This window comes from Amblyraja radiata, chromosome 12 (genome assembly GCF_010909765.2).
Source record: "Amblyraja radiata isolate CabotCenter1 chromosome 12, sAmbRad1.1.pri, whole genome shotgun sequence".
In the NCBI taxonomy this organism is placed as follows: domain Eukaryota; kingdom Metazoa; phylum Chordata; class Chondrichthyes; order Rajiformes; family Rajidae; genus Amblyraja; species Amblyraja radiata.
Genome location: NC_045967.1, coordinates 35,617,123 through 35,760,523, shown reverse-complemented (window position 1 = coordinate 35,760,523; position 143,401 = coordinate 35,617,123). Strand labels below are relative to the sequence as shown.

Sequence of the window (143,401 nt, the reverse complement as noted above, 5' to 3'; positions counted from 1 at the left end):
GCGACCAGCTGCAGGCGGCGGCGCTGAACTTTACACCGGGAGCCTGGGATCTCTAGATGAGATCGCCAGTTGTGGAGCTCCAACCGGCGCGGCCTTGTTGGCTTCGGAAGCCGCGGCCTCCAGTACGGAAGCGGCTGTTCCAGGGTTCCCAAGCCGCTGAGAGGACTCTCCGGACGCCGGAGCAACATCACCCGGCGAGAACAGCCTGGAACATCGGGCCTCCATAGAGACAACTGTGGAGGCCTCAATAGGCCCGACTATGGGTGAACTGGGGTTGGGGACTGGATTTTGTGCCTTCCCTCATAATGGGAACCATTGTGGGGGGATGTTCTTTATGTTTAAAACTCTTATTAATGTTATGTCTGTATTCCTTCTTTATGTGCTGCAAAATGGCAAGAAGCATTTCACTTCACTACACCTAGGTGTATGTGAATGTGACCAATAAAATACCTTTGACCTTTGACAGTTGATGGTTTGGGGCTGGATGCTTCCTGGCTCATTGAGTTCCTCCAACCTGTTTGTCTTTGATCCAGATCTCAGCATCTGCAATGCCTTGTGTCTACGTGGAATTACTTGAATCTCCACAAGGATGGAAGGCTGTTCAATAAGTTCCCAACCTTGCCACATGAACTGCAGTGTGTTAGCTGATCTCACTTATTTGTTTACTGCAACTGGCATCAATAAAAACGAGTGAAATACTTCAAGCGATGTCTCTCCTGATCTCAATCTTTAAACTCTTGTACGGTAGTACAGGTGCTAGATATTGAATGAAGGCAGCATCAGGCATAGCAGTGAAGTTGACCACGGCATTCATGCTTGAAACTCTTATGAAAATACTTGGTGGAGTCAGTGGATGATGGCCAATAGCTATTAAAAAAACATGCACAACATGAGTCAGGACCATCAGGGGGGAAAACTGAGATAAAAGTACATATTTGAAAAGCTGAGCACAATTTTTGTTTACTTACATTCAGGAATGGAGTCTGCATGATTCCTGGAGGTCTGTTAAAGAACCACCATTAATCTGTTAAACTTTCCTGAATATTTTCTCACCTCCGCAGGGTGTAACTCAGCCAAGAAAGCAGCGAAGTCCAGACTGTGGCTTTCCTGAGGGCAGAGAATGCTAACATTATTTCACTTTGGAGTGAAACCAGGATTGCAACATTACTGGAGCCCCACTAGCACCGTGATTCCCACTGAACTCTGCATTGGTACCAAGATGATTTTTAGCTGGATTATCTGAAATTCCTTTGTAATTCAAACATATCATAGTTTCCATGTGGTGATTGGCAACTTAACAAAGAACTTCCCCCGGTAACAGTCATCAATCAAGGATACTTTGGTTCAAAAAGCTTTGGGCGGCACAGTGACGCAGCGGTAGAGTAGCTGCCTTACGGCACCAGAGATCTGGGTTCGATCTTGACTAGGATGCTGTCTGTATGGAGTTTGTACGTTCTCCCTGTGATCTGCGTGGGTTTTCTCTGGGATCTCCAGTTTCCTCCCACACTCCAAAGATGTACAAGTTTGTAGGTTAATTGGCTTTGATGAAATTGTAAATTGTCCCTAGTGTGTGTAGGATAGTGTTAGTGTGCGGGGATCGTGGTTGGCGCAGACTCGGTGGGCTGAAGGGCCTGTTTCCATGCTTGTATCTCTAAATTAAATTAAATTAAATTACATGTGCATAATAATTATGATTAATGATGTTATGTTATTATGTCTTACATGTTATTCATTCCATTCTCCTGAATTTCTCAACAGTGTTTGAGCAAATGATCCTCGTCCATCACCTTCATTGTTACTCAGATCAGTTCTGACCAGATTGGTTTAGCATCCTACACACCAGTGTGCAATAAAATTCCCTGCTCACATGAAGCGCACAGTGTAAACAATATTTGGTAATGATGGATATAACAATAAATGCATCAAGGAATGCAGAACAGCAGAAAGGTGCAAAGATTGTAGTGCAATCTGAAGTAGTGCAAAATAAAACAAAGTGCAATAATGGATAATGTGATTGAGGCAATGCAGCGTAGGTTCACGAGATTGATCCCTGGGATGGCGGGACTGTCATATGATGAAAGATTGAAAAGACTAGGCTTGTATTCACTGGAATTTAGAAGGTTAAGGGGGAATCTTATAGAAACATATAAAATTATAAAAGGACTGGACAAGCTAGATGCAGGAAAATGGGGGGCAAGTCCAGAACCAGGGGCCCCAGTCTTAGAATAAAGGGGAGGTCATTTAAGACTGAGGTGAGAAAAAACTTTTCACCCAGAGAGTTGTGGAATTCCCTGCCACAGAGGGCAGTGGAGGCCAAATCACTGGATGGATTTAAGAGAGGGTTAGATAGAGCTCTAGGGGCTAGTGGAATCAAGGGATATGGGGAGAAGGCAGGCACGGGTTATTGATAGGGGACAATCAGCCATGTAATGATCACAATGAATGGTGGTGCTGGCTCGAAGGGCCGAATGGCCTCCTCCTGCACCTATTTTCTATGTTTCTATGATAAATAGAATGAGGTAGGGTTAATGTGGCAATACCTCCGAGAATGGGGTGTGAAAGAGGTGATTGGCTCAGGAGTCTGGTTGCCTTGGGATAGAAGCTGTCAGTCTGGACATAAGGATTTTCAAGCTCCTGTATTTTCTCTTGGAAGATAGAAAGAGAAAAGGCTGACATCATTGATGATACTTCCAGCATTCCTAATGCAACACACCATGACGATGGACTGGATGGAAGGAAGTGACAAGCTTATGATGGACTGGGCTGCATCCACCACTCTCTGCAGGTTTATGCGGTCAAGATCAGAGCAGTTGCCATACCAGGCTGAGATGCATCCCGTTAAAACGCATTAAATAGCACATCTGTGAAGTTCAAGGGAATATTCATGGACAAGGTCATACGGTGGGGCTCATGTTGTCGACCTCCCCGTGGTGAGCCCTGTCAACTGACCTCAGGCAGGCGAATGACAACAAACAGTGACAGCAGGAGCGCCGCAGCTTGGCGCCAACCCGGAGCATGCGCCGTTTTTAGGGCATGCACCTACGGATGTCGAACCTGATGGTATCACCCTGCTGCAGACTTCTGCTGTCTCAAACAAAAGAAGAAGAAGAAGTGGTCATACGGTCATGTGTTCTGAGCAAAATCAGGCCATTTGACCCATCGAGTTTACTCCGCCATTCAATTATGGCTGATCTATCTCTCCTGAACCCATTCTCCTGCCTTCTCCCCATAACCCCTGACCCCTGACATGCAGAATCTTCTAAGAAATTAAATATACTGATATCTATCTTGAGCACCACATCAGTGTGAAGGGACCTGGTTAAATTGCTGGTGATGTGGGTGCCAAGGAACTGGAAGCTCGTGACCATTTCTACAGTAGCATCTTTGACCTCCTTGCTTTCTTAGATCATTAAGCCAACTCTTTCATCTTGCTGACATTAAGGGTTAGGCTAATGTTCCAACACCATGACACAAGGTTCTCGATCTTTTTCCTGTAGCTCATTTCATTGTTGTTGATAATCCGACTATTAAGATAAGACATTTTTTTATTTGTTGTGCACTTGTTAAGTCATGATCAAAGGTCCTCATTAAAAGCTTCCCTCTCATTGTTGCATCTTTACATATGGAATTTATCAAGGATCTACCTGTGGCATCCTTCTCTGGAGCTACTGATATCTGTTATCTGTAGCTGTTATCTGGCAACTGAACCATCCTACCAACAACTAGAGAGCAGTCTGAGCTACTCTCAACCTCATTGGAAACCCTCGGATTATCTTGAATTGGATTTTACTGGACTCTATCTTGCATTAAACATTATTTATGTTATTCCCTTCATCATATTATCTGTACAGTGTAAATGGCTCAATTGTAATCATGTATTGTCTTACCACTGACTGGTTATCACGTAACATAAACTTTTCACTGTACTTTGGTACTCGTGGCAATAAACTAAACTTTTCCTCATCTATACACAGTCCCATGTCAGGACAATTGCAGGTATGGGATCTGATTGTAATCCATGCTGACAATATAATACAATAGCCTCAATATACAATATACCTTTCTCAACTCCTCCATCGCCTTTATCATCAGGTGATGCATCTGATGTTTAGTTTTGGAAGGACTAAATACTTAAGACAACCAAAACTTACCTACATTAGCACAAACAACATACCATTTGCATTTACCTATGTTTAATTATCTTCAATGTGACCTCTATGGACTTTCCGAAATGTCCATAATTTATTTTGTTTTTTTCTAAATCTACCGCAACCCTGTTCTGACACGTCGCAGTATAGCACGAGCTGCTCAGTGGTGCAGCTGTAGAGCTAGTGCCTCACAGCGCCACTGTGTTGAGTTTGCCTGTATTCAGTTTGCAGGTTCTCCTTGTGACCACGTGGGTTCCCTCCAGGTGCACTAGTATCCTCCCACATCCCAATTGCAGGCTAATTGGCCTCTGTAAAATTGTTCCTAATGTGTAGGGAGTAGATGAGAAAGTGGGATAACATAAAAACTAGTGTGAACGGGTGATTGGTGGTCAGCGTGGACTGAGTGGGCCAAAGGGCTTGTTTCCACAATGGATCTCTAATTCAGTGAGCCTCTTGAGGATTTATTTCACTATGAAAGCCATATTTCAACTTTTTTATCTCTTTTTCCTTCTTCGGGACTCTTGCTTAAACATACCTGTTTCACCAAGTTTTTTGGACATTGTTCATCATTGCATACAAAGGGTACTTGGGGCTTTATCTGCAGCTATCTGCAGGACGGTAGGGGGCGCTGCACTGGCAGCGCCTGTCGGCAGCGTGTCCGTCTTTTTTCAACTTTTTTTATTTATTTAGTATGTTTAAAAGTGTGTTTATAATGCTTCTTTGTGTGTTATGTGTGGGGGGTGGTGTGGGGGGGTAAGGGGGAAACCGTTTCGGCCGCCTCTTCCATGGAGAGGCGACTTTTTCAGGCCGCCTCCCCCGTGGCCTAACAGCAAGGATCGGCGCCGACTTTCCCGGAGACGCGCCCGGAGCTTCAGCGGCGGGTGCAGCGTGGACTCTCGGCGCGGAGCGGGTGAGACCTCGCTGGAGGGGAGCGCTCCGTTACGCTGGCCCGCAGCAGCCGGCAGCCTGAAGCAGCGGTCTGCAGAACTCCAGCTGGTGCGGCGTCTACAGCCCGGGATCTCACGTTGGGGACCCGGGTGGAAGAAGAAGCTTCCACCGCCGGCCCGCGGCCATCTTCTAACGCGGGCGTGGTATGGACTTAACATCACCCCAGGAGGGGAGCTTCGACCGCCGGCCCTGCAGACTGTGGTGCTTCCGGCTGCGGCACGGCAGGTACTTTAAAACTTTGACCGCCGGCCTGCGGCCTACACCAGCCTGAAGCCGCGGTCTCTGGTTGGGAAGAGCCGATCCTGGACTCACCTTGACTTTGACTTTGTCCCTTACCATCTGGACGCCCGCAGCAACGGCTGTGGAGGGTGGAGGTCCCGACCACGGGGGGAAATGGAAGAGGACTGGCCAAGCTCTGTGCCTTCCACCACAGTGATGAATGCTGTGGTGGATATTTGTGTAAAATTTTAATGTGGTTGTGTTCTTTATTATTGTACCGCTGCTGGCAACCCAAATACCACCGACCTTGGTTGTGTGGCAATAAAATTATTTCTATTCTATTCTATTCTAAAGGTACACCACTAACAACATGTGTAGGAAGGAACTGCAGATGCCAGTTTTCACCGAAAATAGACATAAAATGCTGGAGTAATTTAGCGGGACAGGCAGCATCTTCAGATAGAAAGAATGGGTGATGTTTCGGGGCAGGACCCTTCTTCAGACTCTGACCCGACCCGAACCGTCATCCATTTCATCCATCCAGAGATGCTCCAGCATTTCTGTCTATCCACTAACAACATGTATTGATCCTCTTCACCAAAGACGATAAAGCGCCGTAGGAACTTTATCATCTTTGCTCTTCACTGAGGTCCTTGCACAGACTCTTCGGGCAGATGATGCTGCCATCCAGTGGTAGGACAATAAAATGCAGCCAATTATCTCCTGCAGCTTGAATTAAACTAGATCTTAGCTTCTTTACAATAAATAAATAGGAATTCTGGTTGGGGTCAAAATTCATGATGCATTCATGAACATTTTCTGATCATATATTCCTCAGTAATTTCCATTGAGAACCAGTAGGCACTGGGTAAGCATGCTGCATTTTTATTAAAGAGCATCTCTGGAAATTCACAACTTGTCCCAGAATTTCCATGTTGCCCAAGGGATGCAGTACGGGTGTCAGGGGTTATGGGGAGAAGGAAGGAGAATGGGGTTAGGAGGGAGAGATAGATCAGCCATTATTGAATGGTGGAGTAGACTTGATGGGCCGAATGGCCTAATTCTGTTCCTATCACTTATGACCTAACGACAGCCATGATTAATTAGGAGAATTAACAAACACTCGATGTTTCTACAGAGTATGTACATTCTCCCCGTGACCGCAAAATGGGTGCTCCGGTTTCCTCCCACACTCCAAAGACATACAGGTTTGTAGATTAATTGGCGTTGGTTAAAAAACTGCTGGAGTTAATGAGGGGGTAACCACATTGAAACTTACCGAATAGTGAAAGGCCTGGATAGAGTGGATGTGGAGAGGATGATTCCACAAGTGGGAGAGTCTAGGATCAGAGATCATAGCCTCAGAATAAAAGAATGTTCCTTCAGGAAGCAGATGGAAGGAATTTCTTTAGTCAGAGGATAATTCATTGGCACAGAATGCAGTGGAGGGTGTCAATGGATATTTTTAAGGCAGGAGTAGGTACATTGTTGATTAGTACAGGTGTCAGGGGTTATGGCGTGAAGGTAGGAGAAAGTAGAAGATAGATCAACCATAATTAAATGGCGGAGTAGACTTGATGGGCCGAATGGTCTTATTCTGCTCATATCACTTATGAACTTATGAACACGAGTTCATTGCTGACTCTTTTCCAGCTCTATTGGGAAAGGCAAGTTGGGAGGCACAGCTTAGTTTTCTTTGTGTGATTACTGAACATTTTCAGCATTACAGCCATATTCTTGACGGTCAATTTTTTGGATCCCATCTACTCCTCTATTTCTACCCATCTTTGTCAGGCAACATCCCCTAAAAAACGATTACCTGTTGGGTCGAAGGCCATTCTTCCAACAAAGTATTCTACAAACATCTCAGCCAAGTAAAGGCAGACAAACTGAGGAGCCCTTTCCATCTTCTGTTGGATTTGTGATTTTCCAAAATCAACGACATATTTAATTTCCATCAGTAATGTATGTAATTCATTTAACAAGGTAAAATGTTGTGAATCACTTAACTTGAAAACGGGTCTCGACCCGAAACGTCACGGATCCATGTTCTCCAGAGATGCTGCTTGACCTGCTGAGTTACTCCAGCACTTTACGTACTATTATGAGATCAGCTGTCTAGTGGCGGCGCTGCCCTGGCAGCAGCGGCTCACCTGCAGTCCGTTTGTTTTTGCTTTTTTTGTGTTGTTTATTTTGTTTTGGCTAGTCCAGTTTTTGTTTTTTTAGTTTGTGTTTTGGGGGGGGGGGGGGGTTGAAACGGGGCTTGCTGTCTCTCCCTGCGGGGGAATGCGACTTTTTTGTCGTATTCCCCTTCTCTGCCTCCGTCTGCGCTGAGGCCTAATTGCGGAGCTGGCGACCTCGAGGCTCAGGAGGCAGAGCCCGCCAGGAATCACCCTGGGCTCGTCGTGAGGAAGGCCCGGCTCGGGGCTGGAACAGGGCTTCCGTGAGGGGCTGTGACGCTCCCGGGGGGCGGCCTGGTCCGAGGAAGGAACGGTGCTCCCGTCGGAGTGGCCGAGCTTGGGGAGGTGCGGCGCTCCCAGCCCGAGGGAGGAGCGGCGCCCATGTTTGGATGGCCCAGCCCAAGGGAGGAGCGGCGCCCATGTCGGGGCTGCCCGGCCCGAGGGTGGAGCGGCGCCCATGTCGGGGCTGCCTGGCGCGAGGCTGAGACAGTAACGGCACTCACGTGAGGGTGATCCGGCTCGGGGCTGGAACGGTGCTCCGGTGGCTGGGATGGCGTTCTGGCGGCGGTGACCTGAGTCCGGGGTTCGGCCGCGGGCCAGCGGCTGTGTCAGCAGGACTGGTGGACGGCAGCTTCGACCACCCCGGGGCCGCGGTGTTTGAGCCGCGGGACTGTTTGCTACATCGCCCGGTGGGGTATCGCCTCAGCGCAGAGAGAGAAGAGGAGGGGAGAGACTGCAGCCCTAAGACTTTTGCCTCCATCACAGTGAGAAGGTGCTATGTGGACTCACTGTGGTGGATGTTAATATGTGTTTATTGTTGTTTTTTTATTGTATTGTATGTATGTATGACTGCAGGCACGAAATTTCGTTCAGACTTCGGTCTGAATGACAATAAAGGAAACCCTGTAAACCCTGTAGGTTTGTAACATTAGTGCATTTTGGGGTTGAAAACTGATTCTGGAACAGAATAGGAATGGACAGGCTCTAAGATTTACTCGTAGATGACCTAGAAGTCAAAGGTCAATGCTTCAACTCCATAAGGTACTAAAATTACTGGAAAATACATGGCCCTGAATTTAAGAATATGATTTATTGGTTGGATAGTTCTACCCAACAGACAGAATGGATAAAAATGGAGAAGGAGGATTGCCATCCTTGTAATATAGGAACGATCCTCTTCTCCCCAAAAAAACTGAATAACACAATATATAAGAAGAACCCAATTATATATGGTACAATAAGAATTTGGAAACAAATAAAATTATCTTTAAAATTAAGAAATCTATCACTGTTAATGCCAATAGCGAATAACCCTTTATTTAAACCATCTCTTATTGATAAGACATATAACCAATGGGAAAGTCTCGGAATTAGAAGGATCGGGGATATGTACGAAATGGGAAACCTACTATCATTCCAACAACTACAATTAAAATTTAAATTGAAAAACAACCAATATTTTAAATATCTTCAGATTTGCGATTTCGTGAAAAAAATATATACAAGGATATCAAAAAGTAACTCCTGATTTATTGGAAGAAGCAATGAATATTGAAGCTGACTCACAAAAATTAATATCATATTTATATAATAGTATTCTAAATATAGACCTACCATCGACAGAGGTACTTAGAGAAGAGTGGGAACGGGAACTAATGATAAAAATTATGAAGGTTAAATGGGAAAAATACCTGATATATATTCACAAATGTTCAATTAATGTAAGACATAATCTAATTCAATTTAAAATTGTACATAGATTATATTATTCAAAAACAAGATTGAACAAATTTTATCCAAATATATCCGCCACTTGTGATAAATGTCTAGCCCAAAAGGCAACTATAACACACTCCTTAGTTTCCTGCATAAAACTTTATAGATTTTGGAATGATATTTTTGAAATATTTACAAAATTATTCAAGACAAGAATGGAACCTAATACTGAAATGATTATATTTGGCGTAATGGAAAATGGGAATAAATTGAACACATCTCAAAAATTATTCCTTAACTATGGTTTAATAATAGCAAAAAAATTAATTCTTAAATTTTGGAAGGGTACATCAATACCAACGCTTAAAATGTGGATTGCAAGTATGTTGGACACCGCTCATCTTGAGGAAATGCGATTCCTCCTAATGGATAAATCAGACCAATTCATAACGAGTTGGTCTCCATTCGTCGTTTTTTTGGAATCATATGGTGCAACACAATTGTAAAAAATAACTGTTTCAGGACTGGACGAGGGTTGGTCAAGATTATAAATAATGATCTCCTTTTCTTTTTTATTTTATTTTCTTTTCTCTATTCTCTCTCTCAACTTTCTTCATTTACTCGTTTTCTTTTTTCACACACTATATATTTCACATCTTTCTATCCTTTACTATCTAACTTCTTTTTCTTATTCTAATCTTTTTTCAGTGTAACAAAAAAAAAAAAGAAGTTGTACATAAAATGTATTATGAAAATATATATTAGGCACTTTGGTGCCATATGACTGTACTTACTTCTAATAAAATAAAATATTAAAAAAAAAAAAAAAAAAGATTTACTCGTAGATGACCTAGAAGTCAAAGGTCAATGCTTCAACTCCATAAGGTACTAAAATTACAGGAAAATACATGGCCCTGAATTTTCTGTCTTGATATTTCAAGAGAAGTATTTATGGCAAGTAAAAGCTGAACTTTGGGTAAACCCTGTTATTCATGGTGTCTGGTATTTTCTGCCTGGTGATGTTTCTGCTGAAAATGCAGTACAGGCATCAGAGAATTAAACAGGAGTGGTGGAGGGAAACACAGAGCCCGATTCTCATGTGCCACTTCCCTTGCCTCAGATGCTATACTGTATAATGCAGGGAATATCATTTTGTGTCTTTCTTAAAAGTAATCTGATCATGTCATTCTCTGCTCACTCAGATGATATCACTTCTTTTTCCAGCTCTACCAGTGTTTACCCAATTGCCTTTTTGTGTTACACATATATAAAGCAGGTGGAATTGCTTGTCAAAGTTATATTGTATCTTTGTACTAAATGTTGTACCCTTTATCCTTTATCTGTGCACTGTCGATGGCTTGATTGTATTCATGTATAGTATTTTATTTGATTGGATAGCACGCAGACAAAAGCTTTTCACTGTACCTTGGTAACCATCACAATAATAAACTAAAATGAAGTAAGTTTGACTTTGCTGAAAGTAGGACCTTTAAAAAGGACCAATTTTACGAAGACAGATTTGGACCTTCCTGGTGATTTGGAAACTATTTTAGTTGTGAACTTACAAAATTACAGAAATCCAATGAAACCATATGCTTCATATTCTAAACAAGTGGGCAAACACAGATTAATTATTGAAAAGGACCTGTAATGTTACAGCTCTCTTCCAGCGTTGACATTCTGTACTTGAGCTTCAAAACAGAGTGCAAGAGGGCTCCAGATCCTCAAATTTATTGCACCATAGATAAAAGGCAGGAGAATGGGGTGTAGAGGGAAAGATAGATCAGCCATGATTGAATGACCGAGTAGACTTGATGGGCCGAACGGCCTAATTCTGCTCCTAGAACTTATGAACGTATGAACTTATGATAAGATTGGTCGGCAGGTTGCTGGAAGCCATGGGGTAGTGTGTGCTGGCCCTTTCAGTCATGTTGAATCAAGAATGGAGCAGCCCAGTCGTGCCCTCATAATTCCTCTGCCTTTTGACAAAATGTAACTAGCTTTTCAATGGTGTAAATGACAGAATTGAATTCAAATCTATCACCTTAGATTTTATTAGGTATTCAATCACCCACCCAACAACGTTCATGTGAAAAACTGACCAAACATTTTATCATGCCGCAAAACATTCAGATCATTGTTATGTTTGACTAGTTATCGAGATCAGTACAAGCAATTATATCTCTTCAATGGTTTAATGGTGCAATGGTGCTTTATTAGCAGATGAACGTAGATAAGATTATTTGAAATGGCTAAATGCACAATTATTTTCTGAATGACATTTTCTGCTAATCTGATTTAAATTGGTTGTCAGGAAGCATATTTGCACAAGATCAAACACACAATGAGTTTCTATTGGTTTTCAGAAATGATAATTTCAATCAGGACAGGCTTGGAATTCATCTCCTAACCAATGCTTTGCCCCAAATTCAGAAATAGATCTTCTTTGTCCGCCATGAGGCAAGATTGCATTCATCTAGACTTGATAATTGGGCTTCTTTGCACACTCCTACCATATAACCATGCAAATAACATAAATAGAGGCCATTTGACCCATTGTCTATGTTGACTTTGTGATAGAACAAATCAAATGACCTTATTGCATTCATCTAGACTTGATAATTGGGCTTCTTTGCACACTCCTACCATATAACCATGCAAATAACATAAATAGAGGCCATTTGACCCATTGTCTATGTTGACTTTGTGATAGAACAAATCAAATGACCTTATTCCCCTGCTCTTTCTCATAGCCTTTAAATTTATATCCTTCAAGTATTTATCCAAATCCCTTTTGGACATTGCTATCATTATCAAATTGCATTAATTTACTTATAGCCAGATCTCTATTTCTCACAGAGGAAAACAATAGCTTGATGTAACCATTGATTTATTTATCAACACCCTAAGTCCTTGTTTTCTGGTCCTTCTCTCACTGGAACAGTTTCCTCTCATTCTCTCCATCAATAACATAAATTATGTTTGAGTACATCAAATCACCTCTTAAATTTCCCTTTGGAAGAATAACTTTAAATTCTCCAGTCTATTCACACATGAGATTTCCCATTACTGCTCCCATTCTAATAGATTATTTTTGCAATCTGTCCAAGGTCTTTACATCTAAAATGATTCCCAGAACTGAATATGTTATTGAGCTGAGGCATCATCCAGTGATTTACAAGGGTGTTGAACAACTTACTTGCTTTTGTCAGAACAAGGGTCCCAATCCGAAACATCCTTGGTCCATTTCCTCCAGATGCTGCCTGACCCACTGAATTCTTCCAGCAGTTTGTGTTTTGCTCAAATTCCAACATCTGCAGTTTCTTGTGCCTCCATTGTGATTGCTTTTGTACTCATCTCTCACAAGAGCCAAGGAACACATATGCCTTTCAGAATCTGAGCACGTGTTCTTCAAATTGCTCTGTTTTTATCCAAGTTACAATTGTACCAGTTGGTTAATATTGCCTTTGTTATTTCTACTAAAGTATGTCAACTGGCAGTTATGCCTCTTAAATTTTGATGTTGCATTTTTGCCCATTTTATCACTTTGCTTCGGGCCTCCTCTGATACTATCCCCATCACTGTTCACGGCAATTGTCAATTTTGCATGTATATTAATTTTGAAATTATGCAAAAAATAAATTGCTGGAAGAACTCTATTGGTCAGGTTGCATCTGAGAGTGAATGAGATGACTATTCAGGAGGGACTCTTCTTCAGATGGACCTTCCTTCAGAGTCTGAAGAAGGATCCCAACCCAAAACATTGTCCGTCAATTTCCCCCCACGGACATTGCTTGTCCCATTAAATTCCTCCAGCAGTTTGTTTCTTGTTCAAGATTCCACCATCTGCAGTCTCTTGTGTCGTGTCTCTTTTTGAAATATTGCCCTGTGTAACCAAACGCAGATCATTAATATACATTGAAAAGAACAGTGGTCCTAAAAGTGATCCTAGGGAAATGCTATTCTCTACCTCCCTCTCTCGTGAAACACATTCGATCACAATTATTCTTTGCTTTCTGTTCTTTAACCAATTTTATATGCACCCTGCTAGCAACTGTTGTCTACCACAAGCTTTAATTTTGCTATGTGCTACTGTAACTCACACTTAAATGGTAGGCATCTCATTTATGACCAGAGATCATATAATTTGTGTTACTATCTAGGACAACTGTAAGTCTTAACATTGTTACCCGTTTTGTCACCTGTCATGTAGGGGGCAAAACAATCATACCAGAATTTGACACTATTGTCTTTCAATCCACCACATGTTATTTGTTGTAATCACCAGACAACATATGCAACAGTTTAGAATGAAGAAATAGCTTTGGGAGAGATATCTCTCCGTGTGAGGCCAAAGTAGCAGTGATAATTTCTTGGCAACCACAGGTAATTAGTGACGGAGGCAATTTTTGGACCCACAAGGATCTCTATCACTAGTAAATGTGTCTTAAAAATAACAGCAGCCTAAACACAGTTAAGTAACAAAGATATTAGCCGTTAATTTTTAAGGACCCTTATATCTGAAATAAAAATGTCACAAATATTAAGATAATATTGTTGAAAAAGCTCAAACATGTTGGTGTTCTCTGGTATAAAGCCAACACATGATTATGGAATGCAAAATGGATCCACTATTACTATTCTATTACTAATCCATTACTCTAATGTCTTTTCAAATGCATTTTAATGAACGGATTTGTAAATGTAGTTTTAGGAAATCTGTTTCAGAATACCAAGGAAGAATTAGAAAAGTCAGCTTTCTAAAATGTTGCAGTCATTTGGTTCATTAAACAGAAAACCTGAAATATTCAGCAGATCTGGCAACATATGTGTAGAGACAGGTAATCAACCTGAAATATTAACTCTGGTTCTCTCTCCACAGCTTTTGCCTGAGCAGCTGAGCATTTCCAGCATTTTCTAATTGTATTTCAAATTTTTAGCATCTGCATTTTTTTTTGTGTTTTCCCAGTACCTGCAGATCAATGTCAGTGGAGAAAGGTTCTTCTGATTTTAAGGTCTCAGCCCTATTTATACACAATCTGCTGAGTGATCCTGTGCCATTGTATCCACAGTAATTGCTTTCAATCACCAAGCTATTGTGTCTTTACAACAGCATTTAAATCTGAATGGAGTAGACAATTTTAAGGTCCTTGGTGGAGTTAAGGTTTAAGGTCCTTGGTGGAGTTAAGGTTAAATCTGAATGATGGGTTCTCTTCTAGTGCTAAAGAGTTCAATTTCACAAATAAATACATTGACAAAAATAGAAACATAGAAACATAGAAAATAGGTGCAGGACTAGGCCATTCGGCCCTTTGAGCCTGCACCGTCATTCAATATGATCATGGCTGATCATCCAACTCAGTATCCTGTACCTGCCTTCTCTCCATACCCCCTTATCCCTTTAGCCACAAGGGCCACATCTAACTCCCTCTTAAATATAGCCAATGAACTGGCCTCAACTACCTTCTGAGGCAGAGAATTCCAGAGATTCACCACTCTCTGAGTGAAAAATGTTTTCCTCATCTCGGTCCTAAAAGATTTCCCCCTTATCCTTAAACTGTGACCCCTTGTTCTGGACTTCCCCAACATCAGGAACAATCTTCCTGCATCTAGCCTGTCCAACCCCTTAAGAATTTTGTAAGTTTCTATAAGATCCCCCCTCAATCTTCTAAATTCTAGCGAGTACAAGCCGAGTCTATCCAGTCTTTCTTCATATGAAAGTCCTGACATCCCAGGAATCAGTTAGATCTTAGAAGAGTTACTAAAAATGCTTGTACCATTTTTGTTCACTTTTAACATCTGCACTAGAGACTTCTAAAGAAGATGAGGGCCACGGTATTGAAGGGCAGATACTAGCATGGATCGCAGGTTGGCTGGATGATAGAAGGCAGAGTGGCAAAAAAGGAGGCTTTTTCTGGTTGGCTGACAGTGACTAGCGGAGGTCCGCAGGGGTCGATGCTGGGGCCGCTACACTTCATGTTGTATATTAATGATTTGGATGAGGGGATTGAAGGCTTTGTGGCCAAGTTTGCAGATGATACAAAGATAGGTGGAGGAGCAGGTAGTGTTAAGAAAGCAGGGACTCTGCAGAGGGACTTGGACAGGTTTGGAGAGTGGCCAGTGAAGTGGCAAATGGAATAGTATGGTGTATTGCAATTTGGTAGTAGGAATAAAGACGTAGACTATTTTCTTTTTTTTTTTTTTTTTTAATAATAGTTTTATTAGAAGTAGACATATTATAAAGTATAGTTACATATTATAGTAAAAAAAACTTTTCATATACATCAGTCATACATTATTAACATTTTCAATTGTCGATTAATTCTGCTTCTAGTGGTTTTTTTTATATAGATAGAAAAAGAGAGAAAGAGAGAAAAAAGAGTTACAAATATCAAAAAAACAGAAAAGGTGGAATGGATTACTTATAATACGTCATTGGAGATAGGTTCGTAGATTATAAAGTATAACTTTTCATCTACTCCTGAGTTCAAGTTTCAGTTGGGTTATTGTGCTGGGCCAGTCTATCCCTTAGGGGGAGAGATGGGGATTCTAAATGGGGAGAGAATCCAGAAATTGGAAGTGCAAAGGGACTTGGGATGCTGGTGCAGGATTCCCAAAAAAAGTTAATTTGCAAGTCGAATTAAGGTGGTAAGGAAGGCAAACACATTTATTTCAAGAGGACTTGAACACAAAAACAGGGATGTAATGTTGTGGCTCTATATGGTACTGAGCAAGCTGCACTTGGAGTATTGTGAGCAATTTTGGGCACCATATCTGAGGAAGGATGTGCTGGCTCTGTTCAGGGTCCAGAGGAGGTTTACGAGAATGAGTGGGTTATCAAATGATGAGCGTTTGACGGCACTGGGCCTGTACTCAGAGTTTAGGATCAGGAGGGACCACATTGAAACTTATTGAATAGTGAAAGGCCTGGATAGAGTGGATGTGTAGAGGATGTTTCCACTAGTGGGAGAGTCTAGGACTCGAGGTCATAGCCTCAGAATTAAATGACATTCCTTTTGGAAGGAGATGAGGAGGAATTTCTTTAGTCAGAATGTGGCGAATCTGTGCAATTCATTGCCACAGAAGGCTGTGGAGGCCGTCAATGGATTTTTTAAAGGCAGAGATATATAGATTCTTGATTAGTACGGCTGTCAGGGGTTATGGGGAGGAGGCAGGATAATGGGGTTAGAAGGGAGAGATAAATCAGCCATGATTGAATGGAGGAGAAGACTTGATGGACCGAATGGCCTAATTCTGCTCCTATAACTTATGAACTCATGAAAACATACAAACTCCATACAGACAGCACCCTCTGACAGGATTGAACCCGGGTCTCTGGCACTGTGAGGCAGCAACTCTACCGCTGTGCCACACCTTTTTTAAATTAACCTATGTCATCAGTGAATTTGTTCCTGGAGTTGAACTTGAATCTTCTGATTCTTAGCCTTGTCTTCTTATGGTTCTGATTGTGTGCAAGCATTGCTTGATTCATGATTAAAGGGCCAGTTTCCGTGCTGTATGACTCTTTCGATGGGCAGAGGGATTATTTTTTTTGGTCATCACTGCTCTATTAAGGTCACACAATAAACTCCAGAGAACCACACTGCCCGATCTGTCTCAGTTTCCACCAAAATGGTGTATTGCCCCATAATTCTGTGACATTTTCATTGATACTCCATGGAGTTCCTATTTGTTCACCAATTCTACATCAATTGGCATTAACAATGGATTAGATTGACATTTGGTTTGATACGTATATGTTTAGTATGAATCTCAGTCCACATATTAATGTTATTCCAGAAAATCCTTTAAACAAGATCCTTTAACTTAACTTTAAATACATTTTCTCAATTCATTTTCAACAATTTCATCCCATTTCTGCAGAGCTGAATTTGTTTGCTCTTTGCCTTTTGCCCATTATAGAGTAGTACCCATTTCATTTGAACTAATATTGCTTAGTCTTGCCAGAATGTGTTCTCAATTTTAATAAAAAGAAAATGCTTGGAATACCTTGTCAGGAAAAAAATGGATGCTGAGCCTTAGACATAAAAAGCTGGAGCAGAGTCTGAAGAAGGGTCTCGACCCGAAACGTCACCCTTCTCTGCAGAGATTCTGCCTGGCCCACTGAGTTACTCCAGCTTTGTGTGTCTAAAAAAGCAAAAGCTGCAGGTACAGTAAAGGGGTTGTCCCACTTGGGTGTCATTTGCGCGACATCCCAAAAATTGTTTGGCGAGTCGTGACGCACGCGTGGTGGCGTATGCAGTGACGCGCGGTGCTTCCCTATCTCCCCAGGATTTTGGAATGTTCAAAATCCTCGCGCGCCACCTGCATGAGGTATCCCTTGCGCACGCTGACGTACTGATAGTGTGTGTGTGGCGCGTGGTGATGCATGGTTATGCACGGTGATGCACAAACATTGCCTATGCTAATTTATTATGCGTCATCGTGTATCAACGTCCGTAACCATGCGTCGCCGCGCGCCGCCCGTATGCCGTCGGCGCACCATTTGCGCGTCATTTCAGTGCCGCACCACGTGATCACCCGGGTATAAAGCGCGCCGAATTTTGAAAATTTTTCACTGGGAAAATCTTTGCCACAGAGTCTGGCGCTACTTGGCGCGCGATTGTCGTACTGCTAAATGATTTTTGCGCGACAGTCACTGCCAACCTATCGCGTAATTGACGCGCAAATGACGCCCAAGTGGGACAAGCCCTTAAAGGTGAGATCTCTCACCTCCCCAAATGACAGAAAGTGCCCTTTCTAAATTGTTATAAACAGTGGCGCAGTGGTAGAGTTGCTGCTTTACAGCACTTGAAGTGCCGGAGACCCGGGTTCGATCCCGACTACGGGCGCTCTCTGTACAAAGTTTGTATGTTCTCCCCATGACCTGCGTGGGTTTTCTCAGAGATCTTCGGTTTCCACCCACACTCCAAAGACATACAGGTTTGTAGGTTAATTGGCTTGGTATAAATGTAAAATTGTTCCTAGTGTGTGTCGGAACTCAACTGCATTTCTAACACTAAATGGCAAAGATTAAAGCTGCAAGTGAGAATAGCAGTGGAACTTTAACTCAAGTCAGGGGGGAAATAAAATCATGATCCACAGAATTGTGGTCTTTAAACAGCCCACATCTATTGTTGGTTTTCCCCTATGCAGTGAATATTCATTTCCAAGGAAAAGTAAGAGAAAGATCTTGGGTTCACTTATGGAAAAATGTTTGGCTACTGAGTAAAAGCATGGGAGGAAACAGGCACAGGTGGAAATGAGGTATTCTGCCCTGAATAATTAACATACTTTTCCAGAGATGCTCTCTGACCTGTTGAGTTACTCCAGCTTTTTGTGTCTATCTTCTGCCTTTTAAAAGTATCTGCTGTTTTGCACACTATATATTTACGGATACAAAGTACAATAACAGAGTAGAGGTAAGAGCTGGTGGAAGCAGCACCAGGAAGGGGATGTGAAAGAGGTGATTGGTTCAGGAAGACAAGACACTAAATGCTAGATAAACTCAGTGGGACAGACAGCATCTCTGGAGAGAAGGAATGGGTGACACTTCAGGTCAAGACGCTTCTTCCGACTGAGAGTCGGGGAGAGGGAAACTAAAGAAATGGAAGGGATGGTGATCAAGGAAATGTAGAATGGTTCATTGTTGGCTGAGGGGAAGGTATCAACGAAGCATGCAAGCAGTAAAATTCATCAGGACAATGCTGGGATTGAACCCTGAACACTGACGGATAGGCCTGAAACATAGAAAATAGGTGCAGGAGTAGGCCATTCGGCCCTTCGAGCCTGCACCGCCATTCAATATGATCATGGCTGATCATCCAACTCAGTATCCCATCCCTGCCTTCTCTCCATACCCCCTGATCCCTTTAGCCACAAGGGCCACATCTATTTCGCTCTTAAATATAGCCAATGAACTGGCCTCAACTACCTTCTGTGGCAGAGAGTTCCACAGATTCACCACTCTCTGTGTAAAAAATGATTTTCTCATCTCGGTCCTAAAAGACTTCCCTCTTATCCCTAAACTGTGACCCCTAGTTCTGGACTTCCCCAACATCGGGAATAATCTTCCTGCATCTAGCCTGTCCAACCCCTTAAGAATTTTGTAAGTTTCTATAAGATCCCCCCTCAATCTTCTAAATTCTAGCGAGTACAAGCCGAGTCTATCCAGTCTTTCTTCATATGAAAGTCCTGCCATCCCAAGAATCAGTCTGGTGAACCTTCTCTGCACTCCCTCTATGGCAAGAATGTCTTTCCTCAGATTAGGAGACCAAAACTGTACGCAATACTCCAGGTGTGGTCTCACCAAGACCCTGTACAACTGCAGTAGAACCTCCCTGCTCTTATACTCAAATCCTTTTGCTATGAAGGAGGACATGCAAACTCCACACGCGCAGATCAAAACAGCTGATGATCAACGAAATGTAGAATCATTCATTGTTCGCTATGGGGAGGTGACAACCAGGCATACAATCAGTAAAGACGTTTAAGGTCCAGATCTTGACCCGAAACGTCACCCATTCCTTCTCTCCAGAGATGCTCCCTGTCCCGCTCAGTTACTCCAGCTTTTTGTGTTTATCTTCGGTTTAAACCAACATCTCACTGTTGTTCCTTCCGAAACAATCAGTAAAATTAACCATGTTAGTTAGCAGTTAAACTAGTTAGGTAATTAGGATGGGGGAGGGACAGAATGGGAAAGCCAGGGTTACTGGGGATCGGCCTGAAGGACACATACAGCGCCCTGTACTGGGATTGAACCCGGGACCTGGCGGAACGGCCCGGAGCCGCGGGAGGAAGGTTAGCGCAGACGGGTCCCGGTGCGGCCTTGGGGCGGGGGGCGGAGATCCGCGCTCACCGGGCCTACCTTGGGGGGGTGGGGCCTAACGTCGCCGTCACCGCCACCGCATCCCGTCCACCGCCCTCCCGCGCCTGCGTCCTCGCCCGTCCCTGGCATGCTGGGAGTTGGAGTCCATTCCACTGCGCCTGCGCGTTCACCCTTCAGTGAAACAATGCGTTTCGACGTGTACATTGTCTGCACTTTGTATCTTTTGTTTTTAATCGCAAACCAGCATCTGCAGTTCCTATTGTGTAGGAAGGAACTGCAGATGCTGGTTTAAACCGAAGATATACACACAAAAAGCTAAAGTAACTCGTGAATGGGTCTCGTTTCGGATCAACATCCTTCTCCAGACTCCAAAAAGACCAAAGACTCTGAGTCTAAAGAAGGGTCTCGACCCGAAACATCACCCATTCCTTCTCTCCAGAGATTCTGCCTGGCCAGCTTTTTGTGTCTACCATTTGCAGTTCCTATTGATGTTTCTTCATCGTTTTGTTCATGTTTTGAGCAAAGATGCTGGAACTGCACAAAATGCTGGAGCAACTCAACGGGACAGGCAACATCTCTGGAGAGAAGGAATGGGTGACGTTTTCTGTCTATCTTCGGTGTAAACCAGCATCTACAGTTCCTATTGATGTTTCTTCGTCATTTCGTTCATGTTTTGACCAAATGCTGGATTACTTAATCATGCAGTGGTTAACTTGTTTAAAATAGAGCAGTTGCAATATCTGAAGCAGAAGGGTGAACATGCACAAAACACTATTCAGAAGCCCTTATGAGAAATACAAATCGGCTTTTCTTACTATTTTTGCCCTTGAGGGTATTTAAAAAATCAAGACTTACAAATAAGATTTTCATCATATGTACCTCTCCGTATTTGTACAGATGGCAATAGGCTTGATTTGTATAATTTGCCTAATATTGGTTCGTTCGATGATAAAACAAAGCTTGGTAATAAGAATAGGAGGTCAGGCAAAAAGGATATCTGCGAGTGAAATAATTAGAGGATATTTCAAAGACTGCAGATGCTGGAAACGGGAGCAATCAGCAAAGCAAAAGTTGTTCCGGGAATTCAGCGGGCAGCATCTGTGGAGGCAAATAGGTAGTCAATGTTTTGGGCTAAGATTCTGCATCAGGAGATCGTTCAGTTATTTGGCTCATAGAATCCATTACAATGTTGGCTTCTGTCAGCTGAACTAGCACAAATCAACTTTGCACAAAGTGCTGGAGGAACAATGCATCAGCAGCATTTGTGGAGGGAATGGACAGGCGACATTTTGAGTTAGGGCCCTTCGCACCCTGAGTGTTGTGTGTTTTGTCCAGTCTGTCCAAGACATATGTACTGCAGGAACATGCTCCTAAACATCGGGGCAAACCACGGTAGTAGTAAGGGCGCGTTTTGGTGCGATTTAGACCAAATACGCCGCTACGGACTGCTACTACCGGCTGCGAAGCCAAACATATCGGCCGCAGATATGAATATGACCGGAGAGAGGAGGCGAGAGAGGAGAGAGAGGAGGAGGAGGAGACGCAAGCGGTGTGAGAGGAGGTAGAAACGGGGTAAAAGAGCAGGCTCTTACACGAGGCGGAGACGGGGGAAAAGAGCAGGCATTCACGCTAGGCTAACAGCTAACCCCACCCGACCTGCAGTGCCCTCGCTTCTCCTCTCTAATGTCCGCTCCCTGGACAACAAACTTGACGAACTGCGTCTTCTCAAGACAACATACAGGGATATAAGAGACTGCTGTGTGTTTGTTTTCACGGAATCATGGCTCCACGGCAATATCCCGGACACGGCAATACAGCTGGAGGGAATGACATCGTTCCGTGCGGACAGAGAGGCAGCTAGCTCTGGTAAGAGCCGAGGTGGAGGCCTGTGCTTGTACATAAACAAGGTCTGGTGTGTGAACGCTACGATAGCCGGGAAACACTGCTCTCCGCTGATAGAATTCCTCATCGTGAAATGTCGGCCTTTCTATCTGCCGAGGGAATTCACCGTTGTTTTTGTTGTGGCTGTATATGTTGCTCCAAGTGCAAATGTAAATGCTAAGGCCAACAAAGCACTGGGAGCTCTGCAGGACGCCATCAGTGAGTTCCAGACCAAATATCCTGATAGCTTCATTGTGGTGGCCGGAGATTTTAATCACACCAGCCGTAAGACTGTGCTCCCAAAATTCAAGCAATATGTGGATTTTTAGACCAGGGGAGAGAACATCTTGGACTTGGTTTACACCAACACCCCAGAGGCTTACAAGGCAGCCCCACGCCCTCACCTGGGCTACTCGGACCACATTTCAGTGTTTTTACACCAGCCTACAGACCTCTGCAAAAACAAGTCAGAGCGGAGAGAAAACACACCAGGGTCTGGCCAGAGGGAGCAGCCTCAGCACTGCAGGATTGCTTCCTGCACACTGACTGGGATGTGTTCAGGACAGCAGCATCCTATGATGACCTCATCAACATCGAGGAGTACGCAGAGACTGTAACCAGCTACATTGCCAAGTGCACCGAGGATGTCACTATCATGAAAACCTTCACTGCACGTGGAAACGAAAAGCCATGGATGACAGCAGAGGTGCGCTCGCTGCTGAGGGCTCGTGATGCAGCCTACAGAGCCGGTAACACAGCCGCTCTTCGATCTACCAGGACTGCACTGGAAAAAGGAATCAGGGCAGCGAAACGTGCCTACGCGGGGAAAATCCAGGGACACCTCTGTGACACAGGAGACACCAGGAGGATGTGGAAGGGAATCCAAACACTGACGGGGTACAAGGCAAGGCAGCAGGTAACTGACACGGACACTTCTCTCCCAGATGAACTGAACAACTTCTTTGCACGTTTTGATGCAGCAAACACCACACCCAAGGGGAGAGCCAGCCCCTGCTTACGAACCGACCAGCCAGTCCTGACCATAGACTCAATGGACACACGGAGAATCCTGTCTAAGGTCAACCCGTGGAAAGCAGTCGGACCCGACAACATCCCAGGACGTGTGCTCAAGGAATGTGCTGAGGAGTTAGCAGATGTGCTAACAGACATCTTTAACATCTCCCTTAGTCAAGCCATTGTCCCCACATGCCTCAAAACTTCCACGATAATCCCCATAGCGAAGAAACCAGTGGTTGCCTGCCTAAATGACTACCGCCCTGTCGCCCTGACCCCAATAGTAATGAAGTGTTTTGAACGCCTGGTGAAACCCCACATTACTGCCAGCCTCCCCTCATCGTTAGACCCCCTCCAGTTTGCCTATCGCCCCAACCGTTCTACAGAGGATGCCATCTCTACCACGCTGCACACAGTACTCACGCATCTGGAAAACAAAAACACATACGCCAGAATCCTGTACATTGACTTCAGCTCAGCGTTTAACACCATCATCCCACAGAGACTTGTGGAGAAACTAACCCTGCTGGGCCTCAACACCACCCTGTGTCACTGGATCTTGGACTTTCTGACAGAGAGACCGCAGTCAGTCCATGTTGGCAAGAACACTTCAGGCTCGATCACGCTGAGCACCGGCTCCCCTCAAGGCTGTGTGCTCAGCCCGCTGTTGTTCACATTGCTCACACATGACTGTGCTGCCAAATTCAGGGACAATAAGATCATAAAATTCACGGATGACACAACAGTGGTGGGACTCATCAGCGGAGATGACGAATCAATGTACAGGGAGGAAGTAAAACAACTAGTGGACTGGTGCGGCAAATATAATCTAGAATTAAATGTCGACAAAACGAAGGAGATGGTTGTCGACTTCAGGAGGGTGCAGCCAAAGCATACACCTCTCAACATCAGTGGCACTACAGTGGAGAGAGTGGAGAGCATAAAGTTCCTCGGTGTGCAAATTTCAGACAGCCTCACCTGGTCCAGGAACACCACTGGGACCGTCAAACGGGCCCATCAGCGACTGCACTTCCTGAGGAAACTAAAACAGGCCTCACTCCCCACCAACATCCTCAGGACTTTCTACAGGGGTACGGTGGAGTCTGTACTCACGTACTGCATAAATACGTGGTACTCCACCTGCAACTGCTCCGACAGGAAGGCTCTGCAGAGGGTAGTGAGGGGAGCAGAGAGGATCATTGGCGTCTCCCTACCCTCGGTACAAGAACTGTTCCAGAGCCGCTGTCTGAAAATAGCTCAGAGAATTGCTAAGGACAAACTGCACCCCCTCCACATACACCTGGATCTCCTGCCATCAGGCAAGAGATATCGAAGCATCAAAGCCCGGACTACAAGACTGCTAAACAGCTTCCTACCACTGGCTGTGAGGCTGCTAAACAGTCACTCTGTACTCACAGTCACTTGATTCTGCGGCTGGCACGGACACTTTAATAACTGGCACTGGCCACTTTAATAACTGGCACTGGCCACTCAAATCAGCTGCCCCGGACATTTTATGATTGGTTTATTGTATTTTAACGTTGTGTTTTACCTGCTTTTAACTATTTATACTGTTCCATCAGGGACTGGATTGTTTTTAGTATTATGTGTGAAATGTTTTAAATTTCATGTGCGATGCTCCGCTATTCCCTGGGAAACGTCTTTTCATTTTACACTGTACAACTGTTGCTTGCAAGATGACAATAAAGGTTGATTGATTGATTGATCACTCAGTCTGATATATTTTCGAACATATAATTATGGCGACCCAATTGTAACATCGATAACGTGAAGTTATAATGTTATGTCTTGCTTACCTTTCAATGTGTAGGTGAGTGGAAACAATGTTCTATAGTAGCAATACTCCACTAATGTTTCATCTTTAAGTATCAATAGAGTATTTCTCATATGTGTAGGAAAGAACTGCAGATGCTGGTTTAAAACAAAATGCTGGAGTAACTCAGCGTGACAGGCAGCATCTCTGGAGAGAAGGAATGTGTGCGCTTTCGGGTCGAGACCCTCTTCAGAGTCATACTGACCCGAAATGTCACCCATTCCTACTCTCCAGAGATGCTGCCTGTCCCGCTGAGTTACTCCAGCATTTCGAGTCTAACTCCGAGTATTTTCCATAGGCTGTTACAAAGTAGCCTGTGGCAGAACGATTCTGCGTTGCAGTCCTTTCCCTCAGAGTGCGGTGCCGTGACAACAACAACCCAACCCCTCGCTCTGGACCTTCTTGGTAAACAGTCACAGTCAGACATCGATAGGAAAGTCTTTTTAGCCCAATTCGACCTTGACGACCAAGATGCCTTTTCTCAGTAAGTCTCATTTGGCACAGACCTTTCAAAGCTTTTCTATCTATTCGCCTGTCCGAATGTCTTTTAAATTTTGTGATTAAATAAGGGAAGATAACTGACTTATCCGCACCTCAGCCAACTCAAGTGCATGCTGCGATTGGCGAGAGGCAGAAGCTGTGCATTAAAGGTAATGACCTGATCGGGCGGGCTTTTTTCCAAGGGCAATGAAGTTTAAAAGTTGAAAGGCTGGGGAACCATTTTTTTCCACATTTCCTAGTTTTCTTTAACTCGAGGTGTGTCTTTTAGTCGAGGCGGGTCATTTACTTTTTTTTTACTCGAGGTATATTTTGTAACTTGTTGAGTTTTTTAATTCGAGGTGTATTTTTACTTGAGGGTATATGGAATGAATTGCTAGAGGTAGAGGTGGGTACAATTACAACTTTCAAGAGGCTTTTGGGTGTGTCCTTAGATTGGAAAGGGTTAGAAAGATGTGGGCCAAATACAAGTCACACAAGAGACTAGGTTAGATCGGTATCTTGGTCAGCAAGCGTGAATTAGGCTGGGGGAGGGCGTCTGTGGGCATTTTACTCGTGGTTTCCTTTTGTTCGCGGTATTTTAACTCGGTGTGTTTTTAACGTGTTTTTTTTTACTCCAGATTGGGGGGGGCTATAGTTAAGGCGGACTAACGTGGTTTCTTTTAACTCGAGAAAGGGGTTTAACCCGAGCTGTGCTTTTTGCTCGTTTTTTTCACTCAAGGTGATTTTGTAACTGGGCGGTGGTTGTTTAGTCGGGGGCAGATGTTTAGGCGGGCTGGATGTTTACTGGAGTAGGTTGTTTACATAAGGGGTTGTCCACTCCAGCTGTACTTGCGACGCACACTTTCTCCGCCTCGGTTTCCCGCTCAATAAACCGTTCGTGCTAATTGGACGAAGCCCGGGGTCGATCAGCGTTGGGGGCAGGTGCTGCGAGAGTTTAAAAGGCGGACGGGTGCTGCTCCAGCTCTGGCCTCCCGCCTCCAGCGAAGAAGCATCGTGGTCGCCAGCTCGTTTTAACTCGATGTGCTTTTTATTCGAGGTATGTTTTGTTTTAACACGATGGGAATTTTAGTCGCGCTTTTTAAAAGTGTTTTTTCTTCCCCTTGAGATATGTTTTTTTTACTTTAGGCTGGCTTTTTACTCGGTGTATGTTTTATTTTAACACGGTGGGAATTTTACTCGAGGCGTGATTTTTAGTCGAGGCGGCTATTTTTTCCCTCAAGGTGTGTTTTTGTCGAAGTCAGCTTTTTACTGGAGATGGGCGTTTGCTCAGTCGTGACTTGTTTATCAGTAAGGTGGGAATTTTACTCGTTCTTTGTGACTCGGCGTGTGTTTTTTAACTCGATATGTTTTTTTAATTCGAGGTGTTTTTTATGTCTGTTTATTTTATCTCCTAGTTTATTTTACTCGGTGCGTTGTTTATCTCAAGGTGGGTTTTTTAGTCGTGATGGGTTTTTTTACTCGAGCCGAGCTTTTTACTCCTGATTTCTATTTACTCGACATGCGTTTTTAACTCGTGTGTTTTTACTTGACCTATGCTTTCTGGTCGAGTTGGTGGTTTTATTCGAGGAGTTTTTGTAACTGTTTAGTCGGGGTGGTTGTTGAGAGGTTGATGTTGAGTCGGGTGGGTGTTTAGGCGGGTGGTTGTTTATTGGGGCAGGTTGTTTACATGAGGGGTTGTCCACTAGTGCTGTGCTTGTGGCGGGCGCGGGTTTCGCCGACATCGAAAACTTTCTCCGCTTCGGTTTCCCGCTCAAAAATCCCCTCATGACGAAGCCCGAGGACCGATCCGCGTTGGTTACTCTTGTTTTTACTCGAGGTATTTTTATTATAACTATGTTCTTTTTACTCGAGTTCAGTTTTTTTTTTAACTTTAGGCGGGCTTTTTACTCGTTTAAAAAAAAATCTAAACTCGGGGTGTGTTTTGTAACTCGATGTGCTTTTTACTCGAGGTTTGTTTTTTATTCAAGGAGGAATTTTACTCGTTCTTTGTGTCTCGAGGCTTGTGTTTTAACTCCAGGTGTTTTTTAGTCTTTTTTAACGGTGTTCATTTACTCGAGGCGGGCTTTGTATTGGGGTTTTTACTCGGGGTGATTCTTTAACTCGAGGTGGGTGGGGGTTTGAGTCGAGGTGAGCTTTTTACTCGTGGTTTCTATTTACTCGACATGCGTTTTTAACTCGAGATTTGTTTTTCTTCGAGCTGAGTCCTTGCTCGTTTTATTACGCGTTGGATGTTTTACTCGAGGTGTTTGTTTCTTTGGTCGGGGTGGTTGTTAAATTTAATCGGGTGGGTGTTTAGTCGGGGTGGTTGTTAAATTTAATCGGGTGGGTGTTTAGTCGGGGTGGTTGTTAAATTTAATCGGGTGGGTGTTTAGTCGGGGTGGTTTACTGGAGCAGCTTGTTTACATGACGGGGGCATTTTATGTGTGATTTTTAGTCGAAGCCAACTTTTTATTGGAGATGGGTATTTATTTAGTCGAGGCGGCCTTTTATTCGTTTTGTTTTTAGCTCGAGTTGGTGGGTTTTAGTCGAGGTGTTTTTGTAACTTGTTTAGTTGGGGGGGGGGGGGGGTTCTTACATGAGGGGTGGTCCACTCGAGCTGTACATGTAGCGCAGCGGAAACTTTCTCCACATCGGTTTTCCGTTCAAAAATCCGTTCCTGATGATTGAACGAAGCCGGAGGAGATCAGAGTTGGGGGGCGGATGTGGCAACAAGGACGGTCCCGGCTCCTGCCGCCAGTTACGGAGCCACTTTGGTGAAGGAACGTCGTGGTCACCATCTCATCGTGAGCCCATGGTACACATTGGATACTGTTGTTTTTAATCGCAGTTCGTTCTTTTTACCTCGATGTGCTTTTTACTCCAGTTACTTTTTAAAAAACTTTTTAACTCGGGCTTTTTACTTGTTTTGTTTACTTCAGGTATGTGGGGGGTTTTTTAAAAATCTCGGTGGGATTTTTATTTGAGGTGTGAAGTAGTTTTACCATTTTTTTCCCCTCAAGGTGTGTCTTTTTAAGTCAGGACGGGCTTTTTCCCCCAGCGTTTTATTGGATGTGTGCTTAGTTGAGGCAGGCTTTTTACTCGTGCTCTAGTGTTTTTTAATTCGGTGCTTTTTTTCCCTCAAGGTGTTTTTTAGTTGAGGTGGACTTTTTTACTGATGAGGGCATGCCGTGAGCCACCGTTTTACCCAAAGACATTGGAGCGTCTATATACTTAACCCGCCTGGTCCAACCATAGGTCTTGAAAGAGCCAGCGAAGGTAAGGTGCAGGAATAAGCCTTTGAGCCTGCTGGCAGGAGATAGTCCTCACCTGAGGCTGACAAACAGGGTGAGTATGATATCACATACAGAATCATGTTTGTGTTGATGGGTGTGTTACAAGGTAACAGGTTCAAGGATCTGACTAGTAGATCAGAAAAAGACTCACTCATCTGATAGATACAAATCAGATTTATTGGCAAGAGAGAGAGAGAACAAAAACGATAATTGTCTTGGTATGCATGGGGTCTGTTTTACAGCAGCACACGTTTCTCTGCCTCCGTCCGCTGCACAGATTACGACTCAGCCCATCGGGGAACCCCTCTCGTACATGAACTAACTTATGGTTCCCTGGCACCTGCCTTTATACAGGTAAGAAATCAGGTGCTGAAATAACTGCCGGTAAGGCCTGGCCAATAGCACTGCTCCCAAATTCAAACTACAACAAATGTCAGGGGACTGCATTCCAGCAAACCCTGCCCCCCTTTGGGAACACATCGTTATCAGCTACAGACTGGCACGCAAAGCAATGCACACAGCGCTAATGGCTTGGCGTACAAATCAATACACACGGTGCCACAGACTTGGTGTGCAAATCAATATACCCAGCGCTAAAGACGGCGCTACAGAGTTGGCGCGTAAAAGTAATACACGGCATTGCCCGTTTGGTGCGCAAAGGTTTAAACAGTGCTGTCGGCTTAACATGCTGCAATTTATACAAAGTACTGTCAGCTGCATCGCTATGGGTTCTAAATATAGTGTTACTGACCACAACACATTGGGCTTTAAACACAGCGCAAAGTGTCACTGTCTGTTCAAGCAAAATCCTTGTATAACGGTGTATTTATGATAAATTCCTGTGCTAATAGGAGATGGATCAAATGTCTCTTCAGCAGCTAAAAGCTGCTTTGCAATGGCTGATGGTATTTTTTTTTTTACTTGACTGAATTTTAGTTGAAGCCAGCTTTTTATTGGATATTGTTGTTTGCTTAGTCGAGGCGGGCTTTTTATTTGTGCTTTTTTTTTTTTTAACATGTACAGAATCATGTTTGTGTTGATGGGTGTGTTACAAGGGAACAAGTTCAAGGATCTCACTAGTAGACCAGAAAAAGACTCACTCATCTGATAGTTACAAAACAGATTTATTGGTTGAGAGAACAAAAACAATCATTGTTTTGGTATACATGGGGTCTGTTTTACAGCAGCACACATTTCTCTGCCTCCGTCCGCGGCACAGATTACGACTCAGCCCATCGGTGAACCCCTCTCGTACATGAACTGACTTGTGCTCCCTGGCACCTGCCTTTATACAGGTAAGAAATCAGGTGTTAAAATAACTGCTGGTAAGACCTGGCCAATAGCACTGCTCCCAAATTCAAACTGCAACCAATGTCAGGGGACTGCATTCCAGCAAACCCTGCCCCCCTTTGGGAACAAAGCGTTATCAGCTGCAGACAGGCACGCAAAGCAATGCACACTGCGCTAACGGCTTGGCGTACAAATCAATACCCACAGCGGCACAGACTTGGTGTGCAAATCAATATACACGGCGCTACAGAGTTGGCGCGTAAAGGTAATACAGGGCACTGCCGATTTGGTGCGCAAAGGTTTAAACCGTGCTGTCTGCTTAACGCGCTAAAATTTAAACAAAGTGCTATCAGCTGCATCGTTATGGGTTGCAAATATAGTGTTACTGGCCACAACGCATTGGGCTTTAAACACAGCGCAAAGTGTCACTGTCTGTTCAGGCAAAATTCTTGTATAATGGTGTTATGATGAATTCCTGTGCTAATAGGAGATGGATCAAATGTCCCTTCAGAAGCCAAAAGCTGCTGCTTTGCAATGGCTGATGGTAATTTTTTTACTCGAATGAATTTTAGTTGAAGCCAGCTTTTTATTGGAGATTATTGTTTGCTTAGTCGAGGCAGGCTTTTTATTCGTGCTTTTTAAAAAAAAAATAAAAAATTCTCGAGTTGTGCTTTTTAGTCGAAGCGGACTTTTTACTGGTGAGGACAAAAATCTGTGCACCGTTCAATCTGCGAGTCACCGTCATACCCAATGAGATTGGCGCATCTACAAGCTTATCCTGCCTGGTCCAACTGTAGGTCTTGAAAGAGCCACCAAAGGTAAGGTGCAGGAATCAGCCTTTGAGCCCATTGGCAGGAGATAGTGATCACCTGAGGCCGACTACCAGGGTGAGTATGATAACACTTAAAGAATCGTGTTTGTATTGATGAGTGTAATGATGAATTCCTGTGCTAATAGGCGATGGATAAAATGTCTGTTCAGTTGCTAAAACTGCTTCTTTGCAATGGCTCTGATGATAATTTTGACAGGAGGATGAGCATCATATAAAACTAGCGAATATCTGATAATCTAGTCTCTCCTTGCCAGGGATGGGAACCCCCACCAGCGACTCAATACTGCCTAAAAGAAAGTGAAAGATGCCAAATGGAAAGAAAAGATCCATCCAGGAAAAACCAAGAGCAGCAAAACTGATACAGATTTTCTCCGGGAAAAGCCAAGACAATCACGGACCAGAAGTAGCTGGAGATGGAGACAACATCAATTGGAAATCTGGTTGGCCCCTCTTGTAATTCTTTTGTTTACTTGTTTCTACTCTTAGGTTACTTTTATTTTTACTTGAGGTGTTTTTTTAACTTGTAGGTTTTCTATGTGGGATGTTTAAAAAAAAAAAATAGAAGCGAGCTTTTTACTAATGGTTTGTTTTACTCTGTTTTTGTAACTGTTTAGTCGGGGGGGGGGTTGTTTACTGGAGCAGGGTGTTTGCATGAGGTGTTGTCCACTGTTGCTGCACTTGCTGCGGGCACTTGCTTCGCCGATAGCGGAAACCTTCTCAGATTCGGTTTCAGGCTCAAAAATCTTCATGCTGATTGGTCGAAGAAGCCCGAGGTCTGATTGGGGCGGGTACTGTGAGCGTTTAAATGGCGGACGGGCCCAGCTCCCGCCTCCAGTCATGGAGCCGCATGTCCCGCAGTTCCAAGATCGCTCTGACAGGAGCACAGCGCCAGGTCTCATTGCTCCCCACCTCGTGCCGTGACATCCAGTGCTTCCAGCAATCCAACAAATTGCTCCTTCCACTCCCCCAAATGGGTGATCACTCTGGACAGAAAGATGGACCAGAGCTCGGTTGTTCCAGCACTTCCTGTTGGTCAATTCAATGGTGGGATGGGCAGTATTTGTGATGGATCGGTCAGTGCATTAATGAAGGCAACAATTAACTCCTTTGTCTTACAAAGGCAGAGTGTGAGATAATTGTTCTGACATCACTCAATTGTATTGTAGGTCATACCGTGGATCTGAATGGAAAACCCGCACTGTCTGGAATCCCACGAGGTGCTCCTTAGGGAGGTCATCCGAGATCTATCTGAAGGATGAGATTAGTGCTACCAGAGCTCAGCTGTCATAGACTCACTGAAGGCCAGTGAGCTTAACTTGGCCAGTTTGTGGACGTGATCCTGCACGCGATCGTCCATGGAGAGAATTGTCCTCTGTCTGAGAAGATGAAGTACTTCCAATACAACTAAAGGTCTGGGAAGAACTGCTGAATATTTTACTCCCTAAGTCTGCTGTTTGCATTTATTATGTCTGGATGTCCTATTTCTCTATTTGTAATGCTTAATTGAGAAACATGCAAGTACAGTTCCGATGAAGAATTTATGTTTAGACTTGGTAGCATGTGTCATAATTTATTAGTAATGGCATTGTAACAACGTAAAGTGCAGGAACAGGAATATTCAAGTTGATCTTCTACTGAACACTACATCCCTCCTCTAACTTATGGATCCGGGTGTGATTAGCATGTTTATTTTTTTATTATCTCAACAAAACATTTGTTGCTGTAATGAAGGCTACAGGTGATTGTAAAATGACTTAAAGATTTCTGTAATTTTTTTTATTAGAAGCATGTACCTATCATAATCAAAACACATTTTGTATATCAATTACATATTGTTAATAGATGGGATTCCAACTATCAAAGTAGTAGGGGTCCTCATTTATCAATTGTATATTAACTCTGCTTCTATTTGTTTATTTTTTTATTATAGATAGGGAGAGAGAAGGGAAAAAAACCACGATAAAAAAGAATAGAATAATCTACCAATAATACAACTTTGGAGATAGGTACGTAGATTATAAAACATCTATTCATCTAATCCTGGGTTCAAGCTTCAGTCAGACGTCCGTGCCGGACCAATTTACCCTTTCAAAAAGTCAATAAATGGAGACCATTTTCTAGCAAATAATTCTTGTTTGTCCATTAAGACAAGTCTAGTTCTTTCCAAATGTAAGGTCTCCGACATCTCCATAATCCACATTTTAATTGTGGGGGTTGTTGGACTTTTCCAAAATTTTAATATAAATGTTTTCCCAGTTATTATACTATATTCAAGGAAGTTTCATTGGCTTGTTGTAAGTTTTAGGCTTTGTTCTGATATTCCTAATATTATTAGTTTTGAGTCGGGTGTTAACAACTTCAGAAATTATTCTAAAAATATCCGTCCAGAAATCTTTGATTTTTATACAATTTACAAGTAGCCTCTGAGTATTGACATTTATCACAGATAGGAGAGATTTGTGTGAAAATTCTATTTAATTTTGTTTTAGAGTAATGCAGTCTATGTAATACTTTAAATTGTATTAAAGAATGTCTGGCATTTAATGAGCATTGATGTATATGTTGTAGACTTTCGTCCCAAATATCTTTCATTATAGGTTGGTCTAATTCATTTTCCCATGTTTGTCTATATAATTCTGTCGACGGGACCTCGCTATCTAAAAGGGTATTATAAATGAGATATTTATTTATCTGCATTTGGATGTTTATTCAAACATTCATCAAGAGTTTCTGGCTCTCTAGTCTATAATCTTGTGTATGTGATTTAACATAATCTCTAAATTGTAGATATCTGAAAAAATTATATGAGTGTAGTCCATAATTCTGTTGTAACTCCTGAAATGAAAGAAAAATGCCTTTCCTATAAAGATGGCAGACCAATTGAATAACTACTTTGGTTCTGTCTTCGCTAAGGAAGACATAAATAATCTGCCGGAAATAGCAGGGGACCGGGGGTCAAATGAGATGGAGGAACTGAGTGAAATCCAGGTTAGCCGGGAAGTGGTGTTAGGTAAATTGAATGGATTAAAGGCCGATAAATCCCCAGGGCCAGATTGGCTGCATCCCAGAGTACTTGAGGAAGTAGCCGCAGAAATAGTGGATGCATTAGTGATAATTTTTCAAAACTCTTTAGATTCTGGCGTAGTTCCTGAGGATTGGAGGGTAGCTAATGTAACCCCATTTTTTAAAAAGGGAGGGAGAGAGAAAACGGAATTACAGACCAGTTAGTCTTAACATCGGTAGTGGGGAAACTGCTAGAGTCAGTTATTAAAGATGGGATAGCAGCACATTTGGAAAGTGGTGAAATCATAGAGCAAAGCCAGCATGGATTTATGAAAGGTAAATCATGTCTGACGAATCTTATAGAATTTTTCGAGGATGTAACTAGTAGAGTGGATAAGGGAGAACCAGTGGATGTGTTATATCTGGACTTTCAGAAGGCTTTCGACAAGGTACCACATAAGAGATTAATATACAAACTTAATGCACACGGTATTGGGGGTTCAGTATTGATGTGGATGGAGAACTGGCTGGCAGACAGGAATCAAAGAGTAGGAGTAAACGGGTCCTTTTCACAATGGCAGGCAATGACTAGTCGGGTACCGCAAGGCTCAGTGCTGGGACCCCAGCTATTTACAATATATATATATATTAATGATTTGGATGAGGGAATTGAATGCAACATCTCCAAGTTTGTGGATGACACGAGGCTGGGGGGGGCAGCGTTAGCTGTGAGGAGGATGCTAGGAGGCTGCAAGGTGACTTGGATAGGCTGGGTGAGTGGGCAAATGCATGGCAGATGCAGTATAATGTGGGTAAATGTGAGGTTATCCACTTTGGTGGCAAAAACAGGAAAGTAGACTATTATCTGTATGGTGGCCGATTAGGAAAAGGGGAGATGCAACGAGACCTGGGTGTCATGGTACACCAGTCATTGAAAGTAGGCATGCAGGTGCAGCAGGCAGTGAAGAAAACGAATGGTATGTTAGCATTCATAGCAAAAGGATTTGAGTATAGGAGCAGGGAGGTCTACTGCAGTTGTACAGGGTCTTGGTGAGACCACACCTGGAGTATTGCGTACAGTTTTGGTCTCCTAATCTGAGAAAATACATTCTTGCCATAGAGGGAGTGTAGAGAAGGTTCGCCAGACTGATTCCTGGGATGTTAGGACGACTTTCATATGAAGAAAGACTGGATAGACTCGGCTTGTACTCGCTAGAATTTAGAAGATTGAGGGGGGATCTTATAGAAACTTACAAATTTCTTAAGGGGTTGGACAGGATAGATGCAGGAGGATTGTTCCCGATGTTGGGGAAGTCCAGAACAAGGGGTCACAGTTTAAGGATAAGGGGAAAATCTTTTAGGACCGAGATGAGAAAAACATTTTTCACAGAGAGTGGTAAATCTCTGGAATTCTCTGCCACAGAAGGTAGTTGAGGCCAGTTCATTGGCTATATTTAAGAGGGAGTTAGATGTGGCCCTTGTGGCTAAAGGGATCAGGGGGTATGAAGAGAAGGCAGGTACAGGATACTGAGTTGGATGATCATGGCGGTGCAGGCTCGAAGGGCCGAATGGCCTACTCCTGCACCTAATTTCTATGTTTCTATGTCCCACCTTTTTAATTCCATAATTTTTCCATTGTGTAAAACCTTTATCTAACACGGAGGGTTTAAATGAAGAATTGTTTACAATGGGAAGAAAGAGTGATAAATTATCCAATTTTAAAGTCTTTTAATTGTTTCCAAATTCGTATACCACTATATATTATAGGGTTTTCACTGTAGGTTTTTTTGTTCAATTTTGTGGGAGCTAACATAATCGAGCCAATTTCAAAAGGCAAGCAGCCTTCCTTTCCATCTTTAGCCAGTCTGGTTGCTGATCCATTTCTTCCAACCAGAAGTTCATATTTTTAATATTAACTGCCCAGAAGTGAAACACAAAATTTGGTAAAGCTAATCCTCCATTTGTCTTGGATTTACATAAATGTTTTTTACTTATTCTATGGTTCTTATAATCCCAAATAAAACTTGTGACAATGGAATCAACTTTAAAAAAAAAATAAAAAAATTTGGGGAGATGTATCGGGATTAATTGAAAGAGGTACAATAATTGCTGGAGAAAAATCATTTTTATAGCATTAATTCTTCCAAACAATGAGATAGGAGTGTTTTCCAATACTGAATATTCTTATGTAGTTTATTCAGTAAAAGTGGGAAATTTAATTTAAATAAAGAAGTATATTTCTTAGTCACATAAATTCCTAGATATTTAAATTTTTCGTTGACTATTTTAAAGAGGGATTGTTGCAATGTATGTAAGTTGAGTTCCATTATTGGCATAATTTCACTTTTGTTCCAATTAATTCTGTATCTCGAAAATGAACCAAATTGAGTTATAAGATTTGACAGGTTTGGGATGCTAGTTTCTGGGTTTGTGATGTATATTAATACATCATCTGCATATATAAAAATTTTATTAACAGTTTGTGGACGTGATCCTGCATGGAGAGAATTGTCCCCTGTCCGAGAAGATGAAGTACATCTACAACCTTTCTTCGTCTAGTACAACTAAAGGTCTGGTAAAAGCTACTAAATATTTTACTCCCCAAGTCTGCTGTTTGCATTTATTATGTCTGGATGTCCTCTTTCTCTATTTGTAATGCTTAATTAAGAAACATGCAAGTACAGTTGATGTTCAGACTTTGTAGCATGTGTCGTAATTTATTAGTAATGGCATTGTGACAACGTAAAGTGCAGGATCAGAAATATTAAAGTTTATCTTCTACTAAACACTACATTCCTCCTCCAATTTATGGATCCGGATGTGATTAGCATGTTTAATTTTTTATTATCTCAACAAAATATTTGATGCTGTAATGAAGGCTACTGGAGATTGTAAAATGACTTAAAGATTTCTGGAAATCTTTTAACATTAAAGACTTCATAATGCTTGCTCGCGATGCATGGGACACGGTTGGTGTGTGAAAGGTGTTTGATTAAAAAATATGCCTGCATCTAGTGCCTGACCTGAGACCTGACCTTTAGGGTTGGTAATGGTCTATGTAAAACCTGAGGAAAGGGTTGAATTTGGCTTAGAAACTAGGTTGTGAAGAAGTGAGTTGGAAGACATGCAGGTTTTTAGACTCATTAAAGGTAACTCATCCCAAGATTCGCTTGACCTTAAAAGCGCAGGAACATGAAGCAGAGAAGATAGAGGAGGTTGAGGTTCTTTGAAATCTAACAGCCAAGTGGTTGACAGATGCATTCTGTTTAATTGAGAGGGTTTTGGCTATTTTGATGAAGACGATCCAAATAATGAAAATGCAAAAGTGAGTAGATAGAATTTATTTATTTAGATAGAATTTATTTGCCACACAACCAGGGTCGGTGGTATTTGGGTTGTCGGCAGCGGTACAATAATAAAGAACACACAACCACAATAAAAATGTAACACAAACATCCACCACAGCATTCATCACTGTGGTGGAAGGCACAGAACTTGGCCAGTCCTCTTCCATTTCCCCCCGTAGTCAGGACCTCCACCCTCCGCAGCCGTTGCTGCGGGCGTCCAGATGGTAAGGGACAAAGTCAAGGTAAGTCCAGGATGGGCTCTTCCCCACCGGAGACCGCGGCTTCAGATTGGTGTAGGCCGCAGGCCGGCGGTCGAAGATTTAAGGTTCCCGCCGCGCCGCAGCCAGAAGCACCGCAGACCGCAGGGCCGATGGTCGAAGCTCCCCTCCAGGGGTGATGGTAAGTCCATGCCGAACCCGCGGTAGAGTTGGCCGCGGGCTGGCCGTGATGGCTTCTTCCCCCGGGTCCCCCACGAGGGATCCCGGGCTGCGGACGCCGCGCCATCTGGAACTCTGCAGACCGCGGCTTCAGGCTGCTGGTTGCCGCGGGTCAGCGAAAGGGAGCGCTCCCCTCCAGCGAGGGCTCGCCCGCTCCTCGCCGAGAGTCCACGCTGCGCCCGCCGCTGAAGCCCCGGGTGCGTCTCCGGAAAAGGCCGCGCCGATCCTCGTTGTTAGGCCACGGGGGAGGCGACCTGGAAAAAAAGTGCGAGGTGGGCCGTCGGGTGAGAAAGGCCGACATTGTCGTCCAATAGAGAACTTGGCGGCTGTGGACGGGCCCACGGTGGGTGTCGGAGAGAAGATAAAGAAGAGGAGCATGTGGCAATGGTAGGTACAACAAATGCTGAAAGTGACACCTGAAAGCCAAGGGATCTCTGGTAATGAAGCCGATCCGTATCAGAGGACAAACACCACATCCAAGTCACACTAGACAAAAGGAGGAGGAAATGACCGAGCAGAAAACATACATTGAGGAACAGCAGCACCAGAAGCCTACCACGGATTGTCTCTTGGAAAATCAATACTTCACAACTGGCAAGAAGTAGCTGGAGCTAACAAAGATGGGGACTAAGCTGGTCTCTTCTTTGCAGTGTCATTGGATTCACCATCGGGGCAAAGCCAGAAGAAAGATGTCAAATAGCCTAACTGGCTCTGAAAGGGCCCTGCAAGCAAGGCAGATTATCCAGGAATGATGCATCTATTTGCTTGAAGATGGAGCCATCACCAATTCAACACTGAACAAAAGAAACCACCAGTGATGATGAGGAAAAGACCCAGCCAGGACCAAACAGGAGATCATGAGCATCACAACTGACACTGTTTGTTGGTGGAGAAACACAACCCACACCCAAATCAACGCTCAACAAAAGAAAGAAAGAACATGCATTGAGGAACAGGACCATCAGCACCCGACCACGGATTGTCTCTTGGAAAACCAAGGCATCACAACTGACCATTAGTAGCTGGAGCTAACGATGATTGAGAACCAAGCTGGTCTCCTCTTTGCAGTGTCATTGGATTCACCATCAGGGCAAAGCCGGAAGAAAGATGTCAAATAGCCTGACCAACTCTGGAAGAACTCCAGGAATCTCCAGGATGTTTGATGGAGCTGCGGTGGCTGCCGGAGAGAAGATGAGGAAAAGGAGCAAAGAGCAAAGATAGTTACGACAAATGACCCACTTTCGTCACCCAAGCGAGACCATCAGGAAAGATGTCAAATAGCCTGACCAGCTCTGGAAGGACTGCTAGCAGGGCAGAATCTCCAGGAATGATGCATCTTATTGACTGAATATGGAACCATCACCAATTCAACACTGAATAAAAGAAAGCACCAGTGATGACGATGAGGAAAAGACCCAGCCAGGATTAACATAAAAGCATAAGCATCATAACTGACACTGCTTGTTGGTGGGAAACACAAGCGAGGATGTTAAAGAGAGCAAGGTGTGCCGTCCAAGAGAGGACTCAGCAGCTGAAGACGGGCCCGCGGTGGGTTCCGGAGGTTGGACGAAGACGCGCCCTCGGTGGGTGCTGGAGGACGAAGAGGAGCATCTGCCAATGGTAGTTACAACAAATGCAGAATGGGACACCTGAAAGCCACGGGATCTCTGGTAATGAAGCCTATCCTTGTCACAGGACAGAACCCACACCCAAGTCAACACTGGACAAAATGTGGAATGGAACAGGAGCATCATAACCCTACCATGGATTGTCACAGGGAGAACCAAGTGTCAAATAGCCTGACCAGCTCTGGGAGGACTCTACTAGCAAGGCAGAATCTCCAGAAATGATGCATCTTTGACTGAAGATGGAGGCATCACCATTTCAACACTTAATAAAAGAAAGCACCAGTGATGACGAGGAGGAAAAGGCCCAAGCAGGAGAGCATGAGCATCATAATTGACGCTGCTTGTTGGTGGGAAACACAAGCGAAGATGTTAAAGAGATCAAGGTGTGCCGTCCAAGAGAGGATTTGGCAGCTGAAGATGGGCCCGCAGTCGGTGCCGGAGGTTGGACTTGCACTGTGGTGGGTACCGAAAAGAAGATGAAGAAGAGGAGCAAGAGGCAAAGATAGTTATGACAAATGATCCAATTACGTCACCCAAATGAGATGGATAAAGAGAGCGAGCTGAGCCCTCAGGGAGCGAGGAAGACGGGAGAGCCATCCCAGAGAGGACTCGACTGCTGAAGACGGGCCCATGGTGGGTTCCGGAGGTCAAAGAGGAGCAAGTGCCATTGGTAGTTATGACAAATGCAGAAAGCAACACTTGAAATCTAAGGGATTGCTGGTAATGAAGTCTATCTTTGTCACAGGACAGAACCCACACCCAAGTCAACATTGAACAAAATGAGGAACATGCATGGGAGGAACAGGAGCATCAGAACCCAACTACAGATTGTCTCTGAGAAAACCAAGGCATCGCAATTCCCCAGGAGTAGCTGGAGCTAAAGACGATTGAGAACCAAGCTGATCTCCTTTTTGCAGTGTCATTGGATTCACCATAAGGGCAAAGCCAGAAGAAAGATGTCAAATAGCCTGACCAGCTCTGGGAGGACTCTGCTAGCAAGGCAGAATCTCAATGAATGATGCATCTTTGACTGAAGATGGAGCCATCACCAATTTAACAATGAACAAAAGAAAATACCAGTGATGACGAGGAGGAAAAGACCCATCCAGGACCAAACAGGTGATCATGAGCTTCATAACTGACGCTGCTTGTTGATGGGAAACAAAGGCAAGGACGTTGAGAGCAAGTTGTGTCATCCAAGAGAGGATTCGGCAGCTGAAGACGGGCCCGTGGTGGGTGCTGGAGGTTGGACCTTACCGCAGTGGGTGCCTGACAGAAGATCAAGAAGAGCAAAAAGCAAAGATAGTTACGACAAATGGCCCACTTTCGTCACCCAAGCAAAGCGGTTAAAGAGAGTGAGCTGGGCCCTCAGGGAGTGAGGAAGAAGGATGGAGCCGCCCAAGAGAGGACTCGGCATCTGAAGACGGGCCCTCGGTGGGTGCCGGAGGTCAGAAAGAAGACGAATAGGAGCAAGTGCCAATAGGAGTCACGACAAATTCAGAACGTGATATCTGAAAGCCAAGGGATCTCTGGTAATGAAGCCTGTCTTTATCACAGAACGGAACCCACACCCAAGTCAACACTGGACAAAATGAGGAATGAACATACAGGGAAGGAACAGGAGCATCAGAACAATACCATGGATTGTCACTGGGAAAACCAAGGCATCACAACTGACCAGAAGTAGCTGGAGCTAACGTCGATGGGGAACCAAGATGGTCTCCTCTTTGCAGTGTCATTGGATTCACCATCAGGGCAAAGCCAGAAGAAAAATGGCAAATAGCCTGACCAGCTCTGGGAGGACTCTGCTAGCAGGGCAGAATCTCCAGGAATGATGCATCTATTTGACTAAAGATGGAGCCATCACCAATTCAACACAAAACTAAAGAAAGCACCAGTGATGATGAGGAGGAAAAGACCCATCCAGGACCAAACAGGAGTTCATGAGCATCACAACTGACTCTGCTTGATGGTGGGAAACAAGCGAGGATGTTGAAGACAGCAAGGTGTGCTGTCCAAGAGAAGATTCGGCAGCTGAAGACAGGACCACGGTGGGTACCGGAGAGAAGATGAAGAGGAGCAGGAGGCAAAGAGTTATGACAAATGAGACCCACATTCACCACCCAAGCTAGATGGTTAAAGAGTGAGCTGGACCCTCGGGGAGCGAGGAAGATGGATAGAACCGTCCAAGTGAGGACTCGGCAGCTGAAGACGGGCTCATGGTGGGTTCCGGAGGTTGGATGAAGACGGGCCCTCGGGTGCCAGATGTCGGAGAGAAGATGAAGACGAGCAAGTGCCAATAGTAGTTACAACAAATGCAGAACACGACACCTGAAAGACAAGGGATCTCTGATAATGAAGGCCATCTTTTGTCACAGGACAGAACCCACACCCAAATCAACACTCAACAAAAGAAAGAAGGAACATACATTGAGGAACAGGAGCATCAGAACCCTACCACGGATTGTCTCTTGGAAAACCAAGGCATCACAACTGACCGGAAGTAGCTGGAACTAACGGCGATTGAGAACCAAGCTGGACTCCTCTTTGCAGTGTCATTGGATTCGCCATCAGGGCAAGGCCAGAAGAAAGATGTCAAATAGCCGGACCAGCTTTTGGAGGATTCTACTAGCAAGGGAGAATCTCCAGGAATGATGCATCTTTGACTGAATATGGAGCCATCACCAATTCAACACTGAATAAAAGAAAGCACCAGTGATGATGAGGAGGAAAAGACCCAGCCAGGCCCAAGCAGGAGAGCATGGGCATCATAACTGACGCTGCTTGTTGGTGGGAAACACAAGCGAAGATGTTAAAGAGAGCAAGGTGTGCTGTCCATGAGAGGATCAGTCAGCTGAAGACGGGCCTGTAGTGGGTGCCGGAGAGTAGATGAAGAAGAGGGTCAAGAAGCAAAGATAGTTACGACAAATGACCCACTTTCATCACCCAAGCAAGACGGTTAAAGAGAGTGAGCTGGGTCCTCAGGGAGCGAGGAAGATGGATGGAGCCGTCCAAGTGAGGACTCGGCATCTGATGACGGGCCCTCGGTGGGTGCCGGAAGTCGGAAAGAAGACGAATAGGAGCAAGTACCAATGGTAGTTACGACAAATGCAGGACGCGACACCTGAAAGCCAAGGGATCTCTGGTAATGAAGCCTATCTTTGTCACAGGACAGAACCCACACCCAAGTCAACACTGGACCAAATGAGGAACGAACTTACAGGGAAGGAACGGGAGCATCAGAACCCTACCGTGGATTGTCACTGGGAAAACCAAGGCATCACAACTGACCAGAAGTAGCTGGAGCTAACGTCGATGGGGAACCAAGATGGTCTCCTCTTTGCAGTGTCATTGGATTCACCATCAGGGCAAAGCCAGAAGAAAAATGGCAAATAGCCTGACCAGCTCTGGGAGGACTCTGCTAGCATGGCAGTATCTCCAGGAATGATGCATCTTTTTGACTAAAGATGGAGCCATCACCAATTCAACACAGAACTAAAGAAATCACCAGATGGTGCATTCCAAGAGAGGACTCGGCAGCTGAAGACGGGCCCATGGTGGGTTCCGAAGGTTGGACGAAGACGGGCCCTCGGTGGGTGCCGGAGGTCGGAGAGAAGACGAAGAGTAACATGCCAATGTTAGTTGATGATGCGTGGGACATGAAGCAGAGAAGTTAGAGGAGGTTAAGGTTCTTTGAAATCTAACAGCAAAGTGGTTGACAGATGCTTTCTGTTTAATTGAGAGTGCTTTGGCTATTTTGATGAAGACGATCCAAATAATGAACATAACGCAAAAGTGAGTAGAAATGTGCTTTCGGTTCTGAAATGTGTTGCTGGTGCCATGTGGCTCAAGAAACTGATGGTTGATGGGACGATGTTCTTGAACTTGGAAAGAACGATTGTCGGGTTGCTGAATGTCTTTTAAGATGCACCAGTGAGAGCTGCAATTTGCATTTTATTTTGTCTGGAGGCCTTATTTCTCTATTTGCTTACTTACGAACCCTGCAAGTGTAATTCAGACCAGTATTTGATCTTCAGGCTGGGTAGAAAGAGTCATAATTAATATCTAGCTGCAATGTAAAGCGAGGAATAGGCCTTTCTTTGAATGAATTGTTAAAGGCTGTTAAAGGGAGCGAGGTGGGCAGTCGAGGGGTGAGAAAGGCCAATAATGCCGTCCAATAGAGGACTTGGCGGCTGTGGACGGGCCCACGATGGGGGTCTGAGAGAAAATAAAGAAGAGCATGTGGCAATGGTAGGTACAACAAATGCTGAAAGTGACACCTGAAAGCCAAGGGATCTCTGGTAATGAAGCCGATCCTTGTCAGAGGACAAACACCACATCCAAGTCACACTAGACAAAAGGAGGAGGAAATGACTGAGCGGAAAACATACATGGGAGGAACAGCAGCATCAGAACCCTACCACGGATTGTCTCTGGGAAAACCAAGACATCACAACTGACAAGAAGTAGCTGGAGCTAACATCGATGGGAAACCAAGCTGGACTCTTCTTTGCAGTGTCATTGGATTCGCCATCGGGGCAAAGTCAGAAGAAAGATGTCAAATAGCTCAGAAAGGGCTCTGCAAGCAAGGCAGAATCTCCAGGAATGATGCATCTATTTGCTTGAAGATGGAGCCATCACCAATTCAACACTAGCCAATAGTAGTTACGACAAATGCAGAACACGACACCTGAAAGACAAGGGATCTCTGGTAATGAAGCCTATCTTTTGTCACAGGACAGAACCCACACCCAAATCAACACTCGACAAAAGAAATAAGGAGCATACATTGAGGAACAGGAGCATCAGAACCCTACCACGGATTGTCACTGGGAAAAACAAGGCATCACAACTGACCAGAAGTAGCTGGAGCTAACGATGATTGAGAACCAAGCTGGACTGCCCTTTGCAGTGTCATTGGATTCGCCATCAGGGCAAGGCCAGAAGAAAGATGTCAAATAGCCTGACCAGCTCTTGGAGGATTCTACTAGCAAGGCAGAATCTCCAGGAATGATGCATCTTTGGCTGAAGATGGAGCCATCACCAATTCAACACTGAATAAAAGAAAGCACCAGTGATGATAAGGAGGAAAAGACCCAGCCAGGCCCAAGCAGGAGAGCATGGGCATCATAATTGACGCTGCTTGTTGGTGGGAAATACAAGCGAAGATGTTAAAGAGAGCAAGGTGTGCCGTCCAAGAGAAGATTTGGAAGCTGAAGACGGGCCCGCAGTGGGTGCCGGAGGTTGGACTTGCCCCGTGATGAGTACTGGAAAGAAGATGAAGAAGTGGAGCAAGAGGCAAAGATAGTTATGACAAATTACCCAATTTCATCACCCAACGAGACGGTTAAATAGAGTGAGCTGGGCCCTCAGGGAGTGAAGAAGACGGACGGAGCCGTCCCAGGGAGGATTCGACAGCTGAAGACAGGCCCTCTGGGTTCCGGGGGGTCAAAGAGATCACGAAGAGGAGCAAGTGCCAATGGTAGTTACGACAAATGCAGAACACGACACCTGAAATCCAAGGGATCTCTGGTAATGAAGTCTATCTTTGTCACAGGACAGAACCCACACCCAAGTCAACATTGAACAAAATGAGGAACATGCATGGGAGGAACAGGAGCATCAGAACCCAACTACAGATTGTCTGGGAAAAGCAAGGCATCGCAACTCCCCAGGAGTAGCTGGAGCTAAACACAATTGAGAACCAAGCTGATCTCCTTTTTTCAGTGTCATTGGATTCACCATAAGGGCAAAGCCAGAAAAAGATGTCAAATAGCCTGACCAGCTCTGGGAGGACTGATATCAAGGCAGAATCTCCAGGAATGATGCATCTTTGACTGAAGATGGAGCCATCACCAATGTAACACTGAACAAAAGAAAATACCAGTGATGATGAGGAGGAAAAGACCCATCCAGGACCAAACAGGTGATCATGAGCATCATAATTGACGCTGCTTGTTGGTGGGGAAACACGGACAAGGACGTTGAAGACAGCAAGTTGTGTCATGCAGGAGAGGATTCGGCAGCTGAAGACGGGCCCGCGGTGGGTGCCGGAGGTTGGATCTTACTGCGGTGGGTGATGGGCAGAAGATGAAGACCAAGAAGCAAAGATACTTACGACAAATTTCCTCACCCAAGCAAGGCGGTTAAAGAGAGTGAGCTGGGCCCTCAGGGAGCGAGGAAGACGGATTGAGCCGCCCAAGAGAGGACTCGGCAGCTGAAGACGGGCCCATGGTGGGCGCCGGAGGTCGGAGAGAAGATGAATAGGAGCAAGTGCCAATGATAGTTACAACAAATGCAGGACGTGACACCTGAAAACCAAGGGATCTCTGGTAATGAAGCCTATCCTTGTCACAGGACAGAACCCACACTCAAGTCAACACTGGACAAAATGAGGGAGGAACAGGAGCATCAGAACTCTACCACGGATTGTCACTGGGAAAACCAAGGCATCACAACTGACCAGAAATAGCTGGAGCTAACGATGATTGAGAACCAAGCTGGACTCCTCTTTGCAGTGTCATTGGATTCACCATAAGGGCAAAGCCAGAAGAAAGATGTCAAATAGCCAGACCAGCTCTGGGAGGACTACTAGCAAGGCAGAATCTCCAGGAATGATGCATCTTTGACTGAATATGGAGCCATCACCAATTCAACACTGAATAAAAGAAAGCACCAGTGATGATGAGGAGGAAAAGACCCAGCCAGGCCCGAGCATGAGAGCATGGGCATCATAATTGACGCTGCTTGTTGGTGGGAAACAGAAGCGAAGATGTTAAAGAGATCAAGGTGTGCCATCCAAGAGGATTTGGAAGCTGAAGACGGGCCCGCAGTCGGTGGCGGAGGTTGGACTTGCCCTGTGATGAGTACCGGAAAGAAGATGAAGAGGAGCAAGTGGCAAAGAGAGTTATGACAAATGACCCAATTTCATCACCCAACAAGACGGTTAAATAGTGAGCTGGGCCCTCAGGGAGTGAAGAAGACGGACGGAGCCGTCCCAGGGAGGACTCGACAGCTGAAGACAGGCCCTCAGTGGGTTCTGGGGGTCAAAGAGAAGACAAAGAGGAGCAAGTGCCAATGGTAGTTACGACAAATGTCACAGGGCAGAACCCACACCCAAGTCAACATTGGACAAAATGAGGAAGGAACATACAGGTGAGGAACAGGAGCATCAGAACCCTACCATGGATTGTCACTGGGAAAACCAAGGCATCACAACTGACCAGAAGTCGCTGGAGCTAACGTCGATGGGGAACCAAGATGGTCTCCTCTTTTTAGTGTCATTGGATTCACCATCAGGGCAAAGCCAGAAGAAAAATGGCAAATAGCCTGCCCAGCTATGGGGGGGGGGGGGGGGGACTCTGCTAGCAAGGCAGAATCTCCAGGAATGATGCATCTTATTGATTGAAGATGGAGCCATCACCAATTCAACACCGAACTAAAGAAAGCACCAGTGATGACGAGGAGGAAAAGACCCATCCAGGACCAAACAGGAGATCATGAGCATCACAACTGACTGCTTGAAGGTGGGAAACACAAGCGAGGATGTTGAAGACAGCAAGGTGTGCTGTCCAAGAGAGGATTGGGCGGCTGAAGACGGGCCCGCGGTGGGTGCCAGAGAGAAGATGAAGAAAAGGAGCAAGGAGCAAAGATAGTTACGACAAATGACCCACTTTCGTCACCCAAGTGAGACCATCAGGACAAAGGCAAAAGAAAGATGTCAAATAGCCTGACCAGCTATGGAAGGACTCTGCTAGCAGGGCAGAATCTCCAGGAATGATGCATCTTTTTGACTGGATGGAGCCATCACCAATTCAACACTGAAGAAAAGAAAGCACCAGTGATGATGAGGAGGAAAAGACCCAGCCAGGACCAAGCAGGAGTTCATGAGCATCAAAACTGACGCTGCTTGTTGTTGGGAAACACAAGTGAGGATGTTAAATTGAGCAAGGTGTGCCGTCCAAGAGAAGATTCGGCAGCTGAAGACGGGCCCGCGATGGGTTCCGGAGATTGGACGAAGACGGGCCCTCGGTGGATGCTGGAGGTCGGACAGAAGATGAAGAGGAGCAAGTGCCAATAGTAGTTACGACAAATGCAGAACGCTACATCTGAAAGCCAAGGTATCACTGGTAATGAAGCCAATCCTTGTCACAGGACAGAACCCACACCCAAGTCAACACAAAATGAGGAAGGAGCATACAGGGGAGGAACAGCAGCATCAGAACCCTACCATGGATTGTCACTGGGAAAACCAAGGCATCACAACTGACCAGAAGTAGCTGGAGCTAACGTCGATGGGGAACCAAGATGGTCTCCTCTTTGCAGTGTCATTGGATTCACCATCAGGGCAAAGCCAGAAGAAAAATGGCAAATAGCCTGACCAGCTCTGGGAGGACTCTGCTAGCATGGCAGTATCTCCAGGAATGATGCATCTTTTTGACTAAAGATGGAGCCATCACCAATTCAACACAGAACTAAAGAAATCACCAGATGGTGCATTCCAAGAGAGGACTCGGCAGCTGAAGACTGGGCCCATGGTGGGTTCCGAAGGTTGGACGAAGACGGGCCCTCGGTGGGTGCCGGAGGTCGGAGAGAAGACGAAGAGTAACATGCCAATGTTAGTTGACGATGCGTGGGACATGAAGCAGAGAAGTTAGAGGTTAAGGTTCTTTGAAATCTAACAGCAAAGTGGTTGACAGATGCTTTCTGTTTAATTGAGAGTGCTTTGGCTATTTTGATGAAGACGATCCAAATAATGAACATAACGCAAAAGTGAGTAGAAATGTGCTTTCGGTTCTGAAATGTGTTGCTGGTGCCATGTGGCTCAAGAAACTGATGGTTGATGGGACGATGTTCTTGAACTTGGAAAGAACGATTGTCGGGTTGCTGAATGTCTTTTAAGATGCACCAGTGAGAGCTGCAATTAGCATTTTATTTTGTCTGGAGGCCTTATTTCTCTATTTGCTTACTTACGAACCCTGCAAGTGTAATTCAGACCAGTATTTGATCTTCAGGCTGGGTAGAAAGTCATAATTAATATCTAGCTGCAATGTAAAGCGAGGAATAGGCCTTTCTTTGATTGAATTGTTAAAGGCTGTTAAAGGGAGCGAGGTGGGCAGTCGAGGGGTGAGAAAGGCCAACAATGCCGTCCAATAGAGGACTTGGCGGCTGTGGACGGGCCCACGATGGGGGTCTGAGAGAAAATAAAGAAGAGCATGTGGCAATGGTAGGTACAACAAATGCTGAAAGTGACATCTGAATGCCAAGGGATCTCTGGTAATGAAGCCGATCCTTATCAGAGGACAAACACCACATCCAAGTCACACTAGACAAAAGGAGGAGGAAATGACTGAGCAGAAAACATACATTGAGGAACAGCAGCATCAGAACCCTACCACAGATTGTCTCTGGGAAAACCAAGACATCACAACTGACAAGAAGTAGCTGGAGCTAACATCGATGGGAAACCAAGCTGGACTCTTCTTTGCAGTGTCATTGGATTCGGCATCGGGGCAAAGCCAGAAGAAAGATGTCAAATAGCTCAGAAAGGGCTCTGCAAGCAAGGCAGAATATCCAGGAATGATGCATCTATTTGCTTGAAGATGGAGCCATCACCAATTCAACACTAGCCAATAGTAGTTACGACAAATGCAGAACACGACACCTGAAAGACAAGGGATCTCTGGTAATGAAGCCTATCTTTTGTCACAGGACAGAACCCACACCCAAATCAACACTCGACAAAAGAAAGAAGGAGCATACATTGAGGAACAGGAGCATCAGAACCCTACCACGGATTGTCACTGGGAAAAACAAGGCACCACAACTGACCAGAAGTAGCTGGAGCTAACGATGATTGAGAACCCAGCTGGACTGCCCTTTGCAGTGTCATTGGATTCGCCATCAGGGCAAGGCCAGAAGAAAGATGTCAAATAGCCTGACCAGCTCTGGGAGGACTACTAGCAAGGCAGAATCTCCAGGAATGATGCATCTTTGACTGAAGATGGAGCCATCACCAATTCAACACTGAATAAAAGAAAGTACCAGTGATGATAAGGAGGAAAAGACCCAGCCAGGCCCAAGCAGGAGAGCATGGGCATCATAATTGACGCTGCTTGTTGGTGGGAAATACAAGCGAAGATGTTAAAGAGAGCAAGGTGTGCCGTTCAAGAGAGGATTTGGAAGCTGAAGACGGGCCCGCAGTGGGTGCCGGAGGTTGGACTTGCCCCGTGATGAGTACTGGAAAGAAGATGAAGAAGTGGAGCAAGTGGCAAAGATAGTTATGACAAATTACCCAATTTCATCACCCAACGAGACGGTTAAATAGAGTGAGCTGGGCCCTCAGGGAGTGAAGAAGACGGACGGAGCCGTCCCAGGGAGGATTCGACAGCTGAAGACAGGCCCTCAGTGGGTTCCGGGGGGTCAAAGAGAAGACGAAGAGGAGCAACTGCCAATGGTAGTTACGACAAATACAGAACACGACACCTGAAATCCAAGGGATCTCTGGTAATGAAGTCTATCTTTGTCACAGGACAGAACCCACACCCAAGTCAACATTGAACAAAATGAGGAACATGCATGGGAGGAACAGGGGCATCAGAACCCAACTACAGATTGTCTCTGAGAAAACCAAGACATCGCAACTCCCCAGGAGTAGCTGGAGCTAAACACAATTGAGAACCAAGCTGATCTCCTTTTTGCAGTGTCATTGGATTCACCATAAGGGCAAAGCCAGAAAAAGATGTAAAATAGCCTGACCAGCTCTGGGAGGACTGATATCAAGGCAGAATCTCCAGGAATGATGCATCTTTGACTGAAGATGGAGCCATCACCAATGTAACACGGAACAAAAGAAAATACCAGTGATGATGAGGAAAAGACCCATCCAGGACCAAACATGATCATGAGCATCATAACTGACGCTGCTTGTTGGTGGGGAAACACGGACAAGGACGTTGAAGACAGCAAGTTGTGTCGTCCAAGAGAGGATTCGGCAGCTGAAGACGGGTCCGCGGTGGGTGCCGGAGGTTGGATCTTACTGCGGTGGGTGATGGACAGAAGATGAAGAAGACCAAGAAGCAAAGATACTTACGACAAATTTCCTCACCCAAGCAAGGCGGTTAAAGAGAGTGAGCTGGGCCCTCAGGGAGCGAGGAAGACGGACGGAACCGCCCAAGAGAGGACTCGGCAGCTGAAGACGGGCCCATGGTGGGCGCTGGAGGTCGGAGAGAAGATGAATAGGAGCAAGTGCCAATGATAGTTACAACAAATGCAGGACGTGACACCTGAAAACCAAGGGATCTCTGGTAATGAAGCCTATCTTTGTCACAGGACAGAACCCACACTCAAGTCAACACTGGACAAAATGAGGGAGGAACAGGAGCATCAGAACTCTACCACGGATTGTCACTGGGAAAACCAAGGCATCACAACTGACCAGAAATAGCTGGAGCTAACGATGATTGAGAACCAAGCTGGACTCCTCTTTGCAGTGTCATTGGATTCACCATAAGGGCAAAGCCAGAAGAAAGATGTCAAATAGCCTGACCAGCTCTGGGAGGACTACTAGCAAGGCAGAATCTCCAGGAATGATGCATCTTTGACTGAATATGGAGCCATCACCAATTGAACACTGAATAAAAGAAAGCACCAGTGATGATGAGGAGGAAAAGACCCAGCCAGGCCCAAGCATGAGAGCATGGGCATCATAATTGACGCTGCTTGTTGGTGGGAAACAGAAGCGAAGATGTTAAAGAGATCAAGGTGTGCCGTCCAAGAGGATTTGGAAGCTGAAGACGGGCCCGCAGTCGGTGGCGGAGGTTGGACTTGCCCTGTGGTGGGTACCGAAAAGAAGATGAAGAAGTGGAGCAAGTGGCAAAGAGAGTTATGACAAATGACCCAATTTCATCACCCAACGAGACGGTTAAATAGAGTGAGCTGGGCCCTCGGAGTGAAGAAGACGGACGGAGCCGTCCCAGGGAGGATTCGACAGCTGAAGACAGGCCCTCTGGGTTCCGGGGGTCAAAGAGAAGACAAAGAGGAGCAAGTGCCAATGGTAGTTATGACAAATGTCACAGGACAGAACCCACACCCAAGTCAACATTGGACAAAATGAGGAACATGCATGGGAGGAACAGGAGCATCAGAACCCAACTACAGATTGTCTCTGAGAAAACCAAGACATCGCAACTCACCAGAAGTAGCTGGAGCTAAAGACAATTGAGACCCTAGCTGGAATCCTTTTTGCAGTGTCATTGGATTCACCATAAGGGCAAAGCCAGCAAAAATATGTCAAATAGCCTGATCAGCTCAGGGAGGACTCTACTAACAAGGCAGAATCTCCAGGAATTATGCATCTTTGTCTGAAGATGGAGCCATCACCAATGTAACACTGAACAAAAGAAATTACCAGTGATAACGAGGAGGAAAAGACCCATCCAGGACCAAACAGGTGATCATGAGCTTCATAAGTGACGCTGCTTGTTGGTGGGAAACACAGACAAGGACATTGTGAAGACAGCAAGTTGTGTCATACAAGAGAGGATTCGGCAGCTGAAGACGGGCCCGTCGTGCGTGCCGGAGGTCGGAGAGAAGATGAAAAGGAGCAAGTGCCAATGATAGTTACAACAAATGCAGGACGCGACACCTGAAAGCCAAGGGATCTCTGGTAATGAAGCCCATCTTTGTCACAGGACAGAACCCACACCCAAGTCAACACTGGACAAAATGAGGAAGGAACATACAGGGGAGGAACAGGAGCATCAGAACCCTACCATGGATTGTCACTGGGGAAACCAAGGCATCACAACTGACCTGAAGTCGCTGGAGCTAACGTCGATGGGGAACCAAGATGGTCTCCTCTTTTTAGTGTCATTGGATTCACCATCAGGGCAAAGCCAGAAGAAAAATGGCAAATAGCCTGCCCAGCTATGGAGGGGGGGGGGGGGGGGGGGGACTCTGCTAGCAAGGCAGAATCTCCAGGAATGATGCATCTTATTGGTTGAAGATGGAGCCATCACCAATTCAACACCGAACTAAAGAAAGCACCAATGATGACGAGGAGGAAAAGACCCATCCAGGACCAAACAGGAGATCATGAGCATCACAACTGACTGCTTGATGGTGGGAAACACAAGCAAGGATGTTGAAGACAGCAAGGTGTGCTGTCCAAGAGAGGATTGGGCGGCTGAAGACGGGCCCGCGGTGGGTGCCAGAGAGAAGATGAAGAAAAGGAGCAAAGATAGTTACGACAAATGACCCACTTTCGTCACCCAAGCGAGACCATCAGGACAAAGGCAAAAGAAAGATGTCAAATAGCCTGACCAGCTATGGAAGGATTCTGCTAGCAGGGCAGAATCTCCAGGAATGATGCATCTTTTTGACTGGATGGAGCCATCACCAATTCAACACTGAAGAAAAGAAAGCACCAGTGATGATGAGGAGGAAAAGACCCAGCCAGGACCAAGCAGGAGTTCGTGAGCATCAAAACTGACGCTGCTTGTTGTTGGGAAACACAAGTGAGGATGTTAAATTGAGCAAGGTGTGCCGTCCAAGAGAAGATTCGGCAGCTGAAGACGGGCCCGCGATGGGTTCCGGAGATTGGACGAAGACGAACCCTCGGTGGATGCTGGAGGTCGGACAGAAGATGAAGAGGAGCAAGTGCCAATAGTAGTTACGACAAATGCAGAACGTTACATCTGAAAGCCACGGTATCACTGGTAATGAAGCCAATCCTTGTCACAGGACAGAACCCACACCCAAGTCAACACAAAATGAGGAAGGAGCATACAGGGGAGGAACAGCAGCATCAGAACCCTACCATGGATTGTCACTGGGAAAACCAAGGCATCACAACTGACCAGAAGTAGCTGGAGCTAATGGCGATTGAAAATCAAGCTGGACTCCTTTGCAGTGTCATTGGATTCACCATAAGGGCAAAGCCAGAAGAAAGATGTCAAACAGCCTGACCAGCTCGGAGAGGATTCTGCTGGCAAGATAGAATCTCTGGGAATGACGCATCTTTTTACCAATGAACGGAGCCCTCACCAATTCAACCAGTCAAAAGAAAGCACATGCTAAGCAATAACAAATAAAGAAAATTTTATATTGGCATATATTGGAGTTGATATACATTACAGCAATCGAATTGATATCTTGTCTCATTATGTTATTATTAGTTATGGGAAAGTAGACCAACAATCATTGTGGAGCAGCCATTCTGATGCAGTCTGTTGTGGTTTATAAGGAATGTGTTGCTGGTGCAATGTGGTTCAAGAACCTGATGGTTGACAGGGAGATGCTGTTCTTGAACTTTGAAAGACCAGTCCTTGGGCTGCTGAGGGTCTTTTAAGAGGCACCATAAAGAGCTGCAATTTGCATTTTTAGTCTGGATGCCTTATTACTTTATTTGCTGACATATATAGCCTTCGTGTGAAGTTCAGACCAGCATTTTATCTTCAGGCTGGGTAGAAAGTTTGTGGTATTTAGCCACAATGCAAGTGTGATGTGAACATAACGTGTTGTATTGATTAATCCATATAATGATAGGGGATGGATGCAATATCTCTCCAATAGCCATATCTCTCCAATTGGTTGTTGGGTTTCTGCAATGTGGTTTGAGCTTGACAAAAAGCTGTTTTAAACCTGGAGGGGATAGTTCTCTGGTTCCTGTATTATCTTTCTGATGATAGCAGCCGAAGGGCCTGTTTTTGCGCTGTATCTCTAAACTAAACTAATTCACTGATTCTCTTGTGCCCTTGTCTCTGTCTCCGATTTCACCAACGGATACGGAGGACTTCCACTCCCAGTAACCTTCCTCCTCAACCCTCCTTCTATGCTGTCTTGGGCAAGCACAAGTCACCAGTCGTCTATGTAAGTGTTAACATTTACATTCAAAGAGAGAATTTCAATTAAAATAACGTTTAATTTAAATGCCTTTACTGTTGATTTTGTTTTTACACTTTTTTCTTTATTAAAGATTGATGGACCCATGCTCTCAGATCTTGGCTATCATGGACCTTCTGTGGACCAATGAGCTTAACCTGGGAAATCTGCACACTGACAGTTGCCGTCTTGCCCGAGGAGATCCAGAGCATCTGCAATGTTCCCTCGCTCATTCCAACAAAGCCTCTGGTAAGAGCAACCAAAAAGAGTAATTTATTCTTCACTGACAGTCTTTTTAAAAAATCACCAGAGAAAATGTATTCCCCAAGTCTGCCATTTACATTTATTTTGTCTGGATGTCCTATTTCTTTATTTGTAGTGCTTCGTAACTAAATTAGTCTCATTACTTGCATTTAGTTCATATCCTCTAAATCTTTTCTATCCATGTACGTGTCCAAGTATCTTTGAAATATTGTTATTGTCCCTCAAATACTTTCCCTGGCAGCTCGTTCTTTATACCATCCACTCTCTAAGTGGAAAAACTTGCCCCTCAGTTCCCTATTACTTTTTTCCCCTCTCACCTATAACCTATAGTTTAAAAGATATGTGGACAGGTACATGCATTGGAAAGGTTTAGAGGGATATGGGCTAACTGCAAGCAAATTGGACTAGTTTAGATGGGGCATCTTGGTCATTTTTAAGCTTATAAAGAGACATTTTTATGTTATGCTGACAATGTTTGTTTAGGGTCAGAGATCAAATATGACAGGTCACATGGAAACATTTTTTTAATCTCAATTTTACCTTACAAACCCTGTGAATTTAAAAAAACTAGAATGTTCATATCTTTAGCAGGCATGCATTATAGTTCTGTAGGTAGAAAATAGCAATGAATAAGATTAATCTTACAATAATTTTTTTATGTATTACTTTATGTGATGCCATCTGGTCATGTGTGTGATGTGTTTGGTTCACTTTCCAAAGAATAGCCAATAAACTATTCTATCTTTTACAGCTGGGTTCGATCCAGAGTATGAGGCACTGCCCTAACCATTAGAGATGGATGCCATGTTGAAAATAACCAAGCATTCAGAAAGGAATGGATGGATCCTGCTTCTTACTGCTCCCTCCAGCAAGATGGCGGTGATACACTTCATCCTCCAGATCACCACAACAGCAGTCTGCAGTACCATCGGGCAGCTCATTATGATGATGGTAGCCGGAATCACCAGGACAATGGTCCAGACTTCCAATTTGTACATTGACATAATTGAAACCGCCTTATTGGGTTAAAGCACAGAATGGATTTAGATGAAGGAAATAATATGAGCCACTGAATTACATCATCACCAAAAAAGCATACCATCGTTTCTACTTCCTCAGAAGACAAAGATATTTGACATTAATTTAAAGACTTTTACCAACTTCTACAGTTGAACTGTAGAAAGCGTACTGCTGGGTTGTATCACAGCTTGGTTTGGGAACAGCTTTGCCCAAGACCACAAGAAATTGCAGAGTTGTGGATCACTCCAGCACACAGACCAGACTTCCCACCATTGACTACATCTACACTTCATTCCCTTGGGAAAGCAGCCAACATAATCAAAGACCTTTTCCACCCTTGTCATTTCCACTTTTCCCTGCTTCCACCATAAAGAGGATATAAAAACTTGAAAGCGCGTACCTTCAGACTCGGGTGCAGCTTCTTCCCCTGTTATTTGAATTCTGAATGGTCCTTCCTGAAGCTAGGATACATTTCCTAATTTCCAACCAACATCATTGTGACCATTGGACTTTTTCCTCAGATTATGCTACAATGTTGAAAAACTGTATGCTGCACTATGCATGTTTCTCCTCTCTATCTATTGTGCTTGTGCATGGCTTGATTGTACAGTATCACCTGATTTAATTGCATAGCATGCAAACAAAAGCTTTTCACTGTATCTCAGTGTACACAACAATAAAGCAATTTAAACTTGTTTTTGTGTTCCACCGTAGATGACTTCACCTTGCCATATTATATTCCTTCTGTTATGTTCTGGCCCACACATTCAGCTTGTTTCTATCCCTTTAAAACCTATTTACATCCTTTTCACTGCTCAAACATTTCCCAAGTTTTGTATCATCAGTAAAATTGGAAATGTGATATTTGGCTGCCTCATCCAACTAGTTGAAGACTGAATAATCAGGGTTCCTGTGTTACCCACCTATCTATTTCCAATCCCTGGTTTCTGCCTGTCAGCCAATTCTCAGTAGCCAGCAGTATACTACACTAATCACATACCTTCTGAAGTTCTAAATGTACCACTGTCATTGTCCATTTTCCAACAATCTCCTCAAATATCTTCAAAACAATTAACACCATGCACTTTTCTGGATTAAACTCCATTGACTATTGCTCGGACCATTTGCCCAACTGATTTAGATCCTGCTGTAATTTGTGATACAATTTTAACTGTCTGATACCACACACATTATTGTCATCTGCAAACTCCCAGACCCAAAAGGCCACTCCATTACAACTTGCCTTCTTAATTAGTCAATTTTGATAACTTTAGCAAATCTACGGCTGCCTTGAAATCCCTTGGGAAAGCAGACATTTGTACTGTTTCATTCCATAACTTGGAATACAATTCAATTTGCGATTTACTTTCTAGTTCATCAGACACCATCTCCACCTCCCAAAATATTTGAGGAAATTGGGCCATCGTTTTGTGATAAATGGGGAATGCTATCAACATTATCGAAACTGCACATTATTAGTCTGAGGTTGTGACTGTCATGAGGAATAGGAGTAGAATGAGGTCGTTCGGCCCATCAATTCTACTCTGCCATTAAATCATGACTGATCTATCTCCCTCCTAACCCCATTCTGCCTTCTCCCCATAACCTCTGACACCTGTACTAATTAAGTATCTATCTGTGCCTTAAAAATATCCACTCACGGCCTCCACAGCTTTCTGGGACAAAGAATTCCACAGATTCACCACCCTCTGACCAAAGAAATTTCTCCATCTTCCTAAAAGAACGTCCTTTAATTCTGAGGCAATTCTGAGTCTAGTCCGAGACTCCTGCACTAGTGGAAACATCCTCTCCACACCCACTCTATCCAAGCCTTTCATTATTCTGTATGTATCAATGAGGTCTCCCTTCATTCTTCTAAACTCCAGCAAGTACAGGCCCAGTGCCGACAAACGATCATCATAGGTGCCTCATTACTGTGAAGAGTAAGCCACGATTGAATGGCGCAGTAGACTTGATTATCCACACTGAACAAGGTTTTGACAAAATGGTGTATTAGAGGAGTGAAAAAAAGATTTTTACCATTATAGGCAATAGGTGCAGGGGAAGGCCATTCGGCCCTTCGAGCCAGCACCGCCATTCAATGTGATCGTGGTCATACCAAAAAAGCAACAAGATACACAACTACGTAAAAACTTGACATAAACATCCACCACAGTGGCTCATCCACATTCCTCACTGTGATGGAAGGCAATAAAGTCTTCTTTCCTCCTGCGGTCGGGGGCGTCTAAGCATCCGCAGCCGAGCTCCCACGTCGGAAGCTCCTGCATCGGGGCGATCTAACTCCTGCGGCTTGGAGTTCCCAAAGTCGGTCACTAACCAGGGACTGTGAGCTCCGTGATGTTAAAGTCCTCAGTTTCCGCAGGTTGGAGCACCAAAGGCCGGCCCCTGGCAAAGGGATCGTCTGCTCCAAGATGTTAAAGTCCACAAGCTCCACGGTTTTCCCAGCAAGAGGCCGCCAACTCCATGATGATAGGCCGCAGAAAAAGTTGCATCTCTGTCGAGGGAAGAGATAAGTAAAGTTTCCCCCACATAATACAAAACTAAAGATAAACTAAAACATATATTTTACAACAAACTAAAAACACAAAGAAGGAAAAAGACGAAGGCAGACTGTTGGTGAGTGCAGCCATCGTGCTGAAGAAACAAGGAAACTGCAGATGTTTCAGGTCAGGACCTTTTGTTAGACAGTGAAATATTGCTGCTGCTCAATGTAAATTTGGAACATAACCAGAGGTGCCAGTGTGTGTCTGTCTGTCTGTGTCCATGTGTGTGAGTCTGTGTGTGGAGGGGAATTGGAAAAAAACACAAAAGTGGAACCAAGAAAAGATGTACATTCATTTTTAGTTTAGTTTAGAGATACAGCATGGAAACAGGCCCTTCGGCCCACCGGGTCTGTGCCGACCAGCGACCCCTGCACATTAACACTAGGGCCAACTTTTACATTTACCAAGCCAATTAACTTACAAACCTGTACGTCTTTGGAGTGTGGGAGGAAACCGAAGATCTCAGAGAAAACCCACGCAGGTCACAGGGAGAACGTACAAACTGTACATACAGCACCCGTAGTTGGGATCAAACCCGGGTCTCCGGCGCAGGAATGGCAGGCAAAGAGAGACCAATAAGTAATTACGAGGCAGAAAGAAGGCTGACTAAATAGTTGAGAGTAGCTCCAGAAGTATTGGTCTTACAAGTCAGTCCTTTGAAATCATATTTTTCTAGATGGTAGAATGGTGGATTAAAAAAATTCCAGCTATACCTTATTCAGGGCTGCATTCTATTCTCCAACGTTGGTCCAGCTGTTCTCTTTCCTACACTCTGCTCCTCTTCAGAGGTGCCCTGCCTATGAGCAACTTTAGAGTAGAGATGTAAGAGGATGTGTGCTGCCTGGGCATGCTTTTACTGACAGCTTATCCTCCCATGCATTTTACTTATTTCAGAAGAAACCATTTGCATCAGACATAACCGTTACAACCATCATGTGTAGGAAGGAACTGCAGATGCCGGTTTAAACTGAAGATAGACACAAAAAGCTGGAGTAACTCAGTGGGTCAGACATCATCACTGGAGAAAAGGAATTACTGGCGTTTCTAATGTTTCAGATCGAGACCCTACTTCAGACAGCCATCTGTTAGAGCAATGAGCACAGACTTTATTGTGTAGGAAAGAACTGCAAATATTGGTTTAAATTGAAGGTAGACGCAAAATGCTGGAGTAACTCAGCGGGGCAGGAAGCATCTCTATGGAGATGGGATGGAGTTTTGGGTCGAGACCCTCCCTCAGACTATTTCCTGTTATCAGTTAAACAAAAATCAAAATATGTATATATGTGCTTGTGTGTTTGTGAAGGTTTGGCTTTTCCCCCCTTTTTTTGGCTTTTTTTCCTCTTTTGGCTTATTTTCCCTTCTGGCTTTTTTTTCCCTTTTGGCTTTTTTTTCCCCTTTGCTTTTTTGGGGGCTTTTTTCCCCTTTTGGCTTTTTTTCCCCTTTTTTCTTTTTTCCCCATTAGCCTTTTTTCCCTTTTGCCTTTTTTTGGGCTTTTTTTCCCCTTTTTTGGCTTTATTTGGCTTTTTTCCCTTTGCCTTTTTTTGGCTCTTGTATAACACTGAACTAGTGTGAATGTATGATCAATTATTAGCATGTACATTGTGGGCTGAAGGGCTTGTTTCTATACTGTTTCTTCCAATCAATTGTAGAATATTTATTAGTGTGGCATTGGTTCAGCTGGTGATTCCTGGTGTCTTGTCTGCCAAAGGTACTCAGTAGTCCTGAGGGAGATGGTGAAGGGGGAAAGACACAGAGCAACTCATGTAAGAGTGGGAATGGTATGAAATAAACAGCTATTTTGACTCCTCTCATTTTCTACAAATCTAAGGTGTAGCCACAGATGCTCGCTTGGACCCCAGCAAAGTCTGCCTCTTTGTTTCAAACCTATGGCACCATTCCCAAACTTTTACTGTGTCATTGGTGCTGCCACCTGCACCCGTGCAGAACTCATCACTTTCATTAACTTTACCATTAACATCCAGCCTGCCCTCAAGTTCACTTCGACCATTTACGAAAACTCTCGCCCCTTACTTGATCTCTTTGTTCTCCATCTTAGGAGACAAACTATCAACTGGCATTTACTACAAACCTACTGACTCCCACAGCTATCTAGACCTCACCTCCCCTCACCCTGTCTCCTGTAAGGCCACCATTTCATTTGTTGCTGTTGCAGCTGTTCTTGAGATGAAGCTTTCAACTCCAGGACATTTGAAATGCCTACCTTTCTCACGTGGCTCCCCCCACCTCATTGTGGCTGACAAAGCACTTACCTGCATCTCCCACATTCCATGCACCTCTTCTCTCACCCCATCTCTCATTGATAGATTAGATTAGATTAGATTAGATTCGTTTATTCGAAATTTCGTTTCCCTGCAGTCATACATATAATAAAAAATGACAAAAACACACAATCAACACAAATTTAACATCCACCGCAGTGAGTTCACCAAACACCTCCTCACTGTGGTGGAAGGCAAAATCTTAAAGTCTCTTTAAGATAGAACAGGAGTTCCCTTTGTTCTTGCCTTTCGTCTCACCAGTTTCTGCACCCAGTATATAATGCTCTCCCATTCGCCAACATCTCCCTTATTTGGTTCCACTTTTCATCTTTCTTATCTAATTTGATGATCTGCAGTCCACTCAGGACATGGATAGTCAATGTGTCCGGTTGGGATCCAGTCTGAAAAAGGTCCCCAAGCCGGAATGTTACCTATTCATATCCTCCAGAGATGCTGCCTGACCCGCTGAGTTGCTCAAGGTTACAGCATCTACAGTTCCTTGTGTCTCCGTCTACAGCTCATTGTTGTCTCCACTTATCACCTCCCAGCCTCTGTTACTATGCCCACCCTTCCCTCCTCACCTGTCTCTATCTGTCAGTCAACTTCTCCGAACCTGGATCCATCTATCACTCACTAATTCTTTCCCTATCCCACCCCTTCACCTTTTTATCTATACATGACTAAAACTCTGATCTTGTGTTCTTCTGGTTTGCGCATTTTTTCTATTTGTGCAAAAAACGGTACTCCAGTCTCAGAGACGAACAGGGTTGTTATCAGTAACTGCATTCCTTACTCAAATCCCAGACTGGATCACATGGTGGAATGTGTATCATGCATAATATATGTGGTGAAGGTTATATTGACAGAGATTAATATGGTTGATTTACACCATTCAATTCAATTTATTGTCATTGCACTTTTCAGGCTCTCTCTCTCTCTACCTCTCTCACTCCCTCCCTCTCTCTGTCTCTTTCTTTCTCCCTCCCTCACTCTCCCCCTCCCTCTTTCTCTTCCTCCCTCTCTCCCCTTCCCTCTTTCTCTCCCCCTTCCTTTTTTCCCTCCCTCCCTCTCTCTCTCCCTCCCTCTCTCTCCCCCCCGTCTCTCCCTCCGTCCTTCCTCTCCCTCTCCCCCTCTTTCTTTCCATCCCTCCATCTCTCCCTCCATCCCTCTCCCTGTCTCCCAGGTGAAAGAAGAGGGAGTGTCAAGAGGAGGGGGATGGAGTGATGGGGGATGAGGGGGAATGGAGGAGGATAGGAGTTGGAAGAGAGATGGAGATGTAATGGAAATATTAAATGCTAAGTTATTAACTTTAACTTAACTTCTGCCGTTAGTGTGGGACTGTCAGCTGATCATGCGCAGTTGGGGGCTATGGCTTAGTGGTGGAATATTGCATTGGGGGACCAGGCCTCCCGTGTGACAAAGGGACCCATCGGGTCCCACTTAGTCTAGTATCCACTATTTCCCCTTTACTGCTTCCCTCCAGATAAACAATCTTGACCCAAAACATCCACTGCCCATTTCCCGCTGATGTTGCCTGACTCACTGGATTCCTCCAGCAGCTTTCTAGTTAGCTTTCATTGTTGTTAGACCTATTTTGGCATTTGCAGAATTGAAACTGCAAACAAATAAATGATAATTTCAAACATTCACAAATGTATTTCCGACACAGCATCTTTTTACAACCATAAGATCGAGATTGTAAGTGTCAAATATGTATTGACGATACCTAATGTTAGTTTGCTAGAGGTTGTCACATTTCTTGTAACTCGTGTGTTTTAGTTCAGGGATTGTTTCCTGATTATTATAATCCCCTGGATTAAAGCCAAATCTGTAAAATAAGTGTATCCCGGGCGCCAGTTGCAAAATGTGGAACTGAGTTACTGTGCAGCCAATCTGAACGTGTTTGGGGAAAAAATATCTGTGGCACAATATATATTTTGAACATCATTTAAATCATCCGGGCTCTCGCTGACAGAACAGGTTACCTCCTAGATACTATCGATCGCAAACAAATTTTTTTTTCTGCCAATCAACAACAGAATTATACCAATTAACAGACAGCAAAGAATAGTATATTATACTGGCTCTATTATTGAAATATTTTCAAATTATTCTTTCAAATTCACTCAATAGAGCCAAACTGATTCCCAAATAGTGGCACAGGGAATACTGATGAAGCTGACAATTACATACTGGCTCCTCATCTTAGGTTGGAGTGACCAACTATCATCTTTAGATTTTGCCCAAAGTGATGGATTAGCCGATATGGATACACTCTCTGTGGAATTCATTGCCACAGACAGCTATGGATGCCAAGTCATTGGCTGTTTTTAAAGTGGTGATTGATAGGTTCTTGGTTAGCATGGGTGCCAAAGGTGACGGGGAGAATGCAGGAGAATAGGGTTGAGAGGGAAAAATAGATCCGCCATGATTAAATAGGTTAACTGATGATGAGCATTTATCGGCACTGGGCCTGTACTCGCTGGAGTTTAGAAGAATGAGTGGGACCTTATTGAAACTTACAGAATAGTGAAAGGCATGGACAGAGTGGATGTGGAGAGGATGTTTTTACGAGTGGGAGAGTCTAGGACTAGAGGTCATAGCCTCAGAATTAAAGGGCGTTCTTTTAGGAAGGAGATGAGGAGAAATGTCTTTAGTCAGAGAGTGGTGAATCTGTGGAATTCTTTGCCACAGAAGGCTGTGGAGGTCAAGTCAGTGGATATTTTTAAGGCAGAGATAGATAGATTCCTGATTAGTACAGGTGTCAGAGGTTGTGGGGAAGGCAGAAGAATGGGGTTAGGAGGGAGAGATAGATCAGCCATGATTGAATGGCGGAGTAGACTTTATTGGCTGAATGGCCTAATTCTACTCCTATCACATTACATTATGACCTTATGAATGGTGGAGCAGACTCGATAGGCCAAATGGCCTAATTCTGCTCCTAATGATCTTGTGAAGCAGCAGGCAAGCTTGCAATTTAAGTATTGTACCACCATCAATCCAGCATCCTTTCTTGTCAGATCACCAGAGGAACAAGCTGAGTAAGGGCACGACTGCCCATTTGTGATTAAAGAACATACTTGTGTTCGGGAAGATTTGACAGATATTCCCATGACAAACCCTGCCTTAATTCTGTATATAGATGGGAGTGCATCAATTGGATCTCTAGGTGAAAGACTTTCAGGATACGTAATTATAGATCAGGATGGCAATTATGTGGCGACGCTGGCCTCTGAAACATCATTCATTCATCATTCTCTAGCAAACAAGCGGAACTGTTCAATTCATAAGGGCATGCATTTAAGGGAAGGACTTGGGATTCAACTTTTATACTGACTTCAGATATGCCTTTGGAATGATATGTGACTTTGGTCAGTTGTGGAAAAACAGGGGATTCTTGACCAGCAGGAACACAGACTTCTCACCAGCTGAATTGATATCAGACCTGTTACTACCCCTTATGTTGCCAAAATAAATTACCCAGAAGCTAAGGAAATGTCCCAAGGGTGCGGGGTGGTGGTACCTAAAATGATGAGGCTGATTAAAAGCATAGAGAAAGACAAGTCTACCTCAGAAAAATCAATGCCAACCATCCAAGATGTCAGTTTTATAAATATATTTTAGTTATTGTAGATGTCTTTATTAAATGGATTGCTTATCCTATCATGTTTTACTGCCTATCTTATTACATTTACATTATGTTCACTCCCTTACACATAATGGAAAGAGGGGGAATGGTAGAATATTGTAAAGCTACATGGTGGTATCTGCGGCTGACAAAATAAATTTTACAAATTGTTTCCCAATGCCAGGATTGCCAGAGACACAACCCTGGAAAACCTGTGCGGGTAGAACCAGGCCATACACCTATACCACATCGGCCTTTTCTGTACATCCAAATTAATTTTATTGACCTACCTAGAGTCAATCATTACAAACACTGTTTGGTTATGGTTGACCTTTTCAGTCGATGGATGGAAGCCATTCCTACTACTAATGCAACAGCACAGACCACTGTTGCTGTTTTGCTCTGTGAAATTATGCCTCGATTTGAACTTCCTACTGTTATCAGCTCGGATAACGGACCACATTTCTCAGCTAAAGTTGATGAAATGTGCAAGCAGTTGAATATTCGGCAACAGCTCCATTGTGTACACCATCCACAGGCTGCTGGGATTGTGGAACGAGCTAATGGAACTTGCTAAATTAACTGAAGAGACAAAACTGAATTGGGTACAGGTTTTGCCTATGGCCCTATTCGCTATGCGCATTACACCACATTCTTCTACTCAATTGACCCCTGCTGAAATAGTGTACGGGAGGCCCCTCAGAACTCCCTGGGGGGGCTGAAGAAGTTGCAGAAACCACCTTTGATCTCCATGCCCTGGATGAACGGTTGTTGACATACATGCAATTACTAACGGATTCTTTGTCAGTTTTACATTCACAGATATGAGAGATGCAGCAGTCCTTGGACGAACCACCTAAAGAGGGACTGCTACAAGCTGGCGATTACCTGCTGATACGCAACTGGGATCGGAAGAGACTGGGCTATTGCAGGAGTGGTCCATACCTTGTTCTTCTCACTACTCCTACAGCGGCTAAGGTAGAAGGACACCCTCGGTGGGTGCATCACTCTGACTGCAAAAAGACAGGCTGTGAATAGAGGCCTTTGGCCATGATCCCGTTCTGGACAATATTCATTATCATTGGGTCCTTAATTACGACTATTGAACCATGGGGTAAAAAATGTGTATGAGTAGAAGGCAGGCCATGTATATGCACAATGTTTTACCCCTGCGGACCAGTCCTGCTGGGTTTGTGCAGTGATGCCATGGGAAAGGGGGGATCCCCATGGTACCTGTCCCTTTGAATACTACTGAGAAATATGCCCTACTATGTTTTTCCTCCTCCACTAATAGAAACAAATGTCAAAGTAACAGGGATAGTTACCCAAGGTACAACGACTTTCAGGGTTGGTACATCCCTCCTTTTAAGTCAGATTAGAAAATCCATGTGACAGATGGGGCCCAACTCCCATGACTAAAGGTACTGGAGGTCTCCCAGAGGCCAGTCAATGCCACCTGTCATTGTTATCACCAAGGTACAGGGGTTTTCCTGGGAAATAGCTCATGCCTTATTATGGACACAAGTGCCACCTCCGGCCCACCCCGACCTGTCAACCACACATATTCCATATGTGGGCCTATCCATGGTTACCAGGGATGCCACCTACTGATGAAAATTGGACAAGACAGGTATATGGCCCCCATTATTGGACAGGGTGCTGTTATTTGGCTTATGTTGTCCCTGCAATGCGCCATTTTAAACAAATAACTGACCATCCCACACTTGTAAACCTTGCATCTGGATCTCGGCTAAAGTGGCACCTATCACCAGTTGAGAATATTGGCACTATGAACTATGCTCCCCTGGTATGGAACAAATCGGAATGCATTTAAGGTTGACTGCCTTACTGGGCTATTGGAGGAATTGTCTAACAAAACGGCAGTTGTCCTGACGGAGATGCAAGCCCAGATTGGGGCACTGTCAGCCAAAATGGTTGCTATGAGGATAGTGGTGCTACAGAATCGAATGGCTTCATTCTGGCCGAGAAGGGAGGCACCTATGCTATCATTGGGCAAGACTGCAGTCCATATATTCCTGATGAGTCCTCCAATATAACTGATCCGGCAGCCCATATCAAGAAGGAGATAGCTGAGATCCAGGGTGTGGGGGGAAATCTGATTGGCGATCATAACCAAAGAATGTGGAGTTGGTTTGATGAATGGGACTACATTTGGGGTCTGGTGTGGCACTATAGGATTATTATTTTAGTAGTTGTAGTCATTACCTTGCTACTTTATTACATAGCACCATGTATTTGCAAATGCTTTGCTCCCAGCTGCATCATTTGATATATATTGATTAGTTCTAATCAAAAGGGGGGAATGTAAGAGCTAGCCATCTTATTTAGCTATTTTAGTCATGTTAGCTGCAACCTCCATTTTGTGAATAGAATGCTGGTTAAATTTAAAGATTGACTATTCTGCAAGTCTGCAGAAGCTTGTGAACATGACCTTCACTAACTAAAGGGAACAGAGATAACGGCCGTTCCCTAGCATCTTGTTTCTTTGCCATATCAGTGTTCTGCCTGGAGGTTGCAATGAATACAATAGTGCTTTCTTGCCTATGCAACTGGGCCATGTATCTCTCTACTCCCATATCTCTTTAATGTTCCTTTGAAGGGTTTCATTGTATGTAACTGTTCACTTATGCCTACTAACCATGTGACTAATGTTGTTTTATCAGTATATAGATACTTGTAATTTCTCTGTATAGTCAGTAGAGTTGTAGCAGCTTGCGAGTGTGCATCTAAGTGCACACTCCTGGCTGTGTCCTATTTCACCTGGACACAGCTTTTTTACTAAAAGTTTGTTCAACGAGACCATTGACTCTTTGAATTATTATTCTACTCATCAAGTCTCACCAACTTTAACACCGTCCTCTGCATGGAGTGATTTTCCGTGTGGATTTTACATTGCGATTAAAGACAGAATAGTTAAAGTTTCCTTTCTCAAGGTTTGGGAAGTACCTCAGGAGTTTCCCTCTTAGACAAAGTTCACCTCCAGGCGATGTGCAAATTGAAAGTGGAAGAGGTCAATAAAAGGGATTTCAGTGCACCACTCTTCGGTTAAACACCAACAGAGAGGATGGACAGAGTCGTGGATAAACAGAGGATTCCTCAGCAGAGGACGAATCAACAGTGAATTAAAAATGAGCAGCACATCTACCATGGCAATTCTGATCCTGCTTCTGTGTGCCTTTGCTGCACATGGTAGGTTGTGATTTGTTTTATGTCTCATTGCTCTGGGATGTGGCAAGTAATTTTGAAACTGAGTTCATCTTGGTTATTTGACTCCAAGTTCATGCCGCTATTTGGACGTAAAGTTATGTGGAAAATATAATTTTTTTAAATGTTCAGTGTGTTTTTATCAGAGGTATTTTTCACCATAAAATGAAAGAACAGGTTAAACAATGATATAATAGTTGAGGTTTACAGGAAATGTCTGTCCCTTTCTACTTTATATTGTAAGCGTTTGGAATTCAATGCTCCACATTTGCAAAGGGTAACAATAATGTACATCTAAAAGAAAGAAAAATGTTTCTGTAAATCTTCAAATTAATTTAAGCAAATAATTTTTGACTAAAATTTGTGCATAGTTATTCTCATTGAAATATAATGGCAGCCGGCTGATTTAAACTTCATAGCGTGAATACAATTACAGCCAAAAATGGTGAGGAAATCCTAAATGATGTATGCAACAATCTCCCATTTTTCAAAGTGGTTGTTATTTCCATGGAGTAACTCATTGAATAATGTCTTAGAGAAATGCAGGATAAAAAACATAGAATCAAGAGCTCGAAATAGGATATTCAGCTCCTCAAGCCTTCTCTGCCGTTCAATTGCACAAAAATCTCTTCCATCTTCCATCGCCTTCTAGAAACAATCATAACTTGCTTATTAATCTTCTGTCCCTCTCTCTGGGACTGGTATTTAACCCCCCTGCCGGAGGTTGCCTTCTACTTAATCTTCTGTCCCACTCTCTGGGACTGATATTTTCCTTCAGTTACACGACTGGAACCAGTCTTCTTCTGGCTAAACCTCACCGAGATCTTAGCCTGGTCGTCCTGCTTCGACTTGAAGCCACGAGTACGTGGAGACCACTCACGAGCATGAGGAAGAGTTACGATGACCTCCTACAACCTCGTGGCGATCAAGCTGCGACTATGAGTCAAGGGCAAACTCGGCAGAGGTCGCCAATTAGGTCGTGAAAGTGGGACAGGGGCTTTAAGGGAGAAGATCAACTGATCAACTTGATTTAATTTTTCAGACATTACATAATGTATTGATGAGGGCAGTGCAGGTTGACAAGGATTATGAAAAGATCCCCAATGGGAAATCAGGCCCAAAAACTCACATGGCCAGCATCACCATGCTGAAACAGACTCTACCACGGGAAATGATTGCCCAGTGGACAGAGCAAATCATACAAGGATTTTCTCAAAGCCTCCTTGACAGTGTGATGGGGAGAGTTCAAGGCATGCATTTCCTGTAAGAATGAAGGACAAGGCAGGTAGGAGAAAAGGGGCTGTCCCACTTGGGCGACCTAATTGCCGAGTTTAGAAGAGTTTGAAAAAATGACATGTAGAAGACCTCCTTCGACTATGTGAAAGACCAGCTTCGACTAGCTGCGACTAGCTATGACTAACTTCGGGAAAATTGGACACCGAATAGCGGAGAATGAAGACGACCACCTTCGATCTCCTTCGACCTCCCTTCGACTATGATGAAGACTATCTACAACTACGTTCGACTACCTTCGACTACCCTTGATTACCTACGACTAACATGCCGACCTACTACGACTAAACCTACAAGTAAAAAAAGTATCGATTTTATCCATGGCAACTTTTCTTGCACGCGGGCATTTTTTAACATTGAAAAAAACGCCGCGACCTAGCTGAGGTCTCGAGTACTCGGAGACCACTCTAGAGCATGAAGGAGAGTTACGAAGACCTCCTACGACCTCGTGTCGACCATGCTGCGAGTATGAGTCGAGGGCAAACTCGCCAGAACTTGCGGATTAGGTCGCCTAAGTGGGACAGCCCCTTAAGGAATCCTAGATGTTGAGCGAAATGGAGATTTTGGTCAGGAAACAAAAAGAGGCATGGGTGGGTGTAGGCAGCTGGGATCAAGTGTGTCCCTGGAGGAATGTAGAGGATTGAGGAGTGTACTTAAGAACAAAATCAGGGCAAAAGGGACTATGAGATGGCTCTGGCAGATAAGATCAAGAAGAATCCAAAGAGATTTTATGTATTTTAAGGGAAAAAGAGTAATCAGAAAGAGAATAAATTCCTTCAGAAACCAAAGTGGTCAACTATGTGTGGAGCCTCAGGAGATGGGCAAGCGAATGTCCAAATTCTGCATCATTAGGTTTTAATATCAGTTTCAGCAGTGCACTGATTACTAATATCTAAGAAGTGAATTGAGTATAATTCCATTGAATACAGCCATAATATCCATTCACAGGTATTCCGACCTTAGAAATCCAAGGCGTCGTCAGTGCATTAAACCGACCAAGAAATTTATTCACCCGAAGTTCATGAAGAGTGTGAAATATATTCCCAGAGGTTTGCACTGTGAGAGACTGGAGATAATGTGAGTTCACATTAAATTTGAATCAAAGGAATAACCCCTCCCCCCAATTTTGTATTAATGTGTGTTCTTTATTTAAATTATTTTTAATGAAATCGGGCTGAAGCAAACCCTAACAGCTTTCTTTCTAATTTTTGCCGAAGCCTCTGCCTTTCAGAGGAAGGCATTCAACTTCTGTGGATTAGATTCTAAAATGTATCTTCTTTTCACAGAGTCAAGCTGAAAAGTGGGAAAAGACTCTGTGTGAATCCCCATGCCAAATGGTTGAAGGTCATCTTTAAGGCTGAAATAGGTTGGTATTCCAATTTATAATATAGATTTTTCAGGATTTGAATGACACTGGTAGGGCTTACATTTAGTCACCATCCCTAATTGTCTTTGGGATAATGGCGATGAACCTTCCTCTTGAACTGTTGCGGTTCTCAGATGAAGGTGTTCCCACCTTTGCGGTGATAGGAAGTTGCAGGATTAGGATTCAACAACAATGATTGATTGAGGAAATATTCCAAAATGAGATGGTATTGGACTTGGAGAGGAAGCTGCAGATGATGGTGTTCCCATGTGTCTATAAGGTGTATAAGGTGCTGCTCCTCCAATTTCCGGTGGTGCTCACTCTGGCCATGGAGGAGGCCCAGGACAGAAAGGTCGGATTCGGTATGGGAGGGGAAGTTGAAGTGCTGAGCCACCGGGAGATCAGGTTGGTTAATGCGGACCGAGCGGATGGGTTCGGCGAAACGATCGTCAAGCCTACGCTTGGTCTCACCGATGTAGATCAGCTGGCATCTAGAGCAGCGGATGCAATAGACAAGGAGATGCAGGTGAACCTCTGTCGCGCCTGGGCCCTTGAATGGAGTCGAAGAGGGCAGTAAAGCGACAAGTGTAGCATCTCTTGCGGTTGCAAGGGAAAGTGCCCGGGGAGGGGGTGGTGTGGGAGGGAAGGGAAGAATTGACCAGGGAGATACAGAGGGAGCAGTCTTTGCGGAAAGCAGATGGGATATGGGAAGATGTGGCGAGTGGTGGGGTCACGTTGGAGGTGGCGAAAATGACAGAGGACTATTTGTTGTATGTGACAGCTAGTGGGGTGAAGGTGAGGACTAGGGGGACTCTGCCCTTGTTACGAGTGGGGGGGATGGGAAGAGAGAGCAGTGTTATGGGGTACTGAAGAGACCCTGGTGAGAACCTCATCTATAGTAGGGGAGGGCAACCCCCGTTCCTAAAAGAAGAATGAGGACATTTCCGATGCCCTGGTGTGGACCACCTCATCCTGGGAGCAGATGCGGCGTTATGCGTCTTATAACTTGCAAACATTTTTGGGACAGATGGGAGAGACTCTCCTGCTTACTCAATGTGTTTCATCAGCAGTGATGATATTTCTCAGCTTATATAAAGTTCCGTTTTATTGCGGCTTGTAATGTATTTACTGAAAATGTCATGAGGTACATTATAAATGAGAACACTGAAAAATGATTTTATTTTTCAGGCTTTGGACACAAAACTAAGAAATTAATCGAGTGAAGGATTGATCTCAATTCGACTTCTGGATCACCTCAACTATCACAAATTATGCAACTTCGCTTTATAACTTCTGAGAGCTTGTTCTACAATTTCCTACTTTGTTTCTAATATTTCCACTTGTCAATGTTGCTATTTACATTAACTTCTTGCAATGGCTGCAATATCTTGCAGAGTATATTTTATGTGGATTTTATCAAAATGTTACATTGTTATTCAATTTGCTTGCTATTGGCAATAAATGCTGGCGTGTCAATGAGATGGATCCCACAAAATTGATAAATAAATAAGTAGCCCGCATGAATTTTGAAAATTATTTTTATTTCTCTGCATTTTTAGTTTAAAGAAAAATAATTGTGTTTGTGATATTTTTGAATCTGGTTCGTTTGAGTTCTTATGTTAAATTGCTTGATATTAAAGTTAATGAGTTTCATGGTTGACATTGTCAGTATGGACTCGGTTGACTGAAGGGCCTATTTCCATGTTGTACCTCCAAACTGTAAATGAAACATGTAGCTATTTGGCATAATAAACATTCCAAGATACTTAATAGGAGTACAGACAGACAAACATGACACTATCATATAAAGAGATTATGATCAAAGTTTTGGTGAATAAGAAAGTAATGCCTTGAGGAGATAAAAGCAGAAAAATAGAACGCTTTATGGTTTGAATTTCAGAACTTACAGATTTGGTAATATACGGACCCACTCAAAACGTCACCTATCAATTCCCTTCACGGAGTAGTACAGTGATGCAGTCGTCAGAGACCCAGTTTCCATCCTAACTACAGTTGCTGTTTGAATGGAGTTTGTACTTTCTCCCTGTGACCATGCGGATTTTCTCCGGGTACTCGGGATTCCTCCCACACTCCAAAAATATACAGGTTTATTTGGTTAATTGGCTTCGGTAAAGTTGAAAATTGTCCCCAGTAGGTAGGATACCTTCCTTCAGTAGAAATTGCAATTACTGTCGTACATAGCATTGTAAGGAAAGATGATAAAGCACACACTCCAAAATCCTATACTTCCAGCAGCGGAAGTCCACAGGAACTGGAGGACAGAGATGTGTGGTGGGTTCGTCACAGTTACAGCCTGTCCTCCATATGACATCGCCCAGGCTTGCATCCGACAAGCTAGGATGGATCACCCTTGGTCAGTCGTGACCGAGGGGGGCCTACTACCATGTGGTTTAAAATTGATGAATAACCTTAAGGTTTTGCTGAAGCATCAGCTCAAAATTTAGGAGAATAAATCATCCATGATAAATAGTTTACTTGCGTTGGAGCAACATCGGCCGTTGTGGGTCTAGGAGAAGATATGATGTGTGAGGATTGTGGTGTTTTGCTCTATTGCTCATGGGGATCGGTGAACGTTTGTGCAAACTTTTCATTCCTGAGATAATAGTTCAAATAGCATTTGTGGCAGCAATGATTTATGTGGTGTTATAATCACGGTTGATGCTCACTATCCCCACTATTATTTGCTCTTGCAATCGAACCCCTAGCAGAAAGCGTTAGAAACCATCCAGGAATATTTGGATACAATACTAGAGACACAAGGAATAAAATCTCCTTATATGCAGATGATATACTAATATATATTACAAAATTAGAAACTAGTATTCCAAACCTATTAAATCTAATAACTCAATTTGGTCAGTTTTCGGGATATAGAATCAATTGGAATAAAAGCGAAATCATGCCAATAACAAAATTCAATTTACATACAATACAACAATCCCCTTTTAAAATAGTTAAAGATAAATTTAAATACTTAGGAATCTATGTAACTAAGACATATACCTCTTTATTTAAACTAAACTTCCCACCCTTACTGAATAAACTACATAAGAATATTCAATACTGGAAAACACTCCCCATTTCTATGCTTGGGAGAATTAATGCTATAAAAATGATTTTTTTACCGCAACTGCTGTACCTACTTCAATTAATTCCGATATATATCCCAAAAACTTTTTTCAAAACAGTCGATTCCATTGTTACAAGTTTTGCCTGGGATTATAAGAATCATAGAATAAGTAAAAAACATTTATGTAAATCAAAGATAAATGGAGGTCTGGCTTTGCCAAATTTCTTATTTTATTTTTGGGCAGTCCATATTAAAAACATGAATTTCTGGCTGGAAGAAATGGATCAACAACCAGATTGTCTAATGATGGAAAAGGAAGACTGTCTACCTTTTGAAATTGGACCGATCATATTTGCCCCCACAAAACTGCACAAAAAAACCTATAAAGAAAACCCCATAATACATAGTGGAATACGAATTTGGAAACAAATAAAAAAAGATTTAAAATTGAATAATATACCACTCTGCCTTCCCATTGTAAATAATCCTTTATTCAAATCATCCTTTATGGACAAAGGTTTCACACAATGGAAAAATTATGGAATCAAAAATATAGGACATCTTTATGGGAAAGGTACTTTTCTTTCATTTCAAGAGTTACAACAGAATTATGGACTGCACTCAAATAATTTCTTCAGATATCTACAAATTAGAGATTATGTTAAATCTAATACACAAGTCTACAGGAATAGGGAATCAGAAATTCTTGATGAATGTCTGAACAAGCATCCTAATACTGAAAAACTAATAGCTTATATTTATAACACCCTACTAAATAACGAGGTACCACCGACCGAACCATATAGATACAAATGGGAAAATGAAATAGGTCACCCTATCACGAAAGATATGTGGGACGAAAGTTTACAACAAATACATCAATGTTCATTAAATGCCAGACATACTTTAATACAATTCAAGGTCTTACATAGACTACACTTCTCTAAAATAAAACTAAATAGAATCTTCCCACAAATCTCTCCTATTTGTGATAAATGTCTACATTTAGAGGCTAATTTAACACATACGTTTGCAAACTGTATAAAACTTAAACATTTCTGGACTGATATTTTTGAAATAACTTCAGAAGTTATTAATACAAAACTGGACCCAGACACAAAATTAATAATACTTGGAATATCAGAACAAAGCTTAACACTCACAACAAACCAAAGAAATTTCCTCAATTACAGTATAATAACCGGAAAAAAATTAATATTAAAATTTTGGAAAGGCCCTACAACGATTACGGAAATGTCGGAGACCCTATACTTAGAAAGAATTAGACTTGTCTTAATGGACAAACAAGATCTTTTCCATAAAATTTGGGCTCCATTCATTAACTATCTGAAGGGATAGATTGGCACAGCACGAAGACCCAGCTGAAACTTGAACTCAGGAATAGATGAAAAGCTATACTTTATAACCTACAAACCTATCTCCATTGATGTATTACAGGTAACCCATTCCACCTCCCTTGTTTTTCTGTTGTGTTTTTTTTTTGCTTTCTTTTTTATTGGTAACTTTCTACCCTCTCTTTTTCCCTCTTTCTATAAAAAATAAAAACACTAGAAGCAGAAGTAATTGATAATGGAAAATTTTAATAATGTATGACTGATGTATATGAAAAGTTTTTTTACTATAATATGTAACTACATTTTATAATATGTCTACTTCTAATAAATAAATTAAAAAAAAATAAAAACATAATCACGGTTGATTATAAATGTCTATATTTCCATCCTGTTCAAATTTGCCTTCGACTGCACATTTGGACATCACTTCCATTACAGGATCAATTGTTACCTCTTCAGTTTCATAAATTGAGGAACTTTTTGTTTGTTGTTTTTGCTATTAAATAACAGAAAAGTTACCTCTGTGTTTTAGATAGTTAACTGGGTTTAAATTCTAACTCTCTAAGCTTTACCAGAGTTTCTTAATTTATAATGTTGTTGTTTTACAGAATAAGACATGGATTTTAGCGTCCAATAATCACCAAGCATGTTGAGTACTTGTTAATTGCACTAAGCAGTCCATTGAATAATTCCAGCTGGGTTTTGACAAAGTAATTCTCGTCAGGAAAGCAAAACATATTGAGGAAAAAAGTTGGTAATGGTAGAGGATGAATGCATTTTATGGGTTCAATGGGCACACCTCTCTCTGCAGTAGGTATGAAATACAATTTCACAAAAGATCAATGATGTGTTCATTGCTGTGAGGAACAAAGAAGGATTTTAGGAAAATTATCAGACCTGAAATTATCCATGATGACCTCCAGGCTCATTCAGGCATATAAACTGCAATTTATTCTGGAATTTCTGGATTCTGGATATTAATCATAAGTTACCCCATGCAATATTGTCACAATAAACAAGGGCAACCATTTTCTTTTATATCAAAAGAAGAAACTGAAAAAAAACATTAGCCAAATATGAGAAATCTCTCATGGTTCTGTAATAATTTATAGTTCGACATTTTAAGCATTGCTTCAAAGCAGTGTGGCTTTATTATTTTGTTTCAGTTTTTACTACTTCTATGCTATTCATTTGCTGGTGAAGAAGCTACTTTTGAAATTCAAGGAGTACTTTGATCTTATTAACTTTGCAAACATCAGGAATTGGAAAATGTTAGAACAGTGTCATAATGAATTGTTAGTCTGTTAAGTGTGCATCTTACCAATCATACTCAATGTTAATGTCATGCAGTAACAGTGCTGCTTGTTTTCTGGCTGAAGCAATATGTTAACATTTTGCTCTGGTCTACATTTTTCTCCACATGAATGAAGAAACAATCTAGCTACTATAAACCCCCAGAGCAGCTGACATATTTGGCACCTAAACATCTTTATCACAACTTCTCAAGCTGTATAGCTGTAATTTTCTAGATGTACAAGGATATAAAAGTTGGGGAGGCAGGCACGTTGGATCAAGGCACACAGATTGGGGAAGAAACTGTGGTGTGCATAAAGACTTGATACAAATAGAGAGATCTGTTTGAACAGGAGATATCCAATTGAGTGATTCATGACAATGGAAAATGTATTTAAGATCAGTGTTACGTCATTAAACTGTTGACTATTTTTTAATTGAACACGTTATGTTTGGTTGGTAGAGCACACAAACTGAAAAAATAGGAAAACATTTGCTATGGTCAATCACATGAATCATTCAGAAAATCTGACAGTATCCTTTTAGCATGTGGCTCCTATATTGAGTTTCATCAGGAAATTAATCTTATAGTCCACTGATTAAAGTAACAGAATAGCACCTTAATCAACCCAGAACTTATTTTCATTGCAAAACGCTTCGAAGAAAAGATAACACTGTCATTTTCATTAACTTCTTTGTAATAAATGGTACTGCGTAGATGGCAGAGTGCAGCTGGAATGACAGCAAATCGGTCAGCGGAGATCTCTACGCTTGGAAGAACTGAAACGTTGACAGCACGTCGCGACTCATTGCCATTGTGACTTCAAGCGAAGCAGGAAGTTCATGTGATATTTCGAAATAGCCAAAGAGCCCGTTCATACAACCGCTGAACCCAAGTGCCTGGATTTCTGTTAGGAAATATAAAGAAGCAATAGGTTTGCTGGCTTATAAACAGCTTTCAAAATAGAATAACATTCGTCAATGCCAACAGTCAGCCCACATTACGATTTTTCCTGGAATCATAATCATTTTCTTTGCATTGTTATAGATTTGTTAAAGTGAATTCATGTCAATGTTCCAATTGATACCTTCATGTTAAGAAACCTCAATCGTTCAAATAGCCAGAGGTCACTGCAACTTTTATAATGGCATTGTGATATGGGTGGTTTTTCGAAACAATGTCGGTTAAATTAGCTCACTTACATTCATAGCAGTGTTTGTAATCTGGTGGAAGTCACAAATCAGTTATCAGTTTAGTTTATTGTACCGAGGTACAGTGAAAAGCTTTTGTTGCAAGCTACCCAGTCAGCAGAAAAACAATACATGATTACAATTGAGCCACTTACAGTGTATAGATACATAAGGGAATAACGTTTAGTGCAAGATAAAGCCAGCAAAGTCTGCTGTAGAAGTAGAGATTTAATTGTGTGGAGCGATTGTAGATCTAGCACACAAATAGTCGCCTGGATTGGGCGCCATCTTGGAAGCATGTTTCAAACAAAACAGAACATTCTAACAAAGTCAGGGTTTTAAAAATTTCAGCCCCTTACCTCTTCCCTTTGAACTCATCCTGAATTAGATTTCCCAGGAATTCCCCAGGAAACAATGGAAATAGATACAAAGGGGACACCTGTGTTATTTCTCCAAGGTTTCTGTCGAGCATCTTATAAAGTTACAGAGATCAGGAGGATCTTATTCACACCCAGTAGAGAAGACTCCATGCTGGCAGAATAGCTTTATACTGGGCCCAATTTTAATAGAAAGCATGATATCGATTCTCTTTTGTCCATCTCCATGTTACTAGTTTACATGGAACTTGTCCCATATTGTTTGGGGTGGTGATGTTACCAGTGAAAATCTACAACCATTATTCATTGTAATAAATGACCCAGAATTTTGAAGATTTGAAAGCAGGAAGATGTTGTTACTATGGGTTGTGAGTTATGGGTACTATCTGCCACAGCCAATGATGGTCCAATTCTATACGGCCATCATAGAGTCTGTCCTCACCTTCTCCATCATGGTCTGGTTTGGCTCAGCCACCAAGCACGACATCCGGAGGCTGCAGCGAATCATCCGATCAGCTGAGAAGGTTATTGGCTGCAACCTTCCTGCCATTGATGAACTGTACATTGCAAGGACCAGGAAGCGAGCGGGTAAGATCATCTCTGACCCCTCTCACCCTGGCCACAAACTCTTTGAATCACTTCCCTCTGGAAGGTGACCCCGGACTGTCAAAGCTGCCACAGCCAGACATAGAAACAGCTCTCTTCCACGAGTAGTAGCTCTACTCAATAACCAAAATTCTGTAGCCTCCTTTTGCTCTGGTAGTATACTTAATTCACATGTTTAATCAATAATGTTTTATTATTAATGTTTTATGTGTCATTCCTAACTGTTACTGTATGTCATTGTCATTTGCGGGCGGAGCACCAAGGCAAATTCCTTGTATGTGAATACTTGGCCAATAAACGTATTTATTCATGGGTTGTAAGGTCCAGGAATTAGGACCCAACTAACTTTCATGACGCTTCATTTTCATCCGTCAAAGATTTTACCAGAAGTATAGTGAACTGGATTTGGTACAAAGTACAATATTGGCAGCAGAAATGTGGTCAATTAAACTGTACAAAGAGTGGAAATGGAATGCCAAACGGGTGTATTGTTTCTTGCGTCTGGACCAAACAAATGCATGGATGAGGATTTCAGCCACAGATAGGTTGAAGCAGTAACAGACATGCAGCGTTACAAAACAAATGGGTTGGTTGCTGGATATCCCACTCAAAGCAGATCTACACAGGTAATCCTTCCTGGCATTTCCAGGAAGTGGCATGCAAGGGCTTGGCACTACTCTCTTGGATTAACAGATCAGGAAGGACACAAGGTAAATCTGTTATTAAGTGACAATCATAATCAACTATTCATGTAATTTCTATAAATCCTTAGCCAAAATGAACGCAGGAGATTTTTCCCATATGATTATTGAATATATTTTACCATCTCAAATCCTTGAATGAACTTTACTTTTAGTACATAAGCACAAGTCTGCACCTGCTGATTCATTTATCAGCGACCTTTTAAGAACAGCTCCACCCCATACTAGCTGTTAAACACAGTCCACAGCACAGATGTAAAGGGCCTAACGCCACTTTTCAGCGACTGTCTTCGACCTTCAAGCTTGAGGGCAATCGCTTAAAAAACCGCGAGCCGGATCGACCGTCTGCACACACACACACAAACACACATCGCAAAGGCGGGGGCTAGGGAAAGCGGGGGAGAGCTGTCTGAAATTCACACCCGCGATGAACAGGAAGGTAAAAGACAGTTGGCACAGTTACGGTAAGTCCTTTAGAGAGTGCGGAGAGGGGGGGGGGGGGGGGGGGAGTGGGGGAGAGAAGGAGAGAGAAGAGGAGAGAAGGAGTGGTGACACTTTTAAGAAGCCAGACAACATTTAATAAAGTTTAGCGGGCATTTAACATTACCGGTCGGTTTACTTACCTTTTTTTCTCAACGAGCTTTACCTTCAACTACCTTCGATTACCTACAATAGCATTACGACCTACTATGACCTACTTCGACTAACCTACGAGTAAAAAAATATTGATTTTTTCCATGGCGACCTTTTTTTACTCACGGGGCATTTTTCAGCATGTTGAAAAAAAAGCCATGACCTAGCTGAGGCCTCGAGTATGCGGGGACTACTCTTAAGCATGAAGGAGAGTTACAAAGACCTCCTAGTACCATGTGTTGACCATGCTGCGAGTACGAGTCAAGGGTAAACTCTTCTAAACTCGTGAATTAGGTCGCCGCAATGGGAATGGCCCTTAACACACACCAACAGGCTGAACTGTACGGAAAACTCGTGAGTCCACCAAGATTGTTAAGGACAATCCTTGGAAGAAAAAGTGGCAGACATTATGATTATTATATCTCAGGATAATAGCCTGGTCTGCAGTAGAAAGGGAAAGTACAATAGAAAACTGGGCAGACATTTGAAGTTTTCATCGACATATATTCAACACATTTTTGTGACTATCGAGATGGAATTCATACCTTTAAACTTCTCCCAAAGTATATCTGTTGCAGAGGTCCTCGAAGCCTCTGTCAAACTGCTGTCAAATACTTTGAACATACTCCATCTTAAGCTGCTTATGAATGGAATTTCTTGCTGCCAGAAATTTAGCCATTAAAATTCACTATTTCATCAAAACAAAGTGGTCCCATAGTCCTAGCCAATATTTGACCATAAAATAACTTGAGTTTACTTACCGAGCACCACCACCCAAGACACCACCAGAACGGCTATGTTGGAAGCAGAAAAGAGAAGCAATGGAATTGAGGGCACTGAGAAAAGCTGACAACAGCCACTGCCTCAGCGACATCCTTTCGTGAAGCACTCGTGGTGGTGGTGCCAGATCGATAATATTCCTCTGATTTATCTTGTCACAACCGTCTCAAAACTGTGCTTACGGAACCTGCATCAGTAGCATTGTGTTCAAAGTAATCATGTTGAACTTGTGGCTTGTAGCAATTGCATTTGGTCAATTGTCATTGAAAGGGATTATCCAGAACAATGTCAATGTGGTAGAAAACTCTCGGTGCTTAGTTTACAACTTTCCACCATTGTGTGAAGTTACACTAGAACCAGTCATCGGTGTTCGCTCGCCATTTAAAGCAGCACATCTATACACAACCCAATGGAAGGCTAGAAATTTCCATGAAAAGGAGGCGTTTGTCCAGGAACCCAGGATTGCTAATTAGTATACTTAGGGTATGTGTCACTCAAACAGGTTTGCCTCTTTCCAGTCCTGGTGGAACAAAATGGTCTTCAGATCCATTCCCACTCGCACCACCACAAAACTACTTCCAGGTTCAACCACGTTATCATGGTGAGGAAAAACTGGGAAGCCTGTCACAGAAGAAGATTGATCCTACATAATGAAGAATCAGACTGTAATTAAAGATCTAGAATTTACAGGATGCAGGAACACTGTGTGTTGGGTCCACACACTCGGCACTGTTCCATAGAACAGGCTTCTTATCAGCATTGCACAAGGACTGATAAGTGTGTTCCACATTTTGCATATTTCCACATAATCATAGGATTCAGTTTGATTTGTCGACAAGGCACAAAGATATAATTACAAATTGTGCACTAATCAGACCTTTGATGTTGAAAAAATTAACTATGTAAACAAATTTCCAGGCCATAGTCCCTCATTTGCTACAACATAACTCCAGCAAATTTATGGTCCTACAGTGCCCCACGATGGAAACATAGAAACTAGGTGCAGGAGGAGGCCATTCGGCCCTTTAAGCCAGCACCGCCATTCATTGTGATCATGGCTGATCATCCACAATCCGTAACCCGTGCCTGCCTTCTCCCCATACCCCTTGATTCCGCAGGTGAATTGGCCTCCACTGCCTTCTGCAGCAGAGAATTCCACAAATTCACAACTCTCAGGGTGATAAAGGTTTTTCTCATCTCAGTTATAAATGGCCTCCCCTTTATTCTTAGACTGTGGCCTCTGGTTCTGGACTCCCCCAACATAGGGGAAATGTTCCTGCACCGACTTGCCCAGTCCTTTTATAATTTTATATGTTTCTATAACCTAGTTTAACCCCCCCACCCCGTGCAGCATTAGCAAACCTGCCCGTCAGGATGTTGGTACCCCTTGCATTCCTGAGATCACTACCCTGGAGTTCCTGCTTTTCAGTCTTTTGCCTAATTCCCTAAACTCGTGTTGTAGAACCTCCTTCCTCTTCCTACCTATATTGTTTGTGCCAACATGTACAACAACCTCTGGCAGTTCCCCCTCCCTCTCGAGGATGCCGTGTAGCCGCTCCGAGACATCCTGGACCCTTGGCACTAGGGAGGCAGCACACCATCCTGGAGTCTCACCTGTTTCCGCAGAATCTCCTGTCCGCACCTCTGACCATCGAGTCGACCACCACTATGGCTCTGCCCAATGTCATTCTTCCCTGTTGAGCTTCAACACTAGGGATGAAGTCACAGCCCAGGCTGCCACTAAAATTTGACGTGCCATGCGCCCCGACAGCTCCCAAGAAGGTGTACCTGGTTTCAGTAGGTATAGGTGCAGGAGGAGGCCATCTAAATGGTCTAAATGGTGGCCGACTAGGAAAAGGGGAGATGCAGCGAGACCTGGGTGTCATGGTACACCAGTCATTGAAAGTGGGCATGCAGGTGCAGCAGGCAGTGAAGAAAGCGAATGGTATGTTAGCTTTCATAGCAAAAGGATTTGAGTATAGGAGCAGGGAGGTTCTACTGCAGTTGTACAGGGTCTTGGTGAGACCACACCTGGAGTATTGCGTACAGTTTTGGTCTCCAAATCTGAGGAAGGACATTATTGCCATAGAGGGAGTGCAGAGAAGGTTCACCAGACTGATTCCTGGGATGTCAGGACTGTCTTATGAAGAAAGACTGGATAGACTTGGTTTATACTCTCTAGAATTTAGGAGATTGAGAGGGGATCTTATAGAAACTTACAAAATTCTTAAGGGGTTGGACAGGCTAGATGCAGGAAGATTGCTCCCTTTTTTTAGGAAGTCCAGGACGAGGGGTCACAGCTTAAGGATAAGGGGGAAATCCTTTAAAACCGAGATGAGAAGAACTTTTTTCACACAGAGAGTGGTGAATCTCTGGAACTCCCTCCCACAGAGGGTAGTCGAGGCCAGTTCATTGGCTATATTTAAGAGGGAGTTAGATGTGGCCCTTGTGGCTAAGGGGATCAGAGGGTGTGGAGAGAAGGCAGGTACGGGATACTGAGTTGGATGATCAGCCATGATCATATTGAATGGCGGTGCAGGCTCGAAGGGCCGAATGGCCTACTCCTGCACCTAATTTCTATGTTTCTATGTTTCTATAGGTCTCCTGTACTCCTGCACATTCATTCCTCATCTGTCATATGTTTTCAGTTTGTTGCCCAATCTGTTGTTGCCAATTGACACCAATTATCTGCTTATACATCTTAAATCACACGGACCCCAGCTGAAGTGGAACTGAATCATGATTAAGTCAATGGTAGACAAAAATGATGGAGAAACTCAGCGGATGAGGCAGCAACTATGGAGAGAAGGAAATAGGCGATGTTTCGGGTTGAGACCCTTCGTCTGAAGAAGGGTCTCGACCCGAAACGTCGCCTATTTCCTTCGCTCCATAGATGCTGCCTCACCCGCTGAGTGTCCCCAGCATTTTTGTCTACCTTTGAATTTCCAGCATCTGCAGTTCCTTCTTAAACATGATTAAACACGCTGGTCGGCTGGTTGGACGGAAGGGGAAGGAGTTGTACCCCTAATGCTATGCCTGAGGTCTCCCCATTAGGGATAAAACAAGTCACCAGTTTGTCAAGTTATTCTAATGGAGAAGGGGATTGGATACTGCAACTGCATTCTCATCCACTGCATTGGATGCCTGCAGCCCCTTATTAATATACAGGTAGTACATTTAATGTAATTATATTGCTAATATACTGATTGCCACTGCTGGAATTGCAAAATCAATAGGACCCAAAAGAGCTTTAATGGTGTTTCAATCATCATTATATGTCCCACATGGAAATGTTCTGAAAACCGCTTCTCAGTTGGAGTGTCGGCGATGGAATCGAGGATGAGAACAGGCTGTCCGTGGGGTAAAATTGCGAAGACTTTGTAAAACAGGAACAGATGGTCCGTTCCAGTTCACAGCCTGAACTAAACGCATTAAAACCTGGCCTGGATTATTTGGAAGGGAGATAGACGGGGTAAATGCACAGAGTCTGGTTCTCTGGATACTTTCACGAGAGCTAGATGGGGCTCTTAAAGATAGCGGAGTCAGGGGATATGGGGAGAAGGCAGGAACGGGTACTGATTGGGGATGATCAGCCATGATCACATTGAATGGCGGTGCTGGCTCGAAGGGCCTACTGTATGTTGTATCTACTGCACCTATTGTATGTTGTCCATTGTCTATTGATTAATTCAATGGTCACTTTTCCTCATCGACACTTTAACCATCTCAAATCAAATCAAATCAACCTTTATTGTCATCTTGCAAGCAACAGTTGTACAGTGCAAAATGTTCTCAATTCACCTTTTCTCGTTACACTATGGCAGATGTTAATGTGCCTGTTTTCTTCAATACAATACAATCAATTGTTTAATACAATCACCCCGTCCAAGCTGGTTACCAAACTCGCAGAACTGGGTCTCTGCGCATCCCTCTGCAATTGGATCCTCGACTTCCTCATTCACAGACCACAGTCTGTTCGTATTGGTGGAAATGTGTCAGACTCGATAACAATCAGCACAGAAGCACCTCAAGGCTGCGTGCTCAGCCCCCTGCTGTACTCACTCTATACTCATGACTGCGTAGCCGGTCATAGTGAATGCTCCGTTTTTTTCCCTGGGTGGAAGATTATAAAACTAGGCATAATCCTAAAAAGAGAGGGGGGAGATTTACGACAAACCTCAAGGGCAACTTTTTCCACTCAGAAGATAATCCATATCTGGAATGAGCAGCCAGAGAAAGCTAGGAAAACGCATACAATTATGGCTTTGAAAAGACATTTGTACCGATCTATAGTTTGGAAATATTTAGAGCACTGGTTCCCGACCTCTGGCTGTAGCCCATAATTGTCTGTTGCACAAGATTCTACATGCAAGGGGCAGGTGGGTAGACCAGTAAGAGCATTCAATGTCATCACAATATTCAATGTGAGTCTTTTATTTCATGCTTTAAGTTTGTTTTCAATAATCCAATTTGGTTTTTATTTAATGCTTTAATTTTCTGATTAGCCAAAATAAAATGTTTTGAAAGCTCTAATCATTTTGACAGTTAGCAATTAATTTATCACGCAATCTTAAAATATGGACTGCATGTCCAAATGTTTGATCAATTTTCAGTTGCAGATGGAAAAGTTTGGGAGCCACTGATTTTGAGTGTTATGCAACAAATGCAGGCAAATAGGACTAGTCCAGTCTGCCAACTTGGTCACCTTGGGTCAAAAGACCCATTTCCATGCTGCACAGCTCCATGACTCTGTTAGTATAGGTTGGTGAGGCCACATTTGGAGTGTTATGTTCCGTTTTGGCCACCCTGCTCAATGAAGGATGTTATTAAGATGGAAAGAGTGCAGAGAAGATTTATAAGAATGTTGCTAGAACTGGAGGGCCTGAGCTACAGGGAGAGGTTGGACAGGCTAGGACTTTATTTCTGGGAGCGCAGGAATATTAGATCATGGGGAATAGATAAGGTGAATGCACAGAGTATTTTGCCCAGAGAAGGGGAATCAAGAAACAGCGGACACAGGGTTAAAGTGAGAGGGGAAAGATTTAATAGGAACCCGAGGAACAACCTTTTCACACAGGTGGTGGTTATACGAAACGAGCTGTCAGAGGAGGTAATTGAAGAAGGTATTATAATAACATTTAAAATACATTTGGATAGGTACATGGATAGGAATGGTTTAGAGGTATATGGGCTAAACGCAGGCAAGTGGGATTAGCGTGAATGGGGTATATTGGTCGCCATGAGCAAGTTGGGCTCAAAGGGCCTGTTTCCACGTTGTATGGCTTTATGACTATAAAGTTAGGCAGTCAATGCCACATAATCCCTGCAGGGTGATTTTCATTTTGAAGCATATTAGTCAGGAGCAATTTATATCCAGGATCAATTCATTAGAGCTGCAAGCTGCCTCTCTCCATGACAATATTTGCAAATATGATTTAGTGGATTGCTCCTACAGTTTTGTTAAATCCTGCATTTACTTACCAAGGATTTGAGGTCACTGGCTGAACAAATCAAATAAACAAAGTAGCTCACAATTATTTTCACACAGTTTGTGTTTTTTTCGTTTTCAGTTTTCAGTTTTAGAGATACAGCGCGGAAACAGGCCCTTCGGCCCACCGAGTCCACAGCGACCAGCAATTCCCACACACCAACACTATCCTACACACTCTAGGAACAATTTAAATTTATACCAAGCCTATTAACCCACCAACCTGCATGTCTTTGGAGTGAGGGAGGAAACCGAAGATCTCAGGAAAAAAATCATGCAGGTCACAGGAAGAATGTACAAACCCCGTACAGACAAGCACCCGTAGTCGGGATCGAACCCGAGTCTCTAGCACTGTAAGGCATTAGCTCTACCGCTACGCCGCTGTGCTTAGTATAAAATATTGCCCAAATCTTTTCTCTCCAAGTGATGGGTATTAACACTCAATGACCTCACTTATTGCATCACTGCTTAATAATAATATATTGCAATGATTGCAGAACACTTTTTGCAAATTCTGTCCGTTTCCTCAGAGCCATTTCCCCATCAAGGGATCTGTATCTTATCTTTTCAAACTATTACCAGAAAGTCACTGCACTTGGCATGCAAATCCAATGTTTGCCTGTGTTTGGATATGCTGCATCCACAATGGCATTCTGCTTGAAACTCTATCACATAGTCATTTTGTGACAGAGGTACAGCACATCTTTACATATTTGTTGCCACCAGGGTATGTTGTGCATATTGCAGACCGTACATCACTGCTTTATGATCTGGTAAAGTATCTACGGTAAAAGATCTGCCGGGTAAAAACGGAGGACATTTCCTGATTTCAAACACAATTCCACTCATTCTTGAGGGAATGCAAGAAACAAACGCAAACAAAGTAATGAGAAGAATGAGGAAATGAATGTGGAATACCCTCATGATGCATGATGTAAATGGATGGGAAAATATATTTGCTGCACATGCTGTATTTGTCCTTGCCACTTTTTGAACACAACTGAAGGACACAACAATGCATCAAAATTCTCTGCCTAATGCTACTGAACTTTTATAATTACTATCTTACCATCCAAAACCCTTCTTTGCACTGTCATCTCAATCTCTGACATCCACAAATATAGAACCCATTGAAATTTCATGTCCATCCTTCTTTCATTTTGCAGTGGGTGGCTGTGTGAGTATAGGAAAAAACTAGTCATCAGAGTTCATATGTCATGCCCGCTCTGCCATTCAATAACAGGTTTTTATTTATACGTCACTTTCCTGCATAAATCCATACCCCTTACTTAATTCTCTTAATGTCTAAAAATCTATTGATCTCTGGAAACATATTCCATGATTGAACTTCCACAGCAATCAAGTAGCACATTGCAAAGATTCACTACAGTCTGATTGACGAAATAGCCAATTTCTTGTTTAGTGACTGTGAATCCTAGTTTTAGACATCCTGGCCAGAACAAACATCAACATTGTCAAGTTACTGAAGGATTTTGTATTTTCCAATGAATTTACCTCTCATTCTTCTAAACCTTAGTGGGTGCAGTCTGTTTCTTCTCCCTTAGACAACAACCTGCCATCCCAGTAATCAAACTGATGGAGCAACTCAGTGGGTCAGGCAGCATCTAGGTAAAGAAATGGACAGATGACATTTTGCATCAGGACCCTTCAATAGTGTAAAGAAAGATCTCGACTAAACCACAAACTGCAATAATCGGGATGCTAGTCTGAAGAAGGGCCCCGATTCAACAAGTCATCTCTCTATGCTTTCCAGAGATGCCGTCTGACTCGCTGATTACTCCAACAATTTGTGCCTTTGTTTTGCAAACCAGGATCTACAGTTCCTTGTTTCTATGAACTACAAACTCTCTTGATTGTACTTGAGACTTTGGGTTGTTGTTTTGCTTCATATTATTATTTTATAAATAATCAAACTGTACTTTGTTTATTATGTTATCTACGAGTACTGTGTTTACAGACCAGTTATGCTGTTGCAAGTAAGAATTCCATTGTTTCATTTTCGATACACATAAAGGGCCTGTCCCACTGTACGAGGTAATTCAAGAGTTCTCCCGAGTTTTCCCCTGATTCGAACTCGGAGAATGCCCGTAGGAGTTGGTGAATGTCTCGTAGCGGCTCGTATGAGTAAAAAGTAACAATTTTTTCATCACGAGTATTTTTTTACTCGTGGACATTTTTCACAGTGTTGAAAAAATGTCACGAGTTTACCGGATTTCACAAGTACCTACCGTTACTCGCACGAGCCGCTACGAGACATCCACGAACTCCTACGGACATTCTCCGAGTTCGAATCAGGGGAAAACTCAGGAGAACTCTTGAATTACCTCGTACAGTGGGACAGGCCCTTAACAATTAAGCACTCTTGACTCAGCACAAAACGTTGTCTATCCATTTCCTTCCTTAGATGCTGCCTGACCCATTGAGTTCCTCCAGTAGTTTGGTTTTAGTTCAAGATTCCAACATCTGTCCCTATCCCAATAATCAATCTGGTTAATCTGCTCTGCACTCCCCTGGTGGTGAGTATATCCTTCTCTTGGATGGGGTCCAGACGAACATAATATTCCTGACGCAATCTTACCTGGGCATTATACAATTAGAACGAGACATCTCTTGCACTAAAATATTCCTACAATAAAGTCTAACACACGGTGTTTATCTTTCTAATTGCTTGCTGAACCTGAATGTTAACCTTCGGTGATTTGTGTAGGACTTTCAAAGTTCTTAACATTATTCTTTTAATTTTTTTCTACTAAGATGGCATTACATTTTCTGCATTTTATTCTACGTGCCACATCTTTGACTATCCACTTAATCTGTTCAAACCCCACAAATGTTTCTCACAAATGCAAAAGGGCACAAAGTGCTGGAGTAACTCAGCGGGTCAAGCAGCGTCTCAGGAGAACATGGATAGGTGATGTTTCACCCTTCTTCAGAAGGTTGGGACCCTTCTTCAGACTGATTGTTAGGGGGCTGTGGGGAAAAAAAGGTGGAAGAGTAGAGGCAGGACAAAGCATTTCAAGTAATTGGAGGACATGGGCGAGGGGGGTTTTGATAGGCAGATTAAAGTTGTTAAAGATTGGAGAATTGGAGAACTCAATGTTCAAACCGTTGGGTTACAAGCTCCTAAGCGGAATAGGGGAGCTGTTTACCCATTTTGCATGAGGTAAAGGAACCGCTAAGAGGTAGTGATCATAATATGATTAGTTTTAATCTGCAATTTGAGAAGGAGATGGTTAAATCGGAAGTGTCAGTGATGCAGTTGAACAAAGGGGACTATGAAGGCATGAGAGAGGAGCTGGCCAAGGTAGACTGGAAAGGGATCCTAGCAGGAATGACAGTGGAACAGCAATGGCAGGAATTTCTGGGCTTTATCCGGAAGACGCAGGATCATTTCATTCCAAAAGGAAGGAAGATTCTAATGGGAGTAGGAGGCAACCGTGGCTGACAAGAGAAGTTAGGGATAGAATAAAATTAAAAGAAAAGATGTATAACACTCCAAAGAGTAGCCAGAAGCCAGAGGATTGGGAAACTTTTATAGGACAACAGAAGGAAAACAAAACGGGCAATAAGGGCTGAAAAGATGAAGTACGAGGGGAAGTTGGCCAGGAATATAAAGAAGGACAATAAAACCTTCTTTAAATATGTTAAGGGAAAAAGAATAGCAAAGTCAAATGTGGGTCCCTTGAAGGCAGAAACCACTATGGGGAACAAGGAAAAGGCAGAAGAGTTGAACAGGTACTTCGGATCTGCCTTCACTAAGGAAGACACAAACAATCTCCCAGAAGTACTGGAGGACAGAGGATCTAAGGGGGTAGAGGAACTGGAAGAAATTTTCATTAGGCAAGAAATTGTATTGGGTAGGCTAATGGAACTGAAGGATGATAAATCCCGTGGGCCTGATGATCTGCATCCCAGGGCCCTCAGGGAGGTGGCTCTAGAAATAGTGGATGCATTGGTGATCATTTTCCAATATTCAATAGATTCAGGATCAGTTCCTGTGGATTGGAGGATAGCTAATGTTATCCCACTTTTCAAGAAAGGAGCGAGAGAGAAAATGGGGAATTACAGACATTAGCCTGACTTCGGTGGTGGGAAAGATGCGGGAGTCAATTATTAAAGAGGTAATAATGGGGCTTTTGGATAGCAGTAAAAGCCAGCATGGATTTATGAAAGGAAAATCATGCTTGACTAATCATCTGGAATTTTTTGAGGATGTGACAAGTAAAATGGATGATGGGGAGCCAGTGGATGTAGTGTATCTAGACTTTCAGAAAGCCTTTGATAAGGTCCCGCACGAGAGACTGATGACAAAAATTAAAGCACATGGTATTGGCGGTAGGGTGTTGACATGGATAGAAAGTTGGTTGGCATACAGGAAGCAAAGAGTAGGAGAGAACGGGTCCTTTTCAGAATGGCAGGCAGTGGCGAGTGGAGTGCCGCAAGGCTCGGTGTTGGGGCCGCAACTGTTTACCATATATATGAATGATTTGGAAGATGGAATTAGCAGCAACACTAGCAAGTTTGCAGATGACACAAAGCTGGGTGGCAGCGTGAACTGTGAAGAGGATGTTAGGAGGTTGCAGGGTGACCTGGTCAGGTTGAGTGAGTGGGCAGATGTGTGGCAGATGCAGTATAATATAGATAAATGTGAGGCTATCAGATTCAGATTCAATTTTAATTGTCATTGTCAGTGTACAGTACAGAGACAATGGGGCAGATTATTATCTCAATGGGGTTAGGTTAGGTAAGGGGGAGGTACAGCGAGACCTGGGTGCCCTTGTACACCGGTCACTGAAAGTTGGCATGCAGGTACAGCAGGTAGTGAAGAAAGCTAATGGAATGTTGGCCTCAATAACAAAAGGATTTCAGTATAGGAGTAAAGAGGTTCTTCTGCAGTTGTGTAGGGCTCTGGTAAGATCACATCTGGAGTATTGTGTACAGTTTTGGTCCCCTAATTTGAGGAAGGACATCCTTGTGATTGAGGCAGTGCAGCGTAGGTTCACGAAATTGATCCCTGGGATGGCGGGACTGTCATATGAGGAAAGATTGAAAATACTAGGCTTGTATTCACTGGAGTTTAGAAGGATGAGGGGTGGGGGGATCTAATAGTAACATATAAAATTATAAAAGGACTGGACAGGCTAGATACAGTAAAAATGTTCCCAATGTTGGGCAAGTCCAGAACCAGGGGCCACAGTCTTAGAACAAAGGGGAGGCCATTTAGAACTGAGATGAGAAAAAACTTTTTCACCCAGAGAGTTATGAAATTGTGGAATTCCCTGCAAAAGAGGGCAGTGGAGGCCATATCACTGGATGGATTTAAGAGAGAGTTAGATAGAGCTCTAGGGGCTGGTGGAATCAAGGGATATGGGGAGAAGGCAGGCACGGTTTACTGATTGGAGACGATCAGCCATGATCACAAAAGGGCCGAATGACCTCCTCCTGCACCTCTATATTACTAAAAGTCTGATCTTGACCACTTCCTGTTGTACTGTATATTGATTTTAGAAAATACACTGCCACTTACGGCTGTGATTTTTGGCCATCTTACTCAGAGTCCCCCTCCGCTGTGCAGGACAAGAGGATTTTTCCCATCGATGAAAAATAAAAGAGTTATTAGTGTTTAAAAAATGTTGAGATTCTCTCTCCTGTCAATCACGCCATGAAGGCCACGCCCCTTCTGGTGGAAGGGGAGGGACTAAATCCCAGAACTGTGGGCGTGGCTCAGTTTCTGCAAGATGGAGGTCACGACTCGCTGTCTTTAGTGGCCTTGCACCCTGCTTGAAATGGTACGAAACTGCACTTGAATTTAGTGGCCTTGCACCCTGCTTGAAATGGAATTTCAAGGAATAGCCGCGAGTCAACTCCCAGCCCACCAGCCGTGAGTGAGTGGGCTGCAGCACAACAGGCTTGAGTGACTAAGCCGCCAGCCCAAGAATCCATTCGGCCCATAATGTCCATACTAGCTCTCTGGAAACCAGTCCCTTCAACCCACAACACCCATACTAGTGCTCCAGAAAGCCCCCCCCCCCCCACACCCCACCCCCCCCCCCCACCACTGGCCACCAATATTGGAATTGGTGAAGAGGTGGAATATTGCATTGGGGGACCAGCCCTCCCATGTGATGCTGGGACACAACGGGTCCCACTTAGTCTAGTATTTTCTATGTTTTTATATTTCTTTGTCCCACACTGGCAATGGAGGAGGCCCAGCTTGGAAAGCGAGGCCCAGAACAGAGAGGTCAGTATGGGAATGGAAAGTCTCTCTGCATCCCTTCTCATAGCTCATATTGCCACATAGCTTCATATCATCAGTAAACTTGTTATATTAGTTTGATCCCTCATCAAAATAATTTGTGTAAATTTCAATATCAAATTTTGAACGCTTCTTCTTTCAATCAAATGGAAATGCTACTTCCAATAAACTACTGATCACCATATATGTCGTCTGACTTGGTCTCTATTCCCACTTTATGTAATTTTTCTTAATTTAAGGTGATCGAAGAGTGTGATGGTAAATTTTGATTGGTGCTTTGAAACCTAAATAAACCTTGTTTTTTTTTAAAATAACGTATTTTCCAAACTAAAGATTATTTTCAGGGGATCCTCATTCATGCCCAGGTGTACACCACTGATTTTATATATTCAACCTTTGTGTTAATACTCAAGATTTAATGTATATTTATTAATTTATTAATTTATTAATTAATGTTTGGCAGATGCAGTATAATGTGGATAAATGTGAGGTTATCCATTTTGGTGGCAAAAACAGGAAAGCAGACTATTATCTAAATGGTGGCCGACTAGGAAAAGGGGAGATGCAGCGAGACCTGGGTGTCATGGTACACCAGTCATTGAAAGTGGGCATGCAGGTGCAGCAGGCAGTGAAGAAAGCGAATGGTATGTTAGCTTTCATAGCAAAAGGATTTGAGTATAGGAGCAGGGAGGTTCTACTGCAGTTGTACAGGGTCTTGGTGAGACCACACCTGGAGTATTGCGTACAGTTTTGGTCTCCAAATCTGAGGAAGGACATTATTGCCATAGAGGGAGTGCAGAGAAGGTTCACCAGACTGATTCCTGGGATGTCAGGACTGTCTTATGAAGAAAGACTGGATAGACTTGGTTTATACTCTCTAGAATTTAGAAGATTGAGAGGGGATCTTATAGAAACTTACAAAATTCTTAAGGGGTTGGACAGGCTAGATGCAGGAAGATTGCTCCCGATGTTGGGGAAGTCCAGGACAAGGGGTCACAGCTTAAGGATAAGGGGGAAATCCTTTAAAACCGAGATGAGAAGAACTTTTTTCACACAGAGAGTGGTGAATCTCTGGAACTCTCTGCCACAGAGGGTAGTCGAGGCCAGTTCATTGGCTATATTTAAGAGGGAGTTAGATGTGGCCCTTGTGGCTAAGGGGATCAGAGGGTATGGCGAGAAGGCAGGTACGGGATACTGAGTTGGATGATCAGCCATGATCATATTGAATGGCGGTGCAGGCTCGAAGGGCCGAATGGCCTACTCCTGCACCTAATTTCTATGTTTCTATGTTTCTAATTCCATATCCAATACAACTAAGGAAATATTTTGTGTAATCTGAAGAAGGGTCTCAACCCGAAACATCACCCATACCTTCTCTCTAGAAAATGGACAGTGGATGGTTCTGGTGGAGGGCCTGTGTCTGGACTGAAAGAGTAAAGCAGTGATAGCCAGCGTGATTCAATTCATTTGAATCTTCAGGTTATCTTTAAATTCTTTAAATATCATTTTAACTATCTGCTTAGTTTGGATGTCAACTGAGATGATAGGTCCAGCCCACGTAGACTCATTTGGTGCAGTCGGTAAGTTGAGCAACTTTAGTGTGCCTTGTCACAGTCTAACATTAACATATAAAGAGCCTGCCAAAATGTATTTTCTTCCTTATTAGCTCCAAATATCTCCAGCAGCCTTTCAGAGTGCACCAAATTCTACATCTCCCAATCTTACAATAAGCAGTCGTTTAAAACCCATCCCAGTGCCATTTAAATATTCTTCTTAGTCTTATCGCATCTTCTACAACATTCAACATTGAGTCATCCACACTGATCCACACGGCCTCTCACCCAGATTTCACAATACAGGTTTATGATGTTTCACTCATGTTGGAGGTGACTACATTTAAAAACAAAGACAATTTTAAATAAAGATACACTGTACAAAAGGATGGATCTGAGATTATGTTTACAGCCCTAGAAAGATAAACATGTGTCTTTTTATGAAACTCCAATCATAGCCAGTACCAATTTTCTGCAGCCAGTAATGAATGGGTTAAAGCAGAAATCCAATGTTCATGATCTGGACAATTAGGCAATAAACTGCTGAAGATAACAGTGAAAATCCCTGATTGTATACCATGTGCCATTATAAAATGAATCTTATCGCATGTACTGTTCTGTTGGTTAGCAACATATGAGAGATGGGGGTGAATTAAGCCAGACTGTTGCACATCAACCACAGTGTTGTTCATTATGATACTATTATTGCTGTTGATCAATCAGGGAAAATATGCTCACCGACTCATTTGAAAGCTACCTCATACAGTCCATTTTACTTTGGCTGTACTGCTATGCACGCAACAGGCTGGTCCTCACAAACACGGGTTTTTCAGTTGCTTCAGCTGCTTTGTGGTTCCATCTGCTTTAAGGATACAAGATGTGTTAGCAAGTAGTCCAATTTCTTCTGCTGAATCTGCATTCTCTTTTTGTTGAACTATGGATGTTAATTGGTTTGGTGGCATTGTAACAGTGCTTTCTCTGCTTATCATCGCTTCCAATGCTCTGGCGATAGCGGTGCTGGCCCTGATGATTTCGAAGAACAGATCTGCCAGCTTGTATTTTATCTTGAATCTGGCAGTTGCAGACATACTCGTGGGATTCACCTGCTTTGGAACAGCGGTCATAGTGCTCAGCAGACAGAGCTTTATTACCACCAGGACTTTGTGCATATTGCGGATTTCACTTGTAATCTCACCGTCTGCTGCCTCTATCTTGACGATGGTCTCGGTGGCTTTTGACCGTTTTCTAGCCATAAAGGTACCTTTACGGTACTGCCAACTAATGACAGACAAAATGGTGGCTTTGATCATTGCAGGACTCTGGAGCATCGCGCTTTTAATTGGATTTCTTCCAGTAATGATTCAGCAACTAAAGCCCGATAAATATAACAATATCTGCAACCTGTTCTCAGTTATCAATCCTAACTATGTTATAGTTGTATTTTGTGCTTGCTTTGTTCCTGCTTCATTAACCTTTGTCTACTTCTACAGTGTAATCCTGAAAATAGCATATTCACACACACGGCAAATCCTGGAGAGCGAACGGATCAGCTCTTCCATCAACTCAGCCACCCCATCACGCTGCCACATCCGAGACGTAAAGGCAGTGAGGACCATAGGGATTCTTGTTGGATGTTTTATGGTTACCTGGGCTCCATTCTCCATTGCAAGTACCGTCCAAGCCTGTTGCATTAAATGCCAACTATATACATTAATTGAAGACTATCTATGGCTGCTTGGTCTGTGCAATTCTCTGATGAATCCGCTGATTTATTCCTACTGGCAAAGGGATGTGAGAATGCAACTTTGTCAGATGCTCTGCTGTGTAAATTTCAGAATCTCCCACATTTTTAGCTTCAGCTATCAGCAGGAAGCTGGTGATGTCCAGAGTCCTGGATCAGAGATGGGGGATGAAGATCAATTACGTACAGCAATTGGGAACGCCAGTTATCCAATGACAACAAATATATCCGAAGGTATGTGAAAGTACGTTTCAGATTCAAAAGAAGCAAATGGAAGCTGTCAAGTGTTGTTTTTCTGAAGTAGATTGCCTCTGAAGTAAAATAAACGTTATATTATGTAACACCATTAACCAAAGTAGCACCTGTTCACACAATTAAAGAATAAAATAAATATATTACAATTATGCCAGACATATTGTATCTCTTTGCCTGACCAAGTGTACACAAGCCATGCTACCCAATGGCCACTGACTTACAGTATAAGAAATTGTAGCTCAACCTGGAGGACGTACTTGAGCAGCACTGGAGCTTAAATTCTGGTCTTCAATAGAATTGTGTCAGTACAAATAGCACCACAGTGCATCATACACTTGCCAGCTGAAAAAGAACCATAAAAGCGCGTTGGAGTCTGAGCCAAAACTTTAGCAATTAGGAGGCTTGAGAAGGCTTTTAAAGAGAAGGAAGAAGGAGGAAGTGGAAAAGTTGGAAGAAGGATTAAGCTCAGTGCCAAAAGTGACATAAAGAAATGGAGGACAGAGTCCAAGTGCAAAGTTTGTTCGGTGGAGATTTAAAAAAAATGATCATGGATAAGTAACGGATAGATCACTGATAGGTATGAAAATAAGGAACATGATTTTAAGTGTTATCCTTTGTGAACAAAGGACTATATTTACTAAATATTGGGGAGGTGGGCAAGAAGGGGGCTGAACATGGCACAAAATTGTCTTGTCATTCATTAGTGTATTAAGAAGTTATATTATAAATTACTGTATATACACACTGCAGAGCATTCCATTCCACATTCCGGCATCACAGAAATAATTTAGAAAAACTTTCACTTAGTTTTATCTTGATTTACCCACATGCCCACCCATGGCTGCCAACTTTCAATATAAGAAATTGTAAATGAACCTGGAGGACAAACTCAACCAGTCTGGGGCTGGAAAGAAGCACTGGTCTTCATGGCATCATATCAGCACAAACAGCAGTAAGTCCATACCAACTGGTTCAAAGGCAACAGCAAAAGTCCTTCATTAATCTATCAACCAAATAGCTTAATTGCACAATTTATCACTACGGCAATCTTAATCCAATCCTATCAGAGTTATTCCCTTTGATTTATCCATCTTTCTCCCACCTCCAAAACTAGCGTGTTTCCCCCCCAATTCTGATAAAGAGTCTTCAACCTGAAGCATTAACTTTGTTTCTCTTTCCACAGATGCTGCTTCACCTGTTTTTAAACCTACTTAAGATTTTGTATTCAAAATTTGTGGATAGGTGATGCTAAGGCTGAGATTGGCATACGTTGCAGAATGGAGTACATAATCTACACATGGAGCAGAATTGTAATTGTTGAAACATTTTCCAATATTAAGAGTATTGTCTAAGTGTAGGCAAACGTTTTACTTTTGTAGTTGAAACACAGACAGGCGATGAATTTACATAGATGTAAGCTTGGTTAATAAATGCTGAACTATTCTTCAGATGAGATTGGTCTGATTCACATTGGCCATTTGGGTGAATGGTAGACCAGAGAATTGAGCTTTCTCCTCCTATATGACTGAGGCGTACTGTGATAGGTCTGATATCATTGTTCCTTGTCCACCATACAAATTTAATCTGCCTGAAAAGCAGCAAGTGCAAATATTATGGTCAATTATGCATTATTACATTTAGTCCCTGAATGAGTTTCTTTTTATATGTATGTTAATTATTTCATTTGTTTCCCCAGTCATAATATTCTGGCAATAGACACAAAAAGCTGGAGTAACTCAGCGGGACAGGCATCTCTAGAAAGAAGGAATGATTCAGACTGAAGAGGGGTCACGACCTGAAACGTCACCCATTCCTTCTCCCCATAGATGCTGCCTGACTTGCTGAGTTACCCCAGCTTTTTGTGTCTATTTTGGTTTAAACCAGCATCTGCAGTTCCTTCCTACACATAATATCCTAGCATATTGTTTAGTGCGTGAAGAAGACAGAATACAACATATTTTGATTGGATTACTAGGTGTGGACATAATCGCCACAGGATGTTCATTAAAGGTTTTTAATGCAGATCATTTCACAATGAAAAAACAAACAGATGCTGATATTTGTCTTACTGCTGGTAAAGGGGAATAACAATGATTTTGATCCATCTTTAACAATGCTTTTCATGAAAATGGGTTGGTTTGCCACTCATAATCATTAACAAGCATCCTATTTCCTGCAACTTTAAAGCTTTTAAATACGATGCTGCAAAATTATACCTGTGTTCCTTTACTGTAAACATTGCCAACTTAGCTCCAAAGTCCTACAATCGGACCGATTTACTTCTCCCATTTATCTCTGGGATGGGGAAAGAACTTGAATATAATGGCATCTATTATTCTTCAACTCTAGATACATGAAAAAGAACATGGTCCAGCAATCGGTCAAGGATTCAGTTGTATGTAGACAACTGGACGCAAGGATGGTGAGGATCACGTGGATTCAAGCATTCCCTGCAGGACAAGACTGGCATACATGTCATGCATCATAAGGATAAAACTGTAGTTCCAGGCCTCCAATACCATGGACTCTATGATCACAGGATATATCTATAATATTTCATATAAAATGATTTTTACGCTATGTACAGGTGAACACACAGGAGTAAATAAAAGACGATGTACTGGATGTGACCATTAAAGCAATCACTCAGTTAATAAGACTGCCTCTTACTTTTTTTATTGCTAGCATCTTTGGAAACAAGTACGATAAAAAAGTAAGATTACAGCTCTCAAACCCTATTTTTGTGTCGTACTTGTCCATATGTTTCCAATTTAAAAAAAAGCTTTTTCACATATTTTGATGCATTTGCACCGATTTCCTCTTGAAAACTGGAGTTATTACTCACCCCAGACCCAATGCCACTTACTTGTTGTATTTGATTGACAAATGCGGTGTGCTGACTGAGCGAAGGGTCTGGAGCTGTAGCTGGACGACTTAGGATGGAACGGGAGAACAAAGATGGCATTGATAGGAGACAGTGAGGTAGCCACATGCAAGATATAGGAAGAAAGTAGATAGTTGACCACCAGGAAAGGGAGTAGGCAGAGAGTGCAGGAACCTTGTGGCTATTTCCCTCAAAAACAAGTGTGCCCTATTGGATGCTATCAGTGGGGATAACCATACAGAAGAGAGGAGCAGCAGGCCTGGGCTTTGAGGCACAGCAGGAGGGCAGCACGGTGATGCAGCGGGAGAGTTGCTGCCTTACAGCACAGTGACCCGGGTTCGATCCTGACTACGGATGCTTGGCTGTGGAGAGTTTGTACGTTCTTCCAGTGACCTGCATGGGTTTTTTCCGGGACCTCCAGCTTTCTCCCATATTCCAGAGACTAACAGGATTGTAGGTTAATTGACATGGTATAATCGCAAATAGTCACTAGTGTGTAGAGGTTAGCATTAGTGCGTGGGGGACGCTGGTCGGCATGGACAGTGAGCCGAAGGGCCTGTTTCTATGTGGTATCTCTAAACTAAACCAAAGGGTGAACTCAGTCAATGCTATAGTGATAGGACACTCATTAGTTATAGGGGCAGTATAGGGGCAGACAGGAGATTCGGAGCCAGTGGATGTAGTGTACCTGGCCTTTCAGAAAGCATTTGATAAGGTCCCACATAGGAGCTTATTTGGCAAAATTAGGGCACATGGTTATTGGGGGTAGAGTGCTGACGGATAGAAAATTGGTTGGCAGACAGGATCGGTGCTGGGTTCGCAGCTATTTACAATATACATCAATGATTTAGATGAAGGGATTCAAAGTAACATTAGCAAATTTGCAGATAACACAAAGCTGGGTGGCAGTACGAACTGTGAGGAAGATGGTATGAGAATGCAGGGTGACTTGGACAGGTTGGGTGAGTGGGCAGATGCATGGCAGATGCAGTTTAATGTGGATAAATGTGAGGTTATCCACTTTGGTAGCAAAAACAGGAAAGCAGATTATCTAAATGGTGTCAAGTTGGGAAAAGGGAAGTACAATGGGATCTGGGGGTCTTTGTTACAGTCAATGAAAGTAAGCATGCAGGTACAGCAGGCAGTGAAGAAAGTGAATGGCATGTTGACCTTCATAACAAGAGGAGTTGAGTATAGGCGCAAAGAGGTCCTTCTGCAGCTGTACAGAGCCCTAGTGAGACCACACCTGGAGTATTGTGTGCAGATTTGGTCCCCTAATTTGAGGAAGGACATTCTTGCTATTGAGGGAGTGCAGCGTAGGTTTACAAGGTTAATTCCCGGGATGGCGAGACTGTCATATGCTGAGAGAATGGAGCGGCTGGGCTTGTATACTCTGGAATTTAGAAGGATGAGAGGATATCTTATTGAAACATATAAGATTATTAAGGGTTTAGACACGTTAGAGGCAGGAAACATGTTCCCGATGTTGGGGGAGTCCAGAACCAGGGGCCACAGTTTAAGAATAAGCGGTAAGCCATTTAGAACAGAGATGAAGAAACACTTTTTCACCCAGAGTTGTGAGTCTGTGGAATTCTCTGCCTCAGAGGGTGGTGGACGCCAGTTCTCTGGATACTTTCAAGAGAGAGCTAGATAGGGCTCTTAAAGATAGCGGAGTCAGGGAATATGGGGAGAAGGCAGGAACGGGGTACTGATTGGGGATGATCAGCCATGATCACAATGAATGGCGGTGCTGGTTCGAAGGGCCGAATGGCCTACTCCTGCACCTATTGTTTATTGACCCGTACGAGAGGGATAGGTTGCACTTGAACTGGAGGAAGGATAATTTCCTAGCAAGCAGTTTTGACAGAGGGTTTAAACTAAATTGGCAGGGATCCAATGCAGAAGTGAGGAAGGTGGGAGGCTGGAAGTCAGTGATAGCACGTTCTGTAGACAGGAAAGGCAGGAGCAAGAAAAGACAGTTGGATTAAATTGAACTTAATTCAATGCTGGAGGTCAGACAGGTAAAGCGGATGAATTTGGGGCATATTGTCATTATTGATACTTAGCTAATGGGAGGACAGGACTGGCAGCTTGATGTTCCAGGGTACAAGTGCTGCAGGTAAGATACCCCCCCCCCCTCCACTTTTTTGGCTAGATATGTTTCAATGTGTCCGGCTTTGGACGAGGCGCTGCTGTGCTCTGAGCAACCTGGTCGTGGGTGTTGGAGAGCCGGGGCAGAGGGAGCGATGGAAGCAGAAGCAGCAGCGGGTGCAGATGTGGACAGGGAGCGGGGCTGGCGAGTGTTCGCCGGGCTGGCGAGTCGCTCGCTGCAGCTCCGGCCATGGAGCAGCCTCAGTGCAAGAGTCCCGGGCCGTCGGAAGCGTCGCGCCGCTGCCGTGATAGTCTCTGCGCCGAATTCGCCCTGGTGACTGGCATGGACCAGGCTGCGGCTCGGTGCATCCTGGAGGACAACCAGTGGCTGCTGGAAGTAGGTACCAAGCACTGGGTAGATGCGGTGGAAGATAGTGGCCTTCAAATGGGGGTGGTTGGAGAAAGCATCCTGCTTGCCTGCTAGATTTTCACTTACTGCAACTGCAGGAAAAATTTACCCGATGTTGAGGGAGTCTAAAACCAGGGGTCACAGTTTAAGAATAAGGGGTAGGCCATTTAGGACTGAGATGAGGACAAACTTTCTTCACCCGGACATTGTGAATCTCTGCCACCGAAGGCAATGGAGGCCAATTCACTGTATATTTTCAAGAGAGAGTTACATTTAGCTCTTGGGGCTAGCGAAATCAAGGGAATATGGGGAAAAAACAAGAAAGGAGTACTGATTTTAGATGAACAGCCATGATCATATTGAATGGCAGTGCTGGCTCGAAGGGCCGAATGGCCTATTCCTGCACCTATTTTCTATGTTTCTATGCTTGAGTATATGGCAATAAAACTCGACCACTTGATTTTGAAGCATTCATGCATGGTGGAGTATAATCTAGTCATAAAGTGATACAGTGTGAAAACAAGCCCTTCGGCCCAACTTGCCCACACCCACCAACATGTCCCAGCTCCAATACCTGCTTTTAGTCCATATCCCTCCGAACCTGTCCTATCCATGTATCAGTCTAACTGTTTTCTTAAATGTTGGGGTAGTCCCTGCCTCAACTACCTCCTCTGGCAGCTTGTTCCATACACCCAGCTTTGTGTGGAAAAAGTTACCAATCAGATTCCTATGAATTCTTTTCCCCTTCACCTTAAATCTGTCCTCTGGTCCTCGATTCACCTACTCTGGGCAAGCGACTTTTTAAAAAGTAACATTTCCACAAATATATACCCCCTTTATTAATGTCATGGTTTGATGTTTCTAAATTCAAATCAAAATGAAATATACGTTGAAAGGAGAACGCATACTTTCAAAATACTCTGATTTTTCCCTGATATATCCCCCCACTTTTTGAGGTGGGGGATGGCCTGTATTATTATCCTCCTGTTTTTGGCAGTCGAGCAATAACAAAAATAATAACCTGCTCCTATCTCTTATGTAGGCCCTACATTATCTTAAAAATACTTCAAACAAAAAACATTGAAATCATACTTCTACAATGCACTAAAACATGATTTTAATACATTGTACCGGCGCCTGCTAGCGCACGCAGATATCGAACCCGGCGTTCGGAAGCCGCGGTCACGTGACTCGGGAGGGGCTGCTTGTTTCGCGCGGTTTTTCACTTGTGCGCGTTAGTTCAGCGCTGACCAAAGATCATAGAGGAGCAAGATAGACCACTCCTCGAAAAACGCGTAGTATCACGTGTGTGATTGTCGACATGCCGGAAGTCGCGTGTCGCTTAAAGAAATGGCGGCCGTGACGTTCCGTCACGTACTACACGTCAGTCCATTGGATTTCGGAGGAGTGGTCTATCTTGCTCCTCTATGATCTTTGGCGCTGACCATCGTTGTGGGCAGACGTGTCTGGAGAACCTGTATACTGGATATCGAACTTTTGAATAAAGATGTTGAAAACTCCAGTAGTCATTTCTCACACCACTAAAACATCAAATTTCAAAGAGTCCCTACCATGGGGGGGGGGGGGCGCCCCCTCCCACACAGTCTCCCCACTCGGTCTCTCCATTCCCTCGCCGGGTACCCCCAAGGCTAGTGATCAGTGATCGCTCAGCCCCCTCACTTCCAAAAACGCTCTGCGGCCCCCTGTATAACACCTCATATTTCCAGTTGGGTAGCTTGCAATCAATGGCATGAATATAGGTCTCTAATTTTAAGTAATACTACCCATCCACTCCCCCTCTCTCTTTCTTGTGTCCTCACCCCAGTACACACACCGCATTTCTCCCATCCTACTATCTAATTCTACCTTTACATTACACTGCTCTTCATCCTTATCTGATATCTTTTTTTTGTAGCTCCCCTTTTATTTCTGGCCTTTGTCCACCCATCTGCTCATCAACCCTCCCACACCTGTAAACTTGCCTGTCCCTGTCTCTCTCTCTCTCTCTCTCTGTCTCTCTGTCCCTGTCCCTGTCTCTCTCTGTCTCTGTCTCTGTCCCGGTCTCGGTCTGTCCCTGTCTGTCTCTGTCCCTGTCTCTCTCTCTCTGTCTGTCCCTGTCTCTGTCTGTCCCTGTCTCTGTCTCTCTCTCTCTCTCTCTCTCTCTGTCTCGGTCTGTCCCTGTCCCTGTCCCTGTCCCTGTCTCTGTCTCTCTGTCTCTCTCTCTGTCCCTGTCTCTGTCTGTCCCTGTCCCTGTCCCTATCCCTACCGTCTGAAAAAGGGTCCCAACTCCAAACGCCGTCTGTCTATTGCCTCTACACACTGTCTGACACACTGAACTCCTCCAGCACGTTGTGGACAGTCTGGAGAAGAGTCTCGACCCGAAACGTCACCCATTCCTTCTCTCCAGCCTGTCCCGCTGAGTTACTCCAGTGTCTATCTTCGGTGTAAACCAGCGTCTGCAATACCTTCCTGCACACTTTTTTAATTTTACCTGCATTAATAAATGCTGTTGAGGAACGAGGAGCTTGTGGTTGGCGCATGTTGTCGGTAGATGGTGGTGTCGGTGGAGCTGCGCGGTCCCTCGGTCGCCGCCGCCGCCGACGCCGACGCTGCTGCTGTTGCTGGGCCGCAAGCGGGGCTCGGCCTTGGAGACCAAAGATACTAGATGAGCTCTGATCCAAAGATACTAGATGAGTTCGGATCTTAGATGAGCTCGGATCTTTGGTGGAGACTGGGAGCGGCGACAACATGAAGTGAGTAGGAGCTCAGAGTCGCTGCTGCTGGAGTCGCCAGGGCCATAACTCTGGTCGCCTGAGCGAGCAAGTTGTGTGGCCACTGTTGTTGTTGGGAGGAACTGATGCTGGTTTAAACCGAACACAAGCACTAAAAGCTGGAGCAACTCAATCCACCCCCATTACCTTGACTATCGTTGCTTTTTGCATATCTTCAATTAATTTCTCCCAGGTACCGTCTATATCCCTCGTTCCCCCTCTCTCCTGACTCCCAGTCTGATGAAGGGCCTGGATCTGAAGTGTCACCTTTTCCTTTTCTCCAGAGATGCTGCCTGACCCGCTGAGTTACTCCAGCAATTTGTGTCTATCTTCGCTATTGTTATTTGTGTTGGTAGATGAGGATCCTTTTATTCAAAAGATGCAGCTTGCTTCCAGCACCAGCACTCAATTCTTAATGTATTTTTTACGCAGAGAGTGGTGAATCTGTGGAATTCTCTGCCACAGAAGGTAGTTGAGGCCAGTTCATTGGCTATATTTAAGAGGGAGTTAGATGTGGCCCTTGTGGCTAAAGGGATCAGGGGGTATGGAGAGAAGGCAGGTACGGGATACTGAGTTGGATGATCAGCCATGATCATATTGAAGATCCGAGCAGGCTCGAAGGGCCGAATGGCCTACTCCTGCACCTATTTTCTATGTATTATTAATGACAGGGTCCTGTTGATTAATTGTACTATGGGCAAGGTTAGCTGAGCTGTATTGTTTTGCCAATAGAAGTCTGTTCAACTTGGAATCTCGCCTCAGTCAGTGTTTGCCTGTTGGAAGGGTAGGTGAGCGGGCAAGAGTATCTATGGATGAGCCCACCTTTGTGTGCGTGTTAGTTAATGTTCATGCAACAAGCTCAGGTGTACACACCTCTAGGACCACTTTGACAAAAGGTAAGAAATATGGCAAGTGTATGCGTCACATTCTGGTAATTTCCACCCCTCAATATGAAACTTGGGACCTGAACATTAGGATCTTCTGGACAATCTCCAATGACAAGAGACCTAAAACCCACCCTCCGTTATAGCCTGTAGACTCAGAAACTTGGATATTGATATCACTGCTCATAATGAGTTAAACAGACTGGAGATAGCTAGCTGAAAGAAGAAAGGTAGACCTTCTGCAGGGCAAACCAGAGGAGGAACAGGACCTCATGCTTTTCCCTCAAGAATGTGCTAGCCTGGTGTCTCAGTGACTGCCTTTTGTGATAAGTGAACATCTCAAGATGCTGTAGTTCATTCTAATGTGGGCCCAGCACACTTTCCTTGTCTGTGAATATGCTCCAGTTCTGGAAACTACAGATGCGACCAAAGAAGACTTCTACCTTGATTTTGGGAAAAGTCCAAGAGAAAGTCAAATTGATCCTCGTGGATGACTTGTGTCTGAGCTGAAAAGAATGCAAGCCATTGGAAAGGTGTGATTGGCAAGGAAAAAGTGGCAAAAGCTATCTCAAACTGAGTTATCCTGCTGATAAAATTCTTGGACACAGTTTTGTCAGAGCCAATACCCTGTATTATCAGAAAAACATGCACAAAACATCATGGCAACACCACTGATCCAAGCACTGCTACCTGTTAAATTATGTCATCATGAAAGTCAAGAGCCCAGGACATGCACGCTCCTGTTAGATTGAAGGGCAAGGCAGGTGAGCGTCAGGAACTTGGATGACTGAGGAAATTGAGGCTCTGGTCACGAGTAAGAAGGAGAGGCATGGGATCAAGCAGCTGAGATCAAGTGTTTCCCTGGAGGAGTTTTAGGAACTAAGGAGCAAGCTAAAAAATGGAAATCAGGAGGGCTAAAAGGGGCAGGAGATAGCTCTGACAGGAAGCATTAAGAATAATCCCATGAGATGTTATGTCCATACAGGGACATCAAGAATCAAAGAGGTCATCTCTGCGTGGAGCCACAGGAGATGGGCAAAGTCCTCAACCAGTATTTGCCCTCTGTTTTCACCATGCAGACATGAGGATTAGGCAATTTGGGGCAATCAATGCAAGTGTCTTGAGAGCAGTCAGTATTACAGTCGTAGAGGTGCAGAAGGTTCTGACTTGTATGAAAGGAGACAAATCTCCCTGGCCTGATCAGATATATCCGAGGAAGCTAGAGGAAATTGCAGGTGCCCTGGCAGAAATTTACAAGTCGCCATTAAATACCGGAAGACTGGAGGGTGGCAAATGTTGTGTCTTTATTTAAGAAGGGCTGCAGGGAAAAGCCTGCGAACTGAAGTCCAGTAGTTCTTCTTCTTGCATATGGCGTGCACAGCCTAAAGTTGTAGGACAACTTGTTCTATTTGATCTTATTTGATTTTGCATGCCAGATTGATTACATTTGTTGAAACAGGGCGGACCACGTGAAGGTTGCAATCTCTCACCCCAGTCCAGTAGTTGATCAGCCATGATCACAGTGAATGGTGGTGCTGGCTCGAAGGGCCAAATGGCCTACTCCTGCACGTATTGTCTGTTGTGAGCTTAACATCTGGGGTGTAAGATTGCAACCTTCACGTGGTCCGCCCTGTTTCGTCAAATGCAATCAACCTGGCACGCCAGGTTGATTGCATTCAACGAAATGTTATTTGATTCAGTTGGCAGAGGGAAAGGTAAGTAAATTCAGATTGCTGTTTAATTTGAGAAACATTTTTGTGCCAGCCTCTAAGCAACCTCTATTTTTATCCCCATAGTCCACTGACCAAAGTGAAGCTCATCAATGAGTTGAATGAAAGAGAGGCAGCACTAGGCATTCAAGATAAAGTCTCCTGGCACTCAGAGTACAAGAACAGTGCCTGGGTCTTCCTTGGTGAGTAAAACCTTTTGCAGCCTCTTAGTTGTTTGAGGCCGCAGAAACCAGTGGGCTGATGGTATTGTCGTTCAATATCTAAGTATTAATTCATTTAACTTTATTGAGAAGAATAAGCTTCAAGTGCATGGACATTTATTTCCAAATTCTAGAATTCATTTTTCTATGAATGGGGTGGGTTGGAGCTGAGTTATTCACTGCTAACCACGGACTATTATTGTGGAAGTTCAATCTCCAATGCGCTAATTCACTGCATTGCCGGTGGAAGTTCTGTTTGTGGGTATGATTCCCACACATCAGCTTTGATTTCTATCTACCAGCCTGATAGTTACAAGTGAACTCTGGACACTCCTATCAAGATGAAAATGGGCTTCAAGACTACCATTAAAACTGTCTGTATGAATAATTGACGTCTGTCGGGTTAATGCATTATGCTTTGTGTGGCTCATTTCAGTTATTCCACATTAAGTCATCTCCCAAATTTAAAATGTCTGGCAACAGTCTGAGTGATTTGAAGTCATAGTTGAAGCTACTTTTGCATTGCAATGGTTTGGTGTTCTTAACTGGAACATTACTTCATTTCTCTAACTTATTTATGTTCAAAGTTTCAGAATAGCCACTAATTAACTCTTCATCATCATCATCGTTGAAAATATCAACGGGCACGGTGCCTTACAATGCTATTTACAACATTGATCGCAACTTCTACTGAAGTGTGGATGGCCGTTGGCTCATAGAAACATAGAGAATAGGTGGAGGAGGCCATTCAGCCCTTCGAGCCAGCACCGCCATTCATTGTGATCATGGCTGATCGTCCCCAATCAATAACCCGTGCCTGCCTTCTCCCCATATCCTTTGATTCTACTAGCTCCTAGAGCTCTATCGAACTCTCTCTTAAATCCATCCAGTGATTTGGTCTCCATTGCCCTCTGTGGCAGGGAATTCCACAAATTCACAACTCTCTGGGTGAAAACGTTTTTTCTCACCTCAGTCTTAAATGGCCTCCCCTTTATTCTAAGACTGTGGCCCCTGGTTCTGGACTCGCCCAACATTGGGAACATTTTTCCTGCATCTAGCTTGTCCAGTCCTTTTATAATTTTATATGTTTCTATAAGATCCTCATCCTTCTAAACTCCAGTGAATACAAGCCTAGTCTTTTCAATCTTTCCTCATATGACAGTCCTGCCATCCCAGGGATCAATCTTGTGAACCTACGCTGCACTGCCTCAATCACAAGGATGTCCTTCCTCAAATTAGGAGACCAAAACTGTACACGACTGGTGTACAAGGACACCCAGGTCTCGCTGCACCTCCCCCTTACCTAACCTAACCCCATTGAGATAATAATCTGCCCCCTTGTTTTTGCTGCCAAAGTGTATAACCTCACATTTATCTATATTATACTGCATCTGCCACGCATCTGCCCACTCACTCAACCTGTCCAGGTCACCCTGCAACCTCCTAACGTCCTCTTCACAGTTCACACTGCCACCCAGCTTTGTGTCATCCGCAAACTTACTAGTGTTACTAACATTTCAAGATTCTTTGACTGCTTAAAGCTAAACATTTCTGTTGTTAAGCCCCCCTCTTCCCCCCCGCCTCTCTCTCCTCCCCCCACCTCTCTCCCCTCTTCCCCCCCTCCCCTCTCCTCTTCCCCCCCCTCTCCTCTTCCCCCCCTCTCCTCTTCCCCCCCCCTCTCCTCTTCCCCCCCTCTCCTCTTCCCCCCCCTCTCCTCTTCCCCCCTCCTCTCCCACCCTCTCCTCTCAGCCCGAAGAAGGGTCTCAAACTGAAACGTCACCCATTCCTTCTCTCCAGAGATGCTGCTTGTCCCGCTGAGTTACTCCAGCATTTTGTGTCTTGCTTTGTACTTTGTTGAGAACAATAGTTCCACAGAAGGCAGCTAACTGTTTCCTTTGTCACATATTGATTGATACTTTATTGTCACATGTACTTGGTACAGTGAAAATCTTTGTTTTGCATATAAATACACAAGTATGCAAAGAGTTCCCTTGTATACTGCGCCAACAAAGTTACAAAAAGTATTCAATATAGTCCCAATGGTCCCTGTTCCTACCCCTCCTCCCCCCATTATACTGACAATGTGTTAACTGACAATGTCAGATTTTATGCATACTGAGGCCGTTGTGGGTTTTAATTTGTAGATTTATTGTTTTTGGTAAGATTGACATCAATTGTGAGAGTTTGGTTTGGTCTGTAAGCATTCTTTTTCTCTCTTCCTAGGTGGCTTGCCTTATGAATTAACAGAAGGGGATGTTATTTGTGTATTTTCACAGTAAGTGTTTTTTTCTTTAATTTCCATTATTTCTTGGCTAAGGCCAATCAGTGCATTCAGAAAGTATTTAGACCCCTTCACTTTTTCCACATTTTGGTATAGAAACATAGAAATTAGGTGCAGGAGTAGGCCATTCGGCCCTTCGAGCCTGCACCGCCATTCAATATGATCATGGCTGATCATCCAACTCAGTATCCCGTACCTGCCTTCTCTCCATACCCTCTGATCCCCTTAGCCACAAGGGCCACATCTAACTCCCTCTTAAATATAGCCAATGAACTGGCCTCGACTACCCTCTGTGGCAGAGAGTTCCAGAGATTCACCACTCTCTGTGTGAAAAAAGTTCTTCTCATCTCGGTTTTAAAGGATTTCCCCCTTATCCTTAAGCTGTGACCCCTTGTCGTGGACTTCCCCAACATCGGGAACAATCTTCCTGCATCTAGCCTGTCCAACCCCTTAAGAATTTTGTAAGTTTCTATAAGATCCCCTCTCAATCTCCTAAATTCTAGAGAGTATAAACCAAGTCTATCTAGTCTTTCTTCATGACAGTCCTGACATCCCAGGAATCAGTCTGGTGAACCTTCTCTGCACTCCCTCTATGGCAATAATGTCCTTCCTCAGATTTGGAGGTGTTCCAGCCTTATTTTAAAATGGATTAAATTCATTTCTTTTAATCATCAATCTACACACAATACCCCAGAACGAAGAAGGGAAAACAGAAGTTTAGAAATGTTTGCAAAGTAATTCAAAAGAAATAACTGAAACATTTACATAAGTATTCAGACCCTTTGCTATGATACAAAAAATTGAGCTTAGTTTCATCCTGTTTCCATTGATTGTCCTGAGATGTTTCTACAACTTGATTGGAGTCCACCAGTGGTAAATTAAATTGTTTGGACATGATTTGGAAAGGCACACACCTGTCTATATAAGGTCCCACTGTTGACAGTGCATGTCAGAGCAAAAACTAAGCCATGAAGATGGAGGAATTGTCCGTAGACCTCCGAGACAGGATTGTGTCGAGACACAGATCTGCGGAAGGGTATAAAACTATTTCTGCAGCATTGCAGGTCCCAAAGAGCACAGTGGCCTCCGTCATTCTTAAATGGAAGAACTTTGGAACCAACAGGACTCTTCATAGAGCTGGCCGCCGGCCAAACTGAGCAATCGGGGGAGAAGGGCCTTGGTCAGGGAGGTGACCAAGAACCCGATGGTCACTCTGACAGAGCTCCAGAGTTCCTCTGTGGAGATGAGAGAACCTTCCAGAAGGACAACTATATCTGCAGCACTCCAACAATCAGGTTGTTATGGTAGAGTGGCCAGATGGAAGCCACTCCTCAGTAAAAGGCACATGACTTGGAGTTTGCCAAAAGGCACCAAAAGGACTCTCAGACCACAAGAAACAAGATTCTCTAGTCTGATGAAACCAAGATTGAACTCTTCGGCCTGAATGCCAAGCGTCACGTCTGGAGGAAACCAGGCACCGCTCATCCCCTGGCCAATACCATACCTACGGTGAAGCATGATGGTGGCAGCATCATGCTGTGGGGATGTTTTCCAGTGGGAAATAGTCAGGATCGAGGGAAAGATGAACGGAGCAAAGTACAGAGAGATTCTTGATGAAAACCTGCTGCAGAGCGTTCTGGACCTCAGACTGGGGCAGAGGTTCACATTCCAACAGGACAATGACCCTAAGCACACAGCCAAGACAACGCAGGAGAGGCTTTGTGACAAGTCTGTGAATGTCCTTGAGTGGCCCAGCCAGAGCCCGAACTTGAACTCGATCGAACATCTCTGGAGGGACCTGAAAATAGCTGTGCATCGATGCTCCCCATCTAACCTGACAGAGCTTGAGAAGATCTGCAGTGAAGAATGGGAGAAATTACCCAAATTCAGGTGTGCCAGGCTTGTTATGCCCAAGAAGACTTGAGGCTGTAATCGCTGCAAAAGGTGCCTCAACAAAGTACTTAGTAAAGTACTGAAATATCACATGTAAATGTAATATTTCAGTTATTTCTTTTTAATTACTTTGCAAAAATGTCTAAACACCTGTTTTCACTTTTTTGTTATGGGATATTGTGTGTAGATTGATGACTAAAAAAAAGAATTTAATCCAATTTAGAATAAGGCTGTAACGTAACAAAATGTGGAATAAGTGAAGGGGTGTGAATACTTTCTGAATGCACTGTATATATCATGCTTGCTACACAGCAATCACGCATGCTTAAGAGATTAGTATACAAACTTAAAGCACACGGTATTGGGGGTTCAGTATTGATGTGGATAGAGAACTGGCTGGCAGACAGGAAGCAAAGAGTAGGAGTAAACGGGTCCTTTTCACAATGGCAGGCAGTGACTAGTGGGGTACCGCAAGGCTCACTTCTGGGACCCCAGCTATTTAAGATATATATTAATGATTTGGACGAGGGAATTGAATGCAACATCTCCAAGTTTGCGGATGACACGAAGCTGGAGGGCAATGTTAGCTGTGAGGAGGATGCTAGGAGGCTGCAAGGTGACTTGGAAAGGCTGGGTGAGTGGGCAAATGCATGGCAGATGCAGTATAATGTGGATAAATGTGAGGTTATCCACTTTGGTGGCAAAAACAGGAAAGTAGATTATTATCTGAATGGTGGCCGATTAGGAAAGGGGGAGATGCAACGAGATCTGGGTGTCATGGTACACCATTCATTAAAAGTAGGCATGCAGGTGCAGCAGGCAGTGAAGAAGGCAAATGGTATGTTAGCATTCATAGCAATAGGATTTGAGTATAGGAGCAGGGAGGTTCTACTGCAGTTGTACAGGGTCTTGGTGAGACCACATCTGGAGTATTGCATACAGTTTTGGTCTCCTAATCTGAGGAAAGACATTCTTGCCATAGAGGGAGTACAGAGAAGGTTCACCAGACTGATTCCTGGGATGTCAGGACTTTCATATGAAGAAAGACTGGATAGACTCGGTTTGTACTCGCTAGAATTTAGAAGATTGAGGGGGGATCTTATAGAAACTTACAAAATTCTTAAGGGGTTGGACAGGCTAGATGCAGGAAGATTGTTCCCGATGTTGGGGAAGTCCAGAACAAGGGGTCACAGTTTAAGGATAAGGGGGAAATCTTTTAGGACCGAGATGAGGAAAACCTTTTTCACACAGAGAGTGGTGAATCTCTGGAATTCTCTCCCGCAGAAGGTAGTTGAGGCCAGTTCATTGGCTATATTTAAGAGGGAGTTAGATGTGGCCCTTGTGGCTAAAGGGATCAGGGGGTATGGAGAGAAGGCAGGTACAGGATACCGAGTTCGATGATCAGCCATGATCATATTGAATGGCGGTGCAGGCTCGAAGGGCCGAATGGCCTACTCCTGCACCTATTTTCTATGTTTCTATGTTTCTATGCTTGTTACATAGGTGTGGCCTGCTGGTATATTTTAACAAAGTGGCTAATAAGCAAATTTAAATCTTGATAGTAACACCTGGACATTCAACCATAGAAGCAGCACATCTGAACTCAATCTTACTTTCGCTTGAAAGTACCCTTGAGTAGTTAACAGCTCTGACAATGGTACAGAGATCAATTGTAGTTGTCCTACCACTGACTCCACTGGGACTACTAAATCTTGCCATGTATATGGGCCAGTTGTTCAGATAACAAGCAGACCCTGTGTCTGGAACATTGCTGTACGTGAGTAGCCTGCCTCACTTCCTGCATCGCCACAAAGGTAGCTCTTATACACAATCTGCCTTGTGTTGTGAAAGGTACTATACAAATTTGTCCCAATGACTAACTGTGTAAATGCTGGACAAGAACTATGCAGGCTCAGTCACTGATTACACTCTAAAGATATTGGTAAATCTTTGGAAACTGAGAGAATAAAAATAATTGGGGGGAGTGCAGGAGAGTGGAAGTGAAATGCCAGTCATGATCATATTGAATGGTGGAGGACTACTTTTGCTGCTATTTCTAAGGTTCTTTAAAAGCATCAATACATGATTAGTTTATATATTTTCTTTTCAGTTTTGGTGAAAATGATCTAGTTTTCTCCCTGTAGGTGGCACAATTTCACAACATCAGCACCTTCTTGACAGTTTGATAGTAGTGTTTTATACGGTATACCCTCACAGCCAAACTTGAATAACCTGATATTGGCTTAGGTGCTTCTTCAGCTGTGCCCCAATGTCTACCCAGTCATATCTCTGCAGTAACTCAGCACTTTGTGTTTATCTTCAGTATAAACCAGCATCTGCAGTTCCTTTCAACACACATACCTCTGAAGTGCAAATTTGGAGTGTACCAGCCAACCCATCTTTTATTGGATGGTGCATATATTGTGATGAAGGATTTCAAATCATTCCTTGGAGAGAATAGTGTAACTGCATAGTCACAAAGATTTTAAAAGGATGGAGGTAGTAATTTCGAGACCGTGCTTGTTAAATAGCCTGAAACTTTAAGCACGGAAAGAAAACCAGTGAGATGGGATGGCTAAGCAAGGTTAGAGTGTAAAAAAGAGGATTTAATGTAGTGCACACAATTTGATGGAGTTTGTGTGAGATGAGGTAACAATGTACTCGTAACCTTATATTATTTGCAGTCAGAAAATGCAAAAGCGACGGCAGGGCTCCACACAGATTTATCTTTGTGACCTCGTCTCTTCCCCACCCTCAGTCACGGATCCTTGGCACACTGGAAAGAAGTGTGTGAGGAAGAGGTCAGAGGTTACCTCTTTCCAATCAAGCTGAATGGAAGGATTACTGAGGAAGATGGGATATGTACAGATGAGATTGCTGTGGAATTGCTAGTGATGTGCAGCATCTGATAACGCTGCATTTGGAGTTGGCATGATACCTACTGAACATTAATTTCCATGTGACAGGTATGGAGAGATTGTTAACATTAATCTTGTTCGAGACAAGAAGACTGGGAAATCAAAAGGTTTCTGCTTTCTCTGCTATGAAGATCAGAGGAGCACCATATTAGCTGTGGACAACCTTAATGGAATCAAGGTGGGTATAGAGTGGGATCGTGTATTTCTCTGCGAATCACACAGATATCTGCCTTTTCCTGCTGACAGTTCTGTAAAAACAGGTTTGACCTTTTTTTCCAGTGTGAAATGCAAGGTAATCTTTTTAAACTTGCACCATTGCACACTCATGAAGATATAAAAATTAAAGTACTGTCTTTAAGATTTTAAACAAACAACAGATTTACATTTGGTACTTATGAACGTTAATCTAATTGCTAACTGATTTAGGCTCATTCATTGTTCTGTTGTTAGCCTACAAAGGAGAGTCAGAATAAGAAGCTATCTATTCAAATACATGGTACTTGAATGCACATATATGCTCACTTCTGCAATTCTATGTGCAATTTTGTCAGTGTGACTTTATTCATATGTCCTACACATCCACTTTTACAAAAAAAAAAATTATTGAACCGAGAAGATATTGTTTCTTTCTGGCCATAGTTTCATGGTCTGATAGGATCTTCCAGTATCTTGCTTTAGTGAACATTATCCACAGTGCAAGCTGCACCAGGATCTTTTTAGATATGTATTTCCTGTGGCCAGCTGCCACGTGAGAACCTCTCGGTTTCTCTACTGGAAAACACTAATTTTGTCAGAGTGCAGTGAATGTGTTAAATTCATTGCCACAGATGGCAATGGAGACTAAGTCATTGGGTATTTTTAAGGCAGAGATTGTCAGATTCTTGATTAGTAAAGCTGTCAAGGGTTATGGGGAGAAGGAAGGAGAATGGTATTATGAGAGAAAGATAGATCAGCTATCTTCAATCAGATAATTGAATGGCAGTAGAGACTGAATGGCCTGAATGGCCGAATTCTGCTCCTATGACCAACAAACTTGTGGTTTGATTTGAATTCAAGGACACCCAGGGGCTAATAAATGTTACACATTCTTGGACTAGACACACCATGACGACTCGAGGGAAATAAAAACAAAATCTAGAGGCATCTGAAGGCTGAGGTCCAACAAAATACTTGTCACTTGTCAACTGATGGTGGATGGAATGACCTCAGGAGAACGCAATATAATAGGATTCTTCAGCTTGTGAAAATCACCTATTGTCTAAGGATGTACCCTGCTGTGTTCCATGTATGGAGGAGAGCTTATCATGAACAGTGGCCAACTAACCCACTAGAAAGAGAGCTTCTAAAATCATGTCTTTGTCAGAAATGTCTTTCACTATGTTTCATGTTATATTCTCAGCAGTAGCCCAGTGTAGCGTGAGGTTGAAAAGGCAATCCAACAGCTGAAGTAACATCAAGGCCAATAGACCAAATGAAATTACTGCTGTTTCTTTTAGACATGATCGAGAAGTACTGTGGTGCAAATTCATGACCTCATCTGGGGAGAGAGCTTGCCCGCAGAACTCTGAAATGCTTTAACATGATATATCTGATTGTGGCAATGACAGATTCCCTTCTGCCTGCTACGAGGAATGTCATCCTGAGGAACCATCTCAGCTGCCTCCTCTCAGTGGCATGTTTTTTTCTTTCTAACAATGCAAAAGAATAGTAACAGAATTGAAATGGAGCATTAAAATAGCAAGGTTTAAGATTGTAACTTAGATCTTTATGGTACATTTTGCTTTTACCATTGATTGGAACTCATGTTACAAATGACGAGCAAACAAAATTCATTATATCTGCAATGGTTGCCATAGTACTCTGAGCTTCTGGTTTAGTCTAGCAAAATTATTAGTATACTGTTTAATGAATGAATGGGGCAGGATAATTAGCAGATGTTTTCTGTAGTTGGATGAATGAAGTTCAATGGACACGAAGAGTTACAGGGAAAAAGGGAAAAATAATGATTTGAGCTCTCTGCTGGGTATGGACTAGTAAGGCCAAATGTCTCGTAACTTGCATACATTTACCTTTTAGATTAAGGGAAGGACAATCCGTGTTGACCATGTGGCCAATTACCGCCCTCCAAAAGATGACGATGATATTGATAGTGTGACCAAAGCACTGAGGGAGGAAGGCTGTGCACCAAAAGCACCTCTCTCAGCATCAGCATCCTCGGAATCCTCTGATGAGATTACTGCCGAGGTGCCAACGAAAAAGCGGAAAAAAGGTAACGCAAAAAATCTACTCACTCCGAGTAGATTAACATTTTCAAGGAATGTGCCTTTTAAGGATGGTCACATTAGAGTTATTGATTTCATGGTAACTGGCCATCACCTATTTATTTTTGGCACACAGAGGTCATTGACCATAACTTCCAATTGCTGCCAGGGAAAAGACGAATTAAAGGAAATGAATATTGATATAAAAAAAGTTTTACTTTACCACAGCTCTCTAAAGTAATGAATGCTGATTGCTCTCAGAAACAGGGAATAATTCCATTGTGTGAAACATAGAAAATAGGTGCAGGAGTAGGCCATTCGACTCTTCGAGCCAGCATCGCCATTCAATACGGTCAAGGCGGATCATCCAAAATCAATACCCTGTTCCTGCTTTTTCCCCTTATCCCTTGATTCCACTAGCCCTAAGAGCTATACCCAACTCTCTCTTAAACATCCAGTGAACTGGCCTCCATTGCCTTCTGTGGCAGTTAATTCCACAGATTCCCAACTCTCTGGGTGAAAATATTTTTCCTCATCTCAGTCCTAAAAAGCCTACCCCTTATTCTTAAACTGTGACCCCTGGTTCTGGACTCCCCTAACATGGGAACATTTTTCCTGCATCTGGCCCAGTAGTCGGCAAACCTAGTTCTGCATAGGGGCCAGGACCCATGTCTGTGAGCGGATGGCGGGCCACATCTATCGCCAGTGTGCCACTTGGTGTTGTTTTTCACATTAGTTTTCACGTGTTTTTCAATTAGTTTTCTGTAGTTCCCAGGTCCCTCGCGTGCCCCAGGACTGGCTGCAGTTCCCAGACCGGCTCGCCTGCCACGGAACTGGCTGCAGTTCCCAGGTCGCCTGCGTGCCCCGGGACGAGCTGCAGTTCCCAGATCAGCTCGCATCCCTGAGTCTGGCTGCAGTTCCCAGACCGGCTCGCGTCCCCGGGACTGGCTGTAGCGCCCACGTCGCCTACGTGCCCCGGGACTGGCTGTAGCGCCCACGTCGCCTGCGTGCCCTGGGACCGGCTGTAGCGCATAGAATAGCTCACGTCCCCGGGATTAGTTGTAGTTCCCAGATTAGCTCACGTGCCCGGGACTGGCTACAGTTCCCAGGTTGCGAAAACTAATTGAAAATGGATACGCCTGCGGGCCGGATGATTTTGGGTTACGGGCCGAATCTGGCCCATGGGCCGTAGGTTGCCGACCCCTGATCCAGCCTGCCCAATCCCTTAATAATTTTATATGTTTCTATATCACCTCTCATCCTTCTAAATTGCAGCTATGATTGCCTCTGTTCTTGAACACATATTCACCAAAATATTTTTGTTCTTTAGAAAAGAAAAAAAAGAAAAAGAAAGAAAAAAAGGAGAAAAAAATCAAGGAGGAACAAAGCTCTAAGCATGTTGCTAAGACCAGGAGCCAAAGTCAGTCGGCTTCACCCCCAGTAAGGGTCAAGAGGGAATGTGAGGATGCGGGATATGAGAAGTATGCCAATACAAACCGAGAGTCTCAAGGAGACTGTAGTAATGACCAAAGAGAAACAACAACTGACAGAAGACACTCAGCTGAAGCAGATGAAATGAGAAATAGAGGGAAATACAATGAGAGAAATCAGTCTAGAAACTTTGAGAGGGAAGAAAGGCGAAGAAATGATCAAACTGGACGAGGAACTTGCAATGAAACATCAGGAAGAGACTCAAGATGCAACTACAGTGATGGAACAGAGGCCAGACATGATGAAGAAAGACAGAGTTATCAACGAGAGAAAATACGGAGAGAAGAGAGGTTTGATACTAAGTATGATAATAGAGACAAGTATAGAAAGAATGATCGCAACAAGAGAGAGGAGAGAGATTCAGACTCTGAGAGTGCCAAAAGCAAAGATAGGAGAAATAAGCACAATAATGGCAGTCATTACAAAGAAAGGGACGATCACAGGGACCGATCATAACAGAATTAAGAGCTTCCTACAGGTAAACTGAATCTCATTTTAAGTTTTTTCTCCAGTCTATGAATTTAAGCCTCACTAAGCAGAAATAAAGATTGTTCCAAAATTTGCTACTTTCCTGTACCCTGTATTTTTTTAACTTATTCTCTTGATGTTCATTTATGTAAATAACAAGCAAAATGAAAGACCTCTAAATGCAGCATGAACCAAACTATCCATATCAACCAAGTTGCCTACCGAAGCTAATCCCATGTGCTCATATTCCTCTAAATCTTTTCTATCCGTCTACCAGTCCAAATGCTTTTAAAAGTTGTCATTGTACTCATCTCTACCACTCCTTCTGGAAACTCATTCCATATTCTCACCACCCTCTGTGTGAAAATGTTGCCCCTTAGGTCTCCTTTAAATCTTTTCACTCTCACTTTAAACCTATGACCTCTAGTTTTAGACTCCCCCTCTGGGACAAAGACTGTGACCATTCACCTTATCCATGCCCTTCATGATCTTGTTCACCTCATTAAGATCACCGCTCAGGGAACAAAGCCCCAGCATATTCCGTCTCTCCTTGTAACTCAAGCCCGCCAGTCCCAGTGTTACCCTCGTGAAGCTTTTCTGCACTCTTTTCAGTTTAATGACATCCTTCCTTATGTTAGGTGACCAGAACGGAGCACAATACTCCAAGCGCACTTACCAATGTCTTGTACAAATGTAACGTGACATTCCAAAGTTTGTGCTCAATGTCCTGACTGATGAAGGCAGCATGCCAAACACCTTCACTACCCTGTGTTACCACTTTCCGGGGATTCCGGTTCGCTCTGTTGTACAGCATTCTCCAGGGCCATGTTATTTACAGGGCAAGTCTTATCCTGGTTTAACCTACCAAGATGTAACATATGCACTTGTCCATGATAATTCCATCTACCAATCTTTGGCCTATTTTTCCAATTGATCTAGATTTAAATTTTAAATTCTCTAGCTAGCGTGACATGACTCTACTTTGTGTCTGGACCAATAACCCAGGCTTCTGGATACTACTGCACCCCTAACTGTAAGGAGCTGTCACAAGCCGAGTTTTAATTGTCACCCAGTAATGTAATGACTTTTCATTCGTCAAATGCAAGGTCAGACAGCTGCTGCCACAGGCTATTAAATCATGGAACGACATTGCAGCTAAACATGATTTTACTTGCCCCACCCCCACTTTTCTGCTGAAACGTATTCCATAGGACTGAATAGAAACCAATCAAAAGGAAGAACGCTAGCAGATTTCATATTACTCTCCCCCCCCCCTCCCCCTCCTCCCATGGAGACACTGAAGTAATTCCGCTACCTCAACTTCATCCAGATAAGATCGTCTCAGCAAAAATCTGGAATTGGTCATACACTCCACGCAGTGCATTTATCCAGTTTCCACAGAATAACAAACAGTATTTATGTTATTCATAATACCAGTTTGTTGATAAATTCTAATGTAAGAATGTCAGTGGGTCCCGACCCTAAACGTCACTATCCATGTTTTCCAGCGATGCTGAGTTACTCCAACACTGTGTATCTTTTTTTGTAGGAATATCGGTGTCGGCTTCACAGGGTTTTAGGTGTGCAACATAACTGCAAAAAGACAATGGCACGAATAAATGAGGAATGTTCCATTATTTTTGACTCTCTTTTGTGTTGTTGCTGATGTCATAGTCTACTGGAGTCCATTTTCAAGATTGGACAATTTGGACCTGCATAATGTATTGGAGGAGAATTATCAAATAAATAAGGCTGACAAACTCTCTGCAGTGGACTAAACACCAAGGTTATAAATGTGTGCATAATTTATTGCCCAGAAGCCCTAATGAAACATTTCAAGATCCTGTTTATTTCCTGAATTCTTCAGTGTTATTGTTTCTCAGCTCCATCGTAATATTGTGCATCAGGCCAGTTCCTCTCATGCAAGGTCAAGCTTTTGTAATTAAAATAGAAAGTCGGCTTGTTTACACTGAAAGTTCATTGGGCTTTTATTTGAGTACTGCCTTCTTGGGACTGCAAGTGTTAATGAGTATCTATTAAAATGCATTTAACTGGTGCTCTTGTCAGTTTGGAGAAGCGAAGAAGGTTGATAAAGTTCCATCTTTGAACTGGTTTAACATCACCCAACTTTTTTGATATTTAAATAAATATCCTTTATTACCCAAATTGAATTATTGTTCATGAATTGCCATTCATTGGCTGTAGAAGGATCTTCTTGTACATTCTTTTCCTGTGAAAACCATAGGATAATGCAGATACTGAAATTTGGATCAACAAACCAACAAAAGGGGAAGGGAGGCAGGAATTGCTTCTTCTTGCGTATGGTGAGCACAGCCTAACGTTATAGGACACCTTGTTCTATTTGATCTTATCTGATTGTGCACACCAGGTTGATTGCATTCGTCGAAACAGGGCGGACCACGTGAAGGCTGCAATCTCCCACCCCAAGGAATTGCTGACATTTTGGGTTGAGGCCCTGCATCAGGATTGAGTGTGGAGAAGAACCACCTCCTTCATCCATCTGCTTCTTCATCCACATTTCACAAATCAGACCTCCTCCCCGCATCTGTCCTTCACCTTCACCCGAATGATTCCCGTTAACACCTTGCTTACTTGTAAGATTCCAGCATTGATAGCCTTTGCGTTCATATTCACCCTCCGTGCTGTCTCCATCTTCACCCTCCCTTGCCCTGTCTGGCTCCATTGGCCTTTTCTTCATTTCTCTCTGCCTTCATCCATCACCCACATGTCTCTGTCTTCCATCTCCATCCCTCCACCTCACCCACATGGCAGACATACTTCACCCTTCCCTTTCTCTTGAGACTGACTTTCTTCCCTCTCCACTCTGTCCTGTTGTAGGGCCTGGACCTAAAATATTCTTTGCCCCCATAGATGCTGTTCGATCTGCTGACTTTCTTCAATGGAGTGTTTGTTGCTCATTCTTTTCCCTAATTATATTCAAACCATTATATGCTGCCTGCCTTCCATATCCCTTCTTGCTGAAGTGTTGTTTTTATGACCTGGAAGGTATTAAAATAGTCCACCATCATTCTCACTTAGTCACTGCAATGCTAGTTTGCTTTACATGTTGGAGCTGATAATTAGATATACATTTAGTTAGTGATCAACTTTTAGTTGATTAAAAGAACTGGATAAAATGTGGGGTTTTTTTCTGGTATGCTTCACTGCATGTTAACACAGTTTGGGAGGGACTGCTTCTCACTGCCTTTCCATTCCATGATAGGCAGGAATCCTAGTGCTCGGCTCAATTGTATGTGTTAGAAACCTGCTGAGAAACATAGAAATAGGTTCCTCCGATCTTAGTGAACTGGCACTGTTGATGGTTGGAATCACATTTGGTGAGTCCATAATACTGTCTGTTAGCCAAGTCTTAGATTATTTACATTCTGACATTGAGCACATATGTCATTGGTCTCAAAGCATTTTTACATTAAAACCTGTAACTATTTTGCCAAATCCTCAATTATTGTGATATTTGCAGCTGAGGGGGTATAGTAGCTCCTGCACTTTAACGGCAGAAGCCCGGGCAGGACAGATGCATATGAAAGGATATGTTTTATCCGATAGGTGTAATGACAAGAAGATTCTGTTTAAGTACATTTGTAAACTAGCTGTCAGCACGCTGAAGCATTGATGCATCATGGATGAAATCATCTATAAATACGTCATAAATACATGCAGTGTTCCTTGTTCCTGCCTATGGCACTATAGAAAGTGCTAAAATGCGTTGCTTGATACTTTGTTCCAAAATATTTTGTCATAGATTAACACTGTCACATGGTTGGCATGAACACACCATGCCCATGTCGACCATTCAAGCACACTTGTATTACTCCGACACTAATCCCCTTTGTTTCCTCTAGCATCCCCATCAGATCCTGCTCCAGCCAAGTTGCACTATTTTGTGAAGATTTTTGCAGCAAAACCAATCTTTTTGAGTAGAAACTCAGGTTGGGAACTGCAATTTTATAAAGCAATTTGTTGTCAAATTGTTGTCAAAACATAATTTCTAAGTCAGGGGAGCCTGCAGCCATGTTTGCATGCAACAATAAGTGTTATAAATGAATAGTTCCAAGCAGAATTATGGAAAGTTAATAGGTTAATGCAAAGGTGAAATATTAGGAATGTTGGAATTCTGAAATAAAAACAAAATGCTAATTAATACTAATCAATGACCAAATCAGCTCCAGGTTCTTCTCCGGTAGCAACTCGCCTCTTTGGGGTTAATTAGCTGCATTTGACCGACAGCCTTAGCTCGCAGAGCTCATTAGATTCCTGGTTAAATGACTCATGGCAACTTTCTGCAGTTTGATTGGTATGTTTAACATTAGTTTGTTAGTAAGGAGGGATCCTTGATAACAGTAACAAAGAATATTGGAAATACTCAGTAGATCTTCTTCTTCTTATCGAGTCCACACACAAGATTAGAAGTTGTTCAGCCAGAGCTGAACACACGTCTCAGCATCTGCATACAATGGCGTCTGTCTTGTCGCTTCTTGTGCGTGGTGGTGGAAAGATTGGTGGAAACAGGGCCGCGACGTGAACGCTCTTTCCTTGACCCCAGTCATTCTATATCTGAATGGGGGACAAAAACCTGCACAGAAAATCCTATTAATACTCATTGAACAAGGCAGACCCCGAGAAAGGGAACCAGAACTAACGTTTCAAGCTGATGATTTCTTCTTTTAGACAATGAAGAAAGGCCACTCAAAACAATATCTCATTTTGGATCCAGGGCAGTGATTTCACTAATTTGGGCAGTTCCAGTAGTTTCGCTTTTATTTTGGATATCCAGCATTTACAGTTGTCTACTTCCTGATTCATCAGGATGTATCCGACTTTATTTTAGTTCAGCCAAATATTTTGAGGCCTGCTGTTGTTTAGGTAACAGTTTTATAAAGCCAGTTCCTGCTTTTGTTGCAAGATAATTACAAAAATGATAGACTGCCACATTTTAAAGATATTTAACAAACATATGATGAAGATCATGTAATGATAGACTCATAAAATAGTATTTCTTTGTAAACCAGCTTCTGTGGTTCATTGTTATTGCTTTTCCCAATGTTAATGTGTGCACACTGAACTTTATTTCTGTACCTTTGAAGTCAATTATACCAAATTCCAGAATGAAATTCAGCACATGCCCAGTACAAACAAGAGGAAGATTTCTACACCATGTTTTTTAATGATATCGTGAAACGACAGAGTGTAAATATAGGAAAAATTTGGGAAATACGATAGTTCCTTTGTAGGGTTGGAGTGTTCAATTGGTTTTTGTGTGGGTATGGCTTTATACGCCATTGGATAGATAGGAATCTGCGGGGATGCGTGTGCAACCTATCAACATTGAACATATGACGGGTAAAAGGACATATGCAGTTCAAACAATTTGAAATGTGTTCCGTGTTACTTGTGTTTAATAGTGGTACAGCTTATCTTGGACTCCACCTAGTTTATCGCCTTGCTGCTGATCTCATGGTAAGCAACAGGAGGAGTACTCTGGAAGGGTGGCAGACCAAGAGCTTAGGAATGAAAGCCACACGTTTGTAGAAAGCTTGGTACATGCTCCAGAAGGTGTTTAAATGTGGCTGTCCAGAATGGAAAAACTGTAAAATACAAAGTGAGTTAAAAAAAAAAAAATTGGTTTAAGTGCTAAATAGATCAGGATAACACATTATTGGCACCAATGCTGAATACAATACAATTACAATACAATACGGTTTATTTGTCACATTGCACAAAAAGTGCAAGTGAAATGGATATGTCAGCAGCGATACAATGATAAAGAGCACACACAAAAACACAATAAAAATTTAACATAAACATCCACCAAAGCATTCATCACTGTGGTGGAAGGCACACAATTTGGCCAGTTTACAAGATACTGTTGGCTCTTTCTGCCAGTTTACCCACTAAAACAAATTAGATTTGTATCTGGAGGGAGAGACAGATTGCATTTTGAAATGATCTCTGGCAAAGCTTCTCCTAGAACAGCATTTGTATTACTTAAGTTAATTAAACCATTGATCTATATTGAAACAGCAAAGAACCAATTTCTGCTTGAATAGAAACTGCTGATACTGCAGTTACAAACCATTAATTAAGCATCATTTAATTCATGGGTACTCAGGATTTATGCACACCATACATATTTTTAATATTGAATAAATATTGAACTGCATGGCCAAATAGGGTATCACTAAAAATGTCAGTCAGCAAAAACCCAATTGGCACGTGCTTTGCATTGACCTCACTTTCACATCAGCAGCGGAATTGATTAACATGTGGTATGGAAAGGTACAGTGGTTCTACCACTATCATTCAGGGCAGCACAGTGAAGCTGCTGCCTCTCAACTCGTATCACAATCCTTACCACTGATACTGTCTGTTTGGAGGGCCCTCGTGGGTCTCTTCCATGTGCTCCGGTTTTGTCCCACATTATGAAAAAGCTTGGGTTGGTAAGGTAGTCGAACGCTGATTTGCTGCTTGTGTGTAGATGGCTGGTAGAATCTAAGGCAAGTTGATGAGAATGTGGGGAGAACAAAATGGTTTAAGGTAGATTAGTGTGAAAATGGGTGCTTGATATCCAGCATAAACTTCGTAAGCTGAAGTCTTGTCTCCATGGTTTTACGCCTCACTTGGTGATCCTCTTGCATCGTTTGCTATTGTCCCACTGATGCTCCTCCCATAATGTCTTTCCCTTCCATTTGTTTTTGGATGTTTTTTCATGGTCATCGGATGGTTTACTTTAGAGACAGGGTTTTCAGTTTACCTAATCCGCGCTAACCATCAACCACCCATTTACACTACTATATCAATCCCATTCTCTTGGCATGCTATCAGCTCTTGCAGATTCAGCTACACACGGGGGGAATTTCTTATTCATTACCACACTGTGTGGTAGTGGTTCTACCAGCTGTGCCAATATGGCACCTTTATTCTTCATGTCATTCTTCTTATTGTAAATCAATTAGTCTTAATTCACATGGGGACTAAAAAGATTGCCGCATGATCTGCTCAGGAATTTGATTATATAATCTTCCTAATCAAAAACAACCCTAAATGTTAGATTTTTGTTTCCCGGACTTCCTCTTTGTTCTCATGTTCTAGGCCTCTATCAGTTGTTAGGAAGTGAATTCTTATTTTCATGCCATTAAAGCCTCATATCATTTTCCAGTTTCAATAGCAAATCTAATCCTTTCTAGTTTATCAATATTTTAAATGTCTGTCATTCCTTATTAATTAATGTCATATACTCAATAGATCAATTATTTTCAATCAATCAATTTGATGGTGCATAGTCTGATATTAGAATTATACAGTTGGATATATGTTTTGAAGTACAAAATAAAAGCTATTTAAAAAATATATAATATATATTTGTAATTTCTTTAATTTTTTCACTCTATAATGACCAGAATCTTTAAAGTATACTTTCTCAGTTTACACAAAATATATAAACTGTTACTCAAGAAAAAACTCATGAATCTCACGATGGGTCTTGCCCTTGTTTTCATTTTTCAATCACATCTTACACTGGGTGTGAATTATACAACTTTGCTTGGTTTGTCTATGCCGGCAAATATGGAAGAAAAAATCCTTGTCTCCCTTCTAGCTCTGAAGATGCACACTCTTGGGATTAAATTCCACAGACTTTTTTTGTATCTCATCTAAAAGGCCATTCCTCAAATGTGACACATGAAAACAAATGTCTTCAGGCTAACAAGCAGAAGGTGAATTACAGCTGAGCCCATTCTCTTATCACCTGACATCCACAAAGGAGAAGTCGAAGATATTTAGGACACAGAAATGTTTCTCCTTCACTCAGCCAGATGTGCCATTTTGTCTTAGTTCAGCTCAATGATAAGCAAAAAGCTGATAATTAATAAGAATTACAAAAGAGATGAGGCCCACATGTTGTAGCAGGTGATAATGGGAAGAGTTTGAATGTCATTACTAAATTAGTCAATTCTTCCGGGTAAGTGTGAAGCTGATTTCAACACAGCAAATATACTGGAAAGCATTTTAAAGACATTGCATGGATGATTTTGTATTTTATTTCTAATTTTAAATAGAAATTACTTTGCACAGTATAGAACAGTTTTCATTCAAAAGGCATAGAGAATGGGGAGGATCATACCTGGATTTATTTTTACTGCAATATTGTATTCTGAAAGTGAGAGTCGGTTACCATTGATGTAATAAAGGTATTAACTATTACAGCACACAAGTACAATACTTTTATACTTCACAAGATTATCTGATTCACAAGAATGATTTCTGCATAGAGTCATCATGAATATATAAATATCTAACAAGACCAATTAATTGCAATTTAATTAACTTAAAAACTAGGTAATTACTGATAAGAATATTTGAAACATGATAAGGATATGTATAGTAGAAATAATGAAATAAGTAGCAAAACAGTATTTGAACATCAACTTGAGAATTGAAGTGGCTGCACTCAATAGGTATTTCTCACCCATCAGTCTGAAGAAGGGTTTCGGCCGGAAACGTTGCCTATTTCCTTCGCTCCACAAATGCTGCTGCACCCGCTGAGTTTCTCCAGCATTTTTGTGTACCATATATTTCTCACATACTGACATTAATAAAAATACTATAGATGGGATTTGGAACAATTTAATGTCACTTTTGCAAAATAAACACAGGCTCTGGAACTTCTGCTGTATATCAATCGGAATTAAGCCACTTAACCAAGCTGCACTTAATAGCAATGCTAGGATATATGACAAATGGAAGTAATGTGAGTGAATAGACAGTGGACTAATCAATTGTATACACTTCAGTTTGAGCTTTGTGGTAGTGTAATTTAATTTCCTCATTGCTGCATAGTGTAAAGTAAAGTATCCTTTATTGTCATCAGTAACCGAGATGGAAGAATGACATGCTACAGGTTATCTACTCATGCCAATCAGACAGGTGCATTTAATGGAATATTTGAATGTTAGTTATTTTTACTTTGTTTCCTAAGCTTGTGCACATTGCATTGTAGTCTCGAAGTAGATATATCTATTCAGAGAGGAAATGTATAACAGAAGTAAGACTGTGGAAGCTGAATGCATTGCAGTACCAATATCAGAAAAATGTTACCAGCAAGAACTAGACAACCTGCCAGAGTGGTTAACAAAATGGAAACAGTTGATACTTTGCTTCATTTATTCTCAGAGTCTTAGTGGCAATGGAACAGAAAATTAAAATGGTCCTGTCTTCTCGTTCATCAACCACCAACACTGCTCTAATCAACCCAGAGAGAAGCTCATTCTTCTTATGATTAGATGATTAGACTATTTTGTCTTCTCAAATCTATACTAAGCTCAACATTCAATTCATAATCCTTTTTTAGACACCAAATAATTGTTAATAATTGAGCTATTGTCTTTCACACCTTCTCATTTCTTGTTTCATTGCCAGCCTCGTTGTCTTATGCTTTTATTCCACTAGATATTTAAGCTCCCCTGACTTCCATTCGATCACAAATACTCTCCTCCAATGGAACTTTTTTCCTGCCACTGTACTTATATTAAACTATATTTTTAAACTTGTTATGTTATATCTGCAACATTTCTATATCTGATGCAGAATGCCATGGCAGAATCATGATGTAAAGAACAAGGCCCTTTCCCCTTTGGGACCTTTCCCCTTTGGGAAGAAACAATTGGAAGAGAAAAGATAAAATGTATGTAGTAGATTGTGGCTTCCATAAGAAGTAGAATCATGAACTGCTGAATATCACTGATGTGATAAAAAAAAAAGGTAGTACATAGAACTGGCCAGAATAGCACAAGAACAGGACCTTTGGCCCACAATGTTCATGCCAGGTTGGTGGTTGAGGCAGATAAGATAGTGGCATTTAAGAGTTTTTTGGATGTACATAGGGATATGCAGGGAATGGCTTATATGCCAAGACCATCTCTTATCTACATGTGCATAATCCAGTCCTGCATATCCCTAATTACATCCAAAAACCTCTTAAATGCCACTATCTTACCTGCCTCAACCACCAACCTGGCAGAGCATTCCAGCCACTCGCCACCCTCTGTAAAAAATGTTGCCTTGCACATCTCCTTCAAGCCTTGCCCTTCTCACCTAAAGCTACGCCATATAGAATTTGACTTTACCATCCTGGGAAAAAGGTTCGGACTGCCTAGCCTATCAATGTCTCTCATGATTTTATCAGATCTTCCCGCCGCCTCTGGCATTCCAGAAAAAAACAATCTAAATCTGCCCAAACTCTCCCTGCAGCTAATACCCTCTAATCCAGGCAACATTCTAGAACATTTCCTCTGCATCCTTTCCCGTCCTGTAATTGGGCAACCGGAATTGCACGCAATATGCCAAATGCAGCCTAATCAAAGTTCTATAAGGCTTCATCATCACTCTCACACTAAATGCCCTGACTGATGGAAAATAATATACCATGTACCTACTTTACCACTATCGACGTGTTGCCATTTTCAGGGATCTACGGACTTGGATTCTAAGATCCCTACGCCCATCAAAGTTGTTGATGGCCATGCCATTAATTGTATATTTTCCCTTACATTTGACCACCCAAAGTACAACACTTTGCACTTGCTCGAATTAAACTCCATCTGCAATTTCCATTTCTGTAGCTGATATATATCCTACTGTATACCTTGACAGCCCACTTCACAGTCTGCAATCCCAACAATCTTGCAAATTTACTAACCAACCTACATTTAGTCTGAAGAAGGGTCCTGACCCAAAACATTATCTATCCATTTTCTCCAGAGATGCTGCCGGATCTGCTCAGTTACTCCAGCATTTTGTGTCCACCTACGTTTATGTTCAAGTCATTTATCTATATCACAAAAAGAATACGTCCCAGCACAAATCCCTGCTGAACTCTGTTGGTCACAGACCTCCAGCCTGAATATTGTACTTTTTTATCAGTAAGCTCGTTCCGAATCAATATGACAAAATTCCTAATTAATCACGTGCATCTGAACCTTCTGGATTGGTCTGCCATGGGGGACTTTATCAAATGCCTTACTAGTGCGTGAAGATCATAATAAACAGAGGTTACCTGTTTTCTCTCTGCTAACCTGTTCCAATAGTTCTGAGGAACAGGTTAGTTCCTGGAAACTGGAATTAAATATTTGTGGCTAGTTCCTCACAGTTGCTTAGCAAAGCATTCTTGTTGACATACGTAATTGCTTACATGGTGTTCTCATGATATAAATGTATCACAGTCTCACCTGCAATGAACATCGATGAAGGATGATTCATTTGAAGGAGATATCGGAAGGAAATTGAAACACGTGGAGGCAAAATCTTGCAAATTCTCATATTTTTTTACATTACTATATCCTTGTACAAGAGGAGGAATACTGAGGAAACTATCACACCTACTCCAGGAAATTGGATTTAAAATGTGTTAAAGAGGAGTTCTGAAGAAGGGTCCCCGACCCAAAACGTCAGCAGTCCACTTCCCTCCATAGACGTCGCATAACTCAATGAGTTTCTCCATCGTTACCTACGTTACCTATTTCCTTCGCTCCATAGATGCTGCTGCACCCGCTGAGTTTCTCCAGCATTTTTGTGTACCTTCGATTTTCCAGCATCTGCAGTTCCTTCTTGAACACGAGTTTCTCCATCAGTTGTCTTTTATTTAAGATGTGGTAGCTTCTTTTTAATTTGGTTATTTATCTTTGTGATAAAAGACCACTGACATTGGCAATGTTTGTTATATTTCACTAAAATGTCAAGCTAATTGAAGCTGTATAAAACTAGGTTAGAACTGAGATTGATTTACTCTAATTACAAGATAGTCATTGAAATGAATTGTCCCAGACAGTGTTATCCATCACTTGATGACTAGTACATTTCAATAGTCTCAGCATTCTTAATTGAGCGCTGTACTACAAACATGTTTAGATTCATGATTTCAGACATTTCTGACATCTCATCAGAATGTAAATCAGAAAGAGGAGAAAACAGATGAAATGAATGACAGGAGCTCCAAAAAAAACCATTTACAAACTAGAGGCTGCATTGAGTAAAAAATAATTTAATTTTGCTTCCTTTATCAGGCTTTGTTGTATTCGTTCATGAAACATACTGCTTTGACAAATGTGAATGTTTCTGAAGGGGACATCTTGAACTGAAATACACACCCAAGTTGTTTCCTCAGACAGTACAAGAGACTTGCCTCATTGAGTCCAAAAGTCAAAATTGAAATGTAAAGCCACACATTTTAACAAATTGGACATCTTTTATTGGTAGTCTATTGATGTATCCATCACAATGTGAGATAGAGGTCTTCATATTTTGTTGAGCAAACTCTCAGCTCCTGACCCTTGACCCAGTGATGTCATGGTTAAATTACTGGACTGTAAATTCAGATAGACTAATGATTTGGAAATGAGTTAATTTCCGGCCACATCATCAGATGCGTTTAAATTCAGTTACTTAAATAATATGGAATTAAACATAATTTAGAAAAGCTAGATTCAGTAATTGTGACTGACTAAGGTAATGACTGGTGTGTATATACAGTATAATGAGCAAGTGGCATTATCAGGAAAAAAATGACACCGAGATTCCTCTTAGGACATGACAAAAAATTGAAATATGTAGGTTTTATGAAGAGAGAGAGAGAGAGAGAGAGAGAGAGAGAGAGAGAGAGAGAGAGAGAGAGAGAGAGAGAGAGAGAGAGAGCGAGCTAAGGAAGTAAGTTTTGGACCAAATGAGATGCAAGGAACTGCGGAGCGGGTATACAAAAAAAGATAAAAAGAGCTGGAATATCTCAGCGGGTCAGGCAGCATTTATGGAGAACATGGATAAGTGCCATTTTGGGTCAGGACCCTTTAAGACTTTGGTCCAAGGTAGGTGAATGCATGAGCTTCACAGATGGACTGATTAAAATCAGGGAAATGCAGGAGGTAGAATTGGCACAGCATAGAAATTAACTGGGATAGTCTTTTTTTGTAATTTTCTATGCAGTATTCATATTTTAGGCCCATTCCTAACTGTCCTAGAGAAGGTGAACATAGATTAGCTTCTGAACACCTAGGATCTGTGGTAAAGGTACACCCACATTGCACACAAATGGATAGTTTCATGAATGTGACCCAGTCAGGTTGGTTTATTACTTAAATGAGAATTTATGGCTGGTAATTTTGCAGAGACTCCAGAGAAAAGGCTGCTACTTAGTTGTAATATTATTTTATATCAAACATATTCATCAATGCCTACCTTTTACATCAGCATTTCTGAAGGACAAAACGCAGACTGTAAATAATACTTCTCCGCACCGTAAGCATTAACTGCTTGTATAATATTATAACACAGAATTGGAGGCTAATCCATATGCAGGGAATTGCAATGTAAGAGTTGGTGCTCCTGAATAATACACGAGCATTACACGCCCAGAATAGATGGATATGGACTGAGTTTTCATATTTGAAGAACACAGTCGACTGTAATGTAAAAAGGTCATTGTGTAATGGCTGGTTGGACATCCAGGAATCAAAAATATAATTGAATGAAACTCCTCTATTCATATCTGGTCTATTGGATAATGGCTTCAGTGATCTGATGCAAAATAAGGACAAGAATACTAAGTAGAATTCCTTGCCTCAACTTGTACAAAGTGCTTTTGTTAGATTTCTTTCTTCAACAGATGGATCTCCTCAAGTGCCTGATCCCCAGGGTAGTTTTATTCTAAACAGAATAGAAAATCAACAAAGAGCAAAGAATGTCAGGAGATTCGGTGCACACAGCTGTTAGGACACCTATTTAAATCAAAGGGGAAAAAAATAGAAGCATTCCTTTGAACTCATCCCTCTGATTGTTGTGATGTATAATATTCATTGTGTGTAACAATATAGTCATAAACTGATTAAAAAAAGACCTGGAAAAAAATTACTCCATCCAATGGTTAATTTTTAGTTAACATCTGATGAAAATACCACTGATATTTGCAATCATGCATATGACATCTTTGCTGTTTTCAAGCTTTTTAATAAACCACCAAATAGTAACTCGATGTATGCACGGATACAATTGATAGAAGAGTGTGCACGTCAATCAAATGTAGATCAAAATTAAATGTAGAGCACTCGGGTTTGTGATACAGTGGTAGCAACACAATAATGTATTTGCTGAGACCTTGTCTCATCAGGCTCAGAGACCCGAGTAACAAGCTGAAATAAAGATGACAGTATCAATTTGTAAATATTCTTTAAAAATTTTTTAATTAAATATACTTAACATTGCTTTGTTCAAGGCAGCATGGTCTAGAAGTAAGCACTGACAAGGTGGCAAATAGAAACATTGGATCAAATTTAGCATCTTATATGCTAAACGCAGCTAAAAATATGATAATGCAGAAAATGTGGATGGATTAATTCATGCTCCTTGCACATTGTTAAATCAAAGAGCAAAGAATGAATTTGATCAGGTTCGACCTGGTCATAGAGACATTACTTACTCCACCAGTAAGGGGCACAGGAACAATTCTACATTTAACATAAATCATCCTGACCAGAAAAATTATGGTTTCTGTTTAACTGTGCTAATGGGTTAGTCAATGAGAGTCGTAGTATCTATTTACTAAGTTGGTCACAGAAACAAGCCTTCTGTCCACAGAATCCTGTAGCCAGAGAGTAATGGTGGATGGTGGATGGCTGTTTGTCAGGTTGGAGGCCGGTGACTAGTGGGGTGCCTCAGGGATCTGTGTTGGGTCTACTGTTGTTTGTCATATACATCAATGATTGGATGATGGTGTGGCAAATTGGATTAGTAAGTATGCAGATGATACTAAGGTAGGTGGTGTTGTGGATAATGAAGTAGATTTTCAAAGTCTACAGAGAGATTTAGGCATTTGGAAGTATGGGCTGAAAGGTGGCAGATGGAGTTTAATGCTGATAAGTGTGAGGTGCTACATCTTGGCAGGACAAATCAAAATAGGACGTACATGGTAAATTGTAGCGAATTGAGGAATGCAGTTGAACAGAGGGATCTAGGAATAACTGCATAGTTCCCTGAAGGCGGAATCTCATGTAGATAGGGTGGTAAAGAAAGCTTTTGGTGTGCTAGCCTTTATAAATCAGAGCATTGAGTATAGAAGTTGGGATGTAATGTTAAAATTGTACAAGGCATTGGTGAGGCCAATTCTGGAGTATGGTGTACAATTTTGGTCGCCTAATTACAGGAAGGATGTCAACAAAATAGAGAGAGAGTACAGATGAGATTTACTAGAATGTTGCCTGGGTTTCAGTAACTAAGTTACAGAGAAGGTTGAACAAGTTAGGTCTTATTCTTGGAGCGCAGAAGGTTAAGGGGGGACTTGATAGAGGTCTTTAAAATGATGAGAGGGATAGACAGAGTTGACGTGGATAAGCTTTTCCCATTGAGAGTAGGGACGATTCAAACACGAGGACATGACTTGAGAATTAAGGGACAGAAGTTTAGGGGATAACATGAGGGGGAACTTCTTTACTCAGAGAGTGGTAGCTGTGGTGGAATGAGCTTCCAGTGGAAGTGGTGGAGGCAGGTTCGATTTATCATTTAAAAAATAATTGGATAGGTATAATGGACGGGAAAGGAATGGGGGTTATGGTCTGAGTGCAGGTAGATGGGACTAGGGGAAAATAAGTGTTCGGCACGGACTTGAAGGGCCGAGATGGCCTGTTTTCAGTGCTGTAATTGTTATATGGTTATAATCCATGCTGACTGTCAAGCACTCACTTACACTAATCCTACACAAATACTATGAGGGACTATTACAATGACCAATTCACCTACCAACCTACATATCTTTAGGATGTGAGAAGAGACGGAGCATCCGGAGGAAACGCAGATCACCAGGAGAACATGCATGCTCCACAAAAAAACAACACTGGCAGTCAGGACTGAACACTGTTCTCTGGCGCCGTGAGGCAGCAGCTCTACTATTTACAAACACCGTGAAATGCTAATCAATTCACAAAATAATTTCCTCCGTAATGGAACTGTGCAACACTTGAGAGTCATACCACCCAGAAACAAGCCTTTCAGCCCTCGATATTGATGCTGACCATCAAATTATAGCATAAAATATAATATTAAATATACTGCCAATAAAATAAATATAAATAATAAAATATAGTCATCCCATCTTCCAGGACTGATCCATGGCCATCAATATGTTGGCAATTCAAGTGCACATTAAACCGTTCTTAAAATGTTGTGAAGTGTGCAAGAAGGAACTGCAGATGCTGGTTTAAACCGAAGATAGACACAAAAAGCTGGAGTAACTCAGCAGGACAGGCATCATCTCTGGAGAGAAGGAATTTAATTTCAAAATAGACTTTATTCAGGTAATAAAATATATACAATACATGAACCGTGCAAAAAATTCATCCAGCATTTTCGGAGGCTATACAAATATTCAATAGTCTACATACTTTGCTTAAATGTCACAAATTTATCCCCCACCCTTGCCACTCATGTGGCCCACTGGCGTGGAATCCCTTCCCTTATTTTGAGGGGCATCTCCAACACCCCTGCCCCCATGTCCAGCAGCGGAAAGGAACCTGGACTGTGGTCCTCCCCCACCGAGACTTGGCGTTGGCTGCACCGGGCTTCAGTGCGTCCCTCAGCACGTACTCCTGCAGTCTGCAGTGGGCCAGTCGGCAACATTCCCCGACGGACATCTCGCTGCGCTGGGTGGTGAACAACGCTCGGGCAGACTAGAGTTTCTTTCATCGAATTGAAGACCTTCCAGCAGCACTCGAATGCATCCCTGGGAACAGTCAGTCAGTCTCTGAATGCATCCCTGGGAACAGTCCGTAAATCACAGAGTCCTCTGTGACGGAGCTGTTTGGGATAAACCGTGACAGGGACCCACCCTTGCAGACCTCTCCAGACTCTCTTTGCGAATCCACATTCTGCAAAGAGGTGGGCAACCGTTCCTTTCCATGGCAGCCGTCCCGAGGGCAGCGTGCGCTGGCAGTGAGGTTCCGACGGTGCAGGAGGGATCTGAATGGGAGGGCTCCCCTCACCGCCAGCCAAGTCAGGTCTTGGTGCTTGTTGGTGAGTTCTGGCGATGAAGCATTTTGCCAGACAAGCTGGGCAGTCTGCTCTGGAAACCACGTCACAGGATCCATGGAGTCATTTCCCTGCAGTGCCTGGAGGACGTTCCGTGAAAAAAAAAGGGCAGAGGAAATGGACAAGGGGGATTGAGGGGGAGAATCTGGACAAGGGGGATTGAGGGGGAGAATCTGTCGGGGAGCGGAGGGCAGGGGAGGGTGGGCAGAGGCCCACCATCAAATCTAGTAAAAAACTGATATTCCTATATACTCTTTCATGAAAGATGTCCATCCAGAGATGAATCATTTAGTTTGAATACTTAATCATGGTGCCCTTGGATGAATCAAGCTAAATCCTTGCATACAGCCGCTAAATCACACTTTGTAAGACTTTCAGGAAAATGAACCATGCCAATAAATATACCTCGTTGAATTCATTCATTAGCATTCATTTTTGTTAATTAAAAGACCCAAAAAATCATCAACTGTTCAAACTGAGTTTTGAAGTAATCTCTCACATAAGCATTGAAGGAATTTTTCCAAATTTAACATCTTTTTCAGTGCAAGCAATAAAAATGAACTGCATATGGCGAATAAAAGCATCTCTCATTTAAATATCCAATCAGCCATTTTACTTACCTGAATCGCAGGAGCTCCCATTCTCTACATACATTATCTAGGATAATGTTTAATGCTCCATATACACATTGCAAATTGATCTCTCATGTTTCATTTATAAATGAATTATAAGCAAAGCCCTGGAACTTCATGTGCACATGGCAAACAGGTCCTAAAATATTCCACAAACACAAAAGGTCATTCCACAGTTCTGCACACAGATTATAAGCAGTGCATCCTGTGGTTCTCTCGTTAACATCAGAAGTAGAACTCACAGTAATGACCATGAAATTGAGCAATCTTGCATTCCACCACATAATCAGAATCAGGAGACCAGGGATTAAAGGAGCTAGAGCAACAGAGAAGAGTAAAATATATTCAAATGTCTCAAATAAACTTCTCAGTTAATTTACTATGAAGGTCCGGAACCCTCATTACAGCATTAAACACATTTAAATATTTATCATAAGAACTGGCATTTAGAAGGCCTCTTACATGGTCTTAGAATGTCCCAAACCTCTTTATAATCAATGAATTTCAATTTAAAGTATTATCGCATATGTTTTGTTGGAAAACAAAGCAAGTTTGAACATAGCAAGATTAAAAAATAACAAAAAAATAGCGAGCAGTTGTTAGTTGCAGGATCGCCAACCTTGGGGATCTCTCTCACTCTCCTTCAAATTATGCTATGGTATCCCGCATTTTCTAACATTATAACAGTGAACAGTTTTAAACAGCCTTCCATGAGGTACGAGGTGCCTGGAGTTTTCCTAGGTTGTGATGGTGTTTTCAGAGTACAGAAAATACTGAAAGAACTGCAGAGCACTGATGTAATTAAACATTTCAAGTGTGTGACCTATCAAAACATTTTCCTCTTCAACCACGGATTCATCTCCAGCACAGTTGATGAGTGTCCTATCAACAGTTCGTATAATAAACCTTTCACTTCTTGCACTCTGCTCACCTCTTCTCCCCCCAAAAACTAGTATCATGGAACTTTCCACACATCTTAACTCAGTATTTTGTGTTTTCGTTCTAAGGCATTGGTTAGGTTACGTAGCTGCCAAACGACAGTGCAGTATTTCATACGAGTTGTAAGAGAAGCTACAGTGACACTAAAATTCTCACTCCATCATTACCAGCTAAAACAATTTAGAAAAGTGCATCATCAACTGAGCTTCTTGCTAGAATTTAGTGGTAACATTCAAGGTAGCCTTCTCGTAAATTATACAATACAATAATTACATTTTTGTTAAGTGCCATCCCTTTTCCTTTTAGATATTGGGCTGAGTAGACCATTGCTCTTCCCGACAGTTATCAGTTACTAATGGAATATAATGGATTGGGGTGTGAGAAAGTCTCAAGCCAATAGTGTGTGAATCATTACAGAAATAATGATAGTTACCTCCTGCAATATGTCTGTAAGTGAAAGCAAGTGTTTAAATGAAAAATAAATATTTCAAATTAACTTATTAATTTTGTATATAGTCAATATACTAAAACAAGTAAAATTGTATATCGCAAAACTACATCCAACATTAAAGGATCTGCAATGTTGCAATATCAAAATCTTGTGTTCATTTTCATTCAGCTATACGTTGTGCCTTATTCAATCCTGAGAATAAGAGTGACATTGGTTTCGTCATTACAGACCTTGAGATAGACCTTGCACTGGTATGGTTGGAATTATCAAAGTCAGTTGCAGGTTTGAGAACTACCATATCTTGTATGTTAGCCATGGGTTTTCTCCTTGTTGGTTGTAAGTAATAAAAATAATCCAAAGGACTTTCCCTTTGTCAGAACGACAAATAGTGCCCTCAGGATCCCTTTGCACGTTAATGTTTATAACTTCAGTTAGAATTGAAAAGGGAAATATTGTACAATACAATTTATTTGTCATTTGAACCCCATGAGGTTCAAACGAAATGTTGTTTCTGCAGTCATACCACACAAGAAAGAACCAAGACACAACACAATTTAACAAACATCCATCACAGCGCAATCTCCTCCCTCGCTGTGATGGAAGGCAAAGACTTATCTCTCCCCTGCACTCCCATTCCCCTCCCGATGTCAGAGTCAAAGTCAAAGCCCCCGGCGGGCGATGGCAAACTGTCCGCGGCCATTAACGCCACGCTGGGTGATGCAAGGCCACGCTCCGGTCTTGTGTTGGAGGCCCCCGGCGGGCGCTAGCAAAGTCCCACAGCCATTCCAAGCCACGTCGGGCGATGATGTAAGGCCCCGCTCCAGTACTCTTCAACCCCGAACTCGGGCGGGCGAAGTCGCCGTTGCGGAAGCCCCGAAAAGCGGTCTCCCAGCAGGGGACCCGAGGGCTCCCGGTGTTCCTGTCTGCCAGACCTGCGGTAAGCCTCCGAATCCCCGGGGTCGAGTCGCAGCAGCGCGCCACCACCACTCCTCCCGCTCCGAGCTCAGCCAGCTCCGTGATGGCGAGTAGGTCCCAGGCTCCGCGACTGGAGCCCAAGGTCGTTCCTGCTGGAGGGCCGCTCCACGGTGCTAGGCCCCAACGACAACGGAGACCCGACAGAGAAAGGTCGGGTTCTCCGTGCGGGGATAGATTTTTTAAAAGTTTCCCCCACCCCCCGTCCCCGCACACATACCCACACACATACACAAAAAATAAATAAAAACTACATTCAAACGAGACAAAAACAACACAAAAGACAGACGGACTGCAGAGGCCGCTGCGACGTGAGTCGCGCCGCCCCACCGGATATTGTAGATGCAGGAACTGCAGAATAATAAGAGGCGTTCAGCAGACACATTTGAGAAATTGAAATGTTTCATGTCAACAATCTTCTACCATTAGTGGTTAAAGTTAGAAATAAACAGAATGGCAGAACGAGACAACAAGAAAGAAAAGATCAATCAAGAGATAAATAAGACAATAAACACCCTTTGGAAGTTTACATACCTCACATCAATTGCACTCTAACCAATTAAATGGAGCTGCCAAATCTGTGCTGCATCTCAATTTTGTATACTAAGTTTTCCCAAATATCAGCTGGGTATTATTATTATTTCAAAGTGTTCACACTCCTGATGATAGATTGATTGACCAGCAGTTGCTGAGATAACCCCCTCCCCTTTCTATAAACAAGGAGTAACATTACAAATTGATTTCTACTCTGGCACCATCTGTCTATCCAAGGACTTGGATAACCCTGGCCTGTCGTTGCATTTTCAAATGTAGAAACAAGGAAATGCAGATACTTGTTTACAAAAAGGACACAAAGTGCTGGATTAGTTCAGCAGGTCTGGCAGCATCTCTGGAAAACATGTGTCTTTTTACAATACTGCACACAATAAGGGGACAAAGGGGGTCAAATATCAAATTCCTTCAAAAAAGTTGACAAGCACTTTATTGGGTTCATGACTAACATAGTATCAACAAAAAATAAGAAAATATAGCATATTGAGGACAGGTTTCTGAAAATGGCATCAGAATACACAAATACATTTTGTGTAACGGTTGTCGCGTGGTGTCCACCAGTGACCTGGTTGGCACAGTAAGTGCATGTACTTCTTAATCCTTTCTATGTTTATGAATAGCACATCCTTATCCTTATAACTAAAAAACTCTGATCTTGTATGTGGATTTGTGTTTATTTGTTCGTGTGCGATCACATCTTCTCGAAAAAACGACGCGCTAACGGTAAAATTGTTACATATTCCGGTAGAGATTTATCCTGTGAAGTAAAAAAATCGCCTTATCTGAAAAAATCATGCATTATTTCTTGAGTTATTAATCAAAATGTTCAAAAATCTGAAGAAACTTGGAAAAAAAAGTAACAGCTTATTCCCTGTGCTTACAGCTGTGATGTCACAATGGGACTGTAGCCCTGCTTGCAACATTGTTGCTATCCAAGTACAGAATCCTGCTAGCCCTAGCAAGTGCAAATGCATTTTTTTTAAAGCCACAGTACACTGAGTTCTGCTCGCTAGCAAGTGCAATTGCATTTTTTTTAAACTTTAAAAAAGAGGCGAAATAAGCAGCCCCTGCGCAGTTGTCGGCTACGGGTGAGTGCTGGAATATTGCGTTGGGTAACGGGTTGCGTTGGGGGACCAGGCCTCCCGTGTGACAGGGACCCAACGGGTCCCACTTGGCCTAGTGGAACAATAAAATTGCAAACACCGTTACCACTTAATTCACCTGATCATGTAGTAGAACACTGCATCAATCTGAGTGGACACTGCAACGCGCGTTACACAAACGTACGTTACAGTGGACACTCAACTGTTTGGTGTCCCAGAAAACGAACGTTACATTAATAGCGAAAAAACAGACATTTTCACCAATGTGATCTAAACAGTACATTCTTATGGATTTGAGCTATGTCGATGACCGATGATTCGTCAGGTTTGATATTTTAGTAAGTATAAAATGTCTCCGTAACGGTCGTTGCGGAGGTTCCGGAAGTTGACACGAAGGAATGAAGTTAGCGACTTGGTCCGTATGAAAGGTAAACAAGAGACAGTGTGTTGCCAAATTGAAAATTGGCTCAGTTTCTTAGTTTTGATGACCAATTTATGTCCAAAAATGTTTTTTTTATTGAGTTAAAGTCGGAAAATATATCATAAACAGTTGTGTTTTGACACCACAATGTTTTTGATATATTAAATTGGAAAATAAGAAAAATAATTAACTCGCCCAAAAATCGCTACTACATAGGATACCTCTTTGGGTTTTTGAAAAGCATTAGAGGTTTGGAGCCTCCGTGGTTTAACTTACGTTGGTACACACCCCCGATAACGGTCGTTGTGACAATGGACACCAAGCACCACGACCGTTACCGGATCTTTGTGAGGCGGAATACCAGACATGTTACTGTATTTTCCCCTGTATTGATGAAGATATTTCCCTAGATTCATTATCAACAACGTATATGTATGAGGGGCCATATGAAGGTTTATTTATGAACTAAATATTTATGACTAAATGTGGAAGAGTTTTTAATATGTCACATTTTTGGTGTTCAAATTGTTGGCAAAATGATGAAAATTTGTGTGTCATGAAAAAGGTTTTTGACTTTGTCATAAAATTATCTAATTTATATCTGTTATTTATAGGGTTTCACATGATGGGTAGATTTTGTTAATAACAGTGTATTGGTGTAAAAACTGAATAATAATCTTGTTCCACAAAATCTCTCCAGTATTGTAAAAATACACATATATGCGGCGCTTGGATTGGGACCCTTTTTCAGACTGATTGTGCGTTGGGGTGGGGGAGGGGAACTGGAAGATAAGGATGGCATTGCAGGACGATGCCTGGCAAGTAATAGATGGATACAGATAAGGGGGAGGGGAGGGTTGATAGTCAGATGGTTGGACAAAGGCCAGAGATGAAAAGATAGAAGATATGAAACAAAAGGCATCGCCCCCAACTCTTTCTCTGCTATATCGACGATTGCATCGCAGTTGCCTCCCGCACCCGTGCCAGAACGTTGATTTCATTAACTTCACCACGTACTTCCACCCTGCCTTCAAATGCACGAGCTATCTCTCACATCTCTCTCCCCTTTCTTGAACTCTCTTCCTCCATCACAAGCGATGACAACTGACATTTATTACTAACCTATTAACTCCCGCAGTTATCTGGACACTTCCTCCCACCTTGCCTGTTGCAAAAATGCAACGCCCTACTCTCAATTTCTCCTTCTCCTCACATACGAGGCTCCAAGATGAAGCTTTCGATTCTAGGCCATCCAAGATGTACCCTTTCTTTAGTAAACGTGGTCATCGATTGATCCTTCACATGCATCCCGTGTCCTGTAGCTTTGCTCTCGCGCCTCCTTCCCCCAGTCAGAACAAGGTTAGAGTTCTCCTTGTCCTCCCTTTCACCCCACTGGCCTTTGTATCCAACATATTATCTGTCACTTCCAACATGATCCCAGAGGACCATTCCCTCCACACCTTGGTACACTCCTTTCCCACCCAAACCACCCTTCTCCAGGTATTTTCCCCTACAACCGCAGATGTAACACGTGTCCCTAAACTTCCTCCTGCACCTCCATCCCCCTCATCTGTATTACTTGCCCTGCTTTGTCCTGCCGCTCCTTTCTTCCAGTTTTCTTCCCCCTGCCATCCCTCTCCCCACCACCATCAATCTGAAGAAGTGTCTCAACCCATAACATCACTGATCCAAGGTCTTCAGAGATGCCTGCCTGACCTGATTTACTCCAGCACGCTGTACCTTGTTTTACATTTTCAAACCTCACTCTAGATAACCTAGAACATATCTATACAGAGAATGAGGAAGAGTCAACTTTTAAGCACAACCATCCTTTATTTTAATCCCATCAAATTTTACTTATATTTCTCCTCTATGAGATAGAATGTAAGCATTTAGTATCACCCCCCATGACCTTACTTCAAAATAATATACCTCTACAATGCCAATTGGCCCATCCTCCATTAATAATTGCATAAATATTGGAAAGTTCAAAGTTATTTGGATTCTCATTAATATAATAATAACAATGGATGGGATTTATATAGCGCCTTTCTAGATACTCAAGGCGCTTTACATCGCATTATTCATTCACTCCTCAGTCACACCTCGGTGGTGGTGAGCTACTCGTAGCACAGCTGCCCTGAGGCAGACTGACGGAAGCGTGGCTGCTAATCTGCGCCTACGGCCCCTCCGACCACAACCAATCACTCACACACATTCATACACAGGCAAAGGTGGGTGAAGTGTCTTGCCCAAGGACACAACGACAGTATGCACTCCAAGCGGGATTCGAACCAGCTATCTTCCGGTCACCAGCCGAACACTTAACCCATTGTGCTATCTGTCGTCCCATATCTGTTCTTGACTCTTCTATTCCCGGTTTACATTTAAAACAGGATTTATTTTTAAATTGCATTTTAACATCCATCTCATTGGTCATATAGAAGCTTTATGTCTGAATGCACAAAAGACCGCTGATGCTGGAATCTGTAGTTAAAAAAAAGGCAGCTGGAGGAACTCAGTGGGTCAGGCATCATCTGTGTAATGACATATCAGGCTGAGACCCTTCATTGAGACTGAAAGAGCAGAAGATAAGTAGCCAGTGGAGAGGTGGGAAAGAGTCAAGAGCTAACAAACAATAGATGGATGGATACAGAATAGGAAGGGTTGGCTGGCGATGTCAGGTGGGAGAGGGAAGGGTGAAGAGATCAACTGAGGCTGGGAGGTGATAAGGGAGAAACAAAAAGTTACAGGTTTGAGAATCCGACAGGAAAGGAAGGTGAAGAATGGAACTGAATGAGTGGTGGTAGAATGGGAACAACAGAGGTAGGGGAGGGGTGAGCAACGTGTTGGGTTGGGAGAGAAGCTATCTAGTGGAGAAGTGTGTGAGAATGATGGTCCAGTCCTACACTCTGTACTTTGCCAATCTATATTATGATAATTTTTTGCATCCTTCTAAAATCTGTTTTCTCTACTCCTCCTTTGGTGATCTATGACATACATTCATTAATTGATTTACACACATCTTAAAATACCAGAGTTGGTTTCGGACCAGTGCACACTGCTCAATGCTCTTACATTACAGGCAAATGATATAATAATTGATATCAACTGAGTCTCCATTGATTTCATGAGATTACTGTAATGGTATTTTGGAAACTTTCCAGTAACTCTCAAGATATGCATTTCCTTAACCATAAGTAGTTCCACTAGTATATCAAATGCTGTAATTTGATATTACTATCAGATGATTGGAAAGTTGATAAAACTCCTAATCAAATATTAAGATCAACATTTGTCTCATCTGATTTGGAGCAGCTCAGCAGCAGAGTTTTAAAAGTGCACCATTTTTGGAGAAGCTATGTTCTGAGGACCACGTGTTGTGTTTTGAAGGTAGGTTTTGCAAGGTAGAGAATATAGCTGCTGGAATCGTGGAGTAAAACACAAGGTGTTGGAAGAACTCAGCGAGAGAGGCAGCACCTGTGGAAGGAAATGACAGATGATATTTTGGGAACGGATCCTTCTTCAGACTGAAGGAGTTGGACGGGAATGGGGGGGGGGGGAAGAAGAAATTTACAAAATAGAAATGGGTATGGGGAAAAAAGCCTGAAAAGTAATAGGTGGCAGGTACACAAAATTGCTGGGGAAACTCAGCGGGTGCAGCAGCATCTATGGAGCAAGGAAATAGGCGACGTTCGGGCCGAAACCCTTCTTCAGACTGATGGGGGGTGGGGGGGGGAGAAGGAAGGAAAAGGGGAGGAGGAGGAGGAGCCCGAGGGCGGGCGGATGGGAGGAGACAGCTAGAGGGTTGAGGAAGGGGAGGAGACAGCAAGGGCTAGCAAAATTGGGAGAATTCAATGTTAATGCCATCCGGACGCAAGGTCCCCAGACGGAATATGAGGTGCTGTTCCTCCAATTTCCGCTGTTGCTCACTCTGGCAATGGGGAGACCCAGGACTGAGAGGTCGGATTGGGAATGGGAGGGGAGTTGAAGTGCTGAGCCACCGGGA

At 42.9% G+C, this 143,401-nt stretch overlaps 2 protein-coding genes and 5 long non-coding RNA genes across 7 annotated transcripts; 6 read left to right on the top strand and 1 right to left on the bottom strand.

Moving 5' to 3' along the window:
• The first annotated feature begins 38,719 nt into the window (after positions 1-38,719).
• On the top strand, positions 38,720-43,969 carry LOC116979073. Its single transcript, XR_004413627.1, has 4 exons — positions 38,720-39,011; positions 42,649-42,702; positions 43,207-43,214; positions 43,741-43,969. It is a non-coding gene; the product is annotated as an uncharacterized LOC116979073 (long non-coding RNA).
• A 3,528-nt stretch (positions 43,970-47,497) lies between these two features.
• Positions 47,498-48,937, top strand: LOC116979072. The gene is made up of 3 exons (XR_004413626.1): positions 47,498-47,682; positions 48,182-48,189; positions 48,715-48,937. It is a non-coding gene; the product is annotated as an uncharacterized LOC116979072 (long non-coding RNA).
• A 3,612-nt stretch (positions 48,938-52,549) lies between these two features.
• LOC116979071 lies at positions 52,550-55,934 on the top strand. The gene is made up of 3 exons (XR_004413625.1): positions 52,550-53,949; positions 54,056-54,210; positions 54,977-55,934. It is a non-coding gene; the product is annotated as an uncharacterized LOC116979071 (long non-coding RNA).
• A 10,427-nt stretch (positions 55,935-66,361) lies between these two features.
• On the top strand, positions 66,362-69,543 carry LOC116979395. Its single transcript, XR_004413707.1, has 3 exons — positions 66,362-66,926; positions 69,183-69,311; positions 69,521-69,543. It is a non-coding gene; the product is annotated as an uncharacterized LOC116979395 (long non-coding RNA).
• A 6,476-nt stretch (positions 69,544-76,019) lies between these two features.
• On the bottom strand, positions 76,020-80,137 carry LOC116979070. The gene is made up of 2 exons (XR_004413624.1): positions 79,609-80,137; positions 76,020-76,247 (listed from the first exon to the last, which is right to left on the bottom strand). It is a non-coding gene; the product is annotated as an uncharacterized LOC116979070 (long non-coding RNA).
• Positions 80,138-94,134: 13,997 nt separating this feature from the next.
• gpr119 (G protein-coupled receptor 119) lies at positions 94,135-94,928 on the top strand. Its single transcript, XM_033030906.1, has one exon. It carries the CDS (start codon positions 94,164-94,166, stop codon positions 94,926-94,928), a length of 765 nt encoding a protein of 254 aa, XP_032886797.1. The 5' UTR covers positions 94,135-94,163.
• Positions 94,929-102,925: 7,997 nt separating this feature from the next.
• On the top strand, positions 102,926-119,393 carry rbmx2 (RNA binding motif protein X-linked 2). The gene is made up of 8 exons (XM_033030514.1): positions 102,926-102,988; positions 103,029-103,078; positions 105,777-105,892; positions 108,134-108,185; positions 113,051-113,180; positions 115,079-115,271; positions 116,594-117,232; positions 118,772-119,393. The coding sequence occupies exons 2-7, from the start codon at positions 103,074-103,076 to the stop codon at positions 117,208-117,210; spliced, it is 1,113 nt and encodes a 370-aa protein (XP_032886405.1). The 5' UTR covers positions 102,926-102,988; positions 103,029-103,073; the 3' UTR covers positions 117,211-117,232; positions 118,772-119,393.
• The last annotated feature ends 24,008 nt before the right edge of the window (positions 119,394-143,401 follow it).

Bases quoted from the DNA above. Each gene is read 5' to 3' on its own strand.
- gpr119 (XM_033030906.1), top strand. From the start codon at position 94,164: ATGGTCTCGGTGGCTTTTGACCGTTTTCTAGCCATAAAGGTACCTTTA.
- rbmx2 (XM_033030514.1), top strand. The intron at 113,181-115,078 runs GTGGGTATAGAG...TTTACCTTTTAG, and splicing joins ACAACCTTAATGGAATCAAG to ATTAAGGGAAGGACAATCCG. The intron at 115,272-116,593 runs GTAACGCAAAAA...TTTGTTCTTTAG, and splicing joins AACGAAAAAGCGGAAAAAAG to AAAAGAAAAAAAAGAAAAAG.